The sequence below is a fragment of the Pelobates fuscus genome, chromosome 5 (genome assembly GCF_036172605.1).
Source record: "Pelobates fuscus isolate aPelFus1 chromosome 5, aPelFus1.pri, whole genome shotgun sequence".
Taxonomy (NCBI): Eukaryota; Metazoa; Chordata; class Amphibia; order Anura; family Pelobatidae; genus Pelobates; species Pelobates fuscus.
This window is the reverse complement of record NC_086321.1, coordinates 357733395-357849633: the sequence shown is the minus strand read 5'-3', so window position 1 is coordinate 357849633 and position 116239 is coordinate 357733395. Positions and strand designations below refer to the sequence as shown.

The window sequence follows — 116239 nt, the reverse complement described above, 5'->3', positions numbered from 1 at the left end:
CCTTCGGTGATAGCAATCCGTCCAGGCCCTGACGCAGCAAAGCAGCCCCAAACCATGATGCCCCCACCACCATACATCACAGTTGGGATGAGGTTTTGATGTTGGTGTGCTGTGCCTCTTTTTCGCCACACATAGTGTTGTGTGTTTCTTCCAAACAACTCAACTTTGGTTTTATCTGTCCACAGAATATTTTGCAAGTACTGCTGTGGAACATCCAGCTGCTCTTGTGCAAACTGTAAACGTGCAGCAATGTTTTATTTGGACAGCAGTGGCTTCCTCTGTGGTATCCTCCCATGAAATCCATTCTTGTTTAGTGTTTTACGTATTGTAGATTCGCTAACAGGGATGTTAGCATTTGCCAGTGACTTTTGTAAGTCTTTAGCTGACACTCTAGGATTTTTCTTCACCTCATTGAGCAGTCTGCGCTGTGCTCTTGCAGTCAATCTTTACAGGACGGCCACTCCTAGGGAGAGTAGCAGCAGAGCTGAACTTTCTCCATTTATAGACAATTTGTCTTACCATGGACTGATGAACAGCAAGGCTTTTGGAGATACTTTTATAACCCTTTCCAGCTTTATGCAAGTCAACAATTCCTAATCGTAGGTCTTCTGAGAGCTCTTTTGTGCGAGGCATCATTCACATCAGGCAATGCTTCTTATGAAACGCAAACCCAGAACTGGTGTGTGGTTTTTATAGGGCAGGGCAGCTGTAACCAACACCTCCAATCTCATCTCATTGATTGGACTCCAGTTGGCTGACATCTCACTCCAATTAGCTCTTGGAGATGTCATTAGTCTAGGGGTTCACATACTTTTTCCACCTGCTGTCAGGATCGGGACAGGGATCCAACACGCAGAGTACAAACAGGTACAGGATACGTATACCGGACCTTAGAATGGCCGGACTAACGTACGGAGAATATAGAGAATGGTCAGAGACAAGCCGAGGTCGAGGGAACGAGAGGACAGGAAAGCGAGGAACAAGCCGGGTCAAGGATAACAGAGGTAAACAGAGTAAGTCAAACAAGCCGGGTCGGAACCAAAGGGATAACTGAAAATACCAGAGCACTGTGTGACTAGGCAGGCTAGAACCACGACAGGGCAATGAGCAAATGAGAGAAGCACTGTTAAATACCCTGGCTCAGAAGGGTAGACACGCCTCCGACGAGTCCTGATTAGTCTCCAAACAATTGAGTGACAGGTCGTTCCGGGTTGGCGACATGACGTCGACTTCCGGACGTCATGCTACAAAAGGAAGTGACTCCCTCGCGGCCCGGCGTTTATGTGACCGGGTGGACCGCGAGGAACATGGGAAACAGACCGTCCAGATGGATAGACGTCTAAGTCTCTACCTCTCCCAGAGGTAGAGACCTCAGGTACCCTGACACCTGCACTGTGAATGTTTACATGGTGTGTTCAATAAAAACATGGCAATATTTCATTCTTTGTGTGTTATTAGTTTAAGCAGACTGTGATTGTCTATTGTTGTGACTTATATGATGATCAGATCACATTTTATGACCAATTTGAGCAGAAATCCATATCATTCCAAAGGGTTCACATACTTTTTCTTGCAACTGTAAATCTTGACATTGCAGAAGCTTATCGAAATAATGCCACAGCGAATGCGTACCGTAATCAAAGCTAAAGGCGGTCCAATGAAATATTAGTGTGTGACTTTTTTTTTTTAGTGGCGACAATTTTTTTGGCCAGGTAGTGTATATTTTAGAGAATATTCACTATATAATAAGGATCATCCACACAACCTATATTACTTCCTATACCTAGGTGGGGATCATTCGCCCAGACGCTTAAGCTGAAGCTGGATTGATGCTCCTAAAGAGGGTAAGTGCGCGTTTTTGATCCTATCTACCAGCCTATTTAAACATACTACACTATCAATTCCTGCACCCTTCTTTCTTGTTGTTGCTTATGATATCCAAGGACAACCTAGGTGCTACACCAACCCCTTTAGTTTTATATTATTTTGTTTAGTTTTAATCTTTACACTATCCCTAATCACTAGTCTCCAAATTCCCAAAATAATAATTATGAGCATTTCATAATGATAAATTCTGCAATGAAATTAAATTAACATTACAACAGTTAAAAAAACAGTTACACAGTTAAAATTTATCATAACACAAAGTAGGGACTACTTTGACATATACTAAATAAATAACGTACTTGACAAAAGGCAGAGTTAGTGAGAGCTGTTGGATTAAGGCACTATGTGGGCTCCTGCAGTCCCCTGAGAGCCTCCATGGACATCAGTGTTCAAAAGTCAAAAACTGAACATTTAAGATGGCGGTGTCAATAGAGGCAAGAGTTAGGTCAGTTTACTTGCCTCTGCTGTACCCCTGGGCCAATGCATCCAAAGAAGTGATGTCACTACAGGGGGGTCTTTGCAAAATCTGCAAAGACTCCACACATTATGGATTGATACTGCTCTGCACCAAAAGTTCAGAAAAAAAATATCCCTTATCAGCATACTGCAATAAATTTACAAGCAATGTGCAAATTTTGAGCTAAAACGTGATGAGGTGATGTATGCGTTTCACTCTCCGTCCTATGTCCAGCTTGATGCCATTTGTAAAAATACAGACTCCCCTCCCTCTGTCCACTTTCTTCTTCTCTGTCGGTCCCTCCCTAATTAGTATTTTAGGGCCCCCCCGCTGTGTAATTTGACTCATAACTCTCTGATTGGTGGATTAAGTAACCAATCAGATAGTTATGAGTCAAAATACACAGCGTGGGAAAATTCCAAAGAACTTTCCCACGCTGTGTAAAATGACACAGAGCACTCTGATTGGTGGATTTCAAACCAACCAATCAGAGTGCTGTGACAGGTAAATGTAGAGACTTACCTGTCAGTCTCTTCATTTACCCGTCAGAGCACTCTGATTGGATGGCTTAAACCCACCAATCAGAGTGCTCTGAGCCTAATTGCATGGCGGGGCAAGGCTTTATAAGCCTTCCCCCGCCTTGCAGAGCTCAGTCTGCGCGAAGCCCTCGACAGGTGAAGAAGGATTTTTTTTTTTGCGCTCGGGGGTGGGGGCCAGGGGGAGGACATTGGGTCCCCCCCCAATTAGTATTTATGGCCCCCACCCACCGCTCAGAGGTGGGGGCCAGGGGGGAGGACATTAGGTCCCCCCCCCCATTACTTTACTTTAGGGCCCCCACCCACCGTTCAGGGTCGGTTTGGCAAACAAACGGGAAATTCTAGTAGACAGCCACTAGAGGTGGAGTTAACCCTGCAAGGTAATTATTGCAGTTTATAAAAAACTGCAATAATTACACTTGCAGGGTTAAGGGTAGAAGTGGTCTGGGTGCCTGGAGTGTCCCTTTAAGGTTAAACAGTAATTCTTCCAGAATTAAAACCAGAGACTCTCCGTTTTGATATAGGAATTGGAAATCTTATGTACCAGTGTCATGACCCCGACATGGTTTGTTTGTTTGTTTTATTATTTGTATATTTCCTCTTTCTTGGAATAATATGAGTTAAGTTGGACTTGACAGTTTTCGATTACGGAACATTTAGTGACTGGCTTTTAAAGAGGAAGTGCTGTGTGATTCATATGAGCTTCTAGGACTACTTGTGTTTCTATCACGTATAGCTTGGAGGAAAGACGAGACTGGGGGAATAAGATAGAAACATTTAAATACATAAAGTGAGTCACCACAGTAAAAGAGGAGACCATATTTAAAAGAAGAAAAACTACCACAGCAAGAGGACATAGTCTTAAATAAGAGGGACAAAGGTTTAAAAATAATTTTAGGAAGTATTACTTTACTGAGAGGGTAGTGGACGCATGGAATAGCCTTCCAGCTGAAGTGGTAGAGGTTAACGCAGTTAGGGAGTTTTTTAATTCTTTATTTTTTGAGATACCAACCATCAAAAAAATTGTTCTAAAAATTTAAGATCTAAGCATTTTAGTTTTTCTTTTCCCCCTTTTTTTATAATTAAAGATCATTTTACCAACATAAAGATAAAACAGATTGCTAAATATTAATATTTAACTTTCTGAGGGTGCGTATGAAGGAAGAATGAGGTGAGTACGATAAGAACCAAGCAAGACACAAATTAGACAGGCCAAATAATCTTGGGACACATAATAAATGGGTTTGGTGCAACACTGTAACATGTGTTTTTCATAAGCATCTCAGGTTACGAACATATACAGATCTAGCATTGGCCATGGTATGTGCATAGCTGCCGTTACTGGTTCTGTAATGTGATATTTGCCTGTTTATATTTCCTTTTGTGAGTAGTATTTGCTTGTACTTACAGAGTGATAGAGTGTTATCAAAGAATGTTTATGTTTATCTTTACATCGATTCTTCCACTATGCATGATTTCCCTTTACATTTTTTTTTTGTTTTGTTTTTTTTGGCTAGGTTATGCTCTTTTCTCTAGAAAGCACTTCCATAAGACAAATAAACAAAGCTTCCCCTTCCTACCCCAGATCGCCCATATAGATTTTTTGATTCAGTTTGTCAGTGTCAGGATTAGTTGATCCAGCACACAGAATTGTATCACACCAAGGACTAAGGGTAACGTATAACCGGACCTTAGAATGGCTGTACTTGACGTACCCGAGAATAGCAAATATACTAGCCGAGGTCAGGGACACAGAACGAGACACAGCGATTAGGAAAAGCCAGTAGTCAAGGATACCAGAAGTCAGGGAAGTCAAAACGAAGCCAAAGTAAAAAAACAGAAATACACGATCGGGAACACACCTTCGGATAACCATCTAGGGGAAACCACGACAGGGCACTGATCAAAAAGTAATTTTGGTTTAAAAAACCCTCCTAAAGCTGTAATTGGCTGTATATGGCCTCTGACCCCAAAACGTGCGTGCACGTCTATGACGTGACATCGCACACATGTAAGCTCCATCTGTGATAAGGGCAAATGCTATTTCCCTATTAAATGCTGACAGAAACCTGCGGCACCGTGACAGTCAGGTTATATAAGAAAGCATATCAATTGAACTGTTAATAGCGTTTCTCCCCCCCACACATCCTGATTCCTCTTCTGCAACTGTCATTAACAAAAAAAAAATCCCCTCTAAGTATTCTGTGAATACTATTCTATTAACCTACTTTTCTACCCTGCCCTTACATTTTGTGTCACTATACCCCACTCACTCGAGCATGTAAGCTCATTGATTAGGGCCTCAACCTCTCTATTCCTGTGCATCCAAACCATCTGGTTTAACTTGGGATATCGTTTAAGTGGATCTGTCATTTTCATGGATTTTTAATGGTTTTACCAGTCCCAGTAATCAGAAGCCAAATAGATCAGAATACAGTTTGCTGTATAATCATCAGCCAGTAGATGGCAGCATTTCCCCAGTCTTATTAGAAGTTTATATATTTGCAATGACAGGTAGGTATTTTTGCAGGTTGTTATGGTAGTTATTTTAAATAGAAACGGAAAACAGAAATATTAAAATAATACTCCAATTCACATTTTACTAAATGTATTAAATGGACTTCCAGGCTAGAATTTAACCGTTCTTTTTTTTTTTCTAATACATAATATAAGTAAACAATTAAAAACACAAACCTTTTAAAACCCACCTACCAATTTAGGAAGGGAGCATCAACAAGTATGTTGTTGCCATATTTCTCAGTTACCTGGAGTTAAATGTGTTTTTTAATAAATCCCCAGGATTTTACAGATTCCTGTGGTGAGCACTACACAGGTAAGAAAGTAACAGGAAGTCAAATATTTTAAGTTTTAGCTCATATCCCATAATCCTCTGTTGAGAAGGTTTTCTGAGTCTATAAACTGAATGTAGTTCCATTCAACTGAAAATTTGAATGGAACTTGTGCCCAAGCTGATATAAGCTTACTAATAGCTCCAACTGTGAATGGAGGTTTTGGCACAACTTTACATATACTGTAGACAGCCGCCCACAGCTCTGGATCTCTTACAAAAAAACACTGCAGAGAAGCCTGTAAAAGGGAGGTTTGGACTTGCGCAATGTGTGTCAAGCCAGCAGCCAAATGCTGTCCAAGTACTTTTACATACAAGGAATAGCAGATTTGTTTTAATATGAAGTCTCTGGATTCCTCAAGGCTTGGGGTTGGCATGATATTTTGGAGATAGTTCAGAGAAGGGTTACAAAACTGGTTCATGGATTGCAGGATAAAACTTACCAGGAAAGGTTAAAGGATCTTAACATGTATAGCTTGGAGGAAAGACGAGACAGGGAGGATATGATAGAAACATTTAAATACATAAAGGGAATCAACACAGTAAAGGAGAACACTATATTTAAAATAAGAAAAACTACCACAACAAGAGGACATAGTCTTAAATTAGAGAGGCAAAGGTTTAAAAATAATATCAGGAAGTATTCCTTTACTGAGAGGGAAGTGGATGCATGGAATAGCCTTCCAGCTGAAGTGATAGACTGCAACACAGTGAGGGAGTTTAAGCATGCGTGGGATAGGCATAAGGCTATCCTAGCTATAAGATCAAGCCAGGGACTAATGAGAGTATTTAGAAAATTGGGCAGTCTAGATGGGCCGAACGGTTCATATCTGCCGTCACATGCTATGTTTCTAAGTCTCTGTGTTAGGGACTAGGTTTCAAGATATGTGGTTTCTGCAGACTGCTGCAAAGACACATCGTGACAATCAGTATACAGAAATGTATCTTTTAAATATCAGACATATAATAGACTTCACAATTTTTAAAATAATTTAAAATAATTTAAAGGAGAAGACCACAATGTTGTCATGACCTATGTACTGGTTTAAAATTTAACAGGAACTATACATGAAAAAGCCTTACTGCCCATGTTTGCAAACAATTGTGTTAATATTAACAGGAATAATCAGTGCACACTAAAACATTCATAACAGATCACACTGCAAAATTTAGATAAGGAAACAACTGGGTGCTCAATAAGAAAGAGAGACGGAACACATTATAAATTGAGAAGCAAATAAATATGTGATGCAGGCCCTTTAGCCAACACTGGGATAGGAGCTCAACCATTGCCAACCACGCAAGATTCACTACAGCACCAGGGTATGAGTCTCCCCACCAGTCTCAAATTCCACTCCGATCCAATACACGTTTCTCACAGTACCAGCCGAACTCAGCGACCAGAGCAGGATTCCGGGATCTCCCCCCAGAGATCAGCGTCTTGCATATGCCGAGGAACTACCAAGGATGTAAACCGGCAAAGGGTAAAAACACTGTGCGGATAACCTGTTGCATGGGCATGTGTTGGTGATCACCTCTGAGCAGTGGCCATCTTAGTAAGTAGGCCCCAGGCTGTGAGCTTCTTGTGGTCTGAGTAACAGTAAACCAGTGGGGCTTGGGATTTACCCCCAACTGGTCCATAGGCAGCTGCAACACAGTGCAGAGGATCGTCTCTTCCCCCTTCCTGAGTGCGTTAATAGGCTGCCAAGACAATCAACCCGGACACTGGCTTACGATGCGAGCCAAAGTAAATCAAGATGTAGACTTCTTCTTCCCCTGTGAATAGAGCAGGGTTACAATCAGAAATATCCAAAGAAAAAAGTTACCTGCGCTCTTCCCAAAACCCTAGGCATATTCAAACAAATGGAGGTTATTTAGTTTCAAGGCAAACCTCTCAGGTGGGTCCTTCACTAACCTTTCTCCTTGCTTCCTAGAGCATCTGGCAAAGATATATATAATGAGACAGAAAGGGGTATTTTTTTTATATTTACCCCTACATGCTTATTGACCCCTAATAAGGAACACATGGGATGGGCGGTTTCAATAGCCAACCAAATGGCTCGCCCATGAACAGGATTTGTGAACAAGCCATTTGTTGAAGATCAAATGTAGTATCTTTTCTAAACTCCTAACACCTCACACTGCAAACATTTCTGGACAGATGTTCCAAAGCACGAAGTGTTTACAAGACTGTCCCTTTGAAAGTTCAAAGCACTGAGCAGTATTGGATAGATCCTAGCATAAAAATGAGCACATCACAGACGGCATTGATGTAACTCGATTTTACCTATTTTAGATATTCAGACCATATCAGAATTAGAATCTCAAATGCACAGCTTTTTTGAGCACCGTGACCATTGTAGATTAAATTATGTCATAATTCTTTCTCGGAACATCCCATTTACTCTGGAAAACCCACACAGGAACTTGTGGTTTTACGCTTGGGGCTGCCACGAAATTGTTATTATATTAGTAGGCCGTTAAATTGTATGTCAGTGTTAATAATAATACTCCTACTGAAACAATGTAATAAGTTGTATTTCTCTTTTAATTTACAGGAAGGAAAATGTTATTCTTTGTGACATTATGTAAGGAAGATGTACAATTGAGATCGGAGTAATTTTAACTACTTTGCTCCCTTTCCCGCAAGATTAGTTGACAGCCATGGTTTTGCAAGTTGTTGGTTAGTGATAACCGTTCTTCGACTGTGGCAGATGTATGCTAACGTACCGGCCCACTGATTAGACTTTTAACCCCTTAAGGACACATGACATGTGTGACATGTCATGATTCCCTTTTATTCCAGAAGTTTGGTCCTTAAGGGGTTAAGAGCAAACTGCAAAGTTCCGCCATATTTTGGTTCAAAAGCCGTAGAAAATGGATAGCAATAGTTAAAAACCTGCTCTAGCTTAGCACCAGCTGGGTAACCATAGGGGTGTGCGATTTCTGGAAATAACCTACGTAGAAAGACAATCTAATGTTAAAAAAAACTTTTCAAAGACCTAAAAAGGACAACATAGCAAAATCTGTGTTGCTCCAGAAAATCCCCCTGGTCTTGCTCTCCTCATTTTAACAGTAAATTGTGTGTTAGGTAAAAGTAAAAGCATAAATAACAATGAACTGAACTCCAGAATCAGACGCAAAACCCAATACATACACACACGTGCACATACCTCCCGCCATTTCAAATGGACAAAGAGGGTCTCTAGTTTTATGGGTGTAAATGTAATTTAAAACAAAAAAAATAATGTATCTTATTTACATAGATTGATTTTTAAATACATTTATTATAGTTTAAAGACACATTACTGTGAGTATTATTGCTGTGGAGCTCAGTTATGAACACCAATGTTGCGCTCCTAGAAAAGAGGGACATTAAAATAGAAAAAGGGACAGAGAGATTTGGGTCTAAAATAGGGAGGTGTGGATTAGCGATGTGCATGGGCAAAAAAATCAGTTTGGTTCGGGACTTCGGCTCTTCAGGCATTCGGAAGCATCCGAATGTCTGAATTACAGAAATGTATCCAAATTTAAATTCGGACCGAAATGAATTGAACATGTCTAGTGTGGATACACATAAGCAGAGATTGTCTATCTCACACATGAAAATACATTTTCTCATGCACACACTGGAGGCACTTCCTTCTCTTCCTTGAACGCGCCTTCAACCTATTGCACACACTTACATACTCTACTCCTTACATACCCATAGATACCCTCCCAGTCTGACACATACATCTATATGTAAAGGCCCAGAATCTGCTTAGGTTAAGGTTAGGTTAAGATTACCATAGATCAGGGGTAGGCAACCTTTTAGCAGCACTGTGCCGATATAGGATTGTGATGTCCCGTAGTGTGCCGATCCTCAGGCCCGTCGCTACCAGGCAAGCTAACCAAGCAATTGCTTGGTGCCCCGAGCTGGCCTGGGCCCCCAAGCAGGGCCGGCCATTTCTATAAGGCTGCAGCCGCCTGAGCGCTCTAAAGAGAGCCTCAGGCGGCTGCAGCACTGCCTCTCTCGTCATCTCCCCTTCCCTGTAGCGTGGTCGAGCTCCTCTTCCTCCTGTCAGTCTGGCTGGGTACCACGCGGTACAGGAGATTTAGTTTCCTGTTCCCGGCCGGACTGACAGGAAGTGCACCCTGAGCTCGGCCACGCTACAGGGAAGGGGAGGTGAGAAGAACATAGGGAGGGAGGGGGGGGGAGTAAAAAGAACATAGGCGGGGGAGTAAGAAGGACACGGGGGAGGGGAGTAAAAAGGACACAGGGGGAGGGGAATAAGAAGGACACATGGGGAGGGGAATAAGAAGGACACAGGGAGGGTGGGAGGGGAGTAAGAAGAACATGGGGAGGGGGGAGAGTAGTAAGAAGAACATGGGGGGAGTAGTAAGAAGAACATGGGGAGGGGGGAGAGTAGTAAGAAGAACATGGGGGGAGTAGTAAGAAGAACATAGGGAGGGGGGAAGGAGTAAAAAGAACACAGAGGGGGGAGGAGTAAGAAGAACACGGGGGGGTGAGGAGATGAGGAGAACACAGGGAGGGGGTGAGGAGAAGGGGAGATGAGGAGAACACAGGGAGGGGGTGAGGAGAAGGGGAGATGAGGAGAACACAGGGAGGGGGTGAGGAGAAGGGGAAATGAGGAGAACACAGGGAGGGGGTGAGGAGAAGGGGAGATGAAGAGAACACAGGGAGGGGAGTGAGGAGAACACAGGGAGGGGGTGAGGAGAAGGGGAGATGAGGAGAACACAGGGAGGGGGTGAGGAGAAGGGGAGATGAGGAGAACACAGGAAGGGGGTGAGGAAAAGGGGAGATGAGGAGAACCCAGGGAGGGGGGTGAGGAGAAGGGGAGATGAGGAGAACACAGGGAGGGGGGATGAGGAGAAGGGGAGATGAGGAGAACACAGGGAGGGGGGGTGAGGAGAAGGGGAGATGAGGAGAACACAGGGAGGGGGTGAGGAGAAGGGGAGATGAGGAGAACACAGGGAGGGTGGGGTGAGGAGAACACAGGGAGGGGGTTGAGGAGAAGGGGAGATGAGGAGAACACAGGGAATTTTCAATTGTTGAAAATGTTCAAGTTTTATGCACATTATATGCAACAGCAGTATTTGCACTGTAAACCTTTATTATTTATATAAAGTGTGGGTGAACTTAAACTGTATGGCTATGCTGTGGTTCCTGTAGGCTTTGCGTGCGGGGGGAGGGGGGGCACCATGTCCATTTTGCTTGGGGCCCCCAAATTCCATCAAATGGCCCTGCCGATCCTATTTTTTTAAATTGAGGTGTGTGTGCTGCCGTATTCTGCTTGTGTTATTTATACTGTAATTGCTTTGTATCGTTGTATTTGTGCGTATATGAGCTATTATATTGTATATGTTCATTAGTAGTTTATGGTATCGTGTATGATACATATGAATGTGGGCTGTGTATGAGGGCTGCTTGTGGAATTGTGTGTAGATGGATATGTCACATTGTGTGTTAGGTAGTGTATGGGGGCTGTTTGGGGTTTTGCACGTGAGAGGCTGCATGTGGGATTGTGTGCATGTATGTAGATTGTTAGTGATGTTGCGTTTGTGGGGATTGTGTGTATGTTTGTGTGTGGGCTGTTCGTATTATTTGTATGAGGGGAGGCTTATTCTGCAGGTCTGTGTATATCTAGCAGTGTGGATGGCTTCCCTGGGTTCCAGTGGGGACCAGCCTGGGCAGGTACAGGTCAAGGACAGGAGCTGCAACATCAGCTGCAGGCTGCTCTACTACAGTGTGCATTCCCATTCACAAGTGCTGGGAGGAAGTGATCTGAGATCACTTCCTCTTAGTGCTGCAATGCATAAATTGAGGATTGTCCTTCACTACCTCTTTGTATTAGCAGATATCTGAAGTTTCACTGAGACTCCTGATAGGCCAGACCCTGTTTGGCTCTAGCAGCCTTGAGTGCCGTGGAAAGACACCTTGAGTGCCGTGTATGGCACTAGTGCCGTAGGTTGCCTACCCCTGCCATAGATGTTCTGAACAAGTAAAACAACAAGAATATGTAATAATAATAAAAACATAACATTTCTTTCAGTGGCGGATATAGAGGAAAGCACCAAGATAAATGCTTCACCCCCTTCCCCATAGATGCCAGGGACATTTGTGTCTGGTCAGAAGAAGGGGCAAAATGAGGGACGTCCCCAGAGATGTGTCTAGGCTATTTGACATGCTGAGCAGAATATAGATTGCCCTACTCATCCAGGATTGTAATATATTTTCATGTGTCACTCCAAAGACGTTAAGTCTCCCTGCACCCCTTTTGTGTAGCTCCAAACCCTACTGTGTGTCCCTTAACATCCCATTAACCCTTGTGTGCCTCTTAACCCCTCTTATTACCTTGTGTGCCTCTTAGTCCAAGATGGATGGCACACATCCAGGGCGGGTGTAAGACTATTTTGCACCCTAGGCAAAACCAGCTAATTGCATCCCCCACCCGAAACAAAAATGTACAACTTTTTGTATCTCTCTTCTCCTCTCAGCTCCTCTGTGTGTCTCTTTGCCCACCCCTTCACCCCCAGCATCTATGTGTCTCTTTGTTCCCTTTAGCCCCTCTGTGTGTCTCTTTGTCAGACCAGGTAGAGTATACAGACGCTCCTTTACCGCAGTCTGCGGCTCGGCAATGCTACATACAGTGCAATTTCTCCAGCGATACAAAAAAAAAAAAAAAAAGGGGGAATCGCTTTGTTAAAGGGATACTGAGTGCCAGGAATACAAAGTTGTATTCCTGGCACTACCGATCCTTCTGCCTCCCCGGTAAATAAAGGGTCAAACCCTTTATTTACTAACCTTATCCCAACGCCAACATCTCTGGCGCTGGGTCGAAGCTCCACCCCTCCATGAGCGGGGTGTAATGCGCATGCACGGCAAATGCTGCGCGCACATTAGACCTCCCCGTTGGAATGAATCAATGACTTCCTATGGGGAAAAATCTGATGCTGGATGTCCTCATGCAGAGAAATATGAAAAATAGTTTAACTTGCAAAGCGATTACTCCATTATTTTTATCATTTTTTTCTATTGCTGTAGAAATACATATGCTCATACAGTTTCCATTCAGGAGTTGTTCACTAATGTGTGAATTTAAAGCTAAAACCGTCGACTTCAAACAAGCTACATTCCCTGTCCGCCTGTTTTATCCTAAAATCGAAGTTCACTTTTAATTCCTGACAATTCCCACATTAGTAAATTTGCGTTATATCCCAAACTGAGACAAAGAGCTGCAGACTGCCTACCCCTGCTGCTTATGTTCTCCACACACTGGCTGAATATAATAGGAGTTAAACAGAATATTAAAGTCATAAAACTGCTTTATTATTGTAATTATTATTATCACTGTACAGCTAATTCTTCTAACTCAGGGCTACACCATCAGACCATGTTACCCCCTGTGTAACTCAGATTAATGTCAGGAGTGCTCCTGACACCAGGTCTGATTTTAGAAGCCCCCCCCCCCCCTGCCCTGTTTGTTCCCCCCCCGCCCTATTTGTTCCCCCCATGCCCTGTGCCGTTTGTTAACCCCCCCCATGCCCTGTGCTGTTTGTTCCGCCCCATGCCCAGTGCTGTTTGTTCCCCCCCATGCCCTGTGTGGTTTGCCCCCCCATGCCCTGTGCTGTTTGTTTCCCCCCATGCCCTGTGCTGTTTATTTCCCCCCCTCTCCCCCTCACACTGTGCTGTTTGTTTCCCCCCCATGCCCTGTGCTGTTTGTTTTTCCCCTCACACTGTGCTGTTTCCCCCCTACCCCCTCACACTGTGCTGTTTGTTTCCCCTCCATCCTGTTTGTCCCCCCCATGCCCTGTGCTGTTTGTTTTCCCCACTATCCCCCTCACACTGTGCTGTTTCCCCCCTACCCCCTCACACTGTGCTGTTTGTTCCCCCCCACACTGTGCTGTTTGTTTCCCCCCACCTGTTTGCCCCCATGCCCTGTGCTGTTTGTTTTCCCCCCTCACACTGTGCTGTTTGTCCCCCCCTGCCCTGTGCTGTTTGTGTTCCCCCCTCTCCCCCTCACACTGTGCTGTTTGTTCCCCCCCTGCCCTGTTTGTTTCCCCCCTCACACTGTGCTGTTTGTTCCCCCCCGCCCTGTGCTGTTTGTTTCCCCCCTCTCCCCTCACACTGTGCTGTTTATTCCCCCCTGCCCTGTGCTGTTTGTTTCCCCCCTCTCCCCTTCACACTGTGCTGTTTGTATCCCCCACCTGTTTGTCCCCCCCATGCTGTTTGTTTCCCCCCCTCTCCCCCTCACACTGTGCTGTTCCCCCCCTACCCCCTCACACTGGGCTGTTTGTTCCCCCCCCTGCCCTGTGCTGTTTGTTTTCCCCCTTCACACTGTGCTGTTTGTTTCTCCCCTCTCCCCCTCACACTGTGCTGTTTGTTCCCCCCTGCCCTGTGCTGTTTGTTTTCCCCCCTCACACTGTGCTGTTTCCCCCCTACCCCCTCACACTGTGCTGTTTGTCCCCCCCCTGCCCTGTGCTGTTTGTTTTCCCCCCTCTCCCCCTCACACTGTGCTGTTTGTTTCTCCCCTCTCCCCCTCACACTGTGCTGTTTGTTTCTCCCCTCTCCCCTCACACTGTGCTGTTTGTTTCCCCCCTCTCCCCCTCACACTGTGCTGTTTGTTTCTCCCCCTCACACTGTGCTGTTTGTTTCTCCCCTCACACTGTGCTGTTTGTTTCTCCCCTCTCCCCTCACACTGTGCTGTTTGTTTCTCCCCTCTCCCCCTCACACTGTGCTGTTTCTTTCTCCCCCTCACACTGTGCTGTTTGTTTCTCCCCTCTCCCCCTCACACTGTGCTGTTTGTTTCTCCCCTCACACTGTGCTATTTGTTTCTCCCCTCTCCCCTCACACTGTGCTGTTTGTTTCCCCCCTCTCCCCCTCACACTGTGCTGTTTGTTTCTCCCCTCTCCCCCTCACACTGTGCTGTTTGTTTCCCCCCTCTCCCCCTCACACTGTGCTTTGTTTCTCCCCTCACACTGTGCTATTTGTTTCTCCCCTCTCCCCTCACACTGTGCTGTTTGTTTCCCCCCTCTCCCCCTCACACTGTGCTGTTTATTCCCCCCTGCCCTGTGCTGTTTGTTTCCCCCCCTCTCCCCTTCACACTGTGCTGTTTGTATCCCCCACCTGTTTGTCCCCCCCATGCTGTTTGTTTCCCCCCCTCTCCCCCTCACACTGTGCTGTTCCCCCCCTACCCCCTCACACTGGGCTGTTTGTTCCCCCCCCTGCCCTGTGCTGTTTGTTTTCCCCCTTCACACTGTGCTGTTTGTTTCTCCCCTCTCCCCCTCACACTGTGCTGTTTGTTCCCCCCTGCCCTGTGCTGTTTGTTTATCCCCCTCACACTGTGCTGTTTCCCCCCTCTCCCCCTCACACTGTGCTGTTTGTTTCCCCCCTCTCCCCCTCACACTGTGCTGTTTGTTTTCCCCCCTCTCCCCCTCACACTGTGTTGTTTGTTTCCCCCCTCTCCCCCTCACACTGTGCTGTTTGTTTCTCCCCTCTCCCCCTCACACTGTGCTGTTTGTTTCTCCCCTCTCCCCCTCACACTGTGCTGTTTGTTTCCCCCCTCTCCCCCTCACACTGTGCTGTTTGTTTCTCCCCCTCACACTGTGCTGTTTGTTTCTCCCCTCACACTGTGCTGTTTGTTTCTCCCCTCTCCCCTCACACTGTGCTGTTTGTTTCTCCCCTCTCCCCCTCACACTGTGCTGTTTCTTTCTCCCCCTCACACTGTGCTGTTTGTTTCTCCCCTCTCCCCCTCACACTGTGCTGTTTGTTTCTCCCCTCACACTGTGCTATTTGTTTCTCCCCTCTCCCCTCACACTGTGCTGTTTGTTTCCCCCCTCTCCCCCTCACACTGTGCTGTTTGTTTCTCCCCTCTCCCCCTCACACTGTGCTGTTTGTTTCCCCCCTCTCCCCCTCACACTGTGCTGTTTGTTTCTCCCCTCTCCCCCTCACACTGTGCTGTTTGTTTCTCCCCTCACACTGTGCTATTTGTTTCTCCCCTCTCCCCTCACACTGTGCTGTTTGTTTCCCCCCTCTCCCCCTCACACTGTGCTGTTTGTTTCTCCCCTCTCCCCCTCACACTGTGCTGTTTGTTTCCCCCCTCTCCCCCTCACACTGTGCTTTGTTTCTCCCCTCTCCCCCTCACACTGTGCTGTTTGTTTCCCCCCTCACACCGTGCTGTTTGTTTCCCCCCTCACACTGTGCTGTTTGTTTCTCCCCTCACACTGTGCTGTTTGTTTCTCCCCTCACACTGTGCTGTTTGTTCTCCCCTCACACTGTGCTGTTTGTTTCTCCCCTCACACTGTGCTGTTTGTTTCTCCCCCTCACACTGTGCTGTTTCCCCTCCCTAGTGGGCGCTGTCCTGTCTTCCTCCCCCCTCCCCCCTGACCTCCTCAGCCTGTTAAAGCTGCAGCTGGCTGGGGGGAGTGGGCATTAGCTGTCCTGGGCGGCTTCACTTGCCCTCAGTGAGCTGTTTCCGGCAGTGTCCCGGTTGCCTAGCGATAGGCCTGCTGATCTACCTCCTCCACAGGCTGCCGTACACAGAGCACCCCGGGGTAAGTGAGCCGGGGAGGGTACCCCTGCTGGCCAGTGCTACTGGGAGTTGGGCTCCATCTGGGGAAAGGGGGGCTGATGACATCACGACGTTACAGGGAGCTGGGGTGCGTGACGTCATGGGTTACGGTCCTGTGGAGGTGGGGGGAAGGGGGAAGGGGGGAGGCTGGTGTTATTGAGATGGGTAATGAGGGGCATGGAGCTTCAAGTTTAATGGAAGTCCCTGAGCTTTCCACTTTACTTGCTGTTTGTTAGGAGCCATCAGTGTGACCTGCAGACCACAAGGGAAATCCTGTGTGTTTATACAAGGAGCAGGCTGCTCTGTGTGTGGATCACAACTCTCATGATCCTCTGCCAGCCTCAGGCCAGTTAATGGCTTTGCAGATGAGGCTGAGCCTCATGGGACATGCAGTCCACAGCATAAAGTGAGGCTCATGATGAGACATGCAGTCCACAGCATAAAGTGAGGCTCATGATGAGACATGCAGTCCACAGCATAAAGTGAGGCTTATGATGAGACATGCAGTCCACAGCATAAAGTGAGGTTTATGATGAGACATGCAGTCCACAGCATAAAGTGAGGTTTATGATGAGACATGCAGTCCACAGCATAAAGTGAGGTTTATGATGAGACATGCAGTCCACAGCATAAAGTGAGGTTTATGATGAGACATGCAGTCCACAGCATAAAGTGAGGCTCCTGATGGGACATGCAGTCCACAGCATAAAGTGAGGCTCATGATGAGACATGCAGTCCACTGCATAAAGTGAGGCTCATGATGAGACATGCAGTCCACTGCATAAAGTGAGGCTCATGATGAGACATGCAGTCCACTGCATAAAGTGAGGCTCATGATGAGACATGCAGTCCACTGCATAAAGTGAGGCTCATGATGAGACATGCAGTCCACTGCATAAAGTGAGGCTCATGATGAGACATGCAGTCCACTGCATAAAGTGAGGCTCATGATGAGACATGCAGTCCACTGCATAAAGTGAGGCTCATGATGAGACATGCAGTCCACTGCATAAAGTGAGGCTCATGATGAGACATGCAGTCCGCAGCATAAAGTGAGGTTCATGATGAGACATGCAGTCCACAGCATAAAGAGAGTCATGGGACATGCAGTCCACTGCATAAAGTGAGGCTCATGATGGGACATGCAGTCCACTGCATAAAGTGAGGCTCATGATGGGACATGCAGTCCACAGCATAAAGTGAGGCTCATGATGAGACATGCAGTCCACTGCATAAAGTGAGGCTCATGATGAGACATGCAGTCCACTGCATAAAGTGAGGTTCATGATGAGACATGCAGTCCGCAGCATAAAGTGAGGTTCATGATGAGACATGCAGTCCACAGCATAAAGAGAGTCATGGGACATGCAGTCCACTGCATAAAGTGAGGCTCATGATGGGACATGCAGTCCACAGCATAAAGTGAGGCTCATGATGAGACATGCAGTCCACAGCATAAAGTGAGGCTCATGATGAGACATGCAGTCCACAGCATAAAGTGAGGCTCATGATGAGACATGCAGTCCACGGCATAAAGTGAGGCTCCTGATGAGACATGCAGTCCGCAGCATAAAGTGAGGCTCCTGATGAGACATGCAGTCCGCAGCATAAAGTGAGGCTCCTGATGGGACATGCAGTCCGCAGCATAAAGTGAGGCTCCTGATGGGACATGCAGTCCGCAGCATAAAGTGAGGCTCCTGATGGGACATGCAGTCCGCAGCATAAAGTGAGGCTCCTAATGGGACATGCAGTCCGCAGCATAAAGTGAGGCTCCTGATGGGACATGCAGTCCGCAGCATAAAGTGAGGCTCCTGATGGGACATGCAGTCCGCAGCATAAAGTGAGGCTCCTGATGGGACATGCAGTCCGCAGCATAAAGTGAGGCTCCTGATGGGACATGCAGTCCGCAGCATAAAGTGAGGCTCCTGATGGGACATGCAGTCCGCAGCATAAAGTGAGGCTCCTGATGGGACATGCAGTCCGCAGCATAAAGGGAGGCTCCTGATGGGACATGCAGTCCGCAGCATAAAGGGAGGCTCCTGATGGGACATGCAGTCCGCAGCGTAAAGGGAGGCTCCTGATGGGACATGCAGTCCGCAGCGTAAAGGGAGGCTCCTGATGGGACATGCAGTCCGCAGCGTAAAGGGAGGCTCCTGATGGGACATGCAGTCCGCAGCGTAAAGGGAGGCTCCTGATGGGACATGCAGTCCGCAGCGTAAAGGGAGGCTCCTGATGGGACATGCAGTCCGCAGCGTAAAGGGAGGCTCCTGATGGGACATGCAGTCCGCAGCGTAAAGGGAGGCTCCTGATGGGACATGCAGTCCGCAGCGTAAAGGGAGGCTCCTGATGGGACATGCAGTCCGCAGCGTAAAGGGAGGCTCCTGATGGGACATGCAGTCCGCAGCGTAAAGGGAGGCTCCTGATGGGACATGCAGTCCGCAGCGTAAAGGGAGGCTCCTGATGGGACATGCAGTCCGCAGCGTAAAGGGAGGCTCCTGATGGGACATGCAGTCCGCAGCGTAAAGGGAGGCTCCTGATGGGACATGCAGTCCGCAGCGTAAAGGGAGGCTCCTGATGGGACATGCAGTCCGCAGCGTAAAGGGAGGCTCCTGATGGGACATGCAGTCCGCAGCGTAAAGGGAGGCTCCTGATGGGACATGCAGTCCGCAGCGTAAAGGGAGGCTCCTGATGGGACATGCAGTCCGCAGCGTAAAGGGAGGCTCCTGATGGGACATGCAGTCCGCAGCGTAAAGGGAGGCTCCTGATGGGACATGCAGTCCGCAGCGTAAAGGGAGGCTCCTGATGGGACATGCAGTCCGCAGCGTAAAGGGAGGCTCCTGATGGGACATGCAGTCCGCAGCGTAAAGGGAGGCTCCTGATGGGACATGCAGTCCGCAGCGTAAAGAGAGTGAGCCTCGTGGGACATGCATGCCAGAAACTGCAAAAGTTAATAGTGAATGATGCTGACTTGAAAGGAAAGTTTATGGGAAGGAGGTTCATTTTGGGCCAAAAGCAAAGAAGTGCAAATGCAGTTTTTTTTTTGCGGAATTTAGATGCCAACAAATAAGCCATTCTCAGACAGCGTTCTGCACACACATATAGGCATCAATAAACTGTTTGGGAGCCAGAGTGAGTGCAATATGTTACTAACTTACTATCTTATTGTATTGGAGGCCAGTGTTGTGCTGCAGAGAAAACATATTCTGGATCTTGAGCCCCCTTTGACTGGCAGAGCCTCAAGTGAGTCTGATTACAGTTTATTGGACCCAATTACAAAGTACTTTGGGAAATTTCTTCGTAAATTATAGACCAAAACAACCAAACTGAGGAAAAAAACAAAACCTTATTATTCCGACCTAAAATTGGAAATTATTCATCACTTCCCCATTCTTTCTGGTTTATTGACTTCCATAGTGCGTGTTTAGTCTAAGCTCTCCCATGCTTTTAATGTATAACTATTTTACTAATCTAAGCATCCTTATCTACTTTATGCGTTCTATAAACACCTCTTGGGTATATTGCTCCTTACTTATTCCCCCCCACAGACATCATTCATTCAAAGCCCCATGTCGTTATCTGCATATTCCATTCCTTCCTTTAAACTCTCCTAAACAAAAAGCATTTCGGAAACCCGAGCTAGATAAGACGTCTATTGTACAGATCGGTGGGTGAATTTGGTGCTATGTAAATAATAATAATAATAATACTCTACATCAGGCATAGGCAACCTTCGGCACTGCAGATGTTTTGGACTACACCTCCCATGATGCTTTGCCAGCATTATGCATGTAAGAGCATTATGGGGGATGTAGTCCACATCTGGAGTGCCGAAGGTTGCATATCCCTGCTGTACATCAAGCATGTCAAACTCAAAGGCTAACATGAGCCAAAAAAAAACAGGTTTAAAGGGACACTCCAGGCAGCCCTTTTTACTCACCTGGTTCCAGCGCTGGGAGCCTCGTGAAGCCGCGCCCCCTATTTCGTCAAAATGACGAAAAAGGCGGGCGCGGGCATGGAGCAATCAAATGCTTCCATTCGCCGCACATACTTCATAGGGCGGCATTCATGCCGCCCTTTGAAGTCCTGAGCGCACTACTGCACATGCGCGCGGCAGGAGAGAGAAGGTGCGAACACCATGCCTTCTCTCTCCTGCACACGTCAGACGTATGTGTACATGGCCTTTTTAGGGCCATACATGATAGGAAGTCCCTCTGGTGGCCACTGGAGGTATTCCTATCAATCAATGTAAACACTGTATTCTCTGAAAATACAGTGTTTACATTAGATTGCCTGCAGGGAGCTATAGATCTCTCTCACCTGAACAACTACATTCTGCTGTTGTTGTTTAGGTGACTATAGTGTCCCTTTAAGCCTGTGGACCTCAAAAAAAAAAAAAAAAAAAAAAAAAAAAAATGTAAAGAGTTTGACTGGGACCAACACAAAGAGTGTGTGTGTGTTAACTAGCCGTGCACGGCTACTCCTTTTACCTCTATAGATAAATATTCTGGGGTCATCCAATAGCAATGCTAAAATAAAGCATTATCTGGCCTTTATTATGCTAGCCTATTATAGCATAATAACACAAGCTAAATGGATGGTAACCCTGTGAAAATAAAAATGAAACCAGTGTGGAGAGGGTTAAATTATACAATTTGAAAGTATAAATCCATAGGGAAAAGTTTCCCATCCAGGGAAGTAAATAATCTGTAACAAAACACACTAGATACCACAACAAGAGGACGTAGTCTTAATTTAAAGGGGCAAAGGTTTAAAAATAATATCAGGAAGTATTACTTTACTGAGAGGGTAGTGGATGCATGGAATAGCTTTCCAGCTGAAGTTATAAAGGTTAACACAGTGAGGGAGTTTAAGCATGCGTGGGATAGGCATAAGGCTATCCTAACTATAAGATAAGGCCAGGGACTAATGAAAGTATTTAGAAAATTGGGCAGACTAGATGGGCCGAGTGGTTCTTATCTGCCGTCACATTCTATGTATCTATACTTGTGTCAGATTGTATCAAGTGGGTGAAAAAGTAATAATCAAACTGTAGATGAAGACAGTCCTAAGTTAGAAGGAAACAGATGTATAAGTACAAGCCTCTCTCCCTGGTAAACTGGCTCAATGGGTAAAGGAGTCAAGAAAAGATAAAATAGTGGTTAGTGAATCATGTCTATATATAAAGTATAGACATCACCAAGTGCATAGTAATGTGCCTTGAAAACACACAGACCCCCGACGAGCATTTCAGTGCACCCTGACAAAGGGTCCTGACTTGTAGTGTATTACATTTGGGGGGCAATGTATTAAATACTTTAGTTACTTTGTACTTGTTAGCACTTACTATTTATTATTTTCCAGGCCACACTTGCCTACATTTAGTGGGCTAAGTGGGTATTGTGCGCATATTTAGAGTTTAATTTAGGGTTAAGCCCTCAGGACACCCCTGGAGTGTCCAACTGGTGTACAGGTCTCAGGGACTTTTTCCCCTGATACCGTTTTTTTTTTTTTTTTTTTTTTTTTTTTCTTTTTCTTGTGGTAGTTCTTATGATTAAACCCTTCCCTCGTTTGTTTTCCTGTTGCATAATGCCCAGTGATATTTAATGACCTTTGTCAGAATCCTTAAAGTCTCTATGCCACTAGGGAATGCCCTGTTTATTTACCATTTGCAGCTCTATATATATTTGCTCCAATAATTGTACATGCTATATAAATAGATAGACTTTGCATTTTTATATAGAACCTTTTTAACCCCTTAACGACGAGTGACGGACGAGGTCCGTCACTCAAGGGAATGCGTTAATGACGAGTGACGGACCTTGTCCGTCACCCGTTAAAATTAACCCCAGATCGCCGCAGTCGCGGTGCTCCGGCAGACCGGGAGCACCGGATCCGGCTGCCCCAGTACATGTGCCCGCTCTGACAGCATGCCAGAGCGGGCACATGTGCTGTGTATACTCACCTCCGCCTCCCTGCACTTTCGGGTTCAGTGTGAAGTGCAGGGAGACGGATCAGTGTTGATCCTGCCCCCTGGTGACAAAAAAATAAAGCTTATTTAAAATCCCACCCCCCTTTACCCCCCCTTTACCCATTTTAATAAAAAATTAACCCCTTCCCTGCCAATTGATCACTGACTACAGTGATCAATTGGCAGCGATTACATTTTACTATGATCTGATTTTTTTTTTTTTTTTTTTTAACCCCTGAGGGTTAATTCTTTTTTTTTTTTTTAACCCTCAGGGGTTCAATTTATTTTATTAATTAATTTAAATATTTTTTAAATTATAAATTTAGCTAGCTGGGGAGGGTGGAAGTTAGTGGGGAATTGGGGGATTTAGTATTAGGCTAACTAGGGGTTAACGTTAAAAGTTTAAAAATAAGCTTTAAAAAATTAAGTTAAAAAAAGTTTTTAGTAAAAAATTTAAAAAAATAAACCCTTTACCCAGTCCAAATAAAAATTAACCCCTTCCCTGCCAGTCGATCACTGCCTACAGTGATCAAAATACAGATCACAGTATTAAACTGTGATCTAATTTTTTTTTTTAACCCCTGACGATTAACTTTTATTTATTTTTTAACCCTCAGGGGTTAAATTAATTTAATTAACTAATTTAAATATTGTATAATTAAATATTTTGCTAGCTGGGGTGGGTGGGAGTTATGGGAAAATTGGGAATTTACTGTTAGTGCTGCTTACTGCTAGTTAAGGGTTAACGTAACAAAAAAAAGCTTAGAAAAATGTTAAATCTGTAAAAAAAAAAAGTTTTACGAAAGTTTAGGAAACTTTAAAAAAAGTAATAAGCAAAACAAAAGTTTAAAAAATAGTTTTTAAAAAGTAAAAAAATACATTTAATAACGCTCATTACCACTACACCTGGTACAAGCTAGCAGAAAAATGATCCTACGCTAAGGTTCAAAATATGCCTTTTGAAATACCCTGGGATGTCTTCTTTAAGAAATGGTATGGCTTTATGGGGTATTTGGTTTATATAGCCTGGTAAAATACTCTAAAATGGGACATGGGCACAGCGTAAAAATTTAAAGTTTGAAAAAAAATGGAATGGCTGTGTCCCAAATGTGCCCCTCCGATGTCCACATATACCTGGCAAAGGTACATACGGGGGTATTTTTGTACTCAGCAGATATAGCTGAGCAAAATATGAAATATTATACAATGGTAGTACACATAAGGTTTGCAAAATATACTGTGCAAACTCACTTTGTGTGTCAAAAAGGCAGGAAAAAACCGCTTATAACCACTACACCTGGTACACGCTAGCGGAAAAATGATCCCACGCTAAGGTTCAAAATATGCCTTTTGAAATACCCTGGGGTGTCTACTTTAAGAAATGGTAGGCCTTTGTGGGGTAGTTTGAATTTAAAACCTGCAAAGATGCTTGGAAATTGCACATAGGCCCGGCGTCAAAATTCAAAGTTCGGTCAAAACTGATATGGCTTGGTCTCCTATATGGCACTGTAGCTTCACAAAATAGTGCCATAGACATACAGTGGGGGTGTCCTTTTACTCAGAAGACTTAGCTGAGCATAATTTGGGGGGTTTGAACTTAGTGGCACACATGAAATATACAAAATGCCCAGCAAAAATGCAATCCGTATGTAAAAAAAAAATGCACAAAATTATTTTTTACCACATACTTTGGCATGTAATGGTAAAAAAATGGGGGCATGTTAAGGAACAATATGCACCTTATGAGATACCCTGGAGTGTCTACTTTTACAAATGGTAGGCCCTTGTGGGGTTTTTTTGAACAGTCAAACTGTTATAATACCCCAAATGGAAGCATAGGCTCATTAAATCCGTCTCTCAAAATTCTACTGTGAATACTGAAAAGGACAGGTCTCCTATATGGCACTGTAGCTTCACGAAATAGTGCCATAGACATACAATGGGGGTACCGTTGTACTCAGCAGAAGTAACTGAACACATAATAAAACTTTGTACAGGAATAGCACACCCCAACTTTACAAAATACACATGAGAAGTTCTTTGTTATAAGTTTGTGTGCGAAAACCCCCAAAAAACACAATTTTACTCAATATTTAGCAGAGGTTGGCGGTAAAATGGCTACGTAGAAAGTGTCAAAACAACCTTAGGACAATAGCCTGTGATGTCTACTTTATATAAATATATACTTTTGTGTGGCAATTTTGTTTTCTTTTATGGCTATTAGGCTTACAAGACAAACATACCAAATTCTAAAATCGCTCCACATAAAAAGTTTATTTTACTCCTTGTGCTTTGTGACCTGTAACTACCAAAAAAAACTTAAAATCCCAAACACATTATATATTCTGTAATTCAGAACAACTAAATGAATTTATTTTTAATTACTTTCCTTAACCTGCACTAATTATGTACACATTATTATTGCAAAAACTGTAAAAAACACAAAAATGCATTTTTTTGCATATTTCTGTATTTTTTTTTATAATAAATAAGCATTTATATATATATATGTTACATCAAATTAAAGCCCTTTCTGTCCTTTAAAAAACTGTATATAATATGTGCCGGTGCAATAAATTAGTAAAATGCAAATTGCAATTGAACGCAAATAGCAAAAAATGCCGTTGTCATTAAGTGAAAGACAAGCTTCTGAAGCTCTGTCCTTAAGGGGTTAAATGGTTGGGTTTTGTTCGTTTGGTTTTCATTATGGCATAATTACATACTTTGTCTTTAAGGGAGCACTTCAGTCTCCATAACCATTGTTGCTGGTTGTAGTAGTAGTTATGGTGCTCGGAGTGCACTGGTGCCACCTTAATATAATTATATTATTTCTACCAGCTGATAGAGATATATCTCTCTCTCGCACTACTGTACAACTTGTTTTTTGTGAATTCTCTATGCAGTCATTGTTCGTTAACAGACCCGAGGCTTTTCACATCCTGTTTTTCTCCTTCCAACCACCAGAGGTGTGGAGTAGCATTATTTAAAGAAACACTCTGCGCACATAGAGCACTTCAGCTTGTTGAAGTGCTTTATGTTTCTGCAGTCTGTAATATATGTGACATTTTATAAAAGTGACGATCTAAATAGAAACCTATACTTTTATGGCTATCACTAATGCTAATGGTAGCAGCAGGTGCGCATAGGAAAGCCACAATTGTGTTTTTACTTATGGCTCAAGCACAGAGGCTTCTCAATTAGGAATATTTCCTGGAAGAGACAGAAATTCAGTTGCTGTCTGTTTTTGTCTTATTTTTATTTTTTATTTTTTTTATAATTGCAGCCATGATAAACTGTACAGGGTCAGGCAGTTAGAAAGTAAAAGGGACCTCATACCCCCAAAACAACTTTAATCTCAATGAAGTTATTTTGAGGGCTAAAGTGGCCGGGTGACGTTTTACCAATCTTCAATGGTTGAAACCCAAGATGCTCCATCCAGATTGATATTTAAATTTTTTTTTTCCCTCCACCTTTGCTTTGCTCTGCTGCCATACTACTATTGTTGTTTGGGCTGAAAGCCTAGTCCGGTGTGCAGTACCTACTATGATTTTATATTGTATAATCATGTTTTCGATATTCCTGTGAAATCTAGAGTGGACATTTCATATTAACCCCTTAAGGACCAAACTTCTGGAATAAAAGGGAATCATGACATGTCACACATGTCATGTGTCCTTAAGGGGTTAAAGTCTGGCTCTCTTTCATGGTCATTGTGCTGATCATATGTAGGAAGGTGTGACTAGGGCTGCATAAACAACGTGATTTTAACTCCTAAATGGCAAAAAAAATGAGCATTAAGACTCCAGGGGCATGATCTATACACCAAAACTGCTTCAGTAAGCTAAAGTTGTTATGATGACGATAGTGTCCCTTTTAAGCCTTTCACTCAGAGCCGCCCGTCAGGCAGACTGGAAGAAGAGTCCTGGTTGCCTGAGTTCATTTTGATCAACTTGTGCATGCAGCATGCACACCTTGGGCTGATCTCTCTCCTCCCAGGAAAGAGCCAAGCCACTGATCATAGCTATGCTAATAGCTACAACACATTGCCCAGTTTAATAAACGGTTAACCCAGCTATGTATAAGCAGGTAGCATCCCTTGTATGGCTGCTATCCATTTTTAGAGCCACTTCAATCAGTTTGTGATGAGTGAAACCGTTCCTCTGGTATTGGCTGCTTATCCTATAAACTACTGTTGGGTCATGTTCCTTCACTTCCTCTTAAATGGATGAAGGTAGTGGACCTAGACTACAATGCTTCTCTGGTCATGAAGAAATCCTAGATCATTGCTTATGCACGAGGGATTATCAGATATTTGGTTATTGCTGTGGTGCCTTTTCCCATCTCATACACAAGTGCTGAGCTATTGACCGTTTTCTCATCAAACGGCTGTATGGATGAAACCTCTTGCATACAGAATTGAGATGCCTTAAGGGTTCTAAAAATGGAATCCTACAAGAATGTGTCTTCCTATTTATACTTCCCTTTTTTTTTTACTTTTTTTTTTTTTTTGGACCAATATATTAAAAATTTCTTGAGCTGGCATGGGCTACTTTACCTTGGCAGAGATTTGGATAAACCTAGACAATTATTCACTCACCTCATTTCTCTTCCTCCTGATCCTGCCAGGCCATATCAGTTCTCACCAAAGGTGTGCAATAAATTCATGGGAGAGGGTAATTAAACAATTTGGGTAAGATATAAGGTGACAGTATGAGGAAGTGACACTTTGTAGATGTCTTGTTTTTACCCAGAACGCATGTGATGACCACACTGTTTGACACTTGCTATGCATGCTGCAGACTGCCTTGGCATTGATATCTTTAGAGTGGCTGTGCATCATGGGAAATGTAGTTGGCAAGGATCTTAATTCCTTGATTATCCATTCTAGTCACCCATCATTCATTTGCTTATTAGAGTATTTATTTATATCCACTGTAGTTGATTTCTACATCTTTGCAGAATGATTAGTTGTTTATTTTAAATGCCGGATGTTCATAAAGCTTTCAAAGCAAAGTGGGAGTGATGGTCTAGAACAGTTTACGTTTATTTAGATCATCTAAATAGATCTACCGTTTGACTGATGTCACTTCCTTGCATTTATTTGAAGTTCCATTGGGTGTTTTTTCATCGGCACAAATTAAGTAACTAAACAGATTGACGGTGACATATACGCTGAATCTATAATTTAATTTGTTTTATTAACCTATATATTTTTTTTTAATTTTGATTGCATATTGTTTTTGTTTGTTTGTCCTTTTTAGTAAAAAGGAGAAATGAGTGGGCCCAACAGGGAAGCGGGTCAAGGCAAAGAAGAGCGGAAAAAGACAGGTGGCGGAGTGATCAATAGGTTGAAGGCTCGGCGCGTTCAAGGAAGAGAAGGAAGTGCCTCCAGTCAGAGTGTCATGACTCCCGTTACTGAGCAAGAGCTCCGGGGCTTAAATGAACTTCGACCAGAACATATCTTAGGCCTAAGTAGAGTTACAGAGCGTAAGTCTACGTAATGGGTGGAGAAGTGCAAAGCACAATGTCAACAGTGCTCATGACCCACAACTTTCCAGTGTTTATGTATTTTCGCTTTCTATCCAAATGGAGATACTGGCAAAAACATGGATTCTTGCTGGGCCACAAGACTCCAATATTAAAATACGGTGTTGTGTGTGTCTTTTTATTTATTTTTTTGGAAAAAAAAATATTAAATACATAAACATATGATACATAAGGCAGAAAGTGGTGTGTGTTTTTTTAAATTAATTTTCTCCTTCTCCCCAGAGTATTTATGCAAGCCTGAAGATAACATATATGGGATTGACTTTACTCGCTTTAAAATCCGAGACCTTGACACTGGCAGTATACTCTTTGAGATCTCCAAACCATGCTCAGGTATGTATCTATCGGAGAGTGCTTTTCAAACTGCTGTTGTGTGCTATTTCCAGCCATCTTTAGACATGCATAGTGGAAGATTTAGCCACGAAAGGATCTATGACGGAGATAACAAACTGATCTTTAATGCCTTTACTACCAAACATGTTCATACCTCAAAATAGTAAATACATTTTGACACACTTCTAAATTAATGTTGATGTACCCTTAGTATAGACTAGGTATATCAGTGCTGTGACCATCTGTTCCCCAGCTGAATACAGAGACTAGCTCTTTCACCGGCCTTGGGCTGGAGTTCCTAATTGCACAAGCCGTGCCAAAAGGAGGATTATTCACATCTGCTGTGGCACAAAAACTGAGATGAACCATCGCTCTGTGTTTTGTGTTTTGGATGCTGATAACCCTACACTTGGTGATGCCTTTGTCAATAAGATCTCTAGCACAATGCAGTACATAGTTAATCTCTCTGGTTTTGCATCTGAAGGAGGGGCTAAAGGGGGGATGGGGGAGATTGGAGAATACAGGGAGGTGGTATGTGCAAAAGACTATTGTGTGTGGTTTGGTTTTGTTTTGTTTTGTTTTGTTTTTTTTATAATCGAATAGGTCACATGGAAACTAGATTTGTAATGTAGAAAATCAAAATTCAAAATGTTATATATTTAGAAACCTTTAAAATCCAGTTTTCTTAACCATGTCATTATTCTGTAAATTATTTATATCTTTGAACATAGAAATCCACACCTCTTTATCCTGCAACTCGAAATTTTCATCTTGACTCCATATAAGTCATTGTTCTAAACGCTTGAGAAGACTCCTAGTTAGTCAAAACTTTGCCAACTCCTGCACCTTAATAAAGTCTGCTTTGGATCATCCAGTCGTGTGCCCTTGAATTTGTCACAAACATGTATTGTTGTAAACTGTCATTTGCTCCTGACAGGCAACATACAGAGAAATTAAACCATGTTTATTTTAACTCATTTGCCAGAACTGAACTGGATCATGATGTCATTTTGCTAGATCTTTTTATTTTTTTATATATATTCTTTATTTTTGTCGTGCAAGAATTAACAACAGTGTCTGTGTAGCCACAATAGCCATAACAGACGCGATCACATGTAACATATAAAAACAGTTTAGTGGCGTAATGAAACTCAGCACGTTTTTGTTATAAAATGAATCATGCGAATAAACATTGAGCAGTGTACCGTTCGACATATCTGTCATTAAGAGCATTTAGGTATCTAGGTCTTATGTTGATCTGTGAACTTGTGGATTCTTTATTTGTTAAGTAAGGTGTTACAGGCTTCTCAATCACTGCTATAAAAGTGTGTTACGTGAGTTCCCAGTAGGACGCTGTGGCATAGTAATGCACACATTGTTATATAGGAGTGACAAGCTTGTCTAAGCATTTGTGTTATCAGGGTAGTGTTAAGTATGTGTTATGTAACCGTGGTTGGCTGCGCTAGCTTGGTTGCTTTTTACTATCATATTATTGTGTGTTTTTGTCAACGTATAACAATCAGTTTACATTTGTTTCCTATATAGGTCGACAGTAGTTATCTCAGAGATAATGCAGAGTTAAAACCTAGTGACACATCTTATGCCGAGATTGCCTAGACATATTCTTGGTCGCATACATGCCGTGGGCTGTGCAAAATGGTACTGTCATTATGCCTATCTATGAACCTCCCTGCGGGCCTAAGCTAGGTGTCCATCTGGCGCCTCGCCTCCGGTCGCCTCTGCCTGGCTCGCCTCTTGTGCGGATGGGGGGGCAGGGGAGGGTTTGCTAGATCTTAATATAGGTTTAAAAGAAATGTAGGCCATCACATGAAAAGATTAAATTATAGCTGATCTTTCAATTGTGTAAACTCTTGAAGTGACATTCTCACTTGAAATTATCTCCTTTTAAGACATTATGCTACCATGGAATATTGTACTCATTTGGAAATGTCATATAAACCACCAACATGATTAGTAAATTAATCATAGTTTTAGTGGATGTGATTACGTATGAGCAGTATTGGGCAGGTACCTCCATTTGCACCATGCTGTGGCTATTCGAACCAAATGTAGAAGATAAGAAAAAAATGTCTACAGGGTTTTGACTGCTCCACTCCTTACTAAACTTCATAGTTTCTCACAATCACTAAAAGCTATCAATAGGACTATTTTGATAACAAGGAATCTGTTAAATGTTTAGGGGGTTTAATCAACCATTTTCAGGTATCCCCTGAAGTACGGTAATTAAAACACAGGATATGCTGAAATATGGATACCCTGTTAAGGTCACTTGTGAACTAACCCTTACAATTAGGGTTTCTTTTTGCCTTTGTTTATTTTATCTAATATTAATTGTATTTAACTGGCTTCTAATCCGTTTACATTACTATGAGACCTGTGAGCATTTTATTGACAGCAGATTACTAAGGTATTTGGTAAGTTGAAGATGTTGGCTGATCTTTGACCACATACTGAATTTAGTTAAAATGGATAGACCGTAAATCAGGATGTAGCTAAATTGTCTCACTGTACTGTCACATTTACAGAACAAGAAGAGGAAGATGATGAGAGTGGACAGTTGGATGCCAGTGCCGGACGTTTTGTACGTTACCAGTTTACGCCAGCTTTTCTTAGACTACGCAGAGTTGGTGCAACGTGAGTAACTTTGTGTGGTGGAATGAGCATAAAGATCCTGTTTGACACTTGTGCTGTGGGTCCTGGAGGAATGACCATGGAGGTTTGGGTAGGACATTGTAGAGTAGGATTAGGGTAGTATGGACATGGCAATCCTGTCAATTGCGTTTTAGATCAACATGAGGAAAGCTGTCCATTGTATTATGAGGACCTTGTAGGTCGAGCAGGGAGATTATGACCATGGATTTGGGAACTGAGATTTGGGTGTCCATGCATTTTGATCGGCAATTGCACTATGACCCTTCTACTGAAATTGTATTTTGCTGGGATGTCTTGGGTTACTTACTGATTCCTCTTTGGCATCTATAAACTAAACACCTAACATGCTAAAGCAAATTGGGAATATTTTTTTTTCTACACTCTATTCTTTATCAATCGGTTGTTAAAAGTCCTCTGATATTATTCTATTTTCATAAGAATAAAAACACACCACCAGGGATAAAAAATTACTAAATTAAATTCCAGGATCGTGTGTTTAATTTTTTTTTGTTACTGGGGGGTGTTTTTCTTTTCTGGTTAAAGGAACACTATAGGGTCAGGCACACAAACATGTATTCATGACCTTATAGTGTTAAAACCATCACCGAGCACTACTGCCCCCATAAATATCAATTTTTTTACTTTCAGTCAAGTCTGCTGCTGCTGGTTCCGGCCCTGACCTGCCTGCTTGGCTGACATCATTAGAAGTGATTTTATGTGAACCAATCACAATGCTTTCCCATAGGATTGGCTGAGGGTGTCAAGGAGGCAGATCAGGGGCAGAATCAGCACAAGTCAAACACAGCCCTGGCCAATCGGCATAGAGATGCATCTCTATGAGGAACGTTCTGTGTCTCCATGCAGAGGGTGGAGACACTGTCAGTCACACTATGCAGCACTGCCCCATGAAGCACCTGAAGTGGCCAGATAAAGTATCCATAGGCTGTAATGTAAACACTGCATATTCTCTAGGGGGGGAAAAAAAACGTTTATCATCATAAAGCATGAAGGGAATGATTGTACTCACCAGAACAAATACAACAAGCTGTAGTTGTTCTGGTGACTATAGTTTCCCTTTAAGATATCAAGTGGACTTGACTGGAGAAACCTTGTTATTTTCAAATAAATCTTGTTGTTGCAGTGAGATTATTTTAAAATAACTGCTGAATTGCAGCAAAATGTCCCTGCTATAAAGGGGAGAAAAATGTAATGTAATTGCTTGAGGTGATTTAGGGTTGGGCTATCTTTATAGTGTTTATGGCGGTTGAGTATAATGTTGGGGTGACTTTTGGGTTTGGGGTGGTCTGACCATTTTGGGAATTCTCAGTCTGAATTGAAACCAGTTGCAGTGCAGCTGCTTGCAAATATCCAAATTTGTTATATGTAGATTCAGTAGAAATGACTTGTTTGTATATTTATTTATTTTTTTAATAGCTACATTGGTTAAAACCACTAAATTGTTTGCATTTGAAGTTTAACCCCTTAAGGACCAAACTTCTGGAATAAAAGGGAATCATGACATGTCACACATGTCATGTGTCCTTAAGGGGTTAAGGAATAGACAGTTTTTAAGTCCAGTGCTTGCACCCACTTTGCTCCTTGGTTTTTGCAGCGTGGAGTTCACAGTAGGGGATAAGCCTTTGAGGAGTTTCCGGATGATCGAGAGACACTTCTTCAGAGATCGCATCCTTAAAAGTTTTGATTTCGACTTTGGTTTTTGCATCCCCAACAGCAGGAACACATGTGAACATATGTATGAGTTTCCACAACTGTCAGACGACCTGAGTATGTATTATGTTTTTTTTTTTGGGGGGGGGGGGAGAAGGCTACGTAGGTGATCTTATAATTTATTGTAACAACAGTGTCACTCTAGACGTGCTGGCTTCAAATCCTCTGCACTGTAATTTAACACTAGGAAGATATAGAATCTGATTACCGGTAAATGTTTACATTGACATCTACAATTTTAAATTATTTAATTCACCCCAGTGTCTGAAGATTATCCTGATATTAACTTAAAATCGTATCGTCTTAATGCAATATAGCTGCCTATATTCTAAATAACACACATTTTTGTTTGAGCTATTTTTTTTTGGGGGGGAGGTGGGCGGTGTTTGCAAAAAGTATACAGTTAGTAGTTTGACCAGTAATGAGGTCAGCACAGAACCACAGTTCTCTCGAGTCCCCTCTGCACTACGTATAGCAACCACAACCTCTTATAGGCCTCTGTAGTCTGTCATAGGTGGTATCTCACTGAAAGAAATGACTCTTCAGTGACTCTTTAATTTAAACTGTGCGTAGACTGTGCGTGTACATGTTTGAATTATTCCTTGCTCAATGTTACACCAACTGGAAACAGATCAGACTGATTGCTGTAGCTCACAGGTGGCCAAATCTAGATCCCCCCGAGTTGTTGCAGAACTGCACTAATACTCTGCAATGCTTAAACAAAGCATCATGGGAGGTGATAGCTCCCCTATCTGTAGCCACCCCATCTCAGGATGTTTGTTATGTTTGTGTTCTTTTTGCGTATGTGGTCCAATGTCTGCTTTAACTGACTATTTATTTATTTATTTTTTGTCTTCCGCAGTCCGTCTAATGATTGAAAATCCATACGAGACCAGATCTGACAGTTTCTACTTTGTGGATAACAAGTTGATCATGCATAATAAAGCAGATTATGCGTACAATGGAGGGCAGTGACTCCTCCAATTTCTCAGACTGTACTCCACGTTACATTCCCTTAAAGCAGCAGAAGATCCAGAGTCGTGGTACAAGGCCACCACTCTGTCGGCTCTGCTTCTGCCCCCAAAGCATTGTCCTTCAGATCTGTATTTTATGAAGTGCTGTAGTCAGAAACCGAAGACTTTGTATTTACAAATTTTTTTTTTTTTTCTTTATTTTTTTCTTTTTTTTTAACATTCCCTTTACTGTAATACTCTTTACAGTTAAAACGGTAGCTTCTTGTCCTGAAATCATTTAGGACAGGATTTTTATTTTATTATTATTTCTATTTTTATGTGACAGTGCCTCTCTTGACAACGGCTGTATGTCGTCAGCTGTCTGAAATATGTGCCTACTTTACCTTATGACTTCCATCTGCTGTTTCACATAACTGCCAGGGGAGGAAAAAAAAAATAGCAATCTTTTTGTAGCCTTTTCTTTCTTTCTTTTTTAATTTTTTTTTTTTTCCTCAATCTACAGAAACCAGGTTACTTAAATCTATCATCTTCTACAAACACACACGTAACCTGTCGACGATCACTGTATAGTCTGCATGTGCAGTTCTGATCATCAACTTCAATAATTCCTTTAAATCTTCCAGGCAGACTAAAAGCAATAATTCACTTTCAAATACTCAGCTGGATCTCCATATGTAAAGTGAGAAATTCAAGAAGAAATAATTTGTATGCTAAATGGAACAGCATGGTCTTCCTTTTTATCCCAGTGTCCGTAGGCAGTCTGTGTGGACCTACAACCTCTGTGTTTGACCAGTGGTCTGTAACTAGTTTTGCGTCTCCAGTAATTGTTTCTCTGATGGTTTGAGATGCGTATTGTTTGAAGGAATCAGAGTGAGAACATACCCGCTTTTACTGGTGTGATTTGTTCATTGCTGGAGTAGAGCACCTAGGGTGAATAAAATACGGTATTGCCATGATTCCGAGGAGCCTCTACTTACGGTTCTCCTTAAGCACACCAGTCGTAGAAATAGCAATGGATGCATTTGCAGGAAATGGTGTTTATCCTAGTTGTTCTATGTTATTTTTAGGCATTTAATTGTCCTCCACAAGGAATGTTTGATGTCAGTGATACACAACCATTAATTTGCCATTGTCTGAAATGTCTCATTAAATGTTACAACTGGCTTAACTTTATTTTCTGGTGTAGTTCTTATTAATTTGCATTTTATTTTAGATCTAGCTGTAATGAAATTATACATTATTTATTACTGACCTGTTTTTTTATGGTGTATTTTCACGTATGTTTTTTCTTAGAATATATATATATATATATATATATATATATATATATATATATATATATATATATATATATATATAGTATGTATGTATGTAATCTGTATCGATGAGTCATTAGCATATTCAGGAATAGGTTTATGCAATTCCCTGACTCTGGCAGTCCTTGCATACCCAGAATGGATTGTTGGGAGGTATGTGTAACTTGGCTGGTTCCACTCAGGACATACCATGAAGCAGAAGTGCTCTCTTCATGGTCCTAGTGCCCTCAGAACAGTGTGAGCTTATCTTATGATGTGCTTGTGCTCTGCCGATTTAATTGTGGCAGACACCGTACTCCCCTGCCCAAACTCCCAATACATTTTTTTTTTTTAATTATTACATATCTCATTTTTGCAGAACAAGAATGCTACATACTTCTGGGGCAGTTTCTAATGCATGGCCTCATAGCTTGAAACATTGAAATGTGACCTTGCCAAAACATGGCAATCAAAGTCACTTATTAAGCTTTAATTTTATATAAATACTTTTTTTCTACATAGATCCTGACCCCAGTTGTTGACTCTTATTACAGCAAAGAATCTAAATACACACTTAAAATGTATGCATTGCAAATACACACAGCACACAAAAGGTCTCCTCACTGACCTCAGTTACAGGAACAGCCTGTTACAACTTCCTTTTACTAAAGCACTGCCGAGGCGCTTGCACACTGAGGCTTTGTACATTTTATCAGTCTTTATTTGCAAGGCAGCATCAGTTGAAAAGAATATTAATCAGATTTGTTAGCCAAGACAAGCAAGGATGAATGTAATCAACCACTTTGCTTAATATTTGAAAATGAGATGTAAATAACTGGTGCCTGAAAATCAGTTTACATCGGAAAGACTAATGATTTTTCATTTTATAAAACTGAGACTTCTGTTACATGATATAGACTATTAGACTTTCTGACCAGGAAGAGATAGCTAGAAACTAAATATAAGGGTTATTGCCATAGCTAAACCCTTACTGGGTTGGATCCTGAGGTTTTAAGATTGGAAGCAGATTGTTAAACCTCTGTCAGAGAGTTGATTGTAGCTTCCAGTGCCATTTTTGGGGACATAACCCAATGCATAACTTAGAATCCCTATGCCTAAGGGGAAAGCAGCACCCCCTATGAAATACACCGGAGTGGGATGTGTGATTTTGTGGGGGTTAAATGAGTGTGATATGTGTGTATGTGTGTAGAGTTGGCTGCGTGTGATGTGTAAGAGGGCTTTCTGAGTTTGGGTGTGGTGTTTACGGAGTGTGATTGAGGGTGGCATTGAGTGCGATTGTGAATGTTGGTGGGGGCTGAGTGATTGTATGTGTTTTTTAATATGTAAACTTTTTTTTTTTTTTTTTTTTTTTTTTTAATCTCCCCTACCCTGCTTAGCCTTCGTTGGGGGTCCTTGGGTGCTGCTGGCCTCATCCTTGGGTAGCATGTTTCCAAATTCTCTCTTCGTTCTGGTGATTTTTAATTGAGTATTTGCCACAACAGTTAATAAGTTGCCAGAATAGCAATGCATTAAATGGAGATTTTTGTAACGTGGCCTGGGTCCCATTTGACAGGTGACAGTCCTGAACCCTCACTCTAGTGACCCTAGTAGTTCCACCAGTGTACAGAACCCATCTCCCCTCTCCTTTCTGCTCCAATCGTATCAAGAAGGGGTACATCTCTGGACAAGCAGATGTGCACATTTACTTGAACCACAGCACCACTTTAAAGGAACAACTAGAATTATAATTGCCTTTTTTTTTATTTATTTTTATTTTTTTTAGTACATTTCATAATGTTACATATATTTATTTTGTAAGAAGCCTGCATTTGCTTTTAGCACCAATGTTTTGCAGGTTCTGTGGTAATCTCTCCCCCCAAATCAGGAAATGGCTAAGCCAATTTTTAAACTTTAATACTGTTAGTGAACATTTTTTTTATTTCACCGTTAGTAGACTTGGTTGCAAATTTGACTATAATTAAACCACAAACAATTAATCTTCGGATGATAGTGAATTTTCATCTGATGTCAAAGTAACCGGTCCAACGTAAGACTCCACTTTAACTTATTAGCAAACAATCCGGTTCTTTGATTGGCCAGCTCCATTCCTCTATTCGTTAACCATAATGGACATTGGCCCCAAACAGGAGGAAGTGCTGAAAATAAATATAAAGTATTATTGCAATATTAGAACATTATGGTTCCTTTGCTTGAGTCCACAGCTTGTTTTACTGGTCACTGAAGAAAATGTTTCTTCTCTAACCCTTGCATTGTTTTATATACCGTATTTTTCGCTCCATAAGACGCACCACACCATAAGACGCACCTAGTTTTTAGAGGAGGAAACCCTGAAAAAAAATATTCTTAACAAACTGTCCCATAGTGTTTCTTACTATTGGACAGTTTGTTCAGAATATTTGTTTTTCTCCCCTGTCCAATAGTGTTCATTATCACCCACTCCCCTCTCCTGTCCTATAATGATCTTTAATCCCCCTCCCCTGTCCCATAGTTATTTTAACCCCCCCTTTCTCTGTTCCATAGTGATTTTTAACCTTTCTTTCCTTTGTCCCATAGTGATTTTTAACCCCCACCCCTCCCCTTGTCCAATAGTGTTCTGATCCCATAGTGGTCTCCCCTCCCATTGTCCCATAGTGCACTTCCCCTCCCCTTGTCCCATAGTACACTTTCCCTCCCATAGTGTTCTCCCCCCTCCCCTTGTCCCATAGTACACTTTCCCTCCCATAGTGTTCTCCCCCCCTCCCCTTGTCCCATAGTACACTTTCCCTCCCATAGTGCCCCCCCTTGTCCCATAGTGCACTTTCCCTCCCATAGTGCACTTTCCCTCCCATAGTGCCCACCTTGTCCCATAGTGCACTTTCCCTCCCATAGTGCCCCCCCTTGTCCCATAGTGCACTTTCCCTCCCATAGTGTCCCCACCCCCCTCCCCTTGTCCCATAGTGTTCTCCCCCCCCTTGTCCCATAGTGTTCTCCCCCCCTTATCCCATAGTGTTCTCCCCCCCTTGTCCCATAGTGTTCTCCCCCCCTTGTCCCATAGTGTTCTCCCCCCTCCCCTTGTCCCATAGTGTTCTCCCCCCCCCTTGTCCCATAGTGTTCTCCCCCCCCCCCTTGTCCCATAGTGTTCTTCCCCCCCCCTTGTCCCATAGTGTTCTCCCCCCCCCTTGTCCCATAGTGTTCTCCCCCCCCCCCTTGTCCCATAGTGTTCTCCCCCCCCCCCTTGTCCCATAGTGTTCTCCCCCCCCCCTTGTCCCATAGTGTTCTCCCCCCCCCCTCCCCTTGTCCCATAGTGCACTTTCCCTCTCATAGTGTCCCATAATTACTTACCTGTCTTGTAGCGTGGGCCGGCTTAACAGCGCGCACCGCGGTACTGGAACTTCAAATTCAGGTTCCGTTTTTCGGCGGGACTGAAAGGAAGTGCCGCCGGAAACCGGAACCTGAAATTGAAGTTCCAGTACCGCTGTGCTGCCGGCCCACGCTTCAAGACAGGTAAGTAAACTTTCACATTCGCTCCATAAGACGCACAGACATTTCCCCTCACTTTTGAGGGGAAAAAAGTGCGTCTTATGGAGCGAAAAATACGGTAGTTCTACTCCACACATAAAGGGACACTATAGTCACCAGATTCACTACAGCTTACTTATTATATTTATATAGCGCCAACAAATTATGTAGTGCTGTACAATGGATGGAATAACAAACAAGTAGTTGTAACCAGACAAGTAAACCTCAGGGAAGGTGGAAAGAAACTTTTATACAACACCTGTCACCACAGTATGTCACTCCACTATCCTATCCTTCCACTACAGCCCCTATACCCCAACTACAGCCACTGTCACCCCATTATACCCACTATCCAGCACGCAATAGTCTCATACCTCCCACTTCAATCCCGATTCTCCTGTTAGAGGCCCTACCCTTCCACTACAGCCACTATCCTCCCCACTATGGCCATTATCCCCTAACTGTAGTCTTATTCCCCCACTATAGCCAATACCTCCCCCTACTAAAGCCCCTATTCCCCCATTACATTCCCAAGCACAACAAGCAGCCACCTAGTCACATTCACCAATCAGTCATACCCCAAACTAGTCCTATGAATGCGTGCAATTGAATACTCCAAACTTTGTGTGTGTATACATATGTGGCAGGGGATGCATTGAGGATACTGGTCTTGGGGCAGCAAGGAGGGTAAATCCGGCCCTGAATATAAAGACTCAAGTTTGAGATACAAGAGCAATGATTATCTCGTGTATGAATAATACAGATAAATTTGAACTGACCTCACTGGGCTGTAGGACCACGTCCACAAGTTGCACATGATCAAGCAGAGGCAGTGGATATCCTTTGTTCAGAATCACTAAAAGGAGCAGAAATTAAGTTATACTTTATTTACTATTTCACTGACCTGCTATTGGAGAGGACCTGAATGAAGAACTCCAGGTTCCAACGCGTTTGATGTAATAAGGTTAGATTATAGCTACTTCTGCATGGTGTTTCTCTTTATTTAATACTAATTAGTACTAATTATGTTTGCCCCATAAAAACACTGATTCCTCTCTTTCCAGACTTTTTTGTTTAGCTCCAAAAGCCTGGAGCTTTGCAGGAATTTCAGGGACATATCTAAATCGCTTTTGTATACACTATCTATAAGAAAAAGTCAAATCCACTTCGGAGTGTTGTTTTAATTTCCCCCACTCTCTACCGATCCAGTTCACTACTAAAGTGCAAGATATTTAATTCTATTGGTAAAATGTTTCTGAAAGAAAACCAGGAAAAATATAATTAACAAATCTTTTTTGTTTTTTTTGTTTGTGCAATTTTTCTCTACCTACCATTGACCTGAGGAAGTATAATGTGTGTGATGTAGAAATTCACAGCAGCATTTAAAAGTGACACCTAGAATTGAATCAGAAACAATTCATGAAAGTGCTCAATAAATCAGTAAAAAAAAATTATATATAGTTTTATGTGCAAAAAAAAAAGAGTTGCCACGCAGATAATAACCTTTATAAATGCTGTTTTCTGTCACTGTACAAAGTTGAATAGGTGAAACTTAAAGAGACACTGTAAAATCAGTGAAATCACATCAACAGATTAAAGTGGTTATGGTGCCTTGACTAAATTAACAGTTTACTAGACTAAATCAACTAAACTTGAAGCCGGGCCTCCAATGATGATATGGCAGAGGCGGAGCCATCACAGTTCATACCAGGAACGGGGGCAGTGATTGGTTCAGACCACTCAGCTAACACTCTCATCCAATCACTGCCATGGTATGGCATAAAGCATATCCACTTATCAGTGATAAAACCATTACCAGTAGTAATGGGGGACTTGGAGCCCGCAAACTCCAGGCACCATAACTGATTCAATCCGCAGTTACGGTGCCTACAGAGTTCCTTTAAACAATTATTTTGTGCTCACACGTCCCGTATCCACTGGGCAGCTGATTTTTGAGATGATCCAAGTCAGGTCCCTACTGACTGGGCCACATTGAGCAGATTAGCTCAGAAGAAACATAAACAAACTCTTAAAGTGAGAATGCAGTCACTATAACCATTTCATCTCTTTGGATTGGTTATAGTGCCTGAAGTCCCCTGGGCACTGTCCCTCCATTCTGTGTTAAACCGCATAAGAGCAGTTTAACCCTAAATAGGTGTCCCTGGCATCCCACAGTCTGTCCCCTTCTGGAGGTGTGGCTAAGGCAGAGCTTACACACTTCCTTGTAGTCATACCCATTGATACCGTCAGATGGAGTTCTGGTAGACTAAAAGCAGTCAACTGACACTCTCAGCCAATCATAGCTGCCAATTGCTCCTCAGGCTTATACTTCCTCATTAGTCAAATCCAAAAGAGATGGGATGGGCTACCGGGGACTCTTATTTAGCATTAAAACATAACATTAAAAACAGTTCAATGCTAAATGAAGTGACGGTACCAGGGAACTCCAGACACAAAAAACTGTTTAATGAGATAAAGCAGACACAATGCCTACAGTGCCCCTTTATGTTATTGTGAAACATATTTCCAATGCCCAGTCTAATACAATCGTGTACTAGAACAAAACAGATTCTAGGTCCGTAAGATCTGTTTCCTTCCAGTACACGATTGTATTAGACTGGACTAGTTACAAATACGAATGCTAGAGATTGCTTAATGTCTAATTGTAGTTTCAGTTTATTTATACATTCACCTCGCGTAGCCACAATGTACTGACCACAGTTATATTAGCATTTTACAGTTGTTTATTTTATTTACAACTTTACAATTTAAAAAAAAAAATTTAAAAAATCATTTTTGGATGTTGCAATGCTAATCTATGTATTTATTAAATTAACGCTCTAAGCACCATAAACACTACTTATAGTTGTAGTGGTTATGGTGTCAGGAGTGATCATTTTTGAATGGTTTAACGACTTAACCGGGGGTCACTGGTCCAAGGTAAGAAGTCAAACCATTAAATAACAGGGTGGGCACGGGGCACGTCTGCCACCATAACCACTAAAACGAGCTGTAGTAGTTATGGTGTTTTTAGTGTTCCTTTACAATGGCTGTTTGTATTTGACAACCTGCAACCTGAAGACTTTTAAGGGACATTACTTATGGGTACTCACTGAGAAAGGTCCCACGTCAGAGTGTTTGAGAGCCATCTGTACCCTAAGGAATTCATAGATTTGTAAGAAATAGATTACAATGCACAAAGAAAGAAAAAAAAAATGACAAAACCTTGATTATTCAAGATTAATGTTAAGTCAGATACTCAGTGAACCTGCTTGATTAATGTCAGTATATTGTGTTTCACAAGTTATATAGAGAGTGAAATAACACTTCCTGTTGCTAATACTCTTTCGTATTACACAGCACCTAGTCAGATATCATGGCAACTGCTTACAGAGAACCCCAGTTCACACCTTAGACTAGCATGTAGTTGTGTGATAGTGAGAGCATTGTCTGCCTGGACAGAAAAATAGCATGTCTTTAAAAACAACAAAAAAGGGGGGTTTTTCAAAATGTTGGAATCTTTGTGATGTGACCATGAGAGTATAGATTTATAAAATCATGGAAATTTGTCACTAAAAAAGTTGGATCACTTTAAAACATGTGGGCAGTTTGCAACACCTTTGATACACTAAACTCAAATTTGATCTGCTGTGTAGTAAGGCGAAAATGCCTGATTTGACCCATATCCACTTCTATTTTGCTTACCTACTGATCTCCAAATTACCAACAATCCTGCTTGCATTCACTCCCAACTTTGCCAGAGCAGTGGTTGTCTATGGAGAGGAAGCACAACATTTAGCATGGATTACAACAGTAGACAGATCCTCTTATGCATTTATAAATACAGAAATAGAAACATGTGGCTTAGTTATACCTTGTGATTATGTGCGAAAGTGGGTGCTCGTTTACTTAAAGGGACACTATAGGCACCAGATCAACTTTAGTTTAATGAAGCAGTTTTGGTGTATAGATCATGCCCCTGCAATTTCACTGCTCAGTTCTTTGGAATTCTCAATTACTCTTCTTCTTTAGGAATTAAATCACTTTAATTTGACACACCTCCCCTGGCTGTGATTCACACAGCCACCATGAAAAAATGGTTTCATATTCAATCAGATGTTAACTTGTCATAGAAGTTTGTATCTCCTGCTCTGTAAATTGAACTTTAATCACAGTAGGCTCCTGCAGGGTCTAACGGGCTATTAACAGAGCAAGAGATAATAAATTCCAAATTAAACAGAATGTAAAATAAAGCAAATGTAAACATTAAATGTATCATTACAGGAAGTGTTTAGGAGGCTGTGCAAGTCACATGCAGGGAGGTGTGACTAGGGTTGTATTAACAAAGTGATTTAACTCCTAAATGGCAGAGAGGTGAGCAGTGAGACTGCAGGGGCATGATCTATACACCAAAATTACGTCATTAAGCTAAAGTTGTTTTGGGGACTCTAGTGTCCCTTTAAAGTAACATGTAGTTGTAATGGTGGCAGTAGTGTTCCAGTGCCGTCTCAGCCTAATCTGTCAAACCATTTTAACATAATGAGACATTTACTGATGTCCCACTGAGGGTCCAGTTTTCTTGAGCAAGAGAAGACTGAATGCCGATGTATGTGTTTATTCGTTGGCTGAGAGTGACTTCTGAGCGGTCTCTGACAATGAATGAGTTTAGTGAGTAGCTGAACTGAACATACTGAACTCTGTAGCCTAGACCAAGTACTAACCACATTTAGTAAGAAGAGGGGAGCCAGGGTCCCGTTGGGTAAAATAGCATAGGCTTCAATATCCGTCATAGTAGAGATGGTTACATTTCCTGGTTTCATAGTCAGGAAAGGCGTGGAAGTAGATGTAATGTCCAACTTCATGAGCATGTTTGGGTACATCTTGGATATCTGTAAATCAGTTAATATTGATTAGGAACAATATATGGCTATGTATCTCTCCTGTGTCATGCCAGATCAATACCTGGGGTATCAGTGCTCCAAAAGATGATGTATTCAGGTGGATACTGAAGTTCTTGGGAATCTAAGAGAAAGATAATACTTATATTTTAGCGGTATTGACATTTTTTCAATGAACATAGTGGCGTACTTACTGGACTGAAATATATATATATATATATATATATATATATATATCAACACTATATTAATGTGAGCACTAGGAGGTAATAGAATGTCCATCTTTGCAAGCGCGCTGTCTTGGCGTCATACTTGACTCTGGTCTCACCTTTGAGCCTCACATCCAGCATGTTGCCAAATCCTGTAGATTCCATCTTAAAAACATAGCCCGCATCCGCCCCTTTCTTGCACCAGATACTACCAAGGAGCTTGTCCATGCTCTAGTAATTTCCCGCATGGATTATTGTAACCCTCTCATGATTGGTCTTCCCAAAAGCCGTACTGCACCCCTACAGTCCGTAATGAACGCTGCTGCTAGACTGATTTTCCTCTCTAGTCGTTTCTCTCACACCTCACCCCTCTGCCAGTCCTTACATTGGCTTCCTGTATGCTATAGGAGTCAATTCAAGGTACTAACTCACACCTATAAAGCACTGAACAACTCTAGCCCCTCTTATATCTCCTCACAGATCCATAGGTATGTCCCTTCTCGGTCTCTCCGCTCTGCCCGTGACCACCTCCTGTCCGTTGTCCGCACCCGTACGGCCAACTCGCGCTTGCAGGACTTCTCACGGGCGGCTCCCTTCCTATGGAATAGCCTGCCTACCGCCATCAGACTCTCCCCTAGTCTTGCATCTTTTAAGAAGTGCCTTAAAACCCATCTCTTTAGGAAAGCTTATGGCCTCCAAGACTAACCCCTACCTCACATACCTGTCTCTTGCCCTCACCTAAAGGGCAGCCCACCTTATTTGATTGCAAATTCCTGTCCTAATGTGTTTTACAGCCCACCTCCTATAGAATGTAAGCTCGATTGACCAGGGTCCTCTCCTCTTCAACCTATTGTTCCCGTAAGTTTATTTGTAATTGTCCTATTTATAGTTAAATCCCCTCTTATAATATTGTAAAGCGCTACAGAATCTGTTGGCGCTATATAAATGGCAATAATAATAATAATAATAATAATGTAAGGTAGTGATGGCCGATTTAGAATGGAATATTCTTTAAACCTCATAGTCATTGAAGTCTAGTACTAAGATCACCACTGATATACACCAAATTTAATTTTTTATCAATTTTAAATCAGAATGACAAATTCCAGACTAAAATAGCCGAACTGTAAGGGTTATTATTAACATAACTACATTTCAACTGTATTTGCAATTCTCATATGTACTAACTGAAGTGGTTATGGTTCTTGGAGTAACCCTTTAAATTTTAATTTTTATTAATTGTGGTGTATTAACTCCTCCAAGTTTGTAACTATAGCTTGTATTAAAATCGGTCACTATCTGCCTGCAAATTCCGTATAACCAAATAGTGTACGTTTAATCTAACTAAATTTGCAGGCAGGCAGTGCTCAGTTCTGTTGAATATGAGTATTCGGTTGCTAGTGCCAAAATGTATTTCTGGAATTCAACTATATATTTAGACAGGCAGAAAGCACATTTAGGTTCTCAGTAAAAAGGAGGCTCTATTACAAAATATTTTGCAGTCGGAATGCTCCTGAATTAATGACCGAAATTGACAGCACAATGGAATTTAAAAACTAAGAACAGGGAATCTAAGCATTAGGTACCAATTTCTGTATCCTATCTCTAACTGCTGTGGCACCATAACAACTAAATTCTCTGATTTTCTTCTTCAGTAGATATAAAATGCAAATATGCCAGGTGACCCTAGGCACAATCTGTACAGGTTTTAGGACGATAACACATTATTGTGGTTTAGTTCCACAAGAGCTGGAAGACCAGCACTTTTACTGTCCCTATTGTAGGTCTTATATGCTTTATGAGAAATCCCGCCATTCCATACCATGTGATCGGTGACCGTGAAGACCAGTCTCCCAGCTGTCTGATACACGTATCCAGCGGTGTTAAACAAATATTCAGAAACCCCAAAGTAAACCATCAGGCTATGATCCACTGGTAAAGACAGAGCAGGCGGAGAGAATGGAGGCGCGGTGCGGTTAACGTGATTGAAAAACTCGCCCTGTGGATAAAATTGGCGTTAAATAGAGTCATCTCTAGTTTGGCATTTACTGGAGCTTCTTTAGCTGTTTAGTATATTTGGATTTGTATTCCTCATTATATACACAGTGAGGATATACATTCCTATGTAGGGATGCACACAGATTATTCCTCAGCTGAACTGATACATGTTATCGTAATAGTATATATTAATAGTATATTTATTTGGTTCCACCCCATCTCCGATATAGCAGTACTTGCTTTAGATCTTTCCACGTGAGATGACAGATCTGTGGGATCACTCCTAGCTTGTATCATGAGATGAATTAATGAGACTTGTTGTGAGAGAGGAATTAATGAGACGTATAATACATCATACTCCATTTCCCATCACCAGGAATGAGAACAAACATGTGAGCATGGCTGGGAAACATATCTGTTCCATCATGGAAGCCTACTCACCTTGAGCTGCACATCGACACATTCCGCCGTCACAGGTGGAGGCCCTGTTAACGAGTAGTCAATGGCTGCTACGTTGTCTATTGATGCAGTAACTGTTAAAGAGACAAACAATAGCAGATTAAACAATAAAAACTGTTAATAGGTCTACTATGTTTTTTTCAAGGTGATCATTTTCTTACAGACGTTGTAAGGACAGAATAAGGTACAATAAGACCCTCAACACATGCTCTCTATTAACTATAACTATTATAGCCCTATTCATCCATCTTTAGAGTAGAGGGAGGCACCTCTCATAGAGAATAATGGGAGCCATTACCCGCTACTTGGCAACTGGCTTTCAGTAGTGGCTACTGATAATTCCCTGTCACCTACTTGCGAAATTTGGCAATCAGTAAGCAGGAATTTGTGTGAATGTGGTGTCGTTGTGGGTCTATGGGTATTAAATATAGCTTCTGGACTGATTCATGCATAAGGTTAGTATGAAGCCCCCAATATTCTTAACTAGTTACCAAATAGTAGAGGTAAGTTCTACCATAAATAGTAAGCTAACTAATTGGCCCGTGGTGTGACCTACTTGTAACCACCATACAGCCACACAAATGAAATGGCATACGAATGATGCAATTTTAATTGAAGACAATATTTTATCTATGACTGGATCCTTCTTGTGTTGTCTCTATGAGTTTTGATGCCACCGAGACAGATTTCTTATTAGCAACCATATTTCCTCAATCACAGTTGGACAGTGTTGACCAGAGCACGGATGACTTGTCTCCAGGGGCAGCTAGTCAGCCACATGGATAACGAGCTGCGGAAGGGGACAGCATGAATAAAAAAAACGACAAATTAAAGAGACAACATAATTCACCTAGGGCATCAACAACATATGGGCCTACCCTGCACCACAATTCATTCAGCGGTGTGCCAAATATGTCTGGGATGCGTTATTACAGCAGTACATGACTAAGCTTTCCCTCTGGACTGGGAATTTCCAGATGGTGACTATCAAATATTTCATAATGATATAGCAGCGGTGAAATTTTCACTTATGGCAGCTACTGCACAAAAATAGACGTCATATTTATTGCCGAGACATATTTAATGGGCAGTCAATTCTTTTTCCACATGCTGGAGATTAATATGTGCGTCCCATAATGCATTGCCAGCTGGAATCCATGATTTGGACACTCCTATATGGAGTGTTCTTCTGACTGATTAGTTCTGTTCATGGAATAAATCAATTTAGAAACACGTGGGAGAAAAGACATTAGTAGCTTTTGTAAACTGATCAGCTGGAAAGGTAAGAAATTATTTGCCTTCAGTTATGCATATGACAAAGCATGTTACTGTCCCTCTAATTAACCACCCTTTATGGTAGAACTTACCTGCTATTTGGTAACTAGTTAACTGAATTTTTGGGGCTGCCGCTTCATACTAACCTTCTGCATGAATCAGTCCAGAAGCTATATTCAATACCCATAGACCCACAACGACACCACATTCACACGAATGCCTGCTTACTGATTGCCAAATTTCACAAGTAGTGATGGGGAATTATCAGTAGCCACTACTGAAAGCCATTTGCCAAGTAGCGGGTAATGCCTCCCATTATTCTCTATGAGAGGTGCCTTCCTCTACTTAATGACCAGTTTCCAACTGGTTAAGAAGCCTGTCGCTACTCAAGTTGTCATTAACCTAACAAAAACTGAACAGAACATCTGGCTTGGTAGGATAAATCCCTAAACATCTTATTGAGGCATTTTTCCAACCCTGTCCCTAAGCTTAGCAGCCAGCCGATACTTGCCCGTCGCTACTGGTCACACAGTGCGATGTGCGCATACCAAGGTGTGGGTTTCTGTGCTTTACCTGCAAGCTGCTAATATGTAATGGGTTAGTTTCTGTAACTGCATCAGCTAATAGACAATGGCTACAAAAAGTTAGCAAAAAGGTAGTAAACTTGATGTTAAATTGTAGCCACTACCGGGCTACCGGGCAGTTGCTAGTGACAGATTGTGACTGATATTTATTGAAAAGATTGTAAATGAGCCAAACAGGGAATTTTAAGGAACTGAACAAGGAACATCAAATTTCGGGGTTATTTCGGCTTAAAATTTATCTTCAGGTTTATTATTATTATTGCCATTTATATAGCGCCAACAGATTCCATAGCGCTTTACAGTATTTCTATTTCCTGTCCTTTCGCTGTGAGGGCATGAGCTACCACTTGGTTAATGCTACCATGGATTGATAGGGAAATATATATATATATATATTTTTTTTTAATTCTTTATTTTATTTGACAGCAAGCGTGCAGAGCCAGCTTCATAGCATTACATATCGTGACAGGTTAAACAGCGCAGTTTATTTTTTTTCGTGAAGATAACAAGCTATAAGACATTCCTGGTTAAATGTATGCATGTCAAGATTGTTCTCGCTTAATGTTACACTGAGGTGTTTACATGTATGTACGTAGTGCAGCCTAGAACAAAAATCTAACCCCATTAAACCCCCCAGTAACGACAGACCACTTAGTATGGATGAAACAGGCCACAGCATTTATTATCACAACTAAATTACTGCATAACACATCCATAACTTTATTTCTTAAAGCTCTTCTTTTCTGTAACCAAAACATTAGACATAAATAAGCATAAATTAACATATATACATATATAACTCCACCCATAGTGTTATACAGTGACCCAACCGTCCTTGCCAATAAAAACCATGGAGTGGTTCCTAATCACCACTCCCTCTCACCTCCCCCCTCGTCATAAAAAATCCTTCCAATGCCTGCCATCAGCCGACCTTATCCACGCTCGATGGGCACGAGACCTCAGGCAACCTAAAGTTTAACCTTTGGAGCAGGGGAGGTTTGAGACCTTAAAAACTTGTTCATCTCATTCCATATACTTAAACGTAACCTCAAACTCAATTGGCAAGGACATACCCCCGGCTAGCTGCGACGAAATATACTATAGGGTGGGCGGGAGGGAAGCTGTTTGCTGGCCCGAATCCCAAGTGGCACTGAGGTAAGACCTCCCCCACACTGTCTTACACAGAACATAATCACACCCACAGACTCTTCCCAACCAATCCCATGCATCTATCCCCACACTCCTACATGTGCCCTTGTCCGCTTAGCTGCGCTATCTCCCCAGGGCCTGATATGCAGGTTCTCGCTTGGGTTACATGTGATTTCGTAGGATATGCTGCGTTGTGGTTGCCATGTGTTGGTTTGTGCTTTGCTAGTGTGGCAGCATTACCTATGTGAGTATGTGGCTTAAGCAGTGCAGTAGTTGCTGGTCTATGAGTGATATAATTAACTCTGGTTTGCAATGCTAATGACTTAGACAGGCTAGAGCTATTAAAACATATAATGACATTCAAGCAGTTTAACTAAATCAAAAGGTCACGCCGATCAGTTTAGTAGATCAATATAGAGAAGCTTCAAACATGCGTGGATTTTCCCACCCCAGGCAACCCCCCGTCAGCCAGATGAGAGTCAGTGTCTGTGTGCCGTGAGGCTTGCCTCTGAAGTGTAGTGACTGCAGAGAGACTCAGGCTTGGGAACAGCCATATTAGGTGCAGTCCAGGCAAGTGGCAGAATGATAGTTCTCTTATGGTGTACTTGCGGTTTGGTACAGTGTCTGCCTCGGGTGGGAGTTAGATCCCTGCAGTTGTTTTCTTGGTGGGTTTGCAGCTGCGGGTTATCGTTAAGTGTAAGTCTGCTTCCTCGCAATTCTCTGAGAGGATCAGTGTACAGGGGTTCGTTGCAGGTGCCATGTCTCTCACTTTGAGGGTCCTCTCTTCGTGTGCACGTGGATGTGCTTTAGTGGTAGGTCTCCGGTGTCGGTCTCTGCTGACCGCTTGTGCTGCTGTTTGCATGGGTGTGACGTGGTCCCGGTTTCTCCGCCACCGCTTAGCTTGACCCGGAGTGGGTCTTGGCAGGTACATGTCGGTTTCCACGTGTCTCGTGTTAGTTTGCTGCCAGTGTAGGGCGGGTACGTCTGTCTTTCCGCTGACTTGGGGACTCGGCTTGTGGTCTCCACCATTTTGGCTGTGGCCTCCGAGTTCTGGGGCTTCGTCACAGCCTGGAGTGCTAGTATTTCTGGCTGCTGGCGGGCCCAGGGTGGGGACCGGGATCACCCCCACTGGTCCAGAGGGGGGGGGGGGGGGGCAGACCCCCCTAGTCCTGTGTGCCGCTCACACCACTGGTGGGCAGGATAGCAGGGTAGCAGCCGTCCACCTCACTCACCGCCCGAGCGCTCCCCATCGCGGGAGACGGTGAAGCGCCCCTCCGAGGGACTAAAACTCTGCAGCAAACCTCTCCTCAGGACCAGGGTGTCCGCTTACACAGGGTCGCCTTTGCCAGTTGTTTAATGGGTATTAAATCTGTTTTTCTTGTGAAAATTGGGCTAAGACGCAGGAGCTGTTTTTTTATGCGACCTGCCAGCATGGCGGTCGGCCCCGCCCCCCAGGGAAATATTTTATATTTAGTTTTTATTGTTTTATTATAACGTCACAAAAATGTTACAGAATGTAACTTTACGAGCGTGTAAGTCATCACACCTTAGTACGCGTTGACACACACCAATTCTACTGCACTGATTGCCATAGTTTACATTTTACCCTGATCCTACCTGGCAGGGTTTGCAGGATAGGCTCCAGCCTTTGTAGAATGGATTTGCTAACAAGTGGACAGATCTACGGACACAAATAAACACATGTTCATAAAAAAAAAAACACGCGCATTTATTGCTTTTTATATTATCACAAAAGCACCACAAATGCTTGAAGCCTGAGGATTGTACTGACGAATAATAAAAAAATACAAAGCTTTTCTCACGACCGGCAAAATTAATCTAGTTGAACAGAGAGAGAGAGAGAGAGAGCATTGCAACCCGTCAGTGTCTAATGAAGATTAGTATTAACACAAATACATGATAAGGATGACACTGATCCCTGCAATCCCCATACAGCAACAACTTCTGATAACTGCCGTATTATCCATCAAACACAGCAGCGTATAATCCCAGCCACACACAAGGACAATAGGATATAATTTTCTCAATATAACCAGTGTCTGCGCTGCTGGCTTAGATAGAACCCAGTTAACGAGAGCTCTACCCCATCTATGTACCTGATTCTCAATGGCTTTCCTTAATGCCTTGTCAATGCTCCGGTGAAACAAGTCTGCCAGCCACCTGTAAAATGGTAACACGATGAATTCAGCCTGTGAGCTCGCCGCAACTTACTGTTATGTGAACAAACCCTCACTCCTGGATTTTTATACAATTACAATTATTTATATAGCGATAACATATTCCACAGCGCTGTACAGAAGGTAAACAAGACAAACAATTAATTCTAACAAAGTGTGATTGACATACTGGTATAGAGCCCTGCCAAAAGGAGCTTAAACATATACTTATTCAGTTAAATACACTTTGCCATGTATTAGAGTGATTATCAATCATTTGCACTACATATTTATTCTTTTGTTCAATAAATAACAAAGCTCATTTATTTTGAGAAAAATGAAAAGGACACAAGGATACATTATATCAAGTGTACCCTTTTTGCAAGTCAATGTATATATGCTGTAATTTAAAATATTTTAAATTGTCTTAAAGGAGGTCTAATATCCACAAACATGTTGGGGACAAGGTGGACTTTTTGTACAACCAAAATCAGTAACAAATGTCAACATTAACTGATATACAGCGTTATTAACTAAAGTGAAAATTGTCAGGAATTTCAAAGGGCTGAACTGGGCTACTTTAGCCTTAAAGGGACACTATAGTCACCCAGCTCATTGAAGTGGTCTGGGTGTACTGTCACTGTCCTCCTTAATCCTGCAATGTAAAACATTACATTTTTAGAGATACTGCAATTTTAAAATTTCCTTTCTTATAGGGTGGGCCTAATGCGCTCAGTGCTAGGTGCTAGGACATGAGGGGGGAGAGAGGGTTATATAGTGTTAGGAATACATCTTTGTATTCCTAACACGATACAATCCCTTTAAATTTGCAAATGATCTTGAATCTTGATCCCTGACAATATTTTTAAATCCAAGATAATTCTCACTTTATTGAATAACCTTGGTAGTAACCCTAAACCTCATGTCCAGGTGATACGAAGGCAACTTAAAAATGGTATGGTACCTTTAGTAAAACCATTTGATCTTTTACACATAATATCTTTTCTGATTCAAGTTTCCGTTAACAAAGTGTCTCTCTAAACCCACAATAATGAGGACCATGGGAGCCAACTCACTTATACTTCCCAGAAATGTGCACATTAACATCTCCAATATGGTTACTGCACGCAGAAGGATAGATCGTTGGTCTTCCGGATCCATCACTCCCCAACTTCAGGCCTACAGAAATGCTGAGTCCCTGCACCTTCAGATCAAAACTCCCGTGACCCGATCTAGGCAAATGAGATATTTCAACAATTAGTAAAACTTTTATAGGTGAACTGTTACGTCTTTTGAAGTCATACCACCGAACTCAAAAAATATCACCTATAACTTGCATTATTCTTTTTCATGAAAATTAAAAGTTTTAGCAATTGACATCTCAATCCAGTTCAGTTCTGGCACAGCCAAGGCACACATTACATTGGAGAAGGAAAAACTTAAATTTAATTTCTGCATCTTCTCCTCAATATACCATGCTACTTCCAGACCACTGGTTATGATTGTCTGCCTCCATGAAGACATTTCTCACAAGTTGCCGTGAAATCTTCATATTGGTTGGCAAGTGTAAAAACAGTTTTTTTTATATCTTTCAAAAGACAAAAAAAATGCATAGGGCATGGCGGCACAACAATGCTTGACAGGTGGCCAAGATGGAAGCCCTCAGTTCAAGAAACTCAAGTTGATAGCAAAACAGCAGCTTTATTAAAGCAACGTAGAGTAAATTGAATGCCTCGAGCACAACTTTATTTTATAGACTTAAAGCGGGGCCTGGCCTTCCCCTGATCCGGTGCACATTGGTAGGCTGATGAGTGCGGTCTCCTTTTAAGTTACTGCTCAGTTCAAGACAGACATAAATGCAGTAGTGCGAATTTCTATATTTAATTTTATTTTTCAGACATCACAAAAAGATGCTTGTTAAATATAACTATATAATAAACATAGTATTACAAATTCTGGAAGTGAAAGTTGCCCTTTAAGGGAAAGCTAAAAAAAAAAAAAAAAAAAAAAAAAAGGCAGTGCATCACATAGAGAATAAGTTACTTCTATCTAAACTATAATAGAATAAAAAATTAGATTCACATTCATTATCGGCTTCCAGTCTCCGGAACATCGGAATAGATTTTTTAAGGCAATATATAGATGGGACTCCCGTGTAAACAGATATACAGGATTAAAGGTTTATTGTGACATACTCCTTTAATCACATTATAGATCATTTTTTCTGATTTACTATTTAAACGCCCCGCAGAGAAGACATTTAGTATTAACTCAGCATGCCTGAGATTTATCATCGCTCTAATACATTTTAGAATTGCCAACTGGAACTTGCGTAAAAGGCTTTGTATCTTTCGAGCCGACTGGAGTTAGACAAGTGGAATTATTATAGATTCTTTGTTCTTAAATGTCTGATATTAATAAAAGAATATGTATATTTTACTGAGTTTGAATTAGGTAGGCCTCAACCAGCTGCAGATTTTTGTTTAACATGCAGATCCTAGTAACGACAATTGGCGTTTAGTAAGGTTAGTGAAAAGATATAGCCATGTTTAAAGGGACACTATCGTCTCCAGAACAACTACAGTTTAATGTGGTTGTTCTGGTAAGTATAGCCTGCCCCTGCAGGCTTTTTGCTGTAAACACTGGCTTTTCAGAGAAAAGGTAGTGTTTACATTAAAGCCTAGGGATACCTCCAGTGGTCACTCCTCAGAGGGCCACTAGAGGTGCTTCCTGAGTCAGTGCTGTATGGAGACGCTGAACTTTCCCCATAGAGATGCATTGATTCAATACATCTCTATGAGGAGATGCTGATTGGCCAGGCTAGTGTTTGGCCCCCGCCTCTTTGACCATCTCAACCAATCCAATACTTTTCCTATTGGAAAGCATTGGATTGACTGGAATCATCAATTCTGACAATGTGAGCTAAGGAGGCAGATAAGTGGCTGGGCCAGTGCTGGCAGATCCACACGCCAAGGGAAATAAGGTGAGTTTTTACCTGCTAAGGGGGGCAAGCCACCTAAATGTTTGTGTTCCTAGTCTATAGCCATTAAGTTCTGGCTGAGTGCTGACTGCTAGTGAGCTATTGGGAAATATTTGACAGAGTATGTTTTATTGATTTACTCATATTTTTATTTCAACCTTTTTCTAACTTTTTTTTTTATCCTAAGATTGAACATTACCAGCTTGCCTCTGATTAAACACATATTGTAAAGCAATTCCTCCTTAATATACTAAAAGAAAAACACACGTTTACAAACTTGAACATAAGCCAAGACCGAAACATTTCAAACTTTGGTCATTTGTCTTGGATATTACGTCAACTAGGGTATTGTACACACACTCAGTGGATATTACGTCAACTAGGGTATTGTACACACACTCAGATAACTTACATAAAATGAAGTTTCGTCTTGAACTTCCACTGTCCATCCACCCGAATGAAGCCCCCAGTGATGGATAACTTGAGTCCAACATTGGGGACTAGAGAGACTTGTGAGTTTGGCAACTGAAAACTACGAATAACCATGCTGTAAAAACAGAAGATAACAGGTATAACCATAAGGCTAAAACACCAACTAATTAAACTGTCAGTAATATAGAAACTCATCACAGAGTAGAATGGAAGCAACAATACAAGTTACTGAAAATGCTGGTTAATGCGCAAAGAGGTCACATTTCATTGGTCGAAAGAAGCCGTCATTTTAAATCAATTTCTAATACTGCTATAATTTTCCAATGTCAATTCTACTTCCAGCTTACTGCTGATTGTTTTTCCCTTTTTCCTGTTGTCTTTTTTTGTATGCCCGTCACTCTCCCCTGCCTTTTATCATTATCTTTGTCATTCACTCCCCTGCTGTGGGTGACGATAACAGTGTCATTAACCAAACATTACAATTACGCAATGCACGGGCAATTGCTTTTTTATATAATTAGATGTTTATTGACACATGAAGATGCAGAATCGAAAAGCTAATTATAGTCATTATTACCCACTGAAGTTTTTTTTACGTTAATGACGCCTTGAAAGGCATATTACTTTGTGAAGGTATAGTCAGGGTGATAGTATCATTAATTCATACTTACATATCAAACACAGATTGCATTGTGTGACATATTTGACTAAAAATAGGCTTTCACCGAGGATTTATAAATTTGTCACATCAAAATAAAGGACGTAACGTTGTATCTTTTTGTCTGTTGATCTTAACCCTACATTGCAACGCCAGTGGACTTCAACTTTTATACTTTAATGGTGCCCTTGTAGTCCACCTGCATTTCTTGATGACTCAGAAATCCAGAACCGCAATATTGGTGCAGATCAGGACCACCAGGGATGCAGCTCACATACTACTGGCCCACCTGGGAAGGTAAGCATGAGGGAGTTGTGGAACATACAAATACACAGAATGCTCAGATTCCTGTACACTCACACAACTCACCCACTACACATACACCCAGCACACACTACCCAATAGAGCTCCCACCCTCCTCCACACCCTCTCACTCAATGCTCAGCTACAACACACACATCAGTGATGAAAAAGAGCTCAAAGCTCTAGGAGGTGGCCCCAATGTGAGGACACCATAATGCACCAGCTTTGTAAGCGCTATATCACCTTTGTGTCAGTAACGGTATAAGTAGTTTCATCCACTTGAAGCTCCATCTAAAATCACTTTGACCTCAATGTCATACTTTTGAATAATCTTTTCAAACTATCACAGTCTTTTACAATTAAGACATTAGGAAGTGTAGCCAACAGGGTCATCATGTTCTATGTTCTATGGACTGTCACTTTACGAAGTCCAGCTTTCTTGCTAGGAGTACATACGAAGGTGGAATAAAAACATGTCTGAGAAAGTGAATGTGCCATGCTATTGCTTGCATGCCATCTACTGGCTAGATTCCAACCATTCCTGAAATTTGACATTTCTGGTCTCCATACAATAATCTGTATACATCCTGTTTTACAATAATGCACTTTTTGTAACTTTCCCCATGTATGCAACTTCAGTCCAAAAAGACCACTTATATCATTAAACATTTGTTCTCCTTAAGGTATTTTAAAGTGCTATGAAGGTAACATAGATCTGAAAACACCGATGGTGGTTGTTTAATTTTTTTATTGAAGGGAACATCAGCATGACTGGAGCTTCTAATAGCTAATCACCAGCATACTCAAGTTAATATCCAACCAGAATTACAATGTCTTAGTCTATTAATAATTTATGAATCTGTTCCTGTCATGTAACATAGTTTCCTGCCAACTTTAATGGGGAAGTGCTATGGGAAATGTTTTTATATCGTATCAAACAATGAGTGGCGTACACTAACTTCCATAGTCCTGAAGTGAAGTGGGTTTTAGTTGTTTTTTTTTTTGTTTTCAAGAGCTTTATTGCAAAACAAACTGTATTACAACAAGTTCACTCAGTATACATCATATAGTGTATTTCAGGTACAAATATGAGATGTTTGTAGATACTGCAAAGTTGAGAATGTGTCAGTTCTTCTCATGTTGACAATGGAACAGCAAGGCTCCATAACAAAATAAAAAAAACATACACAAATAAAATACACGATGAACGAAAAAAAAACATACATATTACCTGGTAAACAGACAGATAAGAGTGAGGCATCTCTGTAATTGGGAGTTTATTTTTTTAAGAGGAGTTTATTTTTTTAAGAGGAGTTAAACCTCAGATTATTATTATTTTTTTTTTTTTCAGGTTTAGACTTCCAGAGCTTAAATTTGGAAATAAGAAAAAGGTTTGTTTAGGTTTTAGGAAGGATCAAATTCAGGGTAAGGAAAAAGAGGTGTTTGGGGCATGTGGAGCTTAAAGGGTTATTGCAAAGTACTGAACTTATGTGTGTGTTCTGTAGTCTAGTCTCCCTTCTTTGATTGATAGGAGAGCTGCAGTAGGTTTTATACAGTGTGCATCACTCATTGATGTCCTGCAGATATACAGCCCACCTCACTTATAGCTTCCTGCTCCTTTAGCAATACATTTCCTGTGTTAGAGGCTGTTAATGGGAAGTTACCTCTTCCACTTCCTGTCCAGCCTCACACACAGACACTGGAGGATCTAGGACAACGCTGAATGTTACACCATCTAACTGATAACTAATCCTGCAACCCTGCTATCAAACATAGGAGGCTGACTAGACTTGTCAGCCACCTAAGCTCCTAAAAGGTACATTCTAAGTTCTGAAATAGGCACCCCCTACATGACATATTTAAGTAGGCAGGTGTCTACTCTGCCTAATTGGTCCCGAAGTCCAGCACTTCCTTAGGCAGTGGGCAGCACATGTTGCTAGAGAGAGATCAGTTGGTCACTAGGAGGCCCTACAGAATGATTAATGAACTTGCCTTCCGCAGCTTTAAATGCTACAAACTACTTGCCTGCAAATTTAAAGAAACGTTCCAAGCACCATAACCACTACAGTGTCATGTAGTGGTTATAGTGCCAGAAGTGCCCTGACACATTTTAGATTGGTTTGACTTATTACCTGGGGCCCACTAGGAGCCACTCCCTACCTCCACTACCTCAGACAGAGAAGCTATCTGTCTGAGCTAAGCCCAGAGGTGCAGGGCTTAGCTCATTGGTTGCCAGCAATTAGATGACACTCTCAGCCAATGAGCTAGCCCTTTGGAGAGCTAATAGAAGCTCCTGCTTAAGAGTAGTGGAGGCAGGAAGCAACCTCTGGCGGACGCCAAATAAGAAGACTAACCCCGATTGAATACTTACATTGTGGTGCGCAAGCAAACTCCTGGCACTATAACGACTAAAGTGCACAGTAGTAGTTATGGTGCTTGGAGTATTCCTTTACTGTGATAAGCAAAAACATTGATTAACATTGTCCATAGTGGATCTATCAATGCTAACTGCAGGTTATCTGCAGTACTATTTTCTCTGCAATAGTCAGTAATGAGGGTCCTGGATTAAGATTCGGTAGGGAACTAAACCCCTATGAGAGTGCTAGGTGTGTGACAATAACCGACAAAGGTTTGTTCTACAGTCAAAGTAGGTCAAAGTATACAATTTATTTCTTTGTTCATTTAGAATATAGCACAGCAAGAGCCAGCCTCGGGCATAATGAAATGAGTGCGTGCATTGATATCATAAAAAAGCAAAACATGAAAACTAGGCATATTTATTACTATTATAACACATGTAATGCCTCCAGCCAATGCACATTTTCATGCGTGCAGCTGCAATCTACGGCTATAGAGAGATGTACTAATGGGGAAAAGTACGTAGCTGTTTTTTTTGGTAAGTTACATCTGAACAATTGTAATGGGATTTAACTTAAAGGGACACTTTAGTCACCAGAACCACGACAGCTTAATCTAGTGGTTCTGGTGAGTATAGTCAGTCCCTGCAAGCTTTTCATAGAAAAGGCAATGTTTACATTGGTGCCTAGTAAAATCACCTGTGGCAGTTACTCAGACAGCCACTAGAGGTGCTTCCTGGGTCATTGCTGCACAGTGTGCAGCGCTGACGTTCAGCATCTCCACGCTTTACATGGAGACTCTGAACATTGCCCATAGAGAGAGATTGATGAGGAGATGCTAATTGGCGCATTGCGGCATATTGCCTCCATCCAAATGCTTTCCGAATTGAAAAACCACATGGGCAAAACCTGAAATGACCAAAACATTCCCTAATCTTGGACTCAGCTGTAAATCCCTTGCTATGTCAGCCTGAATTTTGCCATACAATTGCAATATAATACAATTAGTTTAATTTAGTGAAAAAAAAACCCTAGGATTCTATACTTTGTAACAGAAAACAAAACTGTGCCCTTTTTCAGAGCCACCATATTTCCGTGGACAGAGATCACTTACTCTCCCCCGCTGAAGGGCTGCCCTGCTGTATGTACCATTCATATGCCGAAGAAAAGGAAACCAGTTCATGAATCAACGTGAGCTCCCAAAAGAGATCCATCAAATCATTACAGGTATTGCCTTATACTGCATGAGTCATGCAGTCTACATACGACCAGGTGTGATGTATGTGCAACAAAATACAGTGAATCTGGAATCCCCAAGTACCATAGACTGAGCGAGGAATCGTTCTGTAGAATACATTCAGAGACAGTACAGACAGTTTTTTTTTTTTTTTACCAATGATGGTACCTACAGGGTGACACAATGAGCCATTGAAAGAGAGAGTGTATGTAGATGACAATATGGTCTTGAAAAAAAAATGCTGTGTAGTATCCTGTTAATAATGTACATGATTATGAATTATGGCCTATATATTCATTAATGAATTCATGTTATTACAAGTCTGACTGCTCAGTTAAACATAGGACGGGCACTTGGCGCCAGGAGGTGGGGGGTAAATGTCGCTGATGCCATTAGTTGACAGAGGTTGCTAACTGTAGCTTCACACCATAAATACAGCAGGTGGTGTGCTGAGATGCCTTTTGTCACAGTACTTGTGGAGTGAGGGGGTAGCCAGGATTTGTGCAGTGCTTTTACAAGCCTAGCACCATAGCTCCCTAGAGTCCCTATTTAGGAGCGCCAGTCCCTATTTAGGGCCCAAATCCCTCTGTCCCTCTTTTCTATCCTATTGCCCCTCTTTTTTAGGAGCTCCGTATTGATGGTGTGTGTGTAACAGAGCTCCATAGCAATAATACTCACAATAAATGTGTTTAGAAATCAGTCTGTGTAAATAAGATACATTCTTCTTGTCCTATATTACACTTTAACTGTATAACTTGTTATTAGTAAGTCACAAAGTCTCAGAACAACCCTGCCCCCTGACCATACCCCCAACCACACTCCTAGAATTAAAGTGCCCCTCTTTGTTGATGTGAAATTTAAGAGGTATGCAGCGATGTGTGGGTTTGTGCGTGGGGTGTTGGCATACAATCTCAATGTTGTCTAGGGCTGGCCCGTTGAGATATTTCCCAGAGGATTGCAGTATCTGGATTGACCTCCGTGCCGGACTAGGATGAGTCTGTATAGTGTACCTGGAGGTGTTTATAAGCGACTGCAGGGTGAGACAAGACAGTGCACTGCTCACAGCAGTCATAACACACATCAGCAGTTATGGGGCCCCGGCTTTGTGTCTGCAGAGAGGTTGCAGGGATATATGATGTCATCCCTCGCAAACTCCAGCAGCCTCCGTCTGCCCATAATACTGCATGCTCTGGATAAATAAAGACCATCCACTCTGAGATCTGTGAGTTTTATATTAAAATAAATAAAAAAAACAATATGTTTGCATTTGTCCCCCCAGGTCAAAGGTTTCCAGCCCTCCGCTGATAGGTCAATAACACAATTAGGTAGGTTAGGATCACCTGTGCTCAATCACAGACACTCAGCATGTGTCCTAACAATATTGAGTTGTGGACTCTGATATAAGCAGTTTTCTTTCTCACCCTCTGACTGGTCAATAAAACAGCTTACAATTTATGCAATGCACAGCAACAGTCACTCCGAGGCAAAATAAATGAACCTGCATCCCTACACAGCAATCAAAGAATGTGTAATCTATATGCAAATTGCGTGTTAATGGCTAAAAACGTTTGTTGAAGTCAGCGTTGAGGTCTTAGTCAAGCGCTCAAAACACCGAAATTAAAAAGAAAGGAAAAAAAAAATACGCCTATTTTGTGATGCTGGGAGAAGGGAATGGTTTTTGTACATTGATTTTGAATGCCACCAGCATTATTTATGTGTGAAATTTGGGATTCATCTCTGCAATGGATTTAGGTTCCTTTTGATGAATTAAATATTTTGCAACGTATATTTTTTTCAAATCTTTGCAGTTGGCTGGTTTTTGTGAAATTCAACAGTGGAACTTTGAGCGTAAATGTGTTTTGACGATCCATCATTTCTCTTAAAGTACAATAGGAAAGGCATTTAAAGGGATGATGTACGCACTATAACTACAATTGCATGCTGTAGTTTTAATGCTACCAGGTGTTCCCTGGAGCGGACTAGTAGAAAACTGATGGCTCGCCGCCAGTGAATAATAACTTAACTTAGTCTGAGTTGGTATGATAATGCAAATTTATGTAATTCTGATTACCATGCGTGCTCAAACTAGAAGAACTGCGGGCACAGGCGCCTGACGGTAATAGTTTTCAGCCTATGACATATCAGTAAAGCCCAGGCTGGTTCCATATTATAGAGAATAACTCTTTCTCTATACATTAGCTAGCAATTTGGCTAGTGCAGTGTATGGGTGACAATTTCTGCTCTTTAAATTGACAACAAGCCACAGGCACAAGGTGCACTTTAATTTAGTTTAATTGTACATGAAGTACGGTAGCACTCTGACATGAATTCATATATGCATGTAACCAGTGTTTACGTCAAATTTCAATTTAGATTTAGCCATAGTCTTTTGACTAAAAGCCATTTTAGTTTTTCGTATTTTGGTCATCTGAATTGTTTTAGTTTTAGTCTAGTTTTAGTCGACTAAAATTGTTGGTCGACAAATGAACACTGCATGTAACGTTATAGCAGTTGATGAAAACATCTAATATTCAATAATCTATTAATTTATTTTTTTACAGAAAGTCTACTCTCTTACACAGATGATCTGGACCACTTTTGGGATGTACTGCTTTCTTCACCCAGGACCGGTCCATATAAAGAGATTTCGTCAGTCCCTGGAATGGTAGTATGTGTTTTCCCGAGCTCTGATCAGCACCTATGTCTAAGTAAATACATGAAATGACAATCCTTTGACGTTTATGGTCACATATTGGAGTTGTGTTAACCAGTCACGGTAATATCAACCAGTAGAGGGCAGACAAGTCATTGAAGTGGTCTGAAATTAGTCACATACTTTGCTAACAGACTGACGGTTAATTAGAGCTTTTATTCCTTATTTTTGTTACATGTACACCTGGGGGTGCTTCAGAAGTGGCCAGCTCATACTTCAATACCATCTTAATTACGGAAAGTATTAATAATACATTAATACTGATATTATGAGCACTTATCAAATGACACGCTGACATTAGGCCTGAGATAATGTGTAGCTAGTGGTATTCTCAGACCCAGGGTAGCGATACGTACTCACCTGTGGAAACTGTACTTCACCTTCCCCAGGGGACTGACATGGGTGGAGCCCGAGAAATCCGGCAGGTGAATCTTAGCAAGCTGCTGTTGTAGAACAACCATCCCTTGTTGACGAGCTAGAAGAGAACAAGAGAGAGACATCCTGATCTGGCAACAAGTTTGTGTAACTCGAGAGTGCCAGATACAACATAGAGAGACACAGATACATCCCTATCCATATTCTCTCCATCTCTAATCTGACATCTCTAATCCAACTAATACTAAAGTTGTAGAATGTGATTCTCATGGTGCTTTGGCAACTATTTCAGCTGCAATTTTTTATCTGCTTAAAGTAACACCCCAAGTCATTTTTTGTATATATATATATTTTTTTTTTTTACAATTTAGTAGCTATATTTTAAATAAAAAACATGCATATATTTATTGCTGTATATTTTCATTGGAGGTATAGCTAAAAACAACTTACAAACCTGCAGAACTTCTGTCTTTGCAAGCCCACCCCTTCATGCCCCTCCCAGACTTCCTGTGGCTGCCCAATCCCAGACTTCCCACTGCAACCCATTGAGAAGTCTTTGCAAGACAGGTGCCCTGGGCATTTGCTGCCAAGGGGCGGTGACATTTTACAAGACTGCTATATTCACATATTTAGCCTGAATTTTGTGATTTGAACTTCAAGTCATCCTATAATTTAACAATAAATAGACAAGAAACTAAATTTGTAGGCAGCAAAAGATGAACCTTATCTATCTGAATTGTAGAATTTATTCACATTGGCTATTTTGGCCTACAAAATTAATTTGTAAGTCATTTTCATGTAAACACTGACCTAGGGACACATCTAGTGGCCACTCCTCAAATGGGCACTGGAGGTGCTTCCTGGGGCAGTGCTGCACAGTGTGCATGGAGACGCTGAATTTTCCTCATAGAGATGCATTGATTCAATGCATCTCTATGAGAAGGGGGCTGATTGGCCAAGCCTATGTTTGCCCCTATGAAAAAGCATTGGATTGGCCGAAATAATTTAATTCTGATGTCAGCAAGGAGGCAGATCGGAGGTGGGGCCAGCACCGGCAGACCTGTGCGGCACTGGAAAGAAGGTATGTTTTACTACCTTTAAAAGAGGTTAAGGTGGGGGCAAGCAACCTAAATGGTGATTTAACACTATAGAGTCAGGAATACATGTTTGTGTTCCTGATCCTATAGTGCTCCTTTAAGGCCAAAATAGCAGAACTAGAAAACATTTCCAGACCAGCTATTCTTCCAGTTCGGCTACTTTGTCCTTAAATTTGAAATTCACTTGGAATTCCTGATAATTCTTACTTTGGTGAATAATCCTGCGCGTGCACTTACAGAGTGTAGGTGCTTATCCATGTACCTAATGCCAATAGTTTGTGAATGCATGTGTACAGGGACGTATTAGCCGCGAGGCAAACAAGGCCTTTGCCTTGGGCGGCACTTTCCACGGGGCGGCAAAGAGCCGCCCCCAAATGCCCAGGGCAAATGTCTTATTAGCCTTGCGGCTAACTAACAATCCGGTCGGTCATATTCCGGCTCCCGGCATCACTCTGCGGCCCGTGAGGGAGCTGAGCAGAGCGCTCAGGGGAAAGTGCTCCCTCGCCAGCACAGCCCGACCGACTGCCCAGCAGCCCCACTAGACCCAGGGAGAGGGAGAACCCCCCCCAGCATTCTCAAAGGTAAGGAGGCTAAAGGGGTTACATATAAAAAAAAATAAGTGAGTGTGTCTGTTAGTGTGTGTGTGAGTGTGTCTGATAGTGTGTGTGTGTGTGTGTGTGTGTGTCTGTTAGTGTGTGTGTGTGTGTGTGTCTGTTAGTGTGTGTGTGTCTGTTAGTGTGTGTCTGTGTGTCTGTTAGTGTGTGTCTGTTAGTGTGTGTGTCAGTGTGTGACTGTGTGTCTGTGAGTGAGTATGTGTGTGTGTCTGTTAGTGAGTGTGTGTATTTTAGTGAGTGTGTGTGTGTGTCTGTTAGTGTGAGCGTGCTTGTCTGTTAGTGTGTGTGTCTGTTAGAATGTGTGTTTGTCTGTTAGCTAGTGTATGCCTATCTGTCAGTGAATGTGTGTGTATTTAGAAGGCGGGGAAGGGTGGGGTGGCGGTGGGGGGGTGGGGGGGAGGGGCAAGGGGTGCCTGAGTTTTGTCCTGCCTACGTGTATACGTAGAAAGCTTTATAACCTTTAATAGATGTAGCGGCATATTGGTGTATAATGTCTGTGTTTGTGAATGGTGAGTGTATTTGTGTGCAAGGACGGAATGCAAAAGTGTATTTGTTCAAATTATCGACTGCATATAAACACACACCGTGTCAAAGTGTGTACATATATAGGTTTGTAGTCCAAGTGTGCAGTGTTTTTTGTATATGTATGCCACGTGTATATGTGAAAACAGGAATATTTTTGTGGAGTGTCATTTGTGTATTTAGGAATGTATCTGTAGGTGTGTGTGAGAGCAAATATATATTTTTATATTATACTGATATTTCAAAATGTAGACTGTCAGAAAACAGGAGTGTGTGTAAATGCAGGGGTGTGTTTGTAAAGAATGTCACCTACCTGGTGTGAATACAATAGTGGGTTCTATGTCTTAAAGGGACACTGTAGGCACCCAGACCACTTGAGCTCATTGAAGTGGTCTAGGTGCAAACTCCCATCAAACTCCCATCCCCTTAACCCTGAGCATGTAATTATTGCAGTTTTTATAAACTGCAATAAATACCTGCTAGGGTTAACTCCTCCTCTAGTGGCTGTCTACCAGATAGCTACTAGAGGGACTTCCAGGCTTGAAGGCGGCTTTTGGTCGCCTAAACAATGCTGGACCTCCTCACGTTATGCATGAGGACTTCCAGCTTCACCGGAATCCCCATAGGAAAGCACGATCCTAATGTGAGCGGGGCCATTGACGCGCACGCACATAAGGTCACCCCCCGCCGGCAGACATCGGCGGTGGGGAGCGTATGCGGAGCAGAGCCAGTGCCGAGGGACATAGGCGCTGGACCCGGGTAAGTGACAGAAGGGGTTATTAACCATTTCTGCACTGCGAGGGGAGCATTGACAACTCACTTTCTCTCTCTCTCTCTCTCTTGTAACTTACTGTAGCGCTTTTTTTTTTTTTTTTAAATCTCACTCTCTCTCTTTAGTAACTAACTTATGTGGGTTTGTCTCTCTGTCTTTTTTTCCCAGCCTCTACTTATGTTTCCCATCCAAAGCCACTTTTCTCTCTTATGTTTCTCCCCATTTATGTCTTCCTCGCAATGTCCCTCTGTCCTTGCCTTTACCGTGTGCATGCAGGCTGGGTGCTGCTGACTGTCCTCCATTCTCCCTGCACACATTGCCGACCATCCCTGGAGGAGCTGTGTGTGGAGTGAGCGGGGCTCTGATGTCGGGCAAGCAGTGTGAAAGGCTGTGTGTTCAGTCTGGGATGCCTGTAACTGGCACTCAGATGCTATTATGGACTAGATATGGAGATTTACTGATCTCCATAACGGACCCAATACCGCCCAGCTGCTGCCAGACCCCTGCCTGCTCCGGACCTTCGGTCCATGACCGAAGTGCCCGACTGCTCAGTCCGCCCCTGTTGCTGCCTCTTGAGTTTTGATCTACCAAGCTAACCAAACCAGGAAGTAACAGGACCGCTTATCTGACAGGATTGACAGCCTTGTTACAGACAGTGTAACATGGTTAATTCATAAAAGTGTCAACTTCTATTGAAATCTACACTTTTTGAAATGTAAAAAGAGGATACATTCTTCACACATAGAGCACTTCAGCAAGATAAAGTGATTTAGGTTTTCGGAGTGTCCCTTTAACCCCGCTATCTGGTTGAATCCACACATATACATTTTACACAGTCTGCCTGTTAATGCTTCCAGGGGAGTCAGTATATACAAGAAGGCCATTGTAGTTTTTGCTGATAATATAGGGGTTTGGCTAAAAATGTACAATGCCCTGGTAGATTCTACAGAACTCCCAGTTCAGTGAAAATCCCTGCTTACAAGTGGTCCTAAAGTACAGCAATAGGGACCAATCTTATATTAAATGGCCACTACTTCAATAAACTGTAGCTACAGTACAATAGTAATATTTAATAACCATTTGTCCATGGACACATTTGTAGATACTGGAATTGTTTTCCTGTTGTGCCATTTTTTGAGAATCATTATTCTAGAGGAGGGGCAGGCAACCTTTGGCACCCCAGATGTGGTGGGCTACATCTACCATAATGCCAGCAACTTTTTGGGGTGGGAGAGTAGTCCACAACATGTAGAGTGTTGCATACCCCTATTCTAGAGTTGCTTATACCTATTGTCAGGGCTGGCTCTTCCTGTAGGCTAAGTAGGGCTCTTCTTAAAGGGGTCGCCAGCAGGCAGCGGCTTTACTGCTTTCTCAGGCGTCCCCTCTATAAAGTTGGACTATTTATTTAGAGCATGCTGCAGGTCACGTTATCAGACACTAGGGAGCACTTAAATGCTGACCAGTGCCCGGCATTCACCTCAGGCCGCATGTGTGTCTGCATGGGTCCGTGTGGGTGTCAGTTTGCTTGCGTCAGTGTGTGTGAGTTAGTCTGCTTGAGTCAGTGTGTGTGTGTGTGTGTGTGTGTGTCAGTCTGCATGAGTGTGTGGAGTGAAATTCTTGCACGACCCTACCTATTGTCATGCTATCACTAAGAGAATGGGAGTATAAATTCTGTGCTCAGTAACAACATTAGATAACACACATTTGTCATGTCATTTTAAAGGGTAGAATGTAGAGTGCAGCGTTCATGGTTTCATACATATATTAGGGAGTCCAGACGAACTGACTTGGTTTTGCAACCCACCCTGTCACAGGTGCCTCATTCCAGGGCTCTATTTAACCTTGACCTGCAGAGAGTCCCAGGAGGAAGTGTACAGGCTTATGCAATGTATGATCGTATACTGTAACTAAATCCCCATTATATTTGACTAAGTCAGGTGTTTTATTTTTACAGTTTTACATTCTGTGAGCTTTGATACTAGTGTTTAGTGAGCGAGGAAGTGCACTGTATTCTTTATGCTGTTTAAAGCTACTCTGTCACATTCACCAAAACCAAGTGTTTTTAAAAAGAGGAAGAGAAACTGACTATATCTGTGTGAACCTTCGTTCTTTCTCTAAAAAAGAGTTTGTCATCTAAAACCGTACAGCATGGACAGCAACATTTTTTCTTGAAGGCTGACAAAGACCGCAGTTGTGGTCAAAACATTGCTGTTTTTTACAAGACGTGCTGAAGAAGACATACTGGAACATTTTTTTTATAGTTTGAAGGTGGAACTGAGTTCCAATGCACCCTGTGGGTAGGTTCTCCTCTGACTTGTAAAATATTTTGAGTAACTTTTTTCTGTTCCATATTTTACGAGTGTCCCTTTTATACTTTTTTTTATTGTCAGCAGGTGTGAAGTCTGTTCATAATTAGTGTCTGCCATTCTCTTTTTTGGCCAAATGTGGGTATATTTTGGGAGTTAACCATTGTAAGAATAGCTACCATAGGAACAAATTCAATCTACCTACTTGCTGCTCAGTTACATTACATAGTTATGCTCCATAACCACTATAGCGCATTGTAGTGGTTATGGTGCAAGGAAACTTTGGCTGATCACCTGTTTTGGGTAGTATCAAAAGTTTTTTGAACAGTTTGATAAATAATGTCTCCCCTCCTTTACTGTGGCTTAGTTAATGCAAGTAATAACTTCCCCATTGCTTTTTCAACTTTGTACAACAATCATGGGCTATAGACACTGAGCTAATCCACCACACGTGCTGTCAGGCTCTCATTACTGACCTGCAAGGTCATTGCTTCTTTATTTCCTGTGTACATTTTTGCTTATAAGGTTATTATTATTATTTTATTATTTACATCAAATTCCGTAGCGCTGTACAATGGGTGGACTAACATACATGTAATTGTAACCAGACAACTGGACGTACAGGAACAAAGGGGTGGAGGGCCCTGCTCAATGAGCTTACATTCTAGAGGTTACAACATTATCCCAACTACCCTCATATACTACGATATTGACCAATACAACTGGGTAACTTTCAGCTACTCCTAGCAATTAACTCTATCAGCAACATTCCGTAACCTGAGTACTTGAGAGACAGTATATTATTCAATCCATGTGATTAGAGAGGCAGATTACTTGTACAGTTCTTTTATACAGAGTCCCCTACAATCGCAACCTGTCTATCGTTTTATTTTTTTTCCATAAATTCAAAGAAAACAAAACATCTGGTTCAGGTGATCATTTGAGTTCACAAGGTCATGAGAGACAAATGTTTTGGGTTCTTCCATTGGTGCAAACATACACCATTCTGAGTCCCATCCCTACTAGAAGGTCTGTTCTCCCAGCAGTTAGAAGACATAGCTTCATTCAGTGGAGTCATGTAAATAGTCAAAAGAAAGAAATTGACAGGTGCAAGTAATAACCATATCTACATGCCTGGGACTGGATGTCAGGGCTGTATTCTTGGCTGGGATTACATTTGGCTCAGTCCTTGAAATGTGCACCATTTGGAATTTGGTGATGCCAGTCATTTACATTAAATAACCGAAACTTCCTTGTCTATGTTCCTGAAGACATGTCTCTGAATACTCCTATGGGTTATCATCAAGCCAACCCATTTCTGATTGTTCCCCAACCCAAGAAGAATAACGGGAAACATAATTAATGGGAAACAACAGAACATTGGAACTTTAATAACAGAATGTCAGAAACCTAACAGCACATCTGCCAAAAAACAGTTGCCAGCTATAAAGGTTGTATTGGAAGAACCAGATATGCCTGATGGGTATGATATCTTCACAAAGTCCATATTTAACAAATCCCAGAATCTCCAGTGAAAACAATAGACCTAATGGTGGACATTGTGCCAAAATATTCTTGATGTTCCCTAGGCTTAACTAGAAACTTCCAGGTCTGTTTCAGATATTCCAGCACACCCGTGGGCAAGCACTCCACACAACTCTCGTTCAGATAGTCAAATCTATGTTCTCGTTCTTTAAGGTGGATCTATCTCCTTTGGATTGACCTTGCGTTTTACCAACTCAAGTATAACAAAGCACCTGCCTATTCAATCTATTCCATAAATCCCCATATCGTCAATTATCTGTTTCCTTAGGGATTGTTCCAATTTGCAGCAAGTGCCATTTATGTCCTGCACCCAGAGTAGTAAGGGTCTTTGCATAACCCAAACAAAAGATTACAAAATGTCTTGGGGCAAGTATTCAACTGTGTGTGTAGTATAGAAATATCTTGTTTCATTTTGCCTCTTGTTGGAAAATGTTGTAGGAGCAAGTAGGAACAACTTGTACCCCTCCAAACTTGTCATGTTCTCAAATGTTAAAATTATCATTGTGCATGTGCAGACACATGGAACAAATTATAAAAAAGTGCCACTTTTGAGGTCTCTGTTTACTGGAGCTAACAAAATATGTTTTTCAACCTTTTATTTTCTGTTCAGTGGAAGCAATTTTTCTCCCATCATTAGTTTGGAATGCTACAATTACAAGCTCACTTGCGCCCAGGCATATCTATTATATCGGACTGGCTATGCTGCTTTTTTTTTTTACTGCTGTTTCACTCTGGTTATCCTGAAAAAAGGGCCCAAATTGTTTAGGAACAAAGAAAGAAGAGTGGCCCACCCATGCATTACTTTGGCACATTTTTCTCAATCCTTTAAACAAAGTCTCCCGATGTAAAAGGTCAGTTAATATACTAACTCCCCATTTTTCCCATTCTATAAATACCCTACACATCATCCACATGCAATTTGCAGAGAGGTGAAAGGGTTGGTCTGTCTGTACAGGCAGTCCGGGCAGCGTGAAAAAAACGCCAGAGTGTCAAACCATTGACCAAAGTGATTAGGAAGAAACCTGCTAGGAAAACTAATGTGTCAGTGTCTCAGTTTACTGCTTATTAGCCATAACGGGGCCTCGTTAATGCGTCATGCTTGGAATACACACACTAGGCACCCAAGCAGACATAAATGCACGACTGGGCTGGAGGCCAAACAAACAGATTGGTATACAAAATGAATAGTGAATTCAAAGCCTTTGGCAGCATGCTACCTTCAATTTCCATGTCCTAGGACTGTTTCACTTTGATAGGCATGTAAACATTCCTTGTGTACTCATGCTTCCCGTAGGTAAATAAATACAGGCCACTTTGGATATTACCAAGAGATCCCATGCTTGGGCCTAAAACATTTTAACAGTCGTCCTTTGACTAATTCTCTGAATTTGTTTTTAACTCTTTTCTGTTCCAAAGAGCGAAAAATTGAGCTCTCACATCTCTGACACTGAGAAAAGATGAAGGGAATTCCAAGTATCATGTTTTGTTTCATTTTTTTTCTTTTTTTTGTAGTAAATTTTATATAATTTTTTTTAAAATTGGGGAGGGTAAAGAAAAATACAAAAAGAGAAGTGGGAAGGGTAAAAGGTGGGTGAAAAGGGCTAGTAGTCACAGTATAAGGAATTTTTCAGTACATTATGGAAGATAAGGTCCGTAACACGCAAATCCAAACCCACTAAAAACAGAGACCAAGGATAGTCCATATTAACGGTCCTTAGAGTGGCCAGACCTACTGGTAAGGATAGTCAAAGAGCAAGTCATGGTCAAGGGTAGGAGAAAACAGGGTAAATGAAACAGACAAGGCAAAGGTTGAGAGCACAGAGTTTTGAATAAACAAGTAAACGAATGTCAAAACCACAAATCAGAACTGCACAAGAATGCACTATTGGGTCAGCTGGAACCACAATAGGGCACCTAGCTAGATGCAGAATGGGCTTAAATGCCCAAAAACGAAAGTCTATAGGTTCATACCTGTGTGCCAGAAGATATATGAGTGACTAGGTGCAGATTTCAGTCACCAATGGCACCAGAATGACATGAGAGATGCTCCTAAAGTGTATCAAAACGCATGAACAACTTGATTGTGACATATTTTGCGTTTTGACACAACTTGACTCTTCGGGCACACTTTAAGTCACTTCAAAAAATGTTTTTGTAAATTTCAAAAATCACAGTTCAGCTAAAAAAAATGTAGTCCAAGCAAAAAGGTTTTTTTTTTTTTCCCCTCCCGATTTAGGAATTGTTACAATGCACAGTTATTTAAGATTGTCATCACTTGTGAGGCTCATGTCTCGGAAAGAGCTTTATAGTATTTGGAAGCGACTTAATTGCCTCAATTACTTCAAATTCCTGAAAGGGTTGCGTTTGGTCTTGAAGGCAAAGGATGAGCGATAAAAGAAAATGATTAGATCTCAGATTTGTTTCTCGGGCTCCAAAGCGACTAAGTGCCGTATGGAAGAAGATTGGCATTTTGCAACGTGAAACCCATTCAGCTATTCGCAAAAGGCAAATTGGGTTAGAGCAGCCTTATTGGCACTACCATTTGGCTTCCATTCTGTTGAAATCAGATGAATCACTAAATATATTTGCTATTATAGGTATTCACAAACAGCTGAATTGCAACACAATAGGCAACTGAATACGGTTAGATGATTTAATCCAATTCCCCTTGTACAGAGCAGTAAAATCGGGCCAGTAACTCTAAATAATAATAATAACAACAGTATTTAACCAGGATAGGTACATTCAGATTACTTTGGTTTTCAAGTCTTTTCTACGTTACCTTAGCCCAACATCCAGGGGATGTTACTATTAACCAATTTAATGATACTCATTCTATCTACCTCAGAAGGATGAAGGGCTGAGTCAACCCTGCCAGGATTGAACATATTCTACTGATGATGCATTAGCCCACTGAGCTATCTCACCCTAATGCTTCTCCAAACCCCACATTACTCTATAGCGATATAATGACACCCCAACCCTCTGTTTGATTAGCAATCAGCTGCCATTCAGTCATTCAATATCAAGGCTGCCGTGAGATCCAGTTGTAAATCACAGGGATCCATTTGACTCAATGCAGTTTTAACCTGGTCATTATAGAATACGGTTAATTTTATCAGCTGAATTAAAATGAACTGAATCCAATAATAAATCAATTTCTGGTAAGGTTATTTAGTGAAGCCTTGGTTATTGGTTATTGGGAATTGGTCAATTTAAAGTTGGTTTCAAAACTGAGACAAAAAAAAGCTAAATTGTGAAAATTCTTAAAATCAGCTACGTTTTGCCGTATAAAAAATATATACTAGTATAAAACACCAGACTATTCTCCAAATTTTGTCTATTACATACGATACTCAATATTTCTCTTATGTATTAAATTTACTGTTCTAGGGGGGCGGAGCCAGCAGCGCAACGGAGCAGTCGCATCTCCTGGAGCTCCGTCCTAATACCGACCTAAAAGAACCATTTGTGGGTTAACCTGAACCCAAAAGTCCCGGCAAAGAACGCTGCAGTATACCAGCAGAAAATGGGCCGGAAAACAAAAAAGGCAAAGGCCGACAAAGGTCCCCAGAACAGAGACATAGGAGACATGTTGCGGAACACGCAGCAGGCCGCATGGTCTAAAATGGCGCTCACGGACGACTTCTCCTCTTACTCCTCCGAGGATTTCGCCACAGACCTCATGGAGGGAGCCTCCTTCCAGCACACACCTACCCGCAGCACTGAACCCACGAAAACAAGTGACCCGGTCACGGCAGAGCAATTAAAAAAAATGCTTGCGGAGCTAAGGAAGGATCTAGGGGCAGACATGGCCTACTACAAGGAGGCAATGGAGAGAGCAACGGCCAAAATCACCCACTTAGAGGCTTGCACGAACACCCATGACTCCAGACTCACCAAGATTGAACAACGGGTGACAGACCTGGAGACACAGCAAGGCGCCACCACAGATCGACTGGATGCCTTAGAGGACCAGAGGAGACGGTACAATGTAAAAATCCGAGGGATACCGGAAACGGTCGACCTCACTGAACTACCCCACTATGCTCGACGTCTCCTCGGAATCCTGCTACCTGCGAAACAGGTCAAAGCCATAAAACTGGACGGGCTCTTCCGACTGCCGAAACCAGTTAGAGCCCCGGCATCCGCGACGGCGGACCTTATAGTAAGGTTCCAGACGCTAGCAGACAAGACCTCCCTCCTGGCTGCATTAAAAGGGAAAACCCCTTTGATGTTCGAAGGCACCGAACTGAAAATATTTCCAGACCTCACTAAGAACACCCTTACCTGGCAAAAGTCAATGCAACCACTCCTGCAGAACCTCCGCGATAAGGGGATTTCATACCGCTGGGGAACACCACGTGCGGTATCCTTCACCCACGAAGGGACCACCCATAAGGCTAAAGACCACAAGGAGCTGGAGTCCATCTTGTCAGCAACAGGTATATTGCGAATGCCACCGATAAACAAACCAGGACTGTCCCTGATAAACCCTGCTAACATTCGAGAGTTCACCCCTAGAGCGCACCAAGGAACACCGCCTACCAATGGCACCACTTGAAGTACCAGCAGTCAACCAGCTCCAGGGGACAACCTGCTCCACAACTCGAGATGGACTTTAAATTGCAAAGTTTGAGACTATAATTTACTCTTTTACCGTTTATATTGCTTTTAATTTTATATTTCCGCTGCAAGCCGCATTGAGTGCACCAATCTCGTACCTTCCTCTCCTAGCTGACACTAACTTCCTCCTAGCAAGGCACCGCAAACACCTAGCAGACATTTACACACACACACCTCGGTTCTCACACCAGCCAACAAGGTGTATCACAGACCTACGGCTAGAAGCATCGTACCCTGAGATCACAGCTAGACTGATACCACTTCCACATGCCCTACCTCTGAGGAACAACCCCCCCCTCTCCCCGCCAGCCATCAGACGTACCCTCCACCCAGGGGCGGACTGAGCACTCGGGCAAATCGGTCATGGACCGAGGGCCCGAGGCTCTGGGGGGCCCGCCCCTGCTGCAGTGCAGTAACGGCTGAGCTGGGGAGTTAATCTCCCCAGCCAGCCTGCGCTCAGCAAGGGGCCCGCACAGCCGTCCACGGGCCCCTGCTGCTACTAATTATCTCCTCCGTGCAGGGCACACTGAGGGACAGCTATAGGGGCCTTCCAAAGACCCCACTAAGCTGCCCCTCAGTGTGCCTGTCTCCAAACACAGCCTCACTGAGCTGCCTGCAACTGCTCAGGGCAGCTCCGTGCAGCTTGTTCTGCAGGAAGTGACATCACCAGTCACAGTGAGCTGTGCGGAGCTGCCCTGAGCAGTGTTACAGACAGCGTGTCAAGAAGATCCTGTGCTGGAGCTGTGAGGGACTTTCCAGGCATGGGCGTAGGAACCCAAAAAAATCTGGGGGGGATAGCATTTTTACTCGCCGGGTATATTCTTATTCCGTAAACTAGGAGTTGTTTATCCCATTGTACAGCGCTACGGAATTTGCAGTCGCTATATAAATGATTAAATAATAAAAACATTAAAGGGTCACCACAGGGAAGGGGTTTTACTTACCCGGATACAGCGCCGGGATCCTCCTGATTAGAACCACCCCTACCCTTCCCATGAATATTAGAACCACCCCTACCCCTTCCATGCACAAAAGAACTCCACCTACCCCTTCCACGCACATTAACTCCCTACCCCTTCCATGCATATTAGTACCCCCCTAACCCCTTCCATGCATATTAGAACCCACTCTACCTCTTCCATTCATATTAGTACTCCCCTAACCCCTTCCAATAATTTTTCTACCTACCCCCTCCTCCCATCCATATTAGTAGCCCCCCTAAACCCTTCCAATTATTTTTCTACCTACCCCTCTCCCCTATCCTTATTAGTAGCCCCTCTAACCCTTTCCAATTATTTTTCTGCCATGTTAACTAACGCCAGTGCTGGAGTGCCTACATTAAAAGGCCTGCAGGGACAGGCTATAGACACCAGAACCACTACACTAAGCTGCAGTGCTTCTGGGGACTATAGTGTTTCTTTAATGTGAGGTAAATTAGAGATTAGTGCAACGAATAATATGCTAGATTGCCTACTTACAACCAGATGAGGATGATGATGGGCTCTAGCTGCAGTCTGGCTCCACTGGTCTGGTGTAGAACAGGCTCTCTGGAGGCTGTTTGTAACTGTGGTCACAAAAATCAATGTTCTGTGAGAACGGGAAGCAGCTCCATTTTTTGGGGGTCCTTTACACAGCTCAAGGTCTGGATCCCAGGGTCCACCTTCATGTTCCACCAATGAGTTTGTTCACAGGGGGTGGAGTGTGTAGGGGATGTCCTGATATGTGTGTAAGGAATGCATTGTGTGAATCTGTGTTTGTATGTGTAAGGGCTGCAAGGTGTGATTCTGTGTATGTACGGGATGCAGTGTGTGCGTCTGTAAGGGGTGCATTGAGTGTATGTACGGGGTGCATTGAGTGTGTAAGGTTGCATGATTGTGTGAGTGTGTGTGTGTGTGTGCACGGGGTGCATTGAGTGTGTGTAAGGATGAATTGTGTGTTTCTGTGTGTGTAAGGGTGGTATGATTGTGTGATTGTGTGTGTGTGTGTGTGTGTGTGGTGGATGTCAATCTCTCTCCCTCCCTTGTCACTCTTTCTCCCCCCCCTCCCTGCTTCTTTCTCCCCCCCCTCCCTCCCTGCTTCTTTCTCCCCCCCTCCCTCCCTGCTTCTTTCTCCCCCCCCTCCCTCCCTGCTTCTTTCTCCCCCCCCTCCCTCCCTGCTTCCTTCTCCCCCCCCTCCCTCCCTGCTTCCTTCTCCCCCCCCTCCCTGCTTCCTTCTCCCCCCCTCCCTCCCTGCTTCCTTCTCCCCCCCCTCCCTCCCTGCTTCCTTCTCCCCCCCTCCCTCCCTGCTTCTTTCTCCCCCCCCTCCCTCCCTGCTTCTTTCTCCCCCCCCTCCCTCCCTGCTTCTTTCTCCCCCCCCTCCCTCCCTGCTTCTTTCTCCCCCCCTCCCTCCCTGCTTCTTTCTCCCCCCCTCCCTCCCTGCTTCTTTCTCCCCCCCTCCCTCCCTGCTTCTTTCTCCCCCCCCTCCCTGCTTCTTTCTCCCCCCCTCCCTGCTTCTTTCTCCCCCCTCCCTGCTTCTTTCTCCCCCCCTCCCTCCCTGCTTCTTTCTCCCCCCCTCCCTGCTTCTTTCTCCCCCCCTCCCTGCTTCTTTCTCCCCCCCCTCCCTGCTTCTTTCTCCCCCCCTCCCTGCTTCTTTCTCCCCCCTCCCTGCTTCTTTCTCCCCCCCCTCCCTGCTTCTTTCTCCCCCCCTCCCTGCTTCTTTCTCCCCCCCCTCCCTGCTTCTTTCTCCCCCCCCTGCTTCTTTCTCCCCCCCTCCCTGCTTCTTTCCCCCCTCCCTGCTTCTTCCCCCCCCTCCCTGCTTCTTTCTCCCCCCTCCCTGCTTCTTTCTCCCCCCTCCCTGCTTCTTCCCCCCCCTCCCTGTTTCTTTATTTCCCCACCCTCCCTCCCTGTTTCTTTATTTCCCCTCCCTCCCTGTTTCTTTATTCCCCCCCCTTTCCCCCCCTGTTTCTTTATTTCCCCTTCCTCCCTCCCTCCCTGTTTCTTTATTTCCCCTCCCTCCCTGTTTCTTTATTCCCCCCCTCCCCCCCTGTTTCTTTATTCCCCCCCCCTCCCTGTTTCTTTATTCCCCCCCCCCTCCCTGTTTCTTTATTCCCCCCCCCCTCCCCTCCCTGTTTCTTTATTTCCCCCCCCCCTCCCCTCCCTGTTTCTTTATTTCCCCTTCCTCCCTCCCTCCCTGTTTCTTTATTCCCCCCCCCTCCCTCTTCCCCCCTTCCTGTTTCTTTCTCTCCCTCCCTCCCCTACCTATGATGTAGCGTGGCCGAGCGCTGTATAGTCCGCCGGTACAGGTAGCTTTTGTTTCCTGTACCCGGCGGACTAACAGGAAGTGCACACTCAGTGTGCACTTCCTGTTAGTCCGGCCGGGTACAGGAGACAGATGCTCCCTGTACCGGCGGACTATACAGCGCTCGGCTACGCTACAGTGAAGGAGTGACAGGAGGGAGCGCTGAGCGCTTCCCTCCTGTCAGCTCCTCTCTTCATGCTGCGCCCGGGCGGTGCGCTCTCATGGACGCACCCGCCCGGGCAAAGCTGCAGCCGCCTGAGGCTCTCTGCAGAGCGCTCGGGCGGCTGCAGCATCAGGGGGGGGGCGGCGGAGCTGGGGGGGATTTCCCCATACCTGTCCCCCCCGCATGATTTGCTGGGGGGGATGCGTCCCCCCCATCCCCCCCGGTTCCTACGCCCATGTTTCCAGGAGAGGATGTCTGGACCACCAGAGAGGTAAGACTTGTAAGGGGGGCTTTAATTTTTTTTCAATCATTTTTTTTTATTACAAATATGTTAATGATATTTCCCCCACTACTGCCCCTACCCCCTGCACCCTCTGCCACCACAACCCCCCTGCTCCCTCTGAAGCCCCTACCCCCCCCCTGCTCCCTCTGAAGCCCCTACCCCCCTGCTCCCTCTGAAGCCCTACCCCCCTGCTCCCTCTGAAGCCCCTACCCCCCTGCTCCCTCTGAAGCCCCTACCCCCCTGCTCCCTCTGAAGCCCCTACCCCCCTGCTCCCTCTGAAGCCCCTACCCCCCTGCTCCCTCTGAAGCCCCTACCCCCCTGCTTCCTCTGAAGCCCCTACCCCCCCTGCTCCCTCTGCAGCCCCTATCCCCCCTGCTCCCTCTGCAGCCCCTATCCCCCCTGCTCCCTCTGCAGCCCCTATCCCCCCTGCTCCCTCTGCAGCCCCTATCCCCCCTGCTCCCTCTGCAGCCCCTATCCCCCCTGCTCCCTCTGCAGCCCCTATCCCCCCCTGCTCCCTCTGCAGCCCCTATCCCCCCTGCTCCCTCTGCAGCCCCTATCCCCCCTGCTCCCTCTGCAGCCCCTATCCCCCTGCTCCCTCTGCAGCACCTACCCCCACTGTAACTCCTTCCTTTACACTTACAACTCCTATCATGCCAAGGCACTTTAAACTTACAACTCCTATCATCCATACCCCCAGCTCCCTCTGCACACCCTACCCCACTGCACCTTCTGCTGCCCCTACCCCATGCTCCCTTTGCAGCCCCTACCCCCTGCTCCCTCTGCAGCCCCTGCTTCCTCTGTAACTCCTTCCTTTACACTTACAACTCCTATCATGCTAAGGCACTTTACACTTACAACTGCTATCATCCCTACTCCCTCTGCAGTCCCTACCCCACTAAACCTTCTGCAGCCCCTAACCCATGCTCCCTCTGCAGCCCCTAACCCATGCTCCCTCTGCAGCCCCTACACCCACTCCCTCTGCAGTCCTTACACCCCCCCACTCCCTCTGTAGCCCCTACCCACTGCAGAGATCCTACCCCACTGCTACCCCTGCACCCTCGGCTGCCCCTCACCCCCAGGCATCCACTACAACTCCTATATCCTATGCACCCACTACAGCCTCTATATCCTATGCACCCACTACAGCCTCTATACCCAGTGGCGTACATACCGGGGTCGCAGGGGTCGCGGCTGCGACCGGGCCCGGCCCACCAGGGGGCCCGGCCGCCCTGCGACCCGGTATGTATGTCACTGGGCCAGCCTCTTCTCCTGGGGGGCCCAGGAGCCGGCCACCTCCGGGCCCCCCGAGGCTGGCCCGGCTGGCCGGTACTGCGGGCGCGCGAGGGAGCACTGTCTCCTGAGTGCTTCCTCTTCAGCTCCCTCGCGCGCCGCACATGACGTCATCTTCCGGCTCCGGCATCAGTACGCGGCGCGCGAGGGAGCTGAAGAGGAAGCACTCAGGAGACAGTGCTCCCTCGCGCGCCCGCCAGCCTGCCTGCCCACCGGGTGACCGGCCCCCCAGGAGCCCAGCAGCACCACTGGACCCCAGGGAATCCCCTCAGCTCTCCCACAGGTAAGGAGGCTGGGGGGATTTAAAAAAAAATGTGTTTGTGAGTGTTAGTGTTAGTGAGTGTGTGTTAGAGTGTGAGTGTATGTTAGTGTGTGTTTGTGAGTGTATGTTAGTGTTAGTGAGTGTGTGTTTGTGAGTGTATGTTAGTGTGTGTGAGTATGTGTTAGAGTGTGAGTGTATGTTAGTGTGTGTGAGTGTGAGTTAGTGTGTGTGAATGTATGTTAGTGTGTGTTTGTGAGTGTGAGTGTATGTTAGTGTGTGTGAGTGTATGTTAGTGTGTGTTTGTGAGTGTTAGTGTGTGAGTGTATGTTAGTGTGTGAGTGTGTGTTAGAGTGTGAGTGTGTGTTAGTGAGTGTGTGTGAGTGTATGTTAGTGTGTGAGTGTGAGTGTATGTTAGTGTGTGTGTTAGTCTTAGAGTGTGTGTGTGAGTGTATGTTAGTGTGTGTGTTAGAGTGTGTGTTAGTGTGTGTGTCTGTTACTGAGTATGTTTGTGTGCATCTGTTAGTGAGTGTGTATGTATGTCTGTCACTGAGTGTGTGTCTGTCAGTAAATGTGTGCGTCTGTTCATGAGATTCTGTGTGTGTGTGTCTTAAGCACTTACCTTTCTCCAGCGCCGGACTCCCTTGGCGCTGGGAATCTCTCCGCCTCTCAGCTCCGAATACGCATGCGTGGCAAGAGCCACGCGCGCATTCAAACCGCCCATAGGAAAGCATTATTCAATGCTTTCCTATGGACGTTCAGCGTCTTCTCACTGTGATTTTCACAGTGAGAATCGCAGAAAATCCTCTAGCGGCTGTCAATGAGACAGCCACTAGAGGCTGGATTAACCCTCAGTGAAACATAGCCGTTTCTCTGAAACGGCTATGTTTTCAGCTGCAGGGTTAAAACTAGAGACCTGGCACCCAGACCACTTCATTGAGCTGATGTGATCTGGGTGTCTGTAGTGGTCCTTAAAGTGTATGTGTTTATGCATGCACTGGCGTACATACCGCGGTCACACAGGTCGCAGCCCTGCGACCCGGTGCCCGCCGCCATGTGTTGCGGCCCCTGCCCGCGCAGCGTAAGTGCGCGCGCGGGGGGGCCCACGGATCAGTTTTCGCACCGGGGCCCCATGGGTTGTGTGTACGCCACTGTCTATACCCTATGCACCAACTGCAGCCCCTACACTCCCTGCACTTACTACAGCTTATTTTTCCCGTTGCAATCACAACAGCACCTATTACCCTACCCCCCTGCTCCCTCTGCATCCCCTACCCCCCTGCTCCCTCTGCAGCTCCTACCCCTCCCCTCTCTGCAGCTCCTACCCCCCTGCTCCCTCTGCAGCACCTACCCCCCTGCTCCCTCTGCAGCACCTACCCCCATGCTCCCTCTGCAGCACCTACCCCCCTGCTCCCTCTGCAGCACCTACCCCCTGCAGAGATCCTACCCCTGCACCCTCTGCTGCCCCTCACCCCCTGCATTCACTTTAGCCCCTACCCCCAGGCACCCACTACAACTCCTATATCCTATGCACCAACTGCAGCCCCTACACTCCCTGCACTTACTACAGCTTATATTTACCTTTGCAATCTCAACAGCACCCTTTACCCTCTGCACCCACTACAGCCTCTCTTCCCCCCGTGCCATCTGCAGTCCCTTCCCCCTGTACCCTCTGCAGCCTCTTCCTTCCAGCACCCTCTGCAGTCCCTACCCCTTTGCACGCACAACCATAAAGGAACGCTATAGTTACCAGAACAACTACAGCTTAATGTAGTTATTCTGGTGAGTATAGTCTGCCCCTACAGGGTTTTTGCTGTAAAGGCTGCCTTTTCAGTGAAAAAACAATGTTACCTTGCTGCCTAGGAACATCTAGGTCAGGGCTGTCCAACCTGCGGCCCCCCAAATGTTGCTGAACTACAACTCGATTCCCTGTCTGTCTTTTTAATTGAAAGAATCATGGGAGTTGTAGTTCAGCAACATCTTGGGGGCCGCAGGTTGGACAGCCCTGATCTAGGTGCTTCCTGTGTCAGTGTTGCAAAATGTGCAGCACTGACATTCCGCATCTCCATGCTCCGTATGGAGACGCTGAACACTTGTCATAGAGAAGCACTGATTCAATGCATCTCTATGAGGAGATGGTGATTGGCACAGCGTAGTGTTTTGCCGCACATGCACAATAGCTTTCCAGTGCTTTCCTATGGTAGAGCATTGGGCTGGCTGAGATCATCTAAAATTGTTGAACTGTGCCAAGGAGTTTGGTCGGTGATGGGGAAAAAAGGTGAGTAAATCCCGTTTTTAAGGAGGGCCAGAAACCGATAGCGTCAGGAATACACTTTTGTATTCCTGACACTATAGTGTTCCGTTAAAGGGACACTATAGTCACCCAGACCACCTCAGCTCAATGAAGTGGTCTGGGTGCCAGGTCCCCCAGGTTTTAACCCTTCAGATGTAAACATAGCAGTTTCAGAGAAACTGCTATGTTTACATTGCAGGGTTAATCCAGCCTCTAGTGGCTGTCTTCCTGACAGCCACTAGAGGCGTTTCTGCGGCGCTGCATGCGAAAATCACATTCATCATGCAGAACGTCCATAAGAAAGCTTTGAGAAATTCTTTTCTATGGACTGTTTGAATCCACGCACGTTTCTTGCCGCGCATGCGCATTCCGCTGCACTTGGAAGCTGACGTCGGCGGGGGAGGGTAGGTCACCAGCACCGAGGGAGCCCAGCACTGGATAGAGGTAAGTGGCTGAAGGAGTTTTAACCCCTTCAGCCCAGCGGGAAGGGGACCCTGAGGGTGGGGGGTGGGGTGGACCTAAGGGTTATATAGTGTTAGGAAAACAAGTTTGTTTTCCTGACATTATAGTGATCCTTTAAGGTAGGTTGTAACATTTAACACTTGATGATCTGTAATTTAAGACGCAAAATTTGGACCTCATACAAACACATTGGCAAAATTCAGAAATACCCCTTTATACAAACTGCCATGCTACACAAACACATAAAAAAAATACTACTCTATTTATAAAACTCAAAACATGTATTCAAATATACTATGAATTCACATCTCCTGACACTACACACAAAGACATACATATATTCACTCACACTAGCGCTTACAGTTAATATACACAACATACATTCACTTTACACGTACATATAATTAAATACACGGTACACCTACACCAGCATATATATCGGTCTGCTTGGGGCCCAGTTGCTAATTTTGCCCGGGGGCCCAGGCCACTGTCAGTCCGTCCCTGCCTCCACCCCGTACTTCTATGTCGGTAACCGGCAAAGGGAGATCCCCTATGTGGCTTAACACACATGAGGAACACATCACGAGCACTACCACAAGGGGTTAAAGAGTCGAACACCACATCTGCACATCCTAACATAAAAACATAAAATGTGTACTGTCCACAGATGCCAACTCTGTTCTTGAATGTTGTTCATTAAGCAGACATATGCTGTTGTGGCATTGCCTGTAACGTTGTTTTACCATGCACAAATAAATAAAGAATTAAAAAATTTTTTTTACTGTTCTAGTGATGAAAGTGAGAGGTTTGGCAGGATCCAAAATGTCAGCTTGAAATTGACTGCAGAAGGTCATCGTAAGTCTGCAGACTGACAATCCTGTCTCCAGTTAGCAGTATTAGCAGTGATGGCTTGTTCACAAGAAGATCATAAGGTCAGCTGTCAAGCAAATATATTCCACCGAGGCAAGTCTTCCCTCCCAATTTAATCACCCATATCGATCCTCAAGCGCTGAGATTCTTGAAGAAAGTTACTTTCAAAGACTGATATAGTCACTTCTTGAAAAAAGGACTGAAGAAAGGAATATCACCGCTCCCGTTGATGGTATATAGATGATATCATTAACGGACATGATGAGTAGATGTTCGAAAAAGTTTATAAACACACCTCCAGGAAAAGGAAACTGCTTGGTAAGCCTAAAACATTTAATCGTTAGGAAATATTGTCTGCCGTTCACCCCTGGCTTTTAACACATTCAGTCTCAGTGGCATTTGCCAGTGATATTTTCGGGGCTTTTATTCTGCTATGATCTACGTCCACAACTACAGATCTCAAACACTTTATTTACTACAATGGGAATTGTCTAGAATTGACAAGCTGTGTCCATTTCTTAACATTCCAATTTGAAAGAATGTTGAGCAGAAATAAAAAATAAAAAAACTTTGTACAATATAAAAAGAAAAAGTACTCATCTTACATGGTGTATCCAGTACCGCAGTTTAAATATATTCCAATACATAAGCAATAATGCTTTAGGCTTTGTCATTCATAAAAAAAAGGATTACCCAAGTCCTGAATAATTCTTTTGTTTAATCCAGCAGCTCAATAAAATCGAAATTGATAAGATTATTCGTCGTGAATTAATAAGGGTTACTAGTGATGTGTAAAGCCTAAATGCACAGTATTAAAATAAAGTTAAATATCTCATATAAAATAAAATCAGGTCCAATACTAGTAACTAAGGTAACATTTTAATAAACTAAGAGGGAACTTAAAGCTGTACTGTCACCGTCTTGGGATTTTGCAGAATTTGCAAAGACCCCTGACAGTGACATCGCTTTTAGAGGTTCGGTGGCAAGAGGGCATGGAAAGGTGATGGTGGCGCCGCCACGTGGGCGCCATCATCTTCTCATTAAGAAGCTGAACTCTCGTCCATCCTACAATTTTTTTCCACTTCTGCTATTTTAGCCTATAATGTGTCTATCCTTCATTCGTTCTCCCCATTTCCTAGTTAAGTGAATAAATATTTAATATGTGCAAGGCGGAAATAAAAGTTCTTTGCATGAGCTCATTATTTGAAATAAACATTTTGAAACAGTTCGTGTTTACCAATGCATTTTGTCCTCTCAATTTTCTCATAAACCTCTCCCTAGACTAGACACACCCTGCAATACTCACACAAGTGACCAATATGTTAGGGGAGATGTACCAAAATTGCATTAATTATCAGGGTTATTCACTATTGGGAGAATTTTAAATTTAAGGTCAATATAGCCGAACTGTAGTCAACTATGTGTTCGGCTACTTTGGCTTTAAATTTGAAGTTCACTTTGAATTCACTGTGAATTCTCCTTTAAGTAAAATCCCTGCATATTCTGCTAAAATGCTTATTGCAGTATTAGGCTTCCAATTGTATAGATTAAATAGAATCCAATAATAGTAGCGTTGGCTAAGTTTGAGAACTCTAGCCGTTAATGCCTATATTACTTCTAACGTGTAGCTAGTTCCTTGGGTGGATAGAATCATTGTCTGTATACAATAATGTCTAAACTGGACCTCCCAGATCTATTTTGGAACTAAATGTTGCGTGATGCTCAGTGAGGTGGGTAATCTATGCTCCTATTCACCAATTGTACAGGTAGGAAGGAGCACTGAAGGAATTCAGACATGTACACATCAATTAATGGACCTATCCTTTCATTCTGGACACTTAAGGTCAATTAACTCTGCAGGTTTGTATTTGTAATAATGAGAGCCCTGGAGCATTATAGCAGGTAGTTAAATGGATTGTGTCTGCCAAAAAATAATAAACTGTAATAAACCTGCTGTAGAAAAAGGAATCGGAACATACCATAGTCCAGTCCTTTCTGCGTGAGGCGCACCACAAACCCAGGATTGACAGCGTCTGCTCCAAGGCACAGAGCCAGTGTCAGAGTAAGAGTTAATGTATGTGGATTCCCCATCATTGCAGAGTACGGTGCTCCCTCTCATTCAGTGTACAGCAACGAGCTGCACTTATATTTGCAACAAAGTGATATCAGAACAAGGAAGGAAGGGGATTTTAAAAAGCCACAGGGACTGTCCCTCAGTCTGAGTGCAACTTCGGTCCTAGTGCTTATTCAACACGTTTGTCCTTGTGCTGCCCTTTGGTTCCCATAAAAATGCAAACGATTAGTCTTAAAGTGACACTATAGGCATCCAGACCACTTCAGCTCATCGAAGTGGTCTGGGTGCAGTGTCTCAGGTACCTTTACCCTGAGCAGGTAATTATTGCAGTTTTTAAGAAACAGCAATAATGACTTGCTAGGGTTAACCCCACCTCTAGTGGCTGTCTACCAAACAGCCACTAGAGGGATTTCAGGGCTGTTATGCGACTTTTGGTCTCCTAACTGACGCTGGACATCCTCACACTATGCATGGTAACGTCTAGAATCACCCAAGACCCCATAGGAAAGCACTGAATAATGCTTTCCTATGGGGAATTCCTAATGCGAGGGAGGCTATTGACGTGCATGCGCATTAGGTCTCCCACGCCGGCTGATGTCGGTGTGAAAGGAGTGGAAAGTGGCATCGAAGCTGGACTGAGGTAAGCCACAGACAGGCTTTTTAACCCCTTCTGCACCATGGGGGGAGGTTCGCGAGGGAGGTGGAAGCTATAGTGCCAGGAAAACAAGTTTTATAGTTCCCCTTTAATCTTACAGTCTTTCTCTATGTCCCTATTTCAAAATAAGCTGTTCTTCTGGCATTGGATAAAACGATATTTATAATTATACTTATATATTTAGTTGTATTTGTTACTGTAATAAAACAATGGGTCAAATGCAGAAATATCAATATTTGGGTGGTATCAAGTATCTACCTTCAACCAATCACACTCTATGGAATAAGCTCAATGCCATTGTTGTTGTGTATCAGCATTAGCGTACAACTGGTGTAGCACGACTATTTTGGCACTGTTGCGAATGTTAGAGGTTGTGATGTAAATGTTTAGTTCTTCTATTGAAGAGGAATGGGGTTTAGCGGGGGTAGGATAGAGATTAAAGTTAGAGTTAGCAGCTAACAATTAGGATTCAAGTTTTGGGAATTATGATTAGGAATTAAAATTTGGGGTTAGGGATCATGATTACCTAAATAGCGCTAGCCATTACGTCCCTATTAACATCCATCAACTGAGGCATTGCCATTACGTTAGCAACAAAATATCCTAGACCCCTGATCCTTTCTCCCCAATATCAAAAATTGGTTGGATTCCATTCACTCCTGTGATCCAGAACTTTTTCATTCAATCTCTCATCAACACTCAGCCCCTCGACTCATCAGCTGAAAATGTTACCCGTATTGCAACTTCAGTTTATGTTGATTCTGCCCTCACTTGGTCCTCATCCTATATGTATAAGCATATCTACAGTGTTTCTTTAAATAATTCATGCACTACAAGCATCCCTCTACACTTTGGTCAAAAGCCCAGTTCTCTATTACAATTTTTGATCGGGAAGCAAGAAATTTCGGGAATTAGTTTCGAGAATTTTTACAATTAGTTTCCATTTTTGTTCTGGAAATTGCAAAGTTTTATTGTGATATTTGTAGAACATTTTTGTTATACTGAAATATATAAATAAGGTTTTGAAATAAACAAATGGGGATTGACTGCACCCATAATAAAACAAACAGAAATTCTGTACTTCTTCCCAGATCTTCAATTCTTCATCCATGAATGAACACAAAACTTTGGGCAAAAGTCTATTTGCTTGTGAACAACATTACTCTTTTAGTTTGGGTTACTTTTCACGATAAAGGATTTAGCATACTGCGCTGTGCCATATGTTGGTGCTTTGTAAATAAAATAAAAATAATAAATGGCAGTGTTTTTAGCATTGGCGTTTAATACTGTGTTAGTTTCCACTTTAAATTCCTTTCAGGTGATTTTGCTGCAAAGGATATGCTAGGGGACACAGCCCATAAATTTAGGAAAGGGGCCTCTCTGTGATCCAAGGCACCTGCTACATGTCAACAAATGGCTCCATTCAGTATGCCCCCTCTCTCTGACCTCGCCAAGTATATCAGCTGTTCCTCCAGAGACAGAGGTAATAATATACCGTTGAAAGTAGAGCGCCAAGTACTAACTTGGCTCATTTCTCAGTACAGGAACTGCGAGAATCTATAATTCTAGAATCAGCAGTTATAATTGTATTGTATCTGCGTTTCTTATACACAGATATGTCAAGGCACCTCAATTGCCCTTTATACATAGCTTTGTCATGTGAACCCTGTGCTATATAAACACAGAATCCTTATTTAATGATGTACCACTGCCTGTATGGGAGTCCCAAAATAAACCCCATTATGCCCTGATGGTGATGTAAAATTAAAAAAAAATACCCAATTACAAAACAAAAAATATTATCCTCATTAAAACCAAAATGAATTCCGTCCCTTTGGCCCACTGGCTGAGGGCAGAAAAAATGAAATCTATTCAAACAGCAGAGGCTTTTGTATGCCACTTCCGGCTTGAAGAACCACTGGTTCACTGTGATTGGTTGCAAAGCTATCCAATCATAGTACGTTTTCGGTCGAATTTCACTCCTGGGAGGCTTACCTGACAATGTATCTAATGACTATAAATCTTGGACCAACAGACTTGGCTTCCCCGGTCTATTTATTATGTTATAGAGAAAGTGGGAACCTCTAACTAACTAGGTAAGGCTATTAGCCAAGTCCCTACCCAGTGATATGTTACCCTCCATCCATTATTGGGTGGAGGAAAGGATAAGGGCCATTTGCTTGGCCTTTCTGAGTTTACCCTGCCCTCCATCCCTCTATATACAGTGTGGAGGAATGGTGTTCCCACTGCCAGGACTCATAACTGGTAAATCGACCTGAAAGCGTATTTTATTCTAGAAAATTTATATGCACATTTTCCTAAACCACGTCTGTTATTTCCCAGCCTGACTCACGATATGTGCAGATATGTCTCTATGCTCTTTCAGCCGTGAGCAGTAACGATTACTCATCTGATCTACAAAATATAAATTTTTATATTCAGTGCTCAGTCTAATACATTCTATGCCAATCTAATGCTATTCTATTTACAAATGCTTCACTGGTTTCTGATAGAACACACAATGCTCAGAGTGTCCCTGATTTTTTTTTTTTTTATCTATCAATGAGTTTTAAAATTTCGGCCAAGTAGCTAAACTGAAAGGAAAGCAATCTTGTGGGATTTTTATTTTCTAATTTCATATTTTTGGCTAAAATTTACAGGTCGGTTGACAGTTCACCACTAAGCACAGTAGACAACAAGAACAAGAAATTCTGCGCGAGTATTAAAAATATAATATTATAAACAGTGCCAGCAACTTAAACCCTGTTCCACTGAATATAATAAATACAGAACAGGACAGAAAATACAATTCCAACACAAATGGAAATAAAAAACAACTTGCTGTGATGCTGTAGTCTAAAAACAAGCAAAAAATGAAAGATGATCTACATATAAGGAAAATGAAGAATTTAACAGTAAGCACCAAAACAATTTATTTTAATGGAGTGGTTTTGGTTTAAAGAGCATGTCCCTGCATTCTCACTGCAGCTAAAACACTTTATACAGTTTATACAGCCCTAGTGACACCTCCCATCAATGTAACTCACACAGATCTCTACATACTTCCTGTGAAGATAGATCGAATGTTTACACTTCCATTCTGTTTAACCCCTTAAGGACCAAACTTCTGGAATAAAAGGGAATCATGACGTCACACATGTCATGTGTCCTTAAGGGGTTAAAGGAACACTATAGTCACCTAAACAACTTTAGCTTAATGAAGCAGTTTTTGTGTGTAGATCATGCTTCTCAAGTTTTTACTGCTCACTTCTCTGCCATTTAGGCGTTAAATCACTTTGTTTCTGTTTATGCAGCCCTTGTCACACCTCCCCTGGCTATGATTGACACAGCATGCATGAAAAAAACTGGTTTCACTTTCAATCAGATGTAATTTACCTTAAACAATTGTATCTCTTGCTCTGTAAATTGAACTTTAATCACATACAAGAGCCTCTTGCAGGGTCTAGCATGCTATTAACATAGCAGTGGTTAAGAAAATCTGAATTAAACGGGAACTTGCAATAAAGAAAGTATAAACTTTAGTTGACTCTTTACAGGAAGTGTTTATGGAATGCTGTGCAAGTCACATGCAGGGAGGTGTGACCAGGGTTCATACACAAAGGAATTTAACTCCTAAATGGCAGAGAATTGAGCAGTGAGAATGCAGGGGCATGATCTATACACCAAAACTGCTTCATTAAGCTAAAGTTGTTTTGGTGGCTATAGTGTCCCTTTAGTTTAGAATTTCGTATTTCCTGCTCTGTTAATAGCATGCTAGAGGCCGCTTATCTCCCATGTGAAGTTAAGGTTTAATTAACAGAGCAGGAGATAAAAACTTCTAAATACACACCTTATTGATTGAAAATGAAACCATTTTTTCATGCAGTCTGTATCAGTCACAGCCAAGGGAGTTGTGGCCGGGTCTGCATAAACAGAAACACAAGTAATTTAATTCCTAAAAAGCAGAGAATTGAGCAATGAGACTGCAGGATCATGATCTACACACCAAAACTACTTCATTAAGATAAAGTTGTTTTTGGTGCTCTGAGTATCCCTTTAACGTTTACACTTGCAGATTTGTTTCATTACAAACTGCAATTAATCTGAATTTTGGCCAGTCGAGTGGTCGCATGAATTCCCAAACTCCAAGGCGAAATGTACTCGAGACATAATAAAGACAACTTGGGCAATGGATGTACATCGTGATTTGGAATTCAGAATTCCGCTCGTACAGCAGTCACTAAACATTGATTTTATGCACAGATAAAGCGAGGAGTGACCAATAGGGAGAGAAAACGGCGGATCAGTGAATAAGAATACTGCATTCTGTTAATGACCAGGTAGAGATATAGACATCTTTCTACCCATCGTTCGGTACAATTTCAATACTATCCACATTTATTATTATGCTCAAGGGAGACGTTTAATCACCGACACCTTATATAATATATTCTGTGCAATATATATTGCTATAAAAATTAGCCGCTGAAAATGCATAGAAATTCAAAAATAAACTATACCATATATATATGAGTGATATTCAGTGTGTGAAAGACTTTATTAATGGCCTTTAATGAATCAAATAATTACAATTTCATTCAGTCATGTAAAACCTCGGGCGATGTACTTTCTACCCGCCTGAGAGAATTCTGGCAAAAAACAGTTCTAATTTGGATGATTTATCCCAGCACAAGTTACATGTTTATATTCACATTTTGAGTATAAAGTAACTCTTGAGATCTTGGATATAAAGTTTGACTAATAAGACATGCCTGCCAATAGTTCTGATTTTCGTAGGACAGTCCCAATTTCCGGGTCCTGTCCTGCCATCCCAACTTACTGCCCTGGTGTCTTGTTTGTGAATTGTTTGAAATTCAATGTAAATTTACAATTTTAAGCCAATATAGTCAAAAACATAACTGACCTCGTCCATTTTTCTAATTTGACTATTTTGGATTCAAATTTAAAATAAATTCCTGATTGTGGCAAACAGAACCTCGCCCCAGGCTTTGGGATGAACCTGCTTGCCAGCCTCCTGTCCCAGGACTATGGCCCCTGCAATTGACCTGGCTAAAATACTTTAAAAAGACTCTGTTCGTGCAATTTGGATTATATGGTTCGGTTATATGGTTCAGTTCCCGAACAGCCGCACAAACCAGAGACCACCCGGGAGCTTGTTAAACCCTATTAACACTTAGTAACGATTCTAACCGCAGTGTTCCAATTGTCTGTTTGGGTGGCCACTGTACGCATGAACAACCATGAGGTGGCGGCCATCTTGTTCGCATGAACGCAGGCACCGGTGCTTGGTTGTTGAATGCCTGGAACTATAATCGGACACAAAAACTCCTGAACACTGCTGGATTTCCATCATCGTCTGCGTTCGGTTGTATACAATTTAGAAGGGCACTGTTCGGTGAAATCGTTCATCTGGATGAGGGGAACAAGCTCCAGGGTAAGAACATGTTCGTTTTTAAACTACAGCAAGCCCTGATTCTCTGGAACTGTTTTGGACATGGGACCATGCGTGCGGTTGGTCAAATAAATGACTTCCAGGAAATTCCTGAACCCCTGTACCGATCTGGGTGAATTTTGGATATGTTGGTCACCCAGATCTGGGCTATCAGGGGATGTAACTTTTGTGGGGTTTTATATATTTTTAAGGTATTTTGGGGGTGTTTGGTAAATGTGTGTTTTTTGTACCTGGAGATAATTGAGTTTAATACAGTACTTGACTCAATTATCTCCCAGACACAGGAGAGGGATTGTCTTATTATGTATTGGAGTGTCCTGGATCTGAGAGTCAATGTAATTGTGTATTTGTTTCTACTGTGGTTTACTCTCAGGTCCAGGGGTGTGTGCCCCTTGCATGGTGACTTGCATATAAGGTCAGTTGTGGCTACCATTAAAAGAGTTCCTGCTTACCTACACCTACAGTGCTGATGGTGTCTGGTGGAGTGCTTGTAGTACTCGGTGAGCACTAGGAGCATCGATTGTAAGAGGCACCCGATTAGGGTGCCAGGCGGTCCGTCACACTGACAATTCACAATTTAATGCTAAAATACCAGGAATGAATAGATCCTCCTTAAATTATTAAACTATTACAATTTTGCAAAATAACATATTGACGTATAGTTTCCCTTTAAGACAATGGTGGGGCCTTTACCAAACCATTAAAATGTAGCCAAATGATTAACGAGCTCCTAAAACAAAATAATAATTATTGGTGTAGGCTATAAATGAAATATGAATTTAAGTATCTGGGATAAGTACATATTACTTAAGTGTCTAGTCAAATATTCCAGTGTTCAGTAGCTCCCTCGGGGATAGTCAGTTAAAGCACAGTTAAGCTCCCTGTGTGTCACTCACATGATGGTAGCAAAGTAACTTAAAAACAATAAATAATATAAATGATAATAAATATAATGTGGAAGATCTGACTGCAATGTCCTCTAGAATGGAGGTCCCTGGTCAGTGGCGCATGTTGACCATTGGGTATAACAGCCCTATCCTACATGTGACAATCTGGTGACTTCAACACCAGATAACTAATAACTACAAATAAATGCTCATTGCTCTGTTGAAGCATGTCTTGATTATTCCAAACATAAAGTAGGAGAAATTAACCAACAAATTATGTTTAAACAATTTATTTACACTGATTAAAAACAAAACAAAAAACAGCCTATTAAGTAGATGATATTAAGTGTATGGTATGCTATAACTATATGTGGAAAGCAAGTGAAACATGCATACATCGTTACACGGGGCTACTCTTTGGGGACATGTAGTATATATTTTTGCCTGGGATGTCATGCTGATACACAGCTGGAAAAAATAAAACTATTTTACCATTCGTATTTAGTTTTTTTCAGTTCTTGTATTATTAATATAGCCTCTACAACTTTCCCTGTACAGGAAGCGATGCAAACACTGAGAAAGTAAAAAACTAATTGTCAGCTTTGGGATATCCCAACGTGTGGTAGAGATGAGAATAAAAATTGAAGAATTTGACAGAACAATGTATTTACGGTCTTTATAGGCAACTGAGCTGGATAAAACCTCAGAAGAGAGAAAAATAGAGCATCTACAGACAGGCAGCGGCGATCAGTTATGTAGACAAGGTCAGGATCACGGAAGGTAACAAAGTCAAGTTCAGGAATATAGAAAACTGCAAATCAATAGACAAGCCAATGGTCAAATTGAAAAAATCAAAACACTATACAGAAACATACTCTGGCCTCCCAGAACTATGACAGGGCATTGATCAGTCATAGAGAAGGGTTTAAATTATTGTCACTAAAAATTATGCATGTGTATACCCAGAAGTGACACAGGACATCACATTCTACCGTAATGTAAAAGCCCGATGAGGTTGGGAAAGAATTTTAAAAAAGGCAACACATCGAGTCATTGTATACAGCAGAAATACTCCACACGGCGCACATAAGGGACACTATAGGCACCCTTACCACTTCAGCTCATTGAAGTGGTCTGGGTGTACTGTCCCTTTTGCACTTAGTGCTGCAATGTTAAACATTGCAGTTCCAGAGAAACTGCAATGTTTACATTGCAGCACTAAGTCTGCCTCCAGTGGCTGCCTCCCAAGCAGCCACTAGAGGGCTTCCTGAATTGAAACGGACCTTTGGTCCGGTATCTGACGCTAGACGTCCTCACACTCTGCATGAGATCACGCGGCGTGAGATTTTTCCCCATAGAAAAGCATTGGTTCTATGCTTTCCTATGGGGCGGTCTAACGCACGCTCTTAGCAAAATGTTGGAGGGAGAAGAGTGTCACCCTAGCGCCGAGGGACAATGGCAATAAATAAAGGGTTTTAGCCATGGGGGAGGGGGGAGCCAGCAATCGTGCCAGGAATACAACTTTGTATTCCTTGCACTATAGTATCCCTTTAAGCCCTTAGTGACAGCGGACGTATCAGGTACGTCTGACAAAAAACAGTCGTTAACAAATTTAGACGTACTTGATATGTCAGCGGGAAATTTGAGCACTGGAAGCGATCATGATCGCTTCCAGATGCTCTAACGGTATCGCAGCGGTGCCTCCATGACTAGGCATCTTGCAATACCTCCCCTGGAGCAATGACTTCTGGGTTGCCCAACGTGGCGCCCAGCAGTATAGTAGAGCATCGGAAGCCATCGAGCAGGCTTCTGATGCTCTGTCTGTGTGCTTTGTGCCTCGAGGGGTCGAGGCACACAGTGAAGAATAAAAAATGTTATAACAAAAACTTTAAAAAGCAATAAAAAAAAAAAATACATGTATTAACCCCCCCACTTACCCGATCACCGTTCCCCCGCCGGCGATTGGTGTTTCTCTCCGTCTGAAAGAGTGGTCACATGGCCGCAATAGGCGTCCATAGTGCTGCGTACACGGGGACTGCCTGAACTGACGGGCAGTCTCCCTGCTAGTGAAAAAAGTTTTTAAAAAGTTGTAAAATAAAAAAAATAAAGTTAATAAATTTAAATTAAAAAAAATTTAAATATACATATATACGAAATATATATACAGATATTCTATCTATATATAATATGTATATATATATATATATATATATATATATATATCTTATATATAATGTCATCATAAGTGTAAATGTTACTTGCGCTTTCTCCTTAATCCCTATGTATATTTAGACAAATGGAGGTCATTTAGTTGCTCCAATGGCCATTGGAGGGATGCCCGCCTGCCAACGTCAAGGCAGACCCCCCTAAGCGGGTCCTAACACTGACCCTTCAGCCTGCTTCCTTGAGCTTCTGGCAAAGATATCTCTAATGAGACAGAAAGGGGTATTTTTTACATAGGGATTAAGGAGAAAGCGCAAGTAACATTTTCTTTTCTTTGGTTTTTACTATATATTGGGGCTGATGTGTGTTGTAGTCCTTGCTGCTTAAGCGCAGGACTTCTCTTTTTGTATTTGTATTTACTTTGTATCACACAGCCTGGTTACAATGCTGCTACCCATCCCATGTGTTCCCTATTAAGGGTTAATAAGTAAAGGGGTGTATATAAAAAATACCCCTTTCTGTCTCATTAGAGATATCTTTGCCAGAAGCTCAAGGAAGCAGGCTGAAGGGTCAGTGTTAGGACCCGCTTAGGGGGGTCTGCCTTGACGTTGGAAGGCGGGCATCCCTCCAATGGCCATTGGAGCAACTAAATGACCTCCATTTGTCTAAGGAAACATTGAGAGGTTGCAACTGGCTGGTAAGACCTCCAGGAATTACAGCTAGATGAGTCTTCACTTCTTTAAAACACTTTTTTTGTAGTTTCGCTAATATGTGCTCTAAACTGGCCAAGTACTAATAAGGCAGGTTTTTTCAGAAGCCCTCCAGGAAGTTTGGACCACACTTTTTCAACCCATACTCTCATTCCATTTTTTTCCATCCATCCTTTCTCATGAACATGTACAACAAAAGAAATGTTTTACTTTTGAAAATTCACATGGGTGGCAATTTGGTGCTGTCTGCACAGCAAGACAACACAACAGTGTTTTGGCACCTTTCAGATCAACAGTCCTATTAGATGGCAGATCAAAGGTTAGCGGGACTTCGTCCATATTCCCAATCTGGCCAATTTCATACGCATTTTTCTTCCTAGCATCAATTACAAATTTATGAAAAGACAGAATTATATTTATATTCTTTTGGTATTTTTTGTGCAATTCTAGTTTTGATGCGCATAGCAATGCCATATCGCCTCATAAATCTGTAGCACCACAATGGTGATCCAGTAAAATCGTAAATGCCTTTCTCTACAGCAATGCGTTTGGCCTTATATATTATCATTTTTGTAGAGACTGATAAGCCATATTTCCGGTGATGTGTGATCCATTCTTTCATGGCCACTTCTAACTGTGGCCACTTTGCAGCATTTCCACGAAAAGTGTGCTTACTTTTATCTGCTTTTTGCAGCTGATCCTCTTGTTTCCTCCACTCTCTTACCATTTTTTCATTTGGAGGTGGCCCAAAATGTCTCTCCGCTGCTCTGTTTCCATGCTCCTTAGCATAGTTTACTACCTCTAATTTAAAAGGAATCTTATATGATAGTTTTCAGCTTTATCCTCCTTGTATGTAGAATGGGGGCGGTGTTCTGCAAGAAAATACAGTGATGAAGGAACTGTAAGTAATGTTTTTCCAATATGGCCGCTTTGCTGCTCTCGCTTGTGTCTTATGTTGTGTGTCACCACTGGGCTGCGCGCTTGGGACAGACCTGTCCCTTCAATGGCCCCTCAGCCCAGCGGTGACACACGGCATAAGACGCAAGCGAGAGCAGCAAAGCGGTTATACATGCCCAGACACAAGAGGAGACTTGACATTGCAGCATTTTACATTGGGAGTTTATCCTGGTTTCCAGTCCTATGAACATTGGTATCACACTCCATAGATTCAACAGCCACTGGACACCATACTACTATTGATTAACATGAACTCCAGGATGAAAATCCTCAATTGGTGAGATCCAACCGACTCTTTACTATATATGTAGTGAACATTCTATCTATAAATGTTTCCTCTTTTCTTTTTTTCTTATTCTTTTTTTCAATGTTTTTTCATTTTGTAATTTTTTTTCATTTTTTTAAGTTTTCATTTTTTAAGTTTTTGTACAGATATTCTCTGATTTAGAGAACTATTTAGTGATGGATCCATCTGAACATATATGAACTGTCAAGCTCCATGTATTGTATCTATAGATTGTATATAGCTGTAAACAGCTTGGGATGTATATACTATGAATTGCGTTAAATGTATGAATTGATAAGGTGATCATCAGAACACAACAGTGATTTAATTTCATGAATTGGTGTATATAAATAGTGTATAATAAATAAATTCCTTTTTACTATGTTTTTTCTGTGCTTGGAGATGATTGGATTAGAATTAGTACAGTTACTGATACAAATATGAATACAAACTTAAGGGGCCAGCAGATAGGGAAGGAAGAACCTTTCCCAACTCCCGTCTCTCAAGTAAAAAATGGTCACCTAGACTGGGTAGAAGGGGGTAACCCAAGGATAATGAAACAAAATAAAGAGAATATATACGATAGTTGTCTTACTAGAGGACAACCATTCGGAAAGGCACCCAGTATAGTATAAAACCTTGCGTTACCCCTGAAAACGGCATGGGGTCACGCCGAAACGCGCGTCGGGTTCTAGCCTTCACTTACTCACCTTTTGAGCACTCTGCACGGATGATTTCTCACTGATAGATACTCAGGTACTTTTCTATTTTAGATTGAGTCTAGATTAGAACACCCTCGAAGGTGTTTTATAGGAGTGCAGGGTTTAGCACAGAGAGTGACTGTTTGTTGGGAGTCTACAAATGTGGGGAGAGGTTTATACCTTAAGGTTAGGTTTTATACTATACCTATATACTTATTTACCTACCTCTCTCCTTTATCTCCCCCCTTTCATCTCTCTTACTGCTTCTATACCCTTAGCCTGAGCACTATTTAGTATACCTCCCTTCCTTCATTTTTGAAAGGTATTATGTAGTAGGCTATTATCTAGCCACTTTCTATTCGATGCTTGGTCTCTCTCCTTGGTTGACTCTCTCTATCTAGAATAGTCCATTATTATTATGTTTTAATAGACTTTAATAAAGTTTTTCTTATTTTCCTTCCACACTTACTACTGAGATTGGACTGGGTGCCTTTCTGAATGGTTGTCCTCTAGTAAGACAACTATTCTCTTTATCTTGTTTCAGTTACTGATACATTTATCTCCCAGGCAGAAGGGAGGGATTGTGTGCCGTGTGTGGGAGTGTTGTGCCTTGTAACCTTATTGTTATTGGTCTGTGAAGTTGCATATCAGTCCCCCACAAGGTCCCTGTGGGCGTACCCCTTGCAAGGGGATTGTCATTAAACCAGTCTTACTTTTACCCTCAACACTGAGTCTCGTCTCTTGTTGTAGGGAACTGCTATACAAGATATAACCAGTAGCTCTTGTAAGAGCTTCACAGCTATACTCTCTTGGAGGAGAGAACTTCCCACTGAGAGCATTGTCGTTTTTCAGAAATGGCAATGTTTACCTTAAAGGGTTAAATATGCCTATAGACACCTTCACTGAAATGCCATGTTTAACTTTGTGAAGCATTGAACGTGCACAGCCCTTGCCACACATGTGCATCAGGTGTCCAAAGCTCCTTTATGAGGAACATTGGTTTAAATCAGCGTATCCTATTAGTGACATTGCAGGAGGTAGGGAGGCAAGCAGTGCAAAGGAAGTATTGGTGCTTAAAAAAAAATCAAACCAACTTTTTTTCATTTATTCATTTTTTAACCCGTTTTATGGTAGGGGGAGCCGGGAACTAGAATCTATGTTTACTAATAGAAACACTACAGTATTCGGAATACAGGTTTGTATTCCTAACACTATAGTGTTCCTTGAAAAGTATTGATTTAAAAAAAATTCTAACTGGCCTTACACACAGATGGACATACACACACACACGCACACACACAAACACTGACCCATGCAGAATGACACACACGCACTGACTCATGCAAGCGGACACACACTGACACATGTGTTCTGAAACCCACACTGATCCATGCAGACACTCACATTGACCCATGCACACTGACACATACATACACACACATGCAGAGACCCATGCAGATTGCCACACACACACACACACATACACACAGACCCATGCAGACTTACACACACACACACACACACACACACACACATACACACACACACACACAGACCCATGCAGACTAACACACACACACACACACACACACACAGACCCATGCAGACTGACACACATACACACACACAGACCCAAGGAGAGCTACCTTTTGGGAGAGCTGGGTGGATTTTTTACCTGGGGTCCAGTGGGGCTGCTGGCTGGGCTGTTTTGGCAGGAAGGCGGGCAGGAAGGCAGACGGGCGGTCAGCTGAGTTCCAGGCTGGCGGTGAGGGAGCGCTGATTTGTGAGCTCTCCCTGATGCGGGCAAGCAAGTCCTGCAGGACTACTAACGGGAACGGCGTTCTTGCTGTGGAAAACGTGCAGTAATGCCGTTCTCATGCGTTCCTGCAGGACTCGAGCCCTGCACAGACCCATGCAGCCCCCTACCATATTTGGAGAGATGGGATGATATTGATTCTATTTTAGATATTACAGGGTGTCCATAGGGATTTAGGGGATCTTTGTGAATTTTCTAAATGCCCGGAACTCCTAAGCAAGTGAGCGAGTGGGAGATCCAGGACGGCAGAGCAGCGAAGGACAAACTCAGAGGCGTATGAGCTTTTTACTGGAGGCGTTGTTGTGGGTTTACAACCAGTTTAGTCTCACCAACAATTTTGTAAGCATGGATTTAACTTTGAATAATAAAACAGTGTTATACTATAAGCATTTTTATATATTTTTTATTTGGAGCTCTATTTCCAATCCGGATGCTATATCTTGAAGACTTTCCACATTGGTTCAACTCTAAAAAAAATTATTTGTTTGGTTTCTCACTTTGAGGTAGTGGGGTGTTCAGTGGGGTGTGTATGGTATCTTTAGACACCTACTTCATGGTTATGTGAAATATCTTAAGGCTACAGTGTAAAGTAACAGTGTATGTTACATATTGTTCTGTAAACTTGTTCCTTGCAATTTTAATCAGTCACTTTGTATAACTAAGTTCATGGTAACCACCTTCAGTGGACCATATTTTTGTTCAGGGTTTGGTATGCTCCAGTGATGGTGATTTTTATAGAAAATGGATGCTGAGTACAAAATGGCTGGTTGTTGTATGATTTTATCCTATCAACTGCTAAGCTTTTTTTTGGTTGGCTGCACAGTATGGGAGTTGTGATCCACTAAGGCTAGAATCCACAGTTGCTGTGTATGTATCATGTCCCTGCTATAAACACACCGTTTGAAGAGGAGCTGTCACTGTGATGCATGCTGTCATATTGGCACTCCCGCAGCTCTTTTACATTGCCGTCATCCAATCCCTCCAATTCTAGAGGGTCGCTGACTAATAACCTCAGCTTTGAGCTGAAGGAAGATAGCATAATAACTCCACCTACATCAAGTCATTTAACAGCTCATGTGAAAAAGAAATACTACAACACCGAGAGGGCACAAGGTGAGTCTAGTCTAAATTAGGAAGCTATGAGATCATTTATTACAAAAATGGTGAAAGTTTTTGCTCAAACAATAAACATTAGGAAAGTGGATTGTATTTTTCTTTAAGAATTTACACTTACAAATATTAAAGGGACACCATCGTCACCAGAACAACTACAGCTTATTGAATTTGTTCTGGTGAGTATAGTCAGTTTCTGCAGGATTTTTGTAGAAAACACAGACTTTTCAGAGAAAATGCAGTGTTTACATTACAGGCTAGGGATAACTACATTGGCTACTCCTCAGGTGGCTGCTAGAGGTGCTTCCTGGGGCAGTGCTGCACGGTGTGACTGACATTAAGTGTGTCCACCCTCTGCATGCAGACACTGAACTTTCCTCATAGAGATGCATTGATTCAATGCATCTCTATGAAAATATGTTGATTGGCCAGGGCTGTGTTTGGCTTGAGCTGGCTCTGCCTCTGATCTGCCTCTTTGACAGTCTCAGCAAATACAATGCTTTCCTACCAGAAAGCATTGTGATTGGCTCAGATCTCCACTACTGATGATGTCAGCCAAGCAGGCAGATCGAGGCAGAGTCAGCAGAAGCAGACTGGAATAAAGTTAAGATTTTATTATATGTATGGTGGCAGCTATATGGTGTTTTTTTTAACACTATAGGGTCAGAAAAAAATGTTTGTTTTTCTAGCCCTATAGTGTTCATCTAAATGTGATAATAGTAATGATTTAATGGCATAGCTTGCTTACAAGTGCAACATCATAACAACACACTTAATAACTACTTGTTACATTAAATTGAAGTCTATATTGGGTTCATAGATGTACCCCGTTCTGTTATGCTGACACCTTAAAGCACTGTTAGGTGTTATGGTACTTTTTAGCAACAAACCAAAATGTTTAAATGTCTATCTGTTCCTGTCCAAATTAAGAAAATTGAATTGCGTATATACGCTGAAGTAATTAAGTCTGACACACGGAGTTCAGGTTAAAATAACTTCGAGAAAATTTATTGGCAAGTGAAGAAAAGCGGGCGCGCAGGCCCTTTTAAGAGACATTTTACGTCATCATTGATTATCAATATATTAGTGAATAAACATCATTAATTGGGTTAATTGTTAAGTGTCTGAATTAGTGTCCACCTATCTGTATAATTAATTGGTTCAAAAACTAAGTGGTTAGTCCCGTGCCCACCCACCAAGAGGTGGTATTATTTTGGACACGGGTGGGGACAAGGGGGTCTGGAGCGTCATTTTACACGGTCAGTGATCTCAGATCTCGTGGCCAGGTGCAAGGTCTCTTATGAATAGAACATTTCATTACTACTGTGTTCTCATGGCCTTCAAATTATACTATGTTGCGAGTTAGGGAAAAGTCAGCAGTTCCTGAGTTAATCATGTCTTATAGAAAATACAGTCTTTGTCCATTGTTAGATGTGCTGGGAAATTCTGTCATGTAATGTAGTTTTAAAATGAAGAAGTTTGGTTATGAGGACAAAATGGAGGAATGAAGAAGTCAGGTTAGGAGGACAAAATGGAGGATTGAAGAAGGTGTGAGGTTAAAATGGAGTTAGTGCAATAATTCAATACAAGTACAATAAAGATTTTTAATAATTCTACATCAGTCCCCCCTATGAAATGTTAGATTCTAAGAGATAAAACTTTATTTGTTAGTACCAGAAGACGTGTTAACCCAAAGGCACAGAAACCCCGTGGCCGCTAGCTAGGTGTTAATGCAAAGTGCAAGTCTGTCCCTAGAGCTGACCCTAATAGGCTAACTCATCGTCAGTATGGCTCTCGAACACTTCACTCCCATGGGTGGCCCATGATGGCTTACCCACCACTTCTCCACACGGGGTCTTTACTATTCACTGACAGATGCTGTCCCTAAGCTGGTCCCTTCCTAGAATTCTCGCACTTTATCAACAAAAGTGATAGTTTGCAGCGGTAAACAGGGTGAGTTGAGATCTTGGAAATCTTGGTCATCAACTTCGAGATGTGTGAAAGTGGGTGCCGCTTGATCAACAGTCTTCATGAGGGATTTTCTCAGACAAGGGAGGACACAACAAAAGAGAAGAGCAAAGATAAAAAGAAAAATTAGTATTGCCATACCAATATGCATTAAAGCTTTTTGCCATCCTGTCATCCAACCAAACCATCTTTCCCAGGGATCTTTTATCCCAGAATTCCTTTTTAACTCTTCAGACAGGTCATTTAATTTCTCTATGGCTAATGTAACTTTACCATTAGGGCCTGTGTTTTCTGGGATATAGGTACAACATGTCATGGTGTCGGGCAAAATTTTACATACCCCTCCTTTTTCGGCTAAGATCATATCTAAGGCCATTCTATTCTGGAAGGTCATTTGGGATGTGGCCTGCAACTGTTCGGCCAAGCCCTGGAGGGCATCTCTGGTATAATTAACAAAACGCTGTTGATTATAATAGATGTAATTTATCCAATTTAAATTCTTGTTTGTGGTAACTATGGCAAAAAGTGATTCAAATCCTGCAGCAACTTCATCTCTTGCTTTAAATTCATTGGGCACCCCCCTAGGCACCCCAATGGCATCAATATAAACATGAGGGTCAAAACTACCCTTCACTGGGGCTTCGCGCTTAACCTTAGTGTGTCTGGATTCATGAGTAATGAGGTGTGTGTCAGAGATGATGTGTATGGGCATAATGGCTTTAGCCAAAGTACACTCCCCCCACCACTCCTTATCTATCCTGGATCTTAACTGTAAATCCCCACACAACCAGTAAATATCCCCTAATGACCTAGTGTGAAATTGCAATAAGTTCATGGAGACATTTCTGTAGGTAGCACAATACCCTTTGGAGAAGTTACCTAAGAATCTGCCAATTCCATCATAATTAGCATAACAAGTGTAATTACCTTTATATACTGTAATACCATCTGGGGGTTTGACATCCTGGGTTAGGAGAGGATACTCCTTTGTCCATGCTATACATATGGACCTGTTAAACTCATAGTGATAGGCAAAAAGGCTCAAAACCCATGCTTCTATATCTACTGGCAGGATTAAAGGTACGGTGCCCAGGTGAGGCCGGGCACCGCCACACACATAACATGCAGTTTTATTATGCTTATTAGCATTATATTTCATCCATTCTAACCATAAATTTACATCATTAAAACCTGTTTCTGCCATGGTATCTTCATGTATCGGCCATGGTATCTTCAAAGGTGGGATTAGCAATGGCCATCATATCTTGAAAGGTCTGGATGTGAGGTTTTAATGGATTGGGGACCATATGGGTGGCCCCTTGCCACTCAGAAGAGTTGCACATATCTTTAAGGTAGAAATGCCCTAACTTTTTATAGGAACCTTTTTTCCAATACATTCCCATCACATATTGGTCTGCATCTGTTGGACTTGGATGCTCAATGTTAAGAATTAATTTCATTGGTGTACCTCCCCCAGGCTTTCTCAAAGTCATTCTCTTGAGAAGGGATCTACCTTGATCATCTACTTTAGATAAGGCACTTTTTGGCTTGTAACCCCAGGCAGGCCCGGCATTCCATCCCGCCGCCCCCCAATGGTCACAATTGTGCCCCCATTGCTTGTCCACTACACAAACATATGGGTCTTTTGAATGGGGAATATCTCTATAGATGTTCTGAATTTGTGATGTAGGGAACGGGCATTCTACAATATCACAATAATCAAAGGTATAGGTAGCCACATGGGTACATGATGAATTATACCAAAAGGTGTACCCACTAATATCTTTAGTAATGGCCACCTGCTGGGCCTTAATTGAACTAATTAAGGAGATTATGTACCAGAGGTACATGCTTGTGCGGTATCTGCTTCCTCTGGGGCAGGAGACTTCTTGCAATGGGAAGCGTGGATCCAATTTGGCCTGCCGGCCACTTTGACGGAGGTTGCGGTGATCAGGAGAACTTGGAATGGACCGTCAAATCTTGGTTCCAGGGTATTTTTCCGCACAAATTTCTTGACCAGAACCCAATCTCCGGGAAGCAGGCTGTGGGTACCTGTATCCAAATCGGGATCTGGAATTGAAGAGAAAACTTGGGCATGTATTTTGTTTAAGGCACTTGCAAGTTCAGTTACATAGTCTACTAAAACATCTGATTGGAGCTGTAACTGTTGCGGATAATAACAACCTAGTCTGGGTGCTGTTCCAAATAGAATCTCATATGGGGATAATGAGTGTTTCCCTCTAGGTGTGTGCCTAACGCTGAATAAAGCTATTGACAGGCTTTCTGGCCAGGGCATCTTTGTTTCTTGTGACATTTTTAACATTCTGGCTTTTAGAGTGCCGTTCATGCACTCTACTTTACCACTACTTTGCGGGTGGTAAGGGGTGTGAAAGGCTAGGGTCACCCCTAGAGCAGTCCAAATTTCTTTAGTCACTGTTGCTGTAAAAGCTGGGCCCTGATCACTTTCAATGACTTCTGGAAGTCCAAATCTACATACAATATCTGTAAGTAGACGTTTTGCGGTTGTTTTTGCAGTGATATTGGCCACTGGGTAGGCTTCTGGCCAGCCTGAGAACATGTCCACTATTACTAGTGCATATTCATGAGGCCCACTCTTGGGCATTTGGATGTGGTCAATTTGAATTCTCTGGAATGGGTACATGGGTTTTGCCAGGTGTTTTGGAGGCACCTTGATAGGTTTTCCAGGATTGCATTTTGCACAAATGACACAGGCCCTACAGAAGCTATTGATCAATGTTGTGATTCCAGGTGCTTCATAATACTTCTGTATGAGGGCGGCCATTAAGTCTTTTGACAGATGTGCAGGTCCATGTGCCCATTGGACAACTGCTGGATATAAATTCTTTGGGAGACAAAATTTGAAGTTGTTGTAATATACCCCGTCCTTTAGAACAGCTCCTTTCTTTTTCCATTTCTGGATTTCTTCAGGGGTAATAGCAGCTTGCTATTCACGCAGAATTCTTAAATCAGTAGGAAGAGTTTGCAGAGCAAAAATAGGAACTTCTTCTTCTTGTCCGGACACTTCTTCATCCACTTCCTGCAAATCTCTGGCTGCTTGCTTAGCAGCCTGATCAGCCAAATGGTTGCCCTTTGCTTCATCTGTATCCAACTTCCCATGTGCCTTCACTTTCAGAACGGCCACCTCTTCGGGGAGTAGGAGGGCATCCATTAGATCCTTGATTGCAGAGCTGTGTTTGACTGGTGTACCGGCAGTGGTAAGAAATCCTCTTGTCTTCCAGATGAGGCCGAAGTCATGTGCCACACCCAGAGCATATCTTGAATCTGTATAGATGTTGGCACGTTTTCCTTCGGCAATTTTGCATGCTGAAGTTAGGGCTTGTAATTCAGCTTCTTGCGCAGACATCGCTGGCGGCAAAGGTGATGATTTGATAACTTCATCTGTTGTGGTTACGGCATATCCTGTATGGTATCTTCCTTCTTCATCAGCATATCTTGACCCGTCCACAAACAGAGTAAAATCTGGATCTGGTAATGGATTCTCATGCACAGTTGGTAAGTGCACTGTTTCCATCTTCATTTGTTCAAAACAGTCATGGGGTGTTTCTGGATCATAATCATTCACTATGACCAGATCTTTAAATTCTTCTTCCAGGAAATGGCGTGGCCATGCTTCCAGAAGGTCAGTTGTTGGGTATTTGACAATACCATTTTCCTGTAGCTGGGATTCATCCATGGTGGCCCATAACTTTGCCATGGGCCCAAGATCATTCCACGACCTTGTCTTCAACTTGGTAACAGGAATATGTGGGATAGCAGTATCCCAATGGCGGTAGAGGTAGTTAAGTTGTTGAGGTAGTTGGATCAGAACCATGCTATTGCCTTCAGAGTCACAATAGAAATCTTGAGCGGTGAGCTCCACCTTTGTCCAGTGGTATAGCTCATCTTCATAGCAAGGTTCAGGAGTAATATTTGGTTTGTACCACGTGGTACAGAAGGCGTACTCTGGGCCTTCACACAAAGGTGTATCTTCTTCATGAAATGTTAGGTTTGGATGCATTCTCTTGATGCACCCACAGAGAAGGTAAATGTAGGTTTCATCCACGATAAACCCATAGTAGATACCCCCCTCAGGGAGTGGAAGAAGAGTGGATGGATTAAGAACTTGACATCTTTGAATGGAAATGTTGTCAGGCAGAAGAAGATGACATTGGAGGCGTAGGTGTCTGGCAGGAGACACGTGCTTGAGCTGGACTTGGTTGATAATGGCAGAGATGTCATGAGGGGCCAAAACAATCAGAGGGTGGCAAAGGTCTGAGGTTCTTTCGATGAGTTCTCTAGCAGCAAAAACAGCCCGAAGGCATGAAGGGGTCCCCCTGGCCACAATGTCCAGTTGACATGAGAAATATCCAATAGGCCTCTGGCGGCCTCTTAAATCGTTAGTTTGGGTGAGCACTCCTTTAGCATGGCCTTGTCTTTCTGAGACAAACAATTTGAAAGGTTTGGAATAGTCTGGTAGGCCCAGTGCAGGAGCAGATGCAATAGCACGTTTTAGGGTGCGGAAATTGTCCAGAGCTTCCTCGGTCAGGCCAAAGGGATCTGATTTGAGTGCATCATAGAGGGGTTGCATAAGCAGAGAGGCTTCTGGGATCCATGCTCTGCAATAGGAGATGAGGCCTAAGAAGGCATGAAGAGATTTAGCAGTTCTTGGAGGTGGAATGTCCAATACTGCTCTCACCCGGTCCCGAGTGAGATGTCTGGTACCTTGAGATAGGCAATGACCAAGGAAAATTACTGAAGGTTGGCAGAACTGTAGCTTGAGGAGTGAAGCTTTGCATCCTTGTTCTGCCAAATAGCAAAGGAGACTAAGTGAACACTTTTCAGTAGTGGGAATATCATCTCCACAGAGCAGTAAATCATCCACATACTGGAGTAAAACAACTTCTGGGTGTTCAGCTTGCCATGGGTCGAGGATGGTACACATGGCTTTAGCAAATTGGCTTGGAGAATTTTGGGCCCCTTGGGGCATGACAGTCCAGGTATACTGTTGCATTTCATGGGTGAAAGCAAACAGATATTGACAGGATGGGTCCAGTGGAACACTGAAAAAGGCATTAGCCAGGTCAATGACTGTGAAATACTTTGCAGATGGTGGGACTCCAGAGAGCAGAGTATGAGGGTTTGGTACAAGAGGGGTATCCAGGACCGTTGCTTCATTGACTGCACGGAGATCCTGGACCATCCTGTACTTATCTGGCTCACCTTTTGGAGTTTTCTTCTTTACAGGAAATAATGGAGTATTACACTCTGATTTACATTTCACTAAAGCACCCTTCTCCAAGAGTGCCTTGATGTGGATGGAAATGGCTTCAGACTGGGCTGGTTTTAAAGGATATTGTGGTTTTCTTGGTAATTTAGCTCCTGGAATAAGCCTTACCACCACAGGTGGGACATTTAGGTGACCTATGTCCTCTGGGCCTGAGGACCATAAGTGAGCAGGCACTTTGGTCATTAATATTTCTGGGAAATTGGACCTCTGCTCTGCTGCTTGCCCAGGTTCTGCTAACTGCAGCATCAGAGGTATGGAGCACAAAGCTGAGGTATCTGAATCAGATAGAGGTGTAGACATTTCTACTTGTCCATCTGGAGTGAAGGTGATAGATGCCTGCAGGCGTGAGAGAACATCAGCGCCTAACAGGTTAATTGGGCAAGTGGAGGATACCACAAAACGAGCAAGCAGGCTAGAGCCAACTCGTAGTGGAGTTGTTAAAGGGCTGTGTCTTGGCTGGCCATCCACTCCAACACAAGAGACATCAATATTGGACAGAAAAGATGGGTCTGGCAGGTCTTGTTCTCGCAGAACACTACGGGCTGCACCTGTGTCAACTAGAAATGTGGTTGGTTGGCCCTCAATGGGTAAAGTCACTGTAGCAAGTGGCCCCCCTCTGTCCCCTGTAGTTACTGCCATGACAGGGGTTAATGACACAGGCTTGCCAATTTCCTAATCATCAGGTTCCTCAACCAGGGGAACCGTGGTCTCGGCCTTAGTGGCCGGTGCTGGCCTGGAAGGCTTTCTTGGCTCTCTTTTAGGTTCTGGGCAATCACTTTTAAAATGTCCTTTAGCTCTGCAATTGAAACAATAACCATCTTCTGGTTTGGTGCCTTTGGGAATGGGGGTGGTGCGGGACACCATGAGCGGAGCAGAACTAGATCTTCTGGGGGTTTGGGCAGATTCTAACCCTCTAGCAACCAGGAGTAAAGTATCCAGAGGAACAACCTTATATTCAGGGCGTGCAGCAATGATTCCTTTGCGTATGAAATCTTTAACACCTTGGACAAAAGCACCGGACAGCATTTGTGAATGGATCTTATCAGTAAGATCAAAACCTAAATCGGTAAACATTTGATACAGTCTTGCATGAAACCTTTCCACTGATTCTCCTTTATCTTGTATGACATCAGTAAGGCCAGCAGCCTGATCAGCAAGTTTGTCCTTAGCCCATTCTCTTAATTGGTTGCAAAAAGTTACTCCGGAGGGGTAATCAATATCACTGGAGAGCAGATCTGTACTGAGGTGACGGGCCATGCTGGGCCAATATGCATCCCCTGCTTTAATAGCACAAATACTCAGTAAATCACGCCATGCGGCGGAATAAGTCTTTTGAATCTGAACTATCCCTCGGTAAAAAGGCATAGGCTGTTTTTCTGGGTCAGGGAGTGATTTCATTAAAGCACTAGCTTGGGTAGGATTAAAGGCAACATATTTAGGAGGGGCCCGTTCTCCCCGACCCTTGTGGCCAAAGGGATCATCGATAGAACGATGAGCTGAGGCGCCCACGGCCTCTAATGAATCCTGGGATACCCTGTCATCCTCTTCCTCTATTTCTACGATCTGGGCCCTTCTACGTGAGGGGCCCGCTTGAGGTGTCAGAACCGGGGGATGGGAGGGAGTCCCAGATGCAGGGGTGGCTTGTGGGTCGTAGTCGTGGGATAAATAGTCACCGGGAAGTACCGGCATCAGGGCTGAATGACTGGGGGCCGCCATATTGGGGGCGGAAAAGGAAGCTGCGTTGGGGTTAAGGGAAGAAGCGGCGGCCATGTTGGATGTGGGCACATCCGGGGCAGACTGTGCCGCACTGGGCATGACCGGGACCTGGGGAGTGGCTTGGGGAAGGGGGTAGGGATAGTTTGGATAGGGCAGGGCCATGGGGTACGGGAAGGGGTATGGCCAGGCTGGGGAGGGCAGGAGAGTTGGGTGGGGATTTACATTTAAGGAGGTGGGGTATTGGACTGGGGCGGAAGTGGGCACGGGAGAGGACGAAGAAGGAGTGGTAGAGGTGGGTGTAGAAGGAGGAGCCGGAGCAAGGGAGGAGGGGGTAGTTAGTTGGGTGGATACAGAAGGGAGGGTAGAGTTGTTAACGGAGAGGGTGTGTAGAGAAGAAATGGCAGATGAAATGTTAGGATCAGGTGCAGAAGGTAGTGCAGGGATGGATGAGGATGATGGGAGTGTTAGAGGTGGGAAAGGGGAAAAGAAAGATCCGTCAGAATTCAGGACCGGGCAGACAGGGGAGGTGACGGGATGAGCATCGGGAGGATTGGGAGTAGGGAACATAGTCAGCTGGTTATCACCTACGGCTGACTGAACCTTGGGGATTGACATCCCCTGGGCGCCATTTTGGGGCGCTGGCTGAGGGAATGCCCCAGCACACAATTATTATGATACACAAACAATTTCACACCTTTATGAATTATTTCTTCCTCAACCCAACCTTCTTGCTGAATAGCCTTCGCAACTCTGTACCATGCTTCAGCAGTCTTTAATAAATCGTTATCTGTAAGCTTGCCTTTCTTCTCTGTCAGTAATCTACGCCAGCTTTCTGGTTGTAATCTACCACATGAAGGCACAGCAATTTTACACACTTTAGCAATTCTTTCAACACCTTTAACCATTTCTTCTCCCTCTCTGTCTTCAACTAAATCACATGCGAGCCAGCCCCTACCGGGCTTGCCCAATTCCTGCCCCATATTCCCCCTCCCCCCTATACCAGCGTCCTAGATATAGGGATAGACAAGGGAAAAGGAACAAGAGCGTCTACAATGCTCAACTGCCACTCGGGGAAAGGGGTGGGTCCCCCCTCAAGTGCGTCTTCCCAAAACGTAGACTAGTCACTGAATCCGCCTACCCGAGGTGGTAGACACGGATTGGAGCGAGGTGAGAAGTGTGTGACCAATCACTTCTCTATCAAGAGAAATAGGAGTGGATAGAGTAATAATATAGGAAGTATAGAAAAGGGAAAAGGCAAGGAAAAATCCTTAGAGACAGACACAGGAGTTTAAATGACTCCTAATTAAACAAACAAAACAGTAATACAATTGAAATACAGTGCATGCATCACAGTTCAAATAAAATCAACAGTAAACCTTTCCTTTACTCGTGTGCTTACTCCAAAGTCACCTCCCTCAACCCCGTAGTGTCTCCACACGGAGAACGACTTCCTTAAGTCTCACTACCAAAGGCCACGGAAAACAACTGACACCGGTCCGAGATCCGTTAGCCTCCCTCGTTACAGCAGCCCACTAAGAGTGGCCACTTCTATCCTCACTCTCGTAGTGCCCCTATGAAACCCACTCATAAGTCCCACTACCCCGTGGTGATGAAGACAGCAATGCCTGCCCGAATCCACACACCACAAATAAAAATTGGAATGGCTCTAGCCTAGCGCTCAAAGCTGGAGGGTACCACCTCTCTGCAAGCAGAGTTACGTGCACAATGAAGCTAGCTAGGCTATCAAGGTGACACAAAGAAGGATCCCCAGGAAACTATGAATCTACACAATCTCCACAGACCCAACTAGCCTCTTTTTCCATACAGCCAAAGGCCACGAGGCTCCTAAAAGAGGTAAACAGGCAAAGAAGACCCCCAGGCAAATCTCCACAGGTCAACCCCCCTTTTTCCCTGCAACCACGTGGTCCCTAAAAGGAGTAAAACAGGTAAACAGGACTCCAGGCAAATCCCCCGGGTCCACCCCCCTTTAACCCAAAAGGGGCAAACAGGTAAACAGTCAAAACAGAGAACCCCAGGCAAGACCCCCGCAGGCTCACCCCCTTTTATCCCAAAAAGAGGAAAACAATTAAAACAGAGAACCTCAGGCAAGACCCCCGCAGGCTCACCCCCCTTTGTCTCAAAAAGAGGAAAACAGGCAAAACAGAGAACCCCAGGCAAGACCCCCGCAGGCTCACCCCCCTTTATCTCAAAAAGAGGAAAACAGGCAAATAGTTCAAACACACCCAGGCAACAGATAGACTAAATGCAGGTAAATAAGTGAGTAACGAGACACCGGGCAAGATATTACCTGTCTTTGATGTCCTCCCGGGAAGCAGTCACAGACACGTGGACGGGTCAATCAAAGGGGCCGGAACATACCGGTGGCTCTGCAGAAGTCTCTACCGTGTACCTGGAGGTGATCAATCTCCTTTCCTTCCCCCTGGATTCCTCCGTCCAACAGCGTCTTCCTTAGGACGGCTCACTGGCCGGACATAGCCCGATGCCCCACGTTGGGCGCCAAGTTGTTATGGTACTTTTTAGCAACAAACCAAAATGTTTAAATGTCTATCTGTTCCTGTCCAAATTAAGAAAATTGAATTGCGTATATACGCTGAAGTAATTAAGTCTGACACACGGAGTTCAGGTTAAAATAACTTCGAGAAAATTTATTGGCAAGTGAAGAAAAGCGGGCGCGCAGGCCCTTTTAAGAGACATTTTACGTCATCATTGATTATCAATATATTAGTGAATAAACATCATTAATTGGGTTAATTGTTAAGTGTCTGAATTAGTGTCCACCTATCTGTATAATTAATTGGTTCAAAAACTAAGTGGTTAGTCCCGTGCCCACCCACCAAGAGGTGGTATTATTTTGGACACGGGTGGGGACAAGGGGGTCTGGAGCGTCATTTTACACGGTCAGTGATCTCAGATCTCGTGGCCAGGTGCAAGGTCTCTTATGAATAGAACATTTCATTACTACTGTGTTCTCATGGCCTTCAAATTATACTATGTTGCGAGTTAGGGAAAAGTCAGCAGTTCCTGAGTTAATCATGTCTTATAGAAAATACAGTCTTTGTCCATTGTTAGATGTGCTGGGAAATTCTGTCATGTAATGTAGTTTTAAAATGAAGAAGTTTGGTTATGAGGACAAAATGGAGGAATGAAGAAGTCAGGTTAGGAGGACAAAATGGAGGATTGAAGAAGGTGTGAGGTTAAAATGGAGTTAGTGCAATAATTCAATACAAGTACAATAAAGATTTTTAATAATTCTACATCATTAGGTATAGTAGAAATCCCATCACTCTCATCCAGGCATTGTCTATTAAGAAGGGTGATTGTTACAGTCCCCAGTATATTAAAAGCAGGTGGCCTTAAAGCAACATGGGTTGTCCTGTAAATCCAAGTGCAAAACAAAGTACAGCATCACTCAACTAAAGTGGAGGCTTAAATGGCAGTAGTATTATTCATGGGGCTCTAATAGAAATCTGATGTTGGTCTTCGGAGTGGAATTGACGGTTTTGCTAAAAGTTTTTTTGAAATTTTTAATTTAATGTTTGTAATGGACTATGGCCTCATTTTAATATTGTTAAATATTTAATATTCCTAAATGATTTAATATTTTTTCGGCTAAACTTTTAAAATAGTTTAAAAATATGAAAAATATGTTAATTATGTACTATTTTTTTTATATATAAATATATTTATTTTATATTTGATATATTTTTGATGTATAGAGCCATTGCAGAACTACACAAAGAAAAGAAGGTGCGAAATCTGAAGGAAAATCGAGAAATCAGTCAACAGGACAAATATGAAATTAACAGTGGACATGCTGAATAATGGAATAGGACATTGAAGCTAAAGATACTGTCCAGTACATATCACTGGGGGGATGGCTTGATATCCGGTCAAAATATAACGAAAAGAAGAGATCCACAAAGACAAATGTACGCCTTTGCATAATTGATGATTATCTAGTTTTCATTACATGAACGCACAACAAAAAGTTCGTAGACCTCATTACAGAATCTGCTTGAGCAAATTAATAAGTAACTTGAATCTCCTAAGGAATGAGGTTGAGAAAAAATGCCTGTAAAGGTAAACAAAAAGTAAACATGTAAAAAAAAAAAAAGTTAACATGTGAAATACTAGAAACTGTGCTGATGTGGAAGATATGAAGGACAAATACATTGTAAACATTAGATGACTTTTGACAGGAAGTGTTTAGAAAGGCGGTGTGAGTCACATGCAGGAAGGTGTGGCTAAGGCTGCATAAACAAAGTGATTTAACTCCTAAATTGTAGAGAATTGAGCAGTGAGACTGCAGGGACATGTTCTATACACCAAAACTGCTTCATTAAGCTAAAGTTGTGTTGGTGACTATAGTGTCCCTTCAACTATTTGCCCACTGGCTGGTAGTGCTGCCAGTGAGCCATAGAGATTAATAGTCAGCCGACATTCTTTAAATAAATTAACATTTTACCATATTTCGTCTGAACCGAATAGGTAAGTGATTGAATGCTGGAACTGAAAAGAAAAAAAAATTACTAAAAGACAGAGAGAAAATAGTTTTTTCCTTGCACATCTGAAAATTAAATCATAGTCTAAGATCGGTATAAAAAGCCAAAATATGGGGGGCGGAGCCTGGCTTCCATGCGGGGCAGACGTGTGGGACTTGAGCTCCCGGGCTTTTCTAACCCTGTTGGGGGACAACCCCGACTAATCGACTACTAATCGCTATTGGAAGGCATTATCTGGAAGCTGGACACTTGAGCCACACGCAGACACCCAAATCCAGCCTGTAACCCGATGAAGACCTGAGCTACGTTGCTGCGGCCTACCTAGTAAGGGCTGGGGAGAGGCGGCCGACCTCCCTGCTTTTCAATCCTTGGTCTGGTTCGGCAGCAGCCCTATCCCCTCCCCCCCCCCCCTCTGGACCGGCGGGGGATATCCCGGTCCCCACTGGACACTCTGGGGCTATAAGCACTGCTCCTACCTCCTGCCACAAACAGACACCCGGCGGAAGGCGTGGTGCATCAAGCCACAAAATGGCGACTGCCACCCCACTGACTAAGCAGGATCTGCGCCCATCTCAAGCTCCTCTAAGCGGCTCCCTGGAATCTTCACTGCAACGCCTGGATAATATCTTCCAGAGGTTCTGGTGAAAAATCTTAGAACGTGAGCAGGCGACTCTGGCAGAGCAGGAATTCGCTCCTGAGAGCAGCGAGCAGCCGGAGTGCAGCAGGCCTCCTCCAAGCAAGCAAGCGCATATCCACACATCTACTCGCCCATCCGGGCCAAGAGCCCCTCGAGGCACTGCCCCCAAGCATCACTCGCTGAAGTGGAGAATTGCCCGCCGACAAAGGCGCATATCATCCAGACCCCATGCTGACCCCGGGAACAGGGCCGGATTAACATAGGGGCTGATGGAGCTGCAGCTCCAGGCCCAGGCCCATGGAATAGGCCCATTTAAAAAAAAAAAATTTTTTTTTTTTTTTTTTACACACTACTCTTAGGTTTGCCACCTGACTGGTATTTTACTGGCACAGCCGGTATTTGAGGCTGTCTGGCCGTGCCGGTATTGCAGTAATACCAGCAATACAAATGCAGGTATTTTTCTCAGAATAAATGATTACTCTGCGATTACTCTGCAATACCAGCACCGGCCAGTAGGGGTCACTGTGTGTGGAGAGAGGCAGGTATAGGAAGTTACAGAATATCCCTGCCTCTCTCTACTACTCACTGATCCATGAGGGAGCAGCAACACAGCACAGCACAGTCCAGACAACAGCTCTACAGTAAGTGAGGGATGGGGGGAAAGATAGTAGGGACACATGGGGACACTGAGACACTAGGGGACACTAAGGGACATATGGGGACACTCAGACACTAGGGGACACAGACACTAGGGGACACTGAGACACTAGGACATATGGGGACACAGACACTGGGAGACCTGGGAACACAGACACTTGGGGACACTGGAAAACATGGGGACACTGAGACACTAGGGGACACTGGGACACATGGGGACGCTGAGACACATGGGGATGCTGAGACACATGGGGATGCTGAGACACATGGGGACGCTGAGACACATGGGGACGCTGTGAGACATAGGGACATTGGGAGACACTGAGACATTGGGACACGGAGACACTATGTCCCCATTTCTCCCAGTGTCCCCATGTCCCCCAGCCAGTGTCCCTAGTGTCTCAGTGTCCCCAAGTCTCGGAGTGTCTGTGCCCCATGTCTCTCAGTGTGCCTAGTGTCCCCATGTGTCCCTATATGTCCCAGTGTCCCCATGTCTATGTCCACAACTGTCCCCATGTCTCCCAGTGTCCCCAAGTGTCTCTCTCCCAGCCAGTGTCCCCTAGTCTCCCAGTGTCTGTGTTCCCATGTCTCTGTGTCCCTAGTGTCTTAGTGTCCCCAAATGTTTCAGTGTCCCCATGTCTCTCAGTGTCCCCATGTCTCTCAGTGTCCCCAAGTGTCTGTCTCCCAGCCAGTGTCCCCTAGTCTCCCAGTGTCTGTGTTCCCATGTCTTTGTGTCCCTAGTGTCTTAGTGTCCCCAAATGTTGCAGTGTCCCCATGTCTCCCAGTGTCTGTGTTCCTAGTGTCTCAGTGTGCCTAGTGTCCCCATGTCTCCCAGTGTCCCTATATGTCCCAATGTCCCCATGTCTATGTCCACAACTGTCCCCATGTCTCCCAGTGTCCCCAAGTGTCTCTCTCCCAGCCAGTGTCCCCTAGTCTCCCAGTGTCTGTGTTCCCATGTCTCTGTGTCCCTAGTGTCTTAGTGTCCCCAAATGTTTCAATGTCCCCATGTCTCAGTGTCTGTGTTCCTAGTGTCTCAGTGTCCCCATTTCTCCCAGTTTCCCTAAATGTCTCAGTGTCCCCATGTCTTCCAGTGTCCCCATGTCTGTGTGTTCCCGGGTCTCTCGGTGTCCCCATGTCTCTCAGTGTCCCCGGGTCTCACTGTGTCCCCAGTATCCTAGTGACATGGGGACACACTGAGACATTGGGACACTGGGAGAAGTGGGGACACTGAGCCACTGGGAGACTAGGGGACTGGGCGACATGGGGACACTGACACTGTGATACATAGGGACACTGAGACACTGGGTGACTTGCGAGACTGAGACACTGGGAGACAGGGAGACATTGGGAGCAATCCATCTATACAGCAGAATCAAACTGTGAGTAGTGTGTTGGTGATTTTACAGAATTTTCTCTGATGTCACTCCTTGTGATTATACAAATGATTAAGGCTGGTATTTTTTCCCAAGAAAGGTGGCAACCCTAACTACTCTTTACATACTCTTGCTTAAATGAGCACTATAGGGTCAGGAACACAATCAAGTATTTCTGACCCTATTATGTTAAAACCACCACCCTGGACCCTACTTGCCTCCCTAAGTATAGTAAAATATAACTTGTATTCAAGTCTGCAGCTGCTGGCTCTGCCTCTGAACTGACTGTCTGCTGACATCATCAGAAGTGGTGGTCTGAGCAAATTACAATACTTGCCCATGGGATTGGCTGAGACTGTTAACTAGGCAGATCAGGGGCAGAGCCAGCACAAGTCCAACATAGCCCTGGCCAATCAGCATCTCCTCATAAAGATAAATTGAATCAATGCATCTCTATGAGGAAAGTTCAGTGTCTGCATGCAGAGGGTGGAGACACTGAATGGCAGTGCTGCACACTAGGCAGTACCGCCCCAGGAAGCACCTCTAGCAGCCATCTAAGGAGTGGCCAGTGGAGTTATTTTCTCTGAAAAGACAGTGTTTACTGCAAAAGGCCTGAATGGAATGATTCTACTTACCAGAACAAATACAATAAGCTGTAGTTGTTCTGGTGACTATAGTGTCCCTTTAAGTTTGGAAGCTTA

The 116239-nt window shown here is 43.1% G+C and overlaps 2 protein-coding genes across 4 annotated transcripts; one reads left to right on the top strand and one right to left on the bottom strand.

Moving 5' to 3' along the window:
- The first annotated feature begins 16141 nt into the window (after window positions 1-16141).
- Window positions 16142-34698, top strand: UNC119B (unc-119 lipid binding chaperone B). The gene is made up of 6 exons (XM_063456002.1): window positions 16142-16285; window positions 27532-27757; window positions 28040-28150; window positions 30697-30805; window positions 32436-32608; window positions 33414-34698. Exons 2-6 carry the CDS (start codon window positions 27544-27546, stop codon window positions 33524-33526), a joined length of 720 nt encoding a protein of 239 aa, XP_063312072.1. The 5' UTR covers window positions 16142-16285; window positions 27532-27543; the 3' UTR covers window positions 33527-34698.
- Window positions 34699-36708: 2010 nt separating this feature from the next.
- LOC134611782 (bactericidal permeability-increasing protein-like) lies at window positions 36709-84631 on the bottom strand. Of its 3 annotated transcripts, XM_063456000.1 has the most exons (15): window positions 84501-84631; window positions 62129-62243; window positions 54481-54615; window positions 52165-52320; window positions 51029-51092; window positions 50529-50592; window positions 45886-45977; window positions 45269-45445; window positions 43302-43361; window positions 43061-43228; window positions 42045-42112; window positions 41453-41495; window positions 39671-39734; window positions 39119-39195; window positions 36865-36976 (listed from the first exon to the last, which is right to left on the bottom strand). In XM_063456000.1, exons 1-15 carry the CDS (start codon window positions 84613-84615, stop codon window positions 36938-36940), a joined length of 1437 nt encoding a protein of 478 aa, XP_063312070.1. In that variant the 5' UTR covers window positions 84616-84631; the 3' UTR covers window positions 36865-36937. The 3 variants fall into 3 exon arrangements, with proteins under 3 accessions (XP_063312069.1, XP_063312070.1, XP_063312071.1); XM_063455999.1 differs by lacking the exon at window positions 39119-39195 and having other exon boundaries at window positions 36709-36976; XM_063456001.1 differs by lacking the exons at window positions 36865-36976; window positions 39671-39734 and having other exon boundaries at window positions 39118-39195.
- Between the last annotated feature and the right edge of the window lie 31608 nt (window positions 84632-116239).

Coding starts and splice junctions, on each gene's coding strand:
- UNC119B (XM_063456002.1), top strand. CDS start 27,544: ATGAGTGGGCCCAACAGGGAAGCGGGTCAAGGCAAAGAAGAGCGGAAA. Junction 27,758..28,039: donor CCTAAGTAGAGTTACAGAGC/GTAAGTCTACGT, acceptor CCTTCTCCCCAG/AGTATTTATGCAAGCCTGAA. Junction 32,609..33,413: donor ACAACTGTCAGACGACCTGA/GTATGTATTATG, acceptor TGTCTTCCGCAG/TCCGTCTAATGATTGAAAAT.
- LOC134611782 (XM_063455999.1), bottom strand. CDS start 84,615: ATGATGGGGAATCCACATACATTAACTCTTACTCTGACACTGGCTCTG. Junction 54,616..62,128: donor GTGAAGTACAGTTTCCACAG/GTGAGTACGTAT, acceptor CTGTTTTTACAG/CATGGTTATTCGTAGTTTTC. Junction 39,735..41,452: donor CTGACGTGGGACCTTTCTCA/GTGAGTACCCAT, acceptor ATTCAATTCTAG/GTGTCACTTTTAAATGCTGC.